General features: G+C 42.1%; 10 protein-coding genes across 11 annotated transcripts in view; 2 read left to right on the forward strand and 8 right to left on the reverse strand.

Moving 5' to 3' along the window:
- Window positions 1–9,623: 9,623 nt before the first annotated feature.
- pltp (phospholipid transfer protein) lies at window positions 9,624–42,626 on the forward strand. Its single transcript, XM_084316878.1, has 15 exons — window positions 9,624–9,733; window positions 10,055–10,154; window positions 14,001–14,129; window positions 15,874–16,029; window positions 18,671–18,734; window positions 18,943–19,006; window positions 29,303–29,394; window positions 30,263–30,439; window positions 32,556–32,615; window positions 33,784–33,948; window positions 34,448–34,515; window positions 36,151–36,193; window positions 37,062–37,125; window positions 39,365–39,441; window positions 40,770–42,626. The coding sequence occupies exons 1-15, from the start codon at window positions 9,625–9,627 to the stop codon at window positions 40,866–40,868; spliced, it is 1,467 nt and encodes a 488-aa protein (XP_084173004.1). The 5' UTR covers window position 9,624; the 3' UTR covers window positions 40,869–42,626.
- A 10,284-nt stretch (window positions 42,627–52,910) lies between these two features.
- ctsa (cathepsin A) lies at window positions 52,911–80,014 on the reverse strand. Of its 2 annotated transcripts, XR_014619819.1 has the most exons (16): window positions 79,936–80,014; window positions 76,362–76,525; window positions 74,936–75,047; window positions 74,343–74,393; window positions 69,492–69,578; window positions 65,814–65,969; window positions 64,564–64,655; window positions 64,046–64,130; window positions 62,915–63,006; window positions 61,276–61,354; window positions 60,744–60,892; window positions 60,552–60,627; window positions 60,090–60,179; window positions 57,106–57,207; window positions 54,176–55,399; window positions 52,911–53,959 (listed from the first exon to the last, which is right to left on the reverse strand). XR_014619819.1 is itself a non-coding variant. In XM_084316872.1 (15 exons), the coding sequence occupies exons 2-15, from the start codon at window positions 76,523–76,525 to the stop codon at window positions 55,316–55,318; spliced, it is 1,419 nt and encodes a 472-aa protein (XP_084172998.1). In that variant the 5' UTR covers window positions 79,936–80,014; the 3' UTR covers window positions 52,911–55,315. The 2 variants fall into 2 exon arrangements, 1 of the variants encoding a protein (XP_084172998.1); XM_084316872.1 differs by having other exon boundaries at window positions 52,911–55,399.
- A 2,452-nt stretch (window positions 80,015–82,466) lies between these two features.
- Window positions 82,467–105,847, reverse strand: LOC311229791 (neuronal acetylcholine receptor subunit alpha-4-like). The gene is made up of 11 exons (XM_084315865.1): window positions 105,657–105,847; window positions 102,082–102,218; window positions 101,472–101,516; window positions 100,840–100,949; window positions 98,010–98,160; window positions 94,099–94,248; window positions 93,846–93,969; window positions 91,549–91,643; window positions 89,670–90,011; window positions 87,421–88,449; window positions 82,467–85,206 (listed from the first exon to the last, which is right to left on the reverse strand). The coding sequence occupies exons 1-11, from the start codon at window positions 105,724–105,726 to the stop codon at window positions 85,081–85,083; spliced, it is 2,379 nt and encodes a 792-aa protein (XP_084171991.1). The 5' UTR covers window positions 105,727–105,847; the 3' UTR covers window positions 82,467–85,080.
- A 6,308-nt stretch (window positions 105,848–112,155) lies between these two features.
- LOC311229792 (histone H2B 1/2-like) lies at window positions 112,156–112,536 on the reverse strand (the record flags this gene model as incomplete). Its single annotated transcript, XM_084315866.1, has 1 exon — window positions 112,156–112,536. One exon carries the CDS (start codon window positions 112,534–112,536, stop codon window positions 112,156–112,158), a length of 381 nt encoding a protein of 126 aa, XP_084171992.1.
- Window positions 112,537–114,824: 2,288 nt separating this feature from the next.
- LOC311229794 (histone H2B 1/2-like) lies at window positions 114,825–115,199 on the reverse strand (the record flags this gene model as incomplete). Its single annotated transcript, XM_084315868.1, has 1 exon — window positions 114,825–115,199. One exon carries the CDS (start codon window positions 115,197–115,199, stop codon window positions 114,825–114,827), a length of 375 nt encoding a protein of 124 aa, XP_084171994.1.
- A 2,281-nt stretch (window positions 115,200–117,480) lies between these two features.
- On the reverse strand, window positions 117,481–117,861 carry LOC311229795 (histone H2B 1/2-like; the record flags this gene model as incomplete). The annotated part of the gene is made up of 1 exon (XM_084315869.1): window positions 117,481–117,861. One exon carries the CDS (start codon window positions 117,859–117,861, stop codon window positions 117,481–117,483), a length of 381 nt encoding a protein of 126 aa, XP_084171995.1.
- Window positions 117,862–120,143: 2,282 nt separating this feature from the next.
- Window positions 120,144–120,524, reverse strand: LOC311229796 (histone H2B 1/2-like; the record flags this gene model as incomplete). The annotated part of the gene is made up of 1 exon (XM_084315870.1): window positions 120,144–120,524. One exon carries the CDS (start codon window positions 120,522–120,524, stop codon window positions 120,144–120,146), a length of 381 nt encoding a protein of 126 aa, XP_084171996.1.
- Window positions 120,525–125,764: 5,240 nt separating this feature from the next.
- On the reverse strand, window positions 125,765–126,145 carry LOC311229797 (histone H2B 1/2-like; the record flags this gene model as incomplete). The annotated part of the gene is made up of 1 exon (XM_084315871.1): window positions 125,765–126,145. The coding sequence occupies one exon, from the start codon at window positions 126,143–126,145 to the stop codon at window positions 125,765–125,767; it is 381 nt and encodes a 126-aa protein (XP_084171997.1).
- Window positions 126,146–127,544: 1,399 nt separating this feature from the next.
- On the forward strand, window positions 127,545–129,089 carry LOC311229798 (histone H2B 5-like; the record flags this gene model as incomplete). The annotated part of the gene is made up of 2 exons (XM_084315872.1): window positions 127,545–127,562; window positions 128,793–129,089. The coding sequence occupies 2 exons, from the start codon at window positions 127,545–127,547 to the stop codon at window positions 129,087–129,089; spliced, it is 315 nt and encodes a 104-aa protein (XP_084171998.1).
- A 14,043-nt stretch (window positions 129,090–143,132) lies between these two features.
- Window positions 143,133–144,179, reverse strand: part of LOC311230317 (potassium voltage-gated channel subfamily KQT member 2-like) — a gene marked incomplete at both ends in the record, with an annotated part of 96,062 nt that continues 95,015 nt past the window's right edge. Inside the window, one exon of the mRNA XM_084316558.1 lies at window positions 143,133–143,245. Coding sequence (XP_084172684.1) covers window positions 143,133–143,245 — 113 coding nt within the window. The remainder of the gene's footprint in view (window positions 143,246–144,179) is intronic.

Below are 144,179 nucleotides of genomic sequence, written 5' to 3' on the forward strand. Positions count from 1 at the left end.
ATCTATCTCCCCCTTTTCTCTCTCTGTCTCCCTTACTATCCCACAAGTCACTATCTATACACACTACCCCCCCCCCCCCCCCCCACCTCTCTCTCTGTCTCCCTTACTATCCCCCAAGTCACTATCTATACACACTACCCCCCCCCCCCCCCACCTCTCTCTCTGTCTCCCTTACGATCCCATAAGTCACTATCTACACACACTATCTCCCCCCTCTCTCTCTCTGTCTCCCCTCCCCACAACCCTGCCCCCTTTCCCAGAAAACTTAAGAAGCAAGCTCACAGAATCTGGGGGACATTGGTTCTTGTCCTGGCCAGAGAAATCAAGTCCTCTTCTAAACTCCTGCACCTAAATGTGTGTTTGATTAGCAATGCTTTAACATTTGTATCAACCATGGACATCTGACCACATGCATAATTAACCTCTCTCTCTCTCTCTCTCTCTCTCTCTCTCTCTCTCTCTCTCTCTCTCTCTCTCTCTCTCTCTCTCTCTCTCTCTCTCTCTCTCTCTCTCTCTCTCTCTCTCTCTCTCTCTCTCCTCTGTATCTCTCTGTGCTGCGCAACATGTTATTTACTTTCAGTAAATAAAGACTCTGCTGTCTGCCTCCCTCTCCTCTACTCACATTTAGAGACACTTAAAGAGGCAAAGTGGAGAGGACTTGTGAAAGAGAGAAAGGGAGGGAGGGAGAAAAGGGAGAGAGACTGTTGTGAAAGAGGAGGAGGAGAGAAGGGGGGCAGCAGAGGGTAACGTTAATCAAGTTCACATACACAGCGAAACCAGGTCACTGACCGCTAGATAACCGACCGCTAGATGACTCTGCATGATGGAGCTGAGAGATGGAGAGATAGAGAGAGAGATGGAGAGAGATGGAGAGAAAGATAGAGAGAGATGGAGAGCGATAGAGATGGAGAGAGAGAGGTGGAGAGAGATATAGAGATGGAGAGAGATAGATAGATAGAGAGATAGAGATGGAGAGAGATATATGGAGAGAGATGGGGAGAGAGAGGGAGAGGTAGATATGGAGAGGGAGGGGTAGGGAGATGAGAGAAAGGGAGAGGTAGGGAGATGGAGAGAGTTCGATTCCCGCTCCTCCCGGGCAGCATGTCGAAGTGTCCTTGAGCAAGACACTTAACCCCTAACTGCTCCCGATGAGCAGGTTGGCACCTTGCATGGTAATAATAATGCAGGACCTGTTCAGAGGTCTTTAATTGGCATGCAATTATCCTCAACGTTTTTAGCGATTAGCACACACGGTTAGCACACACACACACCGGAACACACACACATGCATTGTCTTTTGTAGGATCGCCGATGCGATTCGTCTCTGCGATTAACCCATCCCGTCGTCCTTCCCCCCAAGGGCAGCCGGGAGCAGACAGGCGTCGGCGAGGGCCGCGCCAGGGGACCAATCCAAGTGCTCCTGCCCGTCTTCGTCAAGGACACCACAGCGTTGGCGATCTGTTGTTGTGCATGTTTTTCCATTGGGTTTATCTTATCGGGGGGGAAACCCTTGCAAGCACGGGGAGAACATGCAAACTCCACACAGAAAGGCCTGGGAGATACCCCACCTGGGTACCTGGCATCATGGAAACCTGGTCCCCAAGCGGGAATCGAACCCTGGACCTTCTTGCTGTGAGGCGACAGTGTTAACCACTACACCACCGTGCCGTTGCCTCCGCCATCGGTGTGAATGTGTGAGTGAATCACTGTGTGCACTGACTAGGGGTGGAACGGTTCACAAAATCCACGGTTCGGTTCGTATCACGGTCTTGCCGTCACGGTTTTCGGTTCGGTTCGGTATACGTTATTTTTTATTTAAAAAAAAATGTAACAGTCCAAAAATACCATACATCAGCATAAGATATAGCCTAAAAATAATCCAACTTTTCAGTTATTCTCAAGGACGTACAGTAGTCATGCAAACACTGAAATAATGAGGCAGTTTGACATCAGGCACATCGTTTTGACAGTGACCGGGTTGCGTAGAGTTAGGAGAGATTGTGGTACAGCAAGAGGGGAGGCATTGCAGATTTAAACATGCTTCTCATTTATTTGGTAAAAAAAGTGTTTACAGCGGTTTGCCTTAAATAATGTTTGGCACACAAAGACCAAACTGACTGAAAAATATAGGCAACATTTGTCAAAGTATTAACTTAGTGCAAACAAACAAAATAATTTATTTTTGTGGCCACATTATGACAAAGGCCATCAACATAAAGTATGCATAATTATGCTCAACCAGCACTAGACTAGACAAAAAGTAAAAGTCACAGAAAAGATGATTAGGGTTTTAAATAAGGACGTTTATGGGGTTTCTTGTATTAATAATAATTTGCACTAAGAAATGTTGTAACTGTTGCTATAAAAAAAAAAAAAAAGGGAGATGTTACAAGGGAATGGGGAATGAACCCCCCCACAGTGGTGTGTGGAGTTGGTACGTCCCAGCAGGGACCATGATGATGTTATGATGTTGTGTTATGTGTTGGCAATACAGACGCACAGTTGACACACACGCTCTAGTCTCCTGGCTCGTTATTGAACACAAACAGTTATCTTTGAACCTCTGTTGTCAAGCCTCGTCAATATACCCCCCTTCCCCACTAATGTAACGGTTAGCTCGCGGCTAAACGTTAGTTAGCTCATGGCTAACGTAACGTTAGCCTAGCTAGAGGCTAACGTTATAACCGAACAATACACACATGCCCCGAACCGTGAAGGTCGTACCGAACGGTGTACGGTTCGAATGCGTAATGTTCCACCCCTAGCACTGACCACTCACTGACTGACTGACCACTGACTGACTGACCACTGACTCACTGACCACTGACTCACTGACTGACTGACTACTGACCACTGACTGACTGACTGACCACTGACTGACCACTGACTGACTGACTGACTGACTGACTGACTGACTGATCACTGACTCACTGACTGACTGACTGACTGACCACTGACTGACTGACTGACCACTGACTGACTGACCACTGACTGACTGACTGACTGACCACTTAACGACTGACCACTCACTGACCACTCATTCACTGACCACTCACTGACCACTCATTCACTGACCACTCACTCACTGACCACTCACTCACTGACCACTCACTGACTACTCACTGACCACTCACTGACTGACTGACCACTGACTGACTGTGATAATATTGGACAAATATTGTTCTGTTATAGGCAGTTAAAGCATCTTTGTAGATAACACAGCAGATAGTGGTTTTTGTTTTCCTCCATTTTCTCTCTGCTGAACGACATTTCCTTTTTTCTTCTTTTACAACCATGGAGGTTGTCGACTTCTTTTTAGTTTTTAGTGGGGCGACAGAATCTAATACAGATGATAGTGCATCATTGAGATTTTCTACCATTTAATTTAGAGAGCTGTCATGGCTGTGTGGTTCATATAGTCTGATAAGATCGGTGAACTTTGATTCAGCTTTGTCATTAATTATCATCATCTAGGTCGTGGCGTAGTGGTAACACTGTCGCCTCACAGCAAGAAGGTCCAGGGTTCGACTCCCGCTTGGGGACCAGGTTTCCGCGATGCCAGGTACCCAGGTGGGTGATCTCCCAGGCCTTTCTGTGTGGAGTTTGCATGTTCTCCCCGTGCTCGCAAGGGTCCCCCCCCCCCCCGATAAGAGAAACCCAATGGAAAATCATGCACAACAACAGCATGCCGAATAAAGACCTCTGCGAAAGACCACTGCATTATTATTATTATATTATTAAAGTCCTCGGAGGGGCCCTCCATCGGTGCTTCCAGTCATCCCGATCCTCCATGCATCTGGCTAGCTCGCCGGTGCTTTCTGCTCCCGCATCTCTCCTGAGTACGTCCATGTAGGTTAATGTGGGACGTCCTCGTGATCGATGCCCGTGTGTTGGCTCCCACAACACAAGTTTGCTGGTTGGCAGCTCATGGTGTCTCTGGCAGTGATCTGCCAGCCTCATTCTCATTCTGCCACTTTCTCGCTCACCCTTAGCACAGAAGCCTACACTAATCCTATATAGAAACAGAAGCCTACACTAGTCCTATATAGAAACAGAAGCCTACACTAGTCCTATATAGAAACAGAAGCCTACACTAGTCCTATAGACACAGAAGCCTACACTAGTCCTATATAGACACAGAAGCCTACACTAGTCCTATATAGAAACAGAAGCCTACACTAGTCCTATATAGACACAGAAGCCTACACTAGTCCTATATAGAAACAGAAGCCTACACTAGTCCTATATAGACACAGAAGCCTACACTAGTCCTATATAGACACAGAAGCCTACACTAGTCCTATATAGAAACAGAAGCCTACACTAGTCCTATATAGAAACAGAAGCCTACACTAGTCCTATATAGAAACAGAAGCCTACACTAGTCCTATATAGAAACAGAAGCCTACACTAGTCCTATAGAAACAGAAGCCTACACTAGTCCTATATAGAAACAGAAGCCTACACTAGTCCTATATAGAAACAGAAGCCTACACTAGTCCTATATAGAAACAGAAGTCTACACTAGTCCTATATAGAAACAGAAGCCTACACTAGTCCTATATAGAAACAGAAGCCTACACTAGTCCTATATAGAAACAGAAGCCTACACTAGTCCTATATAGAAACAGAAGCCTACACTAGTCCTATATAGAAACAGAAGCCTACACTAGTCCTATAGAAACAGAAGCCTACACTAGTCCTATATAGAAACAGAAGCCTACACTAGTCCTATATAGAAACAGAAGCCTACACTAGTCTTATATAGAAACAGAAGCCTACACTAGTCCTATATAGAAACAGAAGCCTACACTAGTCCTATAGAAACAGAAGCCTACACTAGTCCTATATAGAAACAGAAGCCTACACTAGTCCTATATAGAAACAGAAGCCTACACTAGTCCTATATAGACACAGAAGCCTACACTAGTCCTATATAGACACAGAAGCCTACACTAGTCCTATATAGAAACAGAAGCCTACACTAGTCCTATAGAAACAGAAGTCTACACTAGTCCTATATAGACACAGAAGCCTACACTAGTCCTATATAGACACAGAAGCCTACACTAGTCCTATATAGAAACAGAAGCCTACACTAGTCCTATATAGAAACAGAAGCCTACACTAGTCCTATAGAAACAGAAGCCTACACTAGTCCTATATAGAAACAGAAGCCTACACTAGTCCTATAGAAACAGAAGCCTACACTAGTCCTATATAGAAACAGAAGCCTACACTAGTCCTATAGAAACAGAAGCCTACACTAGTCCTATATAGAAACAGAAACCTACACTAGTCCTATAGAAACAGAAGCCTACACTAGTCCTATATAGAAACAGAAGCCTACACTAGTCCTATATAGAAACAGAATCCTACACTAGTCCTATAGACACAGACGCCTACACTAGTCCTATATAGAAACAGAAGCCTACACTAGTCCTATATAGAAACAGAAGCCTACACTAGTCCTATATAGAAACAGAAGCCTACACTAGTCCTATATAGAAACAGAAGCCTACACTAGTCCTATATAGAAACAGAAGCCTACACTAGTCCTATATAGAAACAGAAACCTACACTAGTCCTATATAGAAACAGAAGCCTACACTAGTCTTATATAGACACAGAAGCCTACACTAATCCTATATAGACACAGAAGCCTACACTAGTCCTATATAGACACAGAAGCCTACACTAGTCCTATATAGTAACAGAAGCCTACACTAGTCCTATATAGAAACAGAAGTCTACACTAATCCTATATAGAAACAGAAGCCTACACTAGTCCTATATAGAAACAGAAGTCTACACTAATCCTATATAGTAACAGAAGCCTACACTAGTCCTATATAGAAACAGAAGTCTACACTAATCCTATATAGAAACAGAAACCTACACTAGTCCTATAGAAACAGAAGCCTACACTAGTCCTATATAGACACAGAAGCCTACACTAGTCCTATATAGAAACAGAAGCCTACACTAGTCCTATATAGAAACAGAAGCCTACACTAATCCTATATAGACACAGAAGCCTACACTAGTCCTATATAGTAACAGAAGCCTACACTAGTCCTATATAGAAACAGAAGCCTACACTAATCCTATATAGAAACAGAAGCCTACACTAGTCCTATAGAAACAGAAGCCTACACTAGTCCTATAGAAACAGAAGCCTACACTAGTCCTATATAGAAACAGAAGCCTACACTAGTCCTATATAGAAACAGAAGCCTACACTAATCCTATATAGAAACAGAAGCCTACACTAGTCCTATAGAAACAGAAGCCTACACTAGTCCTATAGAAACAGAAGCCTACACTAGTCCTATATAGAAACAGAAGCCTACACTAGTCCTATATAGAAACAGAAGTCTACACTAGTCCTATATAGAAACAGAAGCCTACACTAGTCCTATATAGAAACAGAAGCCTACACTAGTCCTATAGAAACAGAAGCCTACACTAGTCCTATATAGACACAGAAGCCTACACTAGTCCTATATAGAAACAGAAGCCTACACTAGTCCTATATAGAAACAGAAGCCTACACTAGTCCTATATAGAAACAGAAGCCTACACTAGTCCTATATAGACACAGAAGCCTACACTAGTCCTATATAGAAACAGAAGCCTACACTAGTCCTATATAGACACAGAAGCCTACACTAGTCCTATATAGAAACAGAAGTCTACACTAGTCCTATATAGAAACAGAAGCCTACACTAGTCCTATATAGAAACAGAAGCCTACACTAGTCCTATAGAAACAGAAGCCTACACTAGTCCTATAGAAACAGAAGCCTACACTAGTCCTATATAGACACAGAAGCCTACACTAGTCCTATAGAAACAGAAGCCTACACTAGTCCTATAGAAACAGAAGCCTACACTAGTCCTATATAGAAACAGAAGCCTACACTAGTCCTATATAGACACAGAAGCCTACACTAGTCCTATAGAAACAGAAGCCTACACTAGTCCTATAGAAACAGAAGCCTACACTAGTCCTATATAGAAACAGAAGCCTACACTAGTCCTATATAGACACAGAAGCCTACACTAGTCCTATATAGAAACAGAAGCCTACACTAGTCCTATATAGACACAGAAGCCTACACTAGTCCTATAGAAACAGAAGCCTACACTAGTCCTATATAGAAACAGAAACCTACACTAGTCCTATATAGAAACAGAAACCTACACTAGTCCTATAGAAACAGAAGCCTACACTAGTCCTATATAGAAACAGAAGCCTACACTAGTCCTATATAGAAACAGAAACCTACACTAGTCCTATAGAAACAGAAGCCTACACTAGTCCTATATAGAAACAGAAACCTACACTAGTCCTATAGAAACAGAAGCCTACACTAGTCCTATATAGAAACAGAAGCCTACACTAGTCCTATATAGAAACAGAAGCCTACACTAGTCCTATATAGACACAGAAGCCTACACTAGTCCTATATAGAAACAGAAGTCTACACTAGTCCTATATAGAAACAGAAGCCTACACTAGTCCTATATAGACACAGAAGCCTACACTAGTCCTATATAGAAACAGAAGCCTACACTAGTCCTATATAGAAACAGAAACCTACACTAGTCCTATATAGAAACAGAAGCCTACACTAGTCCTATATAGACACAGAAGCCTACACTAGTCCTATATAGAAACAGAAGCCTACACTAGTCCTATATAGAAACAGAAGCCTACACTAGTCCTATATAGAAACAGAAGCCTACACTAGTCCTATATAGACACAGAAGCCTACACTAGTCTTATATAGAAACAGAAGCCTACACTAGTCCTATATAGAAACAGAAGCCTACACTAGTCCTATATAGAAACAGAAGCCTACACTAGTCCTATATAGAAACAGAAGCCTACACTAGTCCTATATAGAAACAGAAGCCTACACTAGTCCTATAGAAACAGAAGCCTACACTAGTCCTATATAGAAACAGAAGCCTACACTAGTCCTCTAGAAACAGAAGCCTACACTAGTCCTATATAGAAACAGAAGCCTACACTAGTCCTATATAGAAACAGAAACCTACACTAGTCCTATATAGAAACAGAAGCCTACACTAGTCCTATATAGAAACAGAAGCCTACACTAGTCCTATATAGAAACAGAAGCCTACACTAGTCCTATATAGAAACAGAAGCCTACACTAGTCCTATATAGAAACAGAAACCTACACTAGTCCTATATAGACACAGAAGCCTACACTAGTCCTATATAGACACAGAAGCCTACACTAGTCCCACATGTTGAGTGTTTTTTCTTTAGACTAGTTTGTTCTTTGGGTGATTCTTTTAGGGCCTTTTCTCACTCACCCTATTTGTTTCTATTTCGTTCCGTTCTGCCCGTTCCGAGATCTGATGCGAACTCCCCCCCCCCCCTCTCCCCCCTCTAGTTTGTGTACACACTTCAGTCTGGGTGCGCTCTGGGTTTTGTTTACGGTTTGCGTTTTGAGCTTGTAAGCTTGCCGTAGTCGATGATGTCACGCTCGAAATGTAAACACAGGAAGTGTTAACACAGAGACTGGAGAATGGATGTTGATATAAAGAAACAAATAACTAATAAATATGAAGTTATATTTGAACCTCTGTTGTCAAGCCTTGTCAATATAACCCACCCCCCTTTTCTCACGAATGGAACTCTGTTGTAGAGTCCGCTTTTGATCGTTTTGCAGGGTTAACAATAACGCTAAGCTAACGGCTACCGCTAGTTAGCTTTATAACCTTTTACTAGTAACATTGCTCGCATCGATTATATTGAATGTCATTGATCTACTGGTCGACCGAAAATGTAAACAGGAATGTCTTAACACGACTGCGGACTCTGGATGTTGATATAAAATGAACAAATTGCCAATAAATATGAAGTTATATTTGAACCTCTGTTGTCAAGCCTTGTCAATATAACCCACCCCATTTTATCACGAATGGATGGTGTTGTAGAGTCCGCTTTTGAGCGTTTTGAGCGATCTACTGGTCGACCACGGCCGACTGGTTGGGCATCACTGGTCTAATAGAAATAAATGCATTCGAACAAGAAAGTATAGTATACAGCAATGGCTAACGGCTAACGCTAGTTAACTAGCCTGTTCAGAAGCTAACATTATCCCATCGCTTGTGGCAATTATATTGCATGTCATTGATCTACTGGTCGACCACGGCCGACTGGTTGGGCACCACTGGTCTAATAGAAATAAATACATTCGAACAATGTATAGACATAGCAATGGCAAACAAAATTTATGACGTTATGTCAGCACCAGGCGCCACGCCCGTGAAAAGGTACAAGCTCGCAAAGCCACACCCCCCGTTCTCTCGGGGCCGAACCCGAGACCACCTCTGCCAGCTGATCCCGTTCAGCGGGGGGTGAAACGAATCAGCGCCGTTTCGCACCCCAAAAGGGGTGAGTGAGAACACTCCCCCCCGTGCTCCGGGACGGTGATTCGATACAAAAGGCTGAGTGTGAAAGCCCCCTGAGACATGTTTGATCATTGGGTGCTTTTTTAGACTAATTCGACTAATGTCTGTATGTGCGTATCTTTCCCTAACCATCTCTGTCTTCTTCTGTGGTGCAGTTCCAGGTTTGCAGGATGACTTCCTGTCTGTGGCCCCTCCTCTTCCTGTCCTCTCTGGCCTGTGTCATGGCTGCTGAACCAGCTGGTTGCAAGCTCCGCATCACCGACAGAGGACTGGAGATGTGTAAGAAACATAATAGCCTATTCATATTTATACCTGTATCCTAGGTCTACCCTGGTATGAATATATATGTACAGTATATACACTAGTCCTACATAGACACAGAAGCCTACACTAGTCCTATACGTGATGATGATGATGGTGATGATGATGATGATGATGATAGTGATGATGATGATGATGATGATGGTGATGATGATGATGATGATGATGATGATGATGATGGTGATGATGGTGATGATGGTGATGATGATGATGGTGATGGTGCTGATGATGATGATGATGATGATGATGATGATGATGATGATGATACTCTCTCCACAGTGAGGTATGAGACCCAGAAGTTTGTGGAGGAGGAGCTGACCAACATCACCATGCCTGAGATGCAGGGCAAAGAGGGCCGTTTCCAGTACAACATCACAGAGTAGGAACACAGTAATACGTATAATAATCTTACAGTAGAGTAATAGATTGGTAGTGTCATGCACGTGAGCTGCCACTAGGGGCAGGGTGGCTAACTGAGTGTGAGAACGACACACTACTACCCAGAGAGTTGGATGACTGTCAAACATCTCTGGCCAAAGAGGAAGTAAACTAACCGGTGCTGCCTTTACTCATATCATTGACATTTTCCCTTAACATATTGAATAAATAATATTATAATATTGTTCTCCCCATATTTTTTTTAATCAAATCAAATCTATTTGTATAGCCCAAAATCACAATAGGTTGCCTCGACAGGCTTCACAGATCAACAAGAAACATCACAATAGATCGACAATAAAAAACACCATTAAATGCACAATTGTACAACAACCCCCAGACTTTCCCTAATGAAGATAAGGAACGACTCCCTGTAACCTAGCAACAGGAATAAAGGGGGAGAAACCTCAGGTGGGCAGTTCAAAGGGGATCCCCCATCAGGGTGGCGGTGATACAGTATATGGGTGCTGCTATGGATCATAGATCGATGGAGAATAGAACAAGCGAATCATTGGTATGTAATATGCATACATACATGCAAGCACACCCACAACAGGTGGATGACAAACGCACGCACGCACGGGGATCGGGAATCGGGAATCGGGGATCGGGAAAACATAATAATAAAAATCTGCAGTCAAAAAAAGAAAAATTTTATTCAACAAACATGACCATGTCCACGTCTTAAACTCATACGGAGGCCTTAGTTTTGGTTTTAAATTACATATAATATATCATCATTAATGTATTTATTGTCACACAGAGCAGAATAATTGTCCACAACAAACACATTCCCCTATAATTTACACCGTTGCAACAAACACATTCCCTTTAATTTAGACCGGCTACACGCTACACGCTCCACATCACAACAAACAGTACAACACGTCGCTCCCGAAACACGGTTAATATCCACTGACTTGAGCAGCTAGACTTAATGTCAGAGGTTTGGAACTAAGCATTTTAAAATAGAAAGTCAAGCCAGTTGCAATGTTTGCAAGGACAGGCTGGAGGCGAAGTTTTCAGACTAACTTTTCACCTGGAGGATAACGTTACGTGACTGAGGATTATCGTCTGCGTTTCAGACCAGAATGGACCATTACGTAAGTCGAACACTGAATGTATACTAATGTGCAAACATATATTGAAACTTTTAATATTTCTCATATGAAGCAGAAGCACATTTCTCAGGGTGAATGTAATAACAAACGCCTCCACGCTCGCGCCCCCGGACTATAGGCAACAGATGGGCTTGTCTCGCTCTGCCAGTTTCTGACAAAAATGCGTCAAAATTGATTACTAATGTGAAAGATCGGATCGGAAACGATCGGATCGATAGATATTTAAAATCACATGATCGGGATCGGATCGGAAGCAAAAAAAGGCGATCGGGACATCCCTAGTCATAAGGCACTTGGGTCAGAGCTGTTTTTCAGGGAGTGTGGGAGAGAGAGAGTCAGTGAGTGACAGTCATCCAGTCATTAACCTGTTCCACCCGTGGAATATTTTCGCCTAAAATATATACCTAGGTAAATGGAATATTGCTCCACTTCTACAAGGTCCATTTGCATATTCTTGGTATCTAGGGACATCTATGGATCTCAGTGTCAGAAATATTCTGTCTATTACTAGGCTTGCTTAAATTGTGATGAAACAAAGGAGAATATGAATTATGATTTTTCTTTGCATCTTTGAATAACACCATGATAATAATGACCAAACTTAAAAAACTGCCACTGATCTCGTTCAGTACCCTCTTGAGATCATGTGTAAAAAAAAATCTAAGGAAATTAATAAAGGGAAGATTATTAAACCGAAGGTTCTGTAGATACAGTACTGAATTCTCCCATCCGGACCAATGCCATTTGAAATATTATTATAGAATATAGAATATGATGCTTATAAATGACCTTATTATAGCCAATTCGCACATTTATATATATATATACATATATTATCTTTCAAATGCCCGAGTTCAATTTGGATTTAGTATCACCAGGAGTGCATAAGAACAGATAATGATATCTACTGTAATTTACTGTACCTTTTTATTTTCACCACAGTGCAACCATTTTGAAACTAATTTCAGATCTAATTGTTGCTACATGCTAACAATAGGGAGGAGAAACGAACTGCGTTTCAATATTTGTCAAAAACGTTACCTTTTGTGGCTTATTATCCCGAATAATAACATTTATTGAAATAATTCATTCAGAACGCTGAACTTTGAACCCCCACAGAAACTGCCAGGAAGTGTAGTTCGGAATAATTCCAACGCTGATCCACAGCTATGCATGCCCTTGACAAAAAACTACAATTCCCATGATTCAAGTTTTTCAAAATGGTCGCCGTCTTGCAATAGTCTTCAGCAAATCGAGAAGTTAAAACTATCTAATGGCACTTTTAACCTATTGCTAAATTAACGTATTGATGATAATATACATTCTACATGCTTTTGTGACATGTTAGTGATGTTAATACTTGAAAATGTTTGATAAAAAAATCGCTAAAAATATGCAACACTCTGAAAAATATTGATTTATGATCAGATGCCATTTTGGGGTCGGTACCGACCCCGTCGGGTGGAACACTTTACAACACAAAATAGTGCAAGACAAATATAGTCTCAGCTCTCTCCCTCTCTCATTCCTCTTCTTCTCCTCTCCTCTCCTCCTCTCTCTTCTGCTTTCCTCCCATGTCATCTCCTCCTCTCCTCTCCTCTCTTCTCACCCTCTTATCCCCCTCTTCTATCCTCTCTTCACCTCCTCTCCTCCTCTCTCTTCTGCTTTCCTCCCCTGTCATCTTCTCCTCTCTTCTCCTTTCCTCCTCTCCTCTTCTCACCCTCTTATCCCCTCTTCTATCCTCTCTTCACCTCCTCTCCTCTCCTCTCTTCTCACAATCTTATCCCCCTCTTCTATCCTCTCTTCACCTCCTCTCCTCTCTTCTCACCCTTTTATCCCCTCTCCTATCCTCTCCTCTCCTCCTCTCTCTTCTGGTTTCCTCCCCTGTCATCTCCTCCTCTCTTCTCCTTTCCCCCTCTCCTCTTCTCACCCTCTTATCCCCCTCTTCTATCCTCTCTTCACCTCCTCTCCTCTTCTCCTCTCTTCTCACCCTCGTATCCCCCTCTTATCCTCTCTTCACCTCCTCCTCTTATCCCCCTCTTCTATCCTCTCTCCACCTCCTCTCCTCTCCTCCTCTCTCTTCTGCTTTCCTCCCGTCATCTCCTCCTCTCTTCCTCTCCTCTCTTCTCACCTTCTTATCCCCCTCTTCTATCCTCTCTTCACCTCCTCTCCTCTCCTCCTCTCTCGTCTGCTTTCCTCCCCTGTCATCTCCTCCTCTCTTCTCCTCTCCTCGTTCCCTCTTCTCCCCCTCTCCTATCCTCTCTTCTCCTCCTCTCCTCTCCCTCTTCTCATCCTCTTATCCCCCTCTCATCTCCTCTCTTCCTCTCCTCTCTTCTCACCCTCTTATCCCCTCTCCTATCCACTATTCTCCTCCTCTCCTCTCCTCCTCGCTCTTCTGCTTTCGTCCCCTGTCATCTCTTCTCCTTTCCTCCTCTCCTCTTCTCACCCTCTTCTCACCCTCTCCTATCCTCCCTCCTCCTCCTCTCCTCTCCTCTCCTCTCCTCTCTTCCTCTTCTCTTCTTCTCCTCCTCTTATCCCCTTCTCCTCTCCTCTCCTTCTCTCCTCTCTTCTCACCCTCGTATCCCCTCTTCTATCCTCTCTTCACCTCCTCTCCTCTCCTCTCCTCTCCTCTCCTCTCCTCTCTTCACCTCCTCTCCTCTCCTCAGTGTGAAGATAAAGGAGTTGAATCTGACTCATGCTGACCTGCGTTTCCTGCCAGAGCTGGGTATTCTGTTCGACGTCCAGAACTCCTCCATCACCCTTGGCTTCCAGAGACGTATCCTCTACTGGTTCTTGTGAGTCCAACCAGGAGGACACCTACATCAGTCTCATGATTAGAACATGTCCCATTTTCAGTATTATTTTTTTTAACCTAGAAATACCTAGAAGTCAGCCAAATACAACATATGAATTTAGAAAACATACACTTTGATGTAAGATAAAACGATACATAGTGACATTTGTGTGTTGATGTACAGTAGTTTCAAGTTTCAAGTTTCTTTAATAGTTGTCATACAGAAGTACAGAATACTTTTATACAAAATGCTTCTTACTGTTGCGCTCCAGAGACTGTGCAAGACAAGATAAGTATGAAATAAAATAACATAGTATAGCATGTAAATTAGAAGTAAAGAAAAATGAGGTCACAGTGTTCAGTATAGACATATGTACAATGTTCGATGCAGAATAGACGTAACTGAGTTACCATATAATATACAATACTGTGCAGTGTACTAATATACAATACTATATAGTGCAAGGCAGAAATGGGATGAGGTGCAATTTAGGTACAATTTACAGTAGGTGTACGAGTTGTAGTGCAAATCCTTTATCAATAAATATAAAGTGTGTTTGTGTGTATAGCTCTGACTGTTCATTTAGCTGGTTAACCCATTACTCTCCTTTATCCTTGGCTAACCTTAACCTAACCTGACCCACCCATGGCCTCTTGCACACAACCATCTGGGATGACGTCCTTTGGATTAGCGCCGGCACTTAAATAAAATACTGTTGTTACACCTAAACCAAGCCCGTAGCCACCAGTAGTTCTTCAAAGGACCCCGATTGGTCAGAGCCACTGTGGTTTGGTCACAAGCGCATAACTTGAAGCCTGACTAGATGGATTTTTGTGTGATCTCGCAAAGCCAGCTGACCTGCAAGCTTAACACAAACCTGACCCTACCTTGGAAAACCTCAACCCACCTGACAAACTATATATTCCAAAAATGCAGCGGTGGAAAGTAACCAAGTATTTTTACTCTCAAGTACTGTACTTAAGTACAATTTCGAGCTACTTGTACTTTTAGGGAACTTAATACTTTTACTCCACTACATTTCAAAGAAAATATTGTACTTTTTACTCCACTACATTTATTTGAACCCATCAGTTACTAGTTACTTTGAAGAAAAAGATTTGACATAGAAAACAAGGCAAAAATGTATGACTATTATACACGTTCACATTTGAAGCCTGTCAACTTCAATAGGACATAATCAGAGCAGCATACCTGGACCACATACCACTTTAACATAACCTTTAATCAGAGCAGCATATCTGGACCACATACCACTTTAACATAACCTTTAATCAGAGCAGCATATCTGGACCACATACCACTTTAACATAACCTTTAATCAGAGCAGCATATCTGGACCACATACCACTTTAACATCACCTTTAGAGGTCAATGGATCAATGTTTGAATGCTCCCAAGCACTGAGACACGCACATACTTTTACTTTAGATACTTTAAGTACATTCAATAGCAAATACTTCTCTACTTTTACTTAAGCAGAATTTGAATGGAGGACTTTTACTTTCACCAGAGTACTCATTTATCTGGGTATTTCTACTTTTACTTGAGTAAAGGAACTGTGTCCTTCTTCCACCACTGCCAAAATGAAAGAATAGCAGCCATGCTGGATGGTGATGAGGATGATGACGAAGGTAATAATAACTCTGACCCCTAACTCAAATAGTGTTGTTTCTCTGTGTGTGTGTGTGTGTGTGTGCGTGCGTGTGTGTGTGTGTGTGTGTAGTTATGACACAGGTTACATCAACGCGTCAGCAGAGGGCGTGAGCATCCACACGGCTCTGAACCTGGTGCGAGACCCGCTGGGACGCCTGAAGATCAACAACATCACGTGTAACGCCAACATCGAGAAGATGAAGGCCAAGTTCAGCGGCACCCTGGGGTCAGTAGAGGGTGCAGAACAGTTCAGTGAGTCAGTAGAGGATGCAGAACAGTTCAGCGGGTCAGTAGAGGGTGCAGAACACAGTTCAGCAGCACACTGGGGTCAGTAGAGGATGCAGAACAGTTCAGTGGGTCAGTAGAGGGTGCAGAACAGTTCAGCGGGACACTGGGGTCAGTAGAGGGTGCAGAACACAGTTCAGTGGGTCAGTAGAGGGTGCAGAACACAGTTCAGTGGGTCAGTAGAGGGTGCAGAACAGTTCAGTGGGTCAGTAGAGGGTGCAGAACACAGTTCAGTGGGTCAGTAGAGGGTGCAGAACAGTTCAGTGGGTCAGTAGAGGATGTAGAACAGTTCAGCAGCACACTGGGGTCAGTAGATGATGCAGAACACAGTTCAGTGGGTCAGTAGAGGGTGCAGAACACAGTTCAGTGGGTCAGTAGAGGGTGCAGAACAGTTCAGTGGGTCAGTAGAGGGTGCAGAACACAGTTCAGTGGGTCAGTAGAGGGTGCAGAACACAGTTCAGTGGGTCAGTAGAGGGTGCAGAACAGTTCAGTGGGTCAGTAGAGGGTGCAGAACACAGTTCAGTGGGTCAGTAGAGGGTGCAGAACACAGTTCAGTGGGTCAGTAGAGGGTGCAGAACAGTTCAGTGGGTCAGTAGAGGGTGCAGAACACAGTTCAGTGGGTCAGTAGAGGGTGCAGAACAGTTCAGTGGGTCAGTAGAGGGTGCAGAACACAGTTCAGTGGGTCAGTAGAGGGTGCAGAACAGTTCAGTGGGTCAGTAGAGGGTGCAGAACACAGTTCAGTGGGTCAGTAGAGGGTGCAGAACACAGTGCAGTGGGTCAGTAGAGGGTGCAGAACACAGTTCAGTGGGTCAGTAGAGGGTGCAGAACACAGTTCAGTGGGTCAGTAGAGGGTGCAGAACACAGTTCAGTGGGTCAGTAGAGGGTGCAGAACACAGTTCAGTGGGTCAGTAGAGGGTGCAGAACACAGTTCAGTGGGTCAGTAGAGGGTGCAGAACAGTTCAGCGGGACACTGGGGTCAGTAGAGGATGCAGAACACAGTTCAGTGGGTCAGTAGAGGGTGCAGAACACAGTTCAGTGGGTCAGTAGAGGGTGCAGAACAGTTCAGTGGGTCAGTAGAGGGTGCAGAACAGTTCAGTGGGTCAGTAGAGGGTGCAGAACAGTTCAGTGGGTCAGTAGAGGGTGCAGAACAGTTCAGTGGGTCAGTAGAGGGTGCAGAACACAGTTCAGCGGGACACTGGGGTCAGTAGAGGATGCAGAACACAGTTCAGTGGGTCAGTAGAGGGTGCAGAACACAGTTCAGTGGGTCAGTAGAGGGTGCAGAACACAGTTCAGCGGGTCAGTAGAGGGTGCAGAACAGTTCAGCGGGACACTGGGGTCAGTAGAGGATGTAGAACACAGTTCAGTGGGTCAGTAGAGGGTGCAGAACACAGTTCAGTGGGTCAGTAGAGGGTGCAGAACAGTTCAGTGGGTCAGTAGAGGGTGCAGAACAGTTCAGTGGGTCAGTAGAGGGTGCAGAACACAGTTCAGCGGGACACTGGGGTCAGTAGAGGATGCAGAACAGTTCAGTGGGTCAGTAGAGGGTGCAGAACAGTTCAGTGGGTCAGTAGAGGGTGCAGAACACAGTTCAGCGGGACACTGGGGTCAGTAGAGGATGCAGAACAGTCCAAGTTCAAGTGTTGTTTTATTTGTCACGTATAAAGTACATGTACATTACAGTGAAATGCTTGGTTCTGTATGAGCCTCCTGACAATGTGCTTCATACAGTAAAAAAGTTAAAGAAAATAAGGTCCAAACACTATACAAAATAATATACAATATACAAACTAAAGTACAACCTAAAGTATAAAAATAAGTACATTGTGTGTACGGAGGATTGTTGTTGTTTCTCCTCTTATCATGATATTAATATAACGATCTCTCAGTCCATCACCTTGTTTCTCCTCTTACAGTATCATATTAATATAACGACCTCTCAGTCTATCACCTTGTTTCTCCTCTTACAGTATCATATTAATATAACGACCTCTCAGTCTATCACCTTGTTTCTCCTCTTACAGTATCATATTAATATAACGATCTCTCAGTCCATCACCTTGTTTCTCCTCTTACAGTATCATATTAATATAACGACCTCTCAGTCTATCACCTTGTTTCTCCTCTTACAGTATCATATTAATATAACGACCTCTCAGTCCATCACCTTGTTTCTCCTCTTATCATATTAATATAACGACCTCTCAGTCCATCACCTTGTTTCTCCTCTTATCATATTAATATAACGACCTCTCAGTCCACCACCTTGTTTCTCCTCTTATCATATTAATATAACGACCTCTCAGTCCATCACCTTGTTTCTCCTCTTATCATATTAATATAACGACCTCTCAGTCCATCACCTTGTTTCTCCTCTTATCATATTAATATAACGACCTCTCAGTCCATCACCTTGTTTCTCCTCTTATCATATTAATATAACGACCTCTCAGTCCACCACCTTGTTTCTTATCATATTAACATAACAACCTCTCAGTCCACTATGTTGCCTATATACAGTTTCTGGTACTTGTTCTGCGTGTAAACACACCTGGTTAATATGATGTTGTTGTTGTTGTTGACTCCAGGAAGGTGTACGGCTTCCTGGCCACCTTCCTGACGACAGGCATGCGGTTCCTGCTCAACAATCAGGTGAGACAGACATCACGAGTCTATCCAAGAAAACATCCATCGGTTAGCTGTTCATCAGACATCATTATCATAAACACCATGGTGTTAATTCTGTCTGTCTGTCTGTCTGTCTGTCTGTCTGTCTGTCTGTCTGTCTGTCTGTCTGTCTGTCTGTCTGTCTGTCTGTCTGTCTGTCTGTCTGTCTGTCTGTCTGTCTGTCTGATTTTAGCTCTGCCCCGCTCTGAACCACGCTGCTCTGGTTCACATCAACAGCATGTTGGAGACCATCCCAGGTACACTACCTCCCTTTATATTACATTACATCACATTATATTACATTACATCACATTATATTACATTACATTACCTCACATGATATTACACCACCTCCCTTTATATTACATTACATCACATTATATTACATTACATCACATTATTACATTACATTACCTCACATGATATTACACTACCTCACTTTATATTACATTACCTCACATTATATTACATTACACTACATTACATTATATTACATCACATTATATTACATTACATTATATTACATTACATTATTTTACATTACCTCACATTATATTACATTGCATCACATTATATTACATTACATCACATTATGTAAGGGATAATGTATAGCTACGAGGTCATTGTCGCAAAATAATTGACCGACACGGAGTTTAAAATACCGAGCCGCCTCGGCGAGGTCTTTTAAACGTCAGTGAAGGTCAATTATTTTGCGACAATGATCGAGTATAGCTATACATGATCCCGCTTATTACATGGCTAACTTACTAACAATATACCTAATTCATTTTACATCGACTCGCAACACTGGTTCTGGCTCCGCTCATCGCTCCGCCCCCTGTCATCGCCGGCAGCTTCCCCGGCAGCAGAACACCGGAAGTGTCTGATTGCACTGATGTCAGTGGGCTTGATTGCGAACAGCTGCGCACAGCGGTCATTATTGTCCCACAGCGGTCATTATTGTCTGATAACTGACCTCTGACGCGCGCTATTGACCAATCACAAGCAAGCATTTCGGCGAATGTGAAAACGCCATGTAATAAATCACATTATTACATGGCGTTTTAACATTCGCCAAAATGCTTGATTGTGATTGGTCAATAGCGCTCGGTTGCCCCTAACAGCGGTCAATTATTTCTCGATAATTCACCGCTGCTACGGGCAACGCGCAATAATGACCGCTGTTAGGGGCAACAGAGCGCTATTGACCAATCACAATCAAGCATTTTGATCACAGTCACAAAAGCTAAGCTTTACCATTATGCACAGCTGCACTACATCAGGTGCAATCAAGTCCACACACCTGCCGGCGACTCCAGAGGAGCAACGGAACAACTGCGTCTGCATTTGATCTCGTCTTGTCGATTGATTGATTGATTGATTGAAAAGTTTATTAACAGATTGCAGAATGGGTACAGTACAGTACAGCTCAATACATACAATTGTTAAGGGGATGCAGACCAGAGAAAGACTTTCGTCTTGTTTACATGGTGTAAAATGAATTACGTATATTGTTAGTAAGTTAGCCCTGTAATAAGCGGGATAATGTATAGCTATACTCCTTCACTGCGTTTAGAACACCTCGGCTGCGCCTCGGTCAATTATTTTGCGACAATGACCTCGTAGCTATACATTATCCCTTACTTATATTACATTACACTACATTACATTACATTACACTACATTACATTACATTATATTACATTACATCACATTATATTACATTACATCACATTATATTACATTACAATAGGGCTGACCCCTATTAGTAGATTAGTCGACTAATCGGTCGAAAGGAGCCGTAGTCGACTGCCAACCTCTTAGTCGAATACAAAAAAAATATAATAATAATAATAATAAAAAAATATATATATATTTTTTTTATCATTCTTTCCAAAAGAAAAGAGGCCTAGAAGTGTGGTTAACGCTAATGGCACGCATACCAGAGGCTAACTGCCTACGAAACCAGGCACAGAGGCACTGAAAGAGGATTTCACCCATCTAATGAACACACTAGACCAGGGGTCGGGAACCTATGGCTCGCGAGCCATATATGGCTCTTCTGGTGACAGCATATGGCTCCCAGAATTTTTTGAGTAAAATTTTTTTTTTTTTTAATACTTGTGATATTTCTTAATAATACTGTGTCATTTTAAAGTAAACAGAAATTAGTTTTGAAGATACAGCTAATAGTATCTGTAGCTGAAGATATAGCGAGCAGAGCTGGCGAGGGAACACAAGTGGACAGAAATAAAAAATCTTCAACCTGAAGACCAGCTGATTCTTAAAACTTGGAACGAGCTTCCTGTGACATACCACACAATGCAGCGTGAGTATTGCCGTATATTGACCATGTTTGGCTCTACATATGCATGTGGGCAGTCATTCTTGCATATGAGGAACATTAAGACCAACCTACGCTCACGTTTAACTGATGGAAGCCTCAACGCCTGCATGAAGCTCAACCTCACCACGTATGAACCAGATTACAAGGCCATCAGCAAAACCATGCAGCACCAGAAGTCGCATTAAAAGTAAGACATATTTAATTCATTATACGTTAAAAATACTATATGGCTCTCAATGAAATATATTTAGAAATATTTGGCTTTTATGGCTCTCCCAGTCAAAAAGGTTCCTGACCCCTGCACTAGACTATCAAGATGTGTCCATCAGTGGACCAATTGCATGCTTTTGCAGAGGACAAGAAGCCTTCAGTCGACTCCTTCAGCACCCCCCATTAAGCACCCCCCACAGCCCAAATTGAATGATAAAAAAAAAAATATATATATATATATATATATATATATTATACTTTTTTTATTTTTTATTTTTATTTTTTTGTCGACTATTTTGGCCAATCATAGTCGACTATCCAAATCCTTAGTCAGGGACAGCCCTACATTACACTACATTTCACTATTACATTACATTACCTCACATTATATTACATTATATCACATTATATTACATTACATCACATTGTATTACATTAGATTACCCTACATCACATTATATTACATTACATTACATTACATTACATTACATTATATTACATTGCATTACATTACACAACATTTTTTAGTGAGGGCGGAGAAGGAAACTAACAGTGTGTTCTTAGTGAGGGCGGAGGTGGATTGAATTGATTGATTGAAAACTTTATTAACAGATTGCAGCATGGGTACAATACAGTACGGCTCAATACAAAAAACAACTGCTAAGGGGATGCAGACCAGAGAAAGACTTTTGTCTTGTTTACATCGGGGTCCCCCATTTTCAATTCATCAGGACATTTATGACATACAAGACATACAGATATATACACAGAACTGTGTAGTAAAAAGAGATCATACAAAATATATACATCCGAAGGGGAAGAAACTGTACATTTACTGGACACTAACAGTTTGTGTGTTCTTAGTGAGGGAGGAGGAGGAGGACACTAACAGTTTGTGTTCTTAGTGAGGGAGGAGGAGGAGGACACTAACAGTTTGTGTTCTTAGTGAGGGAGGAGGAGGAGGACACTAACAGTTTGTGTTCTTAGTGAGGGAGGAGGAGGACACTAACAGTTTGTGTGTTCTTAGTGAGGGAGGAGGAGGAGGACACTAACAGTTTGTTCTTAGTGAGGGAGGAGGAGGAGGACACTAACAGTTTGTGTGTTCTTAGTGAGGGAGGAGGAGGAGGACACTAACAGTTTGTGTTCTTAGTGAGGGAGGAGGAGGAGGACACTAACCGTTTGTGTTCTTAGTGAGGGAGGAGGAGGAGGACACTAACAGTTTGTGTGTTCTTAGTGAGGGAGGAGGAGGACACTAACAGTTTGTGTTCTTAGTGAGGGAGGAGGAGGAGGACACTAACAGTTTGTGTTCTTAGTGAGGGAGGAGGAGGAGGACACTAACAGTTTGTGTTCTTAGTGAGAGAGGAGGAGGAGGACACTAACAGTTTGTGTGTTCTTAGTGAGGGAGGAGGAGGAGGACACTAACAGTTTGTGTGTTCTTAGTGAGGGAGGAGGAGGAGGACACTAACAGTTTGTGTGTTCTTAGTGAGGGAGGAGGAGGAGGACACTAACAGTTTGTGTGTTCTTAGTGAGGGAGGAGGAGGAGGAGACTAACAGTTTGTGTTCTTAGTGAGGGAGGAGGAGGAGGACACTAACAGTTTGTGTGTTCTTAGTGAGGGAGGAGGAGGAGGACACTAACAGTTTGTGTTCTTAGTGAGGGAGGAGGAGGAGGACACTAACAGTTTGTGTGTTCTTAGTGAGGGAGGAGGAGGAGGACACTAACAGTTTGTGTGTTCTTAGTGAGGGAGGAGGAGGAGGACACTAACAGTTTGTTCTTAGTGAGGGAGGAGGAGGACACTAACAGTTTGTGTGTTCTTAGTGAGGGAGGAGGAGGAGGACACTAACAGTTTGTGTGTTCTTAGTGAGGGAGGAGGAGGAGGACACTAACAGTTTGTGTGTTCTTAGTGAGGGAGGAGGAGGAGGACACTAACAGTTTGTGTGTTCTTAGCAGGCCACGTGAGCGGATCGGCGCGGCCGAGAAATCCGCTCTTCGCTCTTTAAAGCTTGGTCCGCTCCGCTAATCGCTCATGTTGACCCCGCTCCCAAGTCGCTCTCCGCTCGCTCCCCACTCACCTTGAATCGAGCGCTCCCCGCTCCCCGCGCCAGATCGCTCGGCAGTTTTTCTTTTTCTTTTTTGGAGCATGGTGTAAATGAGCTCAAACTACAACAGTCTACACCCCCTGGGCCCCTTAACAATTGTTTGTATTGAGCCGCATTGTAATTGTAGCCATTCTGCAATGTTAAATAACGTTGTTTATCCATTCACTAGTTCTATTAAGCGATGATAGGCTAGCCGAGCCACAATGCTATGGTCGCTGCCATTAACGTTAGCATGTAAGCTAACGTCAACAACAATGGCGTCGATACTTTTTTTAACAGGAGTGAGTGTGGGCGTCATAGATATCTATGGTGGGCGTCTCTACAGTGACGAAGCCTGAACCCTTCTCATTGGTTGAAAATGGCCTTCATGTTTGTACATCGCCATCTGTTGCTTTGGCATTGTACTGCATGTATATATTACATCAACAGTGTTAAACCACTGTGAGCGGCCTGGAGTGGATTGGAGCGGAGGAGAACTCTCGCTCCGGACGTCGCGCCGACTCATTTTAAAACCCACTCCTCGCTCACGTCAAAACAGCCCGCTCCGCGCCCCGCGCCGCTCACGCTCCGATCCGCTCACATGGCCTGGTTCTTAGTGAGGGAGGAGGAGGAGGACACTAACAGTTTGTGTTCTTAGTGAGGGAGGTGGAGGAGGACACTAACAGTTTGTGTGTTCTTAGTGAGGGAGAAGGAGGAGGACACTAACAGTTTGTGTGTTCTTAGTGAGGGAGGAGGAGGAGGACACTAACAGTTTGTGTGTTCTTAGTGAGGGAGGAGGAGGAGGACACTAACAGTTTGTGTGTTCTTAGTGAGGGAGGAGGAGGAGGACACTAACAGTTTGTGTGTTCTTAGTGAGGGAGGAGGAGGACACTAACAGTTTGTTCTTAGTGAGGGAGGAGGAGGAGGAGGACACTAACAGTTTGTGTGTTCTTAGTGAGGGAGGAGGAGGAGGACACTAACAGTTTGTTCTTAGTGAGGGAGGAGGAGGAGGACACTAACAGTTTGTGTTCTTAGTGAGGGAGGAGGAGGAGGACACTAACAGTTTGTGTGTTCTTAGTGAGGGAGGAGGAGGAGGACACTAACAGTTTGTGTGTTCTTAGTGAGGGAGGAGGAGGAGGACACTAACAGTTTGTGTTCTTAGTGAGGGAGGAGGAGGAGGACACTAACAGTTTGTGTGTTCTTAGTGAGGGAGGAGGAGGAGGACACTAACAGTTTGTGTGTTCTTAGTGAGGGAGGAGGAGGAGGACACTAACAGTTTGTTCTTAGTGAGGGAGGAGGAGGAGGACACTAACAGTTTGTGTGTTCTTAGTGAGGGAGGAGGAGGAGGACACTAACAGTTTGTGTGTTCTTAGTGAGGGAGGAGGAGGAGGACACTAACAGTTTGTGTGTTCTTAGTGAGGGAGGAGGAGGAGGAGACTAACAGTTTGTGTGTTCTTAGTGAGGGAGGAGGAGGACACTAACAGTTTGTGTGTTCTTAGTGAGGGAGGAGGAGGAGGAGACTAACAGTTTGTGTGTTCTTAGTGAGGGAGGAGGAGGAGGACACTAACAGTTTGTTCTTAGTGAGGGTGGAGGAGGAGGACACTAACAGTTTGTGTGTTCTTAGTGAGGGAGGAGGAGGAGGACACTAACAGTTTGTGTGTTCTTAGTGAGGGAGGAGGAGGAGGACACTAACAGTTTGTTCTTAGTGAGGGTGGAGGAGGAAGACACTAACAGTTTGTGTGTTCTTAGTGAGGGAGGAGGAGGAGGACACTAACAGTTTGTTCTTAGTGAGGGAGGAGGAGGAGGAGGACACTAACAGTTTGTGTGTTCTTAGTGAGGGAGGAGGAGGAGGACACTAACAGTTTGTTCTTAGTGAGGGAGGAGGAGGAGGAGGACACTAACAGTTTGTGTGTTCTTAGTGAGGGAGGAGGAGGAGGACACTAACAGTTTGTTCTTAGTGAGGGAGGAGGAGGAGGACACTAACAGTTTGTGTGTTCTTAGTGAGGGAGGAGAAGGAGGACACTAACAGTTTGTGTTCTTAGTGAGGGAGGAGGAGGAGGACACTAACAGTTTGTGTTCTTAGTGAGGGAGGAGGAGGAGGATACTAACAGTTTGTGTTCTTAGTGAGGGAGGAGGAGGAGGAGGACACTAACAGTTTGTGTTCTTAGTGAGGGAGGATGAGGAGGACACTAACAGTTTGTGTGTTCTTAGTGAGGGTGGAGGAGGAGGACACTAACAGTTTGTGTTCTTAGTGAGGGAGGAGGAGGAGGACACTAACAGTTTGTGTTCTTAGTGAGGGAGGAGGAGGAGGACACTAACAGTTTGTGTTCTTAGTGAGGGAGGAGGAGGAGGACACTAACAGTTTGTGTTCTTAGTGAGGGAGGAGGAGGAGGACACTAACAGTTTGTGTGTTCTTAGTGAGGGTGGAGGAGGAGGACACTAACAGTTTGTGTTCTTAGTGAGGGAGGAGGAGGAGGACACTAACAGTTTGTGTTCTTAGTGAGGGAGGAGCAGGAGGATACTAACAGTTTGTGTGTTCTTAGTGAGGGTGGAGGAGGAGGAGGACACTAACAGTTTGTGTGTTCTTAGTGAGGGAGGAGGAGGAGGAGGACACTAACAGTTTGTGTTCTTAGTGAGGGTGGAGGAGGAGGAGGACACTAACAGTTTGTTCTTAGTGAGGGAGGAGGAGGAGGACACTAACAGTTTGTGTGTTCTTAGTGAGGGAGGAGGAGGAGGACACTAACAGTTTGTGTGTTCTTAGTGAGGGTGGAGGAGGAAGACACTAACAGTTTGTGTGTTCTTAGTGAGGGAGGAGGAGGAGGACACTAACAGTTTGTGTTCTTAGTGAGAGAGGAGGAGGAGGATACTAACAGTTTGTGTGTTCTTAGTGAGAGAGGAGGAGGAGGACACTAACAGTTTGTGTGTTCTTAGTGAGGGAGGATGAGGAGGACACTAACAGTTTGTGTGTTCTTAGTGAGGGAGGATGAGGAGGACACTAACAGTTTGTGTGTTCTTAGTGAGGGAGGAGGAGGAGGACACTAACAGTTTGTGTTCTTAGTGAGGGAGGAGGAGGACACTAACAGTTTGTGTTCTTAGTGAGGGAGGAGGAGGAGGACACTAACCGTTTGTTCTTAGTGAGGGAGGAGGAGGAGGACACTAACAGTTTGTGTTCTTAGTGAGGGAGGAGGAGGAGGACACTAACAGTTTGTGTTCTTAGTGAGGGAGGAGGAGGAGGACACTAACAGTTTGTGTGTTCTTAGTGAGGGAGGAGGAGGAGGACACTAACAGTTTGTGTGTTCTTAGTGAGGGAGGAGGAGGAGGACACTAACAGTTTGTTCTTAGTGGGGGAGGAGGAGGAGGACACTAACAGTTTGTGTTCTTAGTGAGGGAGGAGGAGGAGGACACTAACAGTTTGTGTGTTCTTAGTGAGGGAGGAGGAGGAGGACACTAACAGTTTGTGTTCTTAGTGAGGGAGGAGGAGGAGGAGACTAACAGTTTGTGTTCTTAGTGAGGGAGGAGGAGGAGGACACTAACAGTTTGTTCTTAGTGAGGGAGGAGGAGGACACTAACAGTTTGTTCTTAGTGAGGGAGGAGGAGGAGGACACTAACAGTTTGTTCTTAGTGAGGGAGGAGGAGGAGGACACTAACAGTTTGTGTGTTCTTAGTGAGGGAGGAGGAGGAGGACACTAACAGTTTGTTCTTAGTGAGGGAGGAGGAGGAGGACACTAACAGTTTGTGTGTTCTTAGTGAGGGAGGAGGAGGAGGACACTAACAGTTTGTGTTCTTAGTGAGGGTGGAGGAGGAGGACACTAACAGTTTGTGTTCTTAGTGAGGGAGGAGGAGGAGGACACTAACAGTTTGTGTGTTCTTAGTGAGGGAGGAGGAGGAGGACACTAACAGTTTGTGTGTTCTTAGTGAGGGAGGAGGAGGAGGACACTAACAGTTTGTTCTTAGTGAGGGAGGAGGAGGACACTAACAGTTTGTTCTTAGTGAGGGAGGAGGAGGAGGACACTAACAGTTTGTTCTTAGTGAGGGAGGAGGAGGAGGACACTAACAGTTTGTGTTCTTAGTGAGGGTGGAGGAGGACACTAACAGTTTGTTCTTAGTGAGGGAGGAGGAGGAGGACACTAACAGTTTGTGTGTTCTTAGTGAGGGAGGAGGAGGAGGACACTAACAGTTTGTTCTTAGTGAGGGAGGAGGAGGAGGACACTAACAGTTTGTTCTTAGTGAGGGAGGAGGAGGAGGACACTAACAGTTTGTTCTTAGTGAGGGAGGAGGAGGAGGACACTAACAGTTTGTGTGTTCTTAGTGAGGGAGGAGGAGGAGGACACTAACAGTTTGTTCTTAGTGAGGGAGGAGGAGGAGGACACTAACAGTTTGTGTTCTTAGTGAGGGAGGAGGAGGAGGACACTAACAGTTTGTGTTCTTAGTGAGGGAGGAGGAGGAGGACACTAACAGTTTGTTCTTAGTGAGGGAGGAGGAGGAGGACACTAACAGTTTGTGTGTTCTTAGTGAGGGAGGAGGAGGAGGACACTAACAGTTTGTGTTCTTAGTGGGGGAGGAGGAGGAGGACACTAACAGTTTGTGTGTTCTTAGTGAGGGAGGAGGAGGAGGACACTAACAGTTTGTGTTCTTAGTGAGGGAGGAGGAGGAGGACACTAACAGTTTGTGTGTTCTTAGTGAGGGAGGAGGAGGAGGATACTAACAGTTTGTGTTCTTAGTGGGGGAGGAGGAGGACACTAACAGTTTGTGTGTTCTTAGTGAGGGAGGAGGAGGAGGACACTAACAGTTTGTGTTCTTAGTGAGGGAGGAGGAGGAGGACACTAACAGTTTGTGTTCTTAGTGAGGGTGGAGGAGGAGGACACTAACAGTTTGTTCTTAGTGAGGGAGGAGGAGGAGGACACTAACAGTTTGTGTTCTTAGTGAGGGAGGAGGAGGAGGACACTAACAGTTTGTGTTCTTAGTGAGGGAGGAGGAGGACACTAACAGTTTGTGTGTTCTTAGTGAGGGAGGAGGAGGACACTAACAGTTTGTTCTTAGTGAGGGAGGAGGAGGACACTAACAGTTTGTGTTCTTAGTGAGGGAGGAGGAGGAGGACACTAACAGTTTGTGTTCTTAGTGAGGGAGGAGGAGGAGGACACTAACAGTTTGTGTTCTTAGTGAGGGAGGAGGAGGAGGACACTAACAGTTTGTGTTCTTAGTGAGGGAGGAGGAGGAGGACACTAACAGTTTGTTCTTAGTGAGGGTGGAGCAGGAGGACACTAACAGTTTGTGTGTTCTTAGTGAGGGAGGAGGAGCAGGAGGACACTAACAGTTTGTGTTCTTAGTGAGGGAGGAGGAGGAGGACACTAACAGTTTGTGTGTTCTTAGTGAGGGAGGAGGAGGAGGACACTAACCGTTTGTGTGTTCTTAGTGAGGGAGGAGGAGGAGGACACTAACAGTTTGTTCTTAGTGAGGGTGGAGGAGGAGGACACTAACAGTTTGTGTTCTTAGTGAGGGAGGAGGAGGAGGACACTAACAGTTTGTGTGTTCTTAGTGAGGGAGGAGGAGGAGGACACTAACAGTTTGTGTGTTCTTAGTGAGGGAGGAGGAGGACACTAACAGTTTGTGTGTTCTTAGTGAGGGAGGAGGAGGAGGACACTAACAGTTTGTGTGTTCTTAGTGAGGGAGGAGGAGGAGGACACTAACAGTTTGTGTGTTCTTAGTGAGGGAGGAGGAGGAGGACACTAACAGTTTGTGTGTTCTTAGTGAGGGAGGAGGAGGAGGACACTAACAGTTTGTGTGTTCTTAGTGAGGGAGGAGGAGGTGGACACTAACAGTTTGTGTGTTCTTAGTGAGGGAGGAGGAGGTGGACACTAACAGTTTGTGTGTTCTTAGTGAGGGAGGAGGAGGAGGACACTAACAGTTTGTGTGTTCTTAGTGAGGGCGGAGGTGGATGATTATGTTGGCATCGACTACTCTCTGCTCAGCGACCCCACGGTGACGGCCAGGAGTCTGGACATGGACTTCAGGGTGAGAGACTCACTACTACAAGTTTCAGTATCAGGATGCATAGATGTGGTTTTTTGAGGCCGATACTGATATTCAATTTCTCCCCACGCGCATATTGAATGCCAATACGAAATGCAGGTACAAAACATTTTCAGACATGTGATCGGGTGAAAGAAGAAAGGAATGTCTGTTAGGATTGTCTGACCACTAAGTATGTCTGACTCCACCATTATATTGTTTATACTGTTTATTTTCTTTCTCATATTCTTATATTCAGATACTATTACCCTGCCCATACCTGTACCTCCCCTCCCCCCTCCCCCATGGTGCTTTGACGCCCGAAATTCCCCCAAGGGGATCAATAAAGGAATATCTTAAATTAATATGCCGATAATCATAAGGATGTTTTACCTATAGATATACAGTATGTCGTCCAGTCTTATGCATAGTGTTTGTTTTCAACAGGACAGATCATCTGACTGCTCGTTACACAGGAAGGTCATTGATTGACTGAAATATAATGGTTTTAATATTATTTTTGGTGTGGTGGGTCCCACCACAGTAGAGTACACATAGGGGAGAAGCTGACTCAGGTATAATATGATATTTAATTTAGAAAGAATTAAGCCAACATTAAAATACACACTTCACATCTTTCGTGAAGATAACAAATTAATTGAACTTTTTATCTTTATTTTATTTAAATGTTTTACTACCTTGTTTATTTATTGTATTGTATGCCATATGTGGTGTGATCTGTGGTGCTGAATTTCCCTCTGTATTAATACAGTACTTCTATTCTATTCTATAAAATATAAACACTTACTTCCAGTGCTGTCCTCAGTGTTATAAATGTGATATTGTCTCTTTCTGTCTCTTCCTCTCTCAGGGCATGTTCTTTGAGTTAGCCAACGAGAGCAATGCGATGGTGAACTACGCAGTAGATCCAATCATCAGGGAGTATGACAGGATGGTGTATTTGGCGCTTTCCGAGTTTTTCTTTGACAGTGGAATGTTCTCCTACTTCAATGCTGAGCTCTTCCAGATGTACATCGACAATGAGAGCGTGAGTAGGATGAGCCCGGCTTGGGTCGGGTCGGGTCAGAGCGGTCTCACGTAAACATGCACTATGTTACTTTTTTATGTAATTATATTTTTATTTTCCACTTCTGCAGATAAACACAAATAAAAATAGTACTTGTGGAAAAAAGGGGGCATTCATATCCTTCTCGCACACAAGGTCTCTGCATCAATTGAAATTATATAAAGTCTGGCCTTGTAGGTCTCACCAACTCCTGCCATCTCCCCCACCTCTTGTAAAACCTCTCCCCCTGTCGTCTCAATGCACACGTCAGTCTCTGCATCACATAGACCTCATGGATCACCTCACCTCAAACCTCTCCCCCTGTCGTCTCAATGCACACGTCAGTCTCTGCATCACATAGACCTCATGGATCACGTCCATCCATCCTTCCACCGTCTGCACCACCTGACTCATCCTTGTGAGAGTCTTTTTGGTTGCCACCCTTAATTTGTAAAACATATATTTATCATCATTATCCCTTATATCAAAGTCCATCTTCCCTCCATAATTAGCAAATCTGCAAATATTGGAACTAGTCAAATCTAGAATTTGAAATGCATACATCTGTACAAAATAAACAAAACAGTGCACAAAGTTACCTTGCTTGAAGAAATACATTGTATTCTTACTGTTTTTGTTAATCCTCTTTGTTTGTCTGTGTTACATCTCACAGCCATTGTGTGAAAGTTACATAGTGTAGGTTACGTCATGGTGTTGGTGGTGTGTTACTTCATGGTGTGTTACTTCGTGGTGTTGGTGGTGTGTTACTTCATGGTGTGTTACTTCATGGTGTGTTACTTCATGGTGTTAGTGGTGTGTTACTTCATGGTGTGTTACTTCATGGTGTGTTACTTCATGGTGTTGGTGGTGTGTTACTTCATGGTGTTGGTGGTGTGTTACTTCATGGTGTGTTACTTCATGGTGTTGGTGGTGTGTTACTTCATGGTGTTGGTGGTGTGTTACTTCATGGTGTTGGTGGTGTGTTACTTCATGGTGTGTTACGTCATGGTGTTGGTGGTGTGTTACTTCATGGTGTGTTACTTCATGGTGTTGGTGGTGTGTTACTTCATGGTGTGTTACGTCATGGTGTTGGTGGTGTGTTACTTCATGGTGTGTTACTTCATGGTGTTGGTGGTGTGTTACTTCATGGTGTGTTACTTCATGGTGTGTTACGTCATGGTGTTGGTGGTGTGTTACTTCATGGTGTGTTACGTCATGGTGTTGGTGGTGTGTTACTTCATGGTGTGTTACTTCATGGTGTGTTACGTCATGGTGTGTTACTTCATGGTGTGTTACTTCATGGTGTTGGTGGTGTGTTACTTCATGGTGTGTTACTTCATGGTGTGTTACGTCATGGTGTTGGTGGTGTGTTACTTCATGGTGTGTTACGTCATGGTGTTGGTGGTGTGTTACTTCATGGTGTGTTACGTCATGGTGTTGGTGGTGTGTTACTTCATGGTGTGTTACTTCATGGTGTGTTACGTCATGGTGTTGGTGGTGTGTTACTTCATGGTGTGTTACGTCATGGTGTTGGTGGTGTGTTACTTCATGGTGTGTTACTTCATGGTGTTGGTGGTGTGTTACTTCATGGTGTTGGTGGTGTGTTACTTCATGGTGTTGGTGGTGTGTTACTTCATGGTGTGTTACTTGCTTCATGGTGTTGGTGGTGTGTTACTTCATGGTGTGTTACTTCATGGTGTGTTACTTCATGGTGTTGGTGGTGTGTTACTTCATGGTGTGTTACTTCATGGTGTGTTACTTCATGGTGTGTTACTTCATGGTGTGTTACTTCATGGTGTTGGTGGTGTGTTACTTCATGGTGTGTTACTTCATGGTGTTGGTGGTGTGTTACTTCATGGTGTGTTACTTCATGGTGTGTTACTTCATGGTGTTGGTGGTGTGTTACTTCATGGTGTGTTACTTCATGGTGTGTTACTTCATGGTGTTGGTGGTGTGTTACTTCATGGTGTGTTACTTCATGGTGTTGGTGGTGTGTTACTTCATGGTGTGTTACTTCATGGTGTGTTACTTCATGGTGTGTTACTTCATGGTGTGTTACTTCATGGTGTGTTACTTCATGGTGTGTGTCGTTGTCCAGATGTCTAAGGACATGGCGTTGCTGTTGAGGACCACCTACTTCGGAAGCATCATGATGCTGGTGAGTAAATTTATATCAGACAAGATTAGACAATAACATAATACGAGACGAGATTAGACAATAACATAATACGAGACGAGATAAGATAATGAAATAATATGAGACGAGATTAGACAATAAAATGATATGAGAAGAGATAAAACAATCAAATAATACGAGACGAGATTAGACAATAAAATAATACAAGACGAGATTAGACAATAAAATAATATGAGATTAGACAATAAAATAATATATGAGATTAGACAATAAAATAATATGAGATTAGACAATGAAAAGATATGAGATGAGATTTGACAATAAAATAATATGAGATGAGATTAGACAATAAAATAATATGAGATGAGATTAGACAATAAAATAATATGAGATTATATTAGACAATCAAATAATATGAGACAAGATTAGAAAATAAAATAATGTGAGACCAGATTAGACAATCAAATAATATGAGAAGATATTAGACATTGAAATAATATGAGATGAGATTAGACAATACAATAATATGAGAAAAGATTAGACAATAAAATAATATGAGATGAGATTAGACAATACAATTATATAAAACCAGATTAGACAATAAAATAATATGAGAAGAGATTAGACAATAAAATAATATAAAATCAGATTAGACAATACAATAATATGAGATGAGATTAGACAATAAAATAATATGAGAAGAGATTACACAATAAAATAATATGAGACGAGATTAGACAATACAATAATATGAGACAAGATTAGACAATACAATAATATGAGACTAGATTAGACAATACAATAATATGAGATGAGATTTGACAATAAAATTATGAGATGAGATTAGACAATACAATAATATGAGATGAGATTTGACAATAAAATTATATGAGATGAGATTAGACAATAAAATAATATATGAGATTAGACAATGAAAAGATATGAGATGAGATTAGACAATAAAATAATATGAGAAGAGATTTGACAATAAAAGTATATGAGATGAGATTAGACAATAAAATAATATGAGATGAGATTAGACATTTAGATGTTAAGACATTGAGATGTTAAAACAATGAGATGTTAAGACAATGAGATGAGACGAGGTAGGACAGGGTCCAGCATCCTGGGTCACTGACCGTGATGAAGACAGTTTGAGATGTTTAATTGAGGTGTCTCTCTCTGTCAGAACCCTGCTCTGTTAGATGCTCCCTTTGCTCTCCGACTGTCTGCCACCAAGCCACCTAAAACCACCATCAAGACGTCAGGGGCAACGGTTGCCATGACAGCCATCGTCATGGTGATGTTGCTGCCACCTGGCAAGCCCACGGTCGAACTCAGCAGCATGACCATGGTACACACACACGCACGCACGCATGCACGCACGCACGCACGCACACACACACACACACACCTACACACACACACACACACACACACACACACACACACACACACACACACACACACACACACACACACACACACACACACACACACACACGAATAATGTTGTGATCCATGGACCACCCAATGATGCATGTAATTATTATTTCTGATTGTTCAATAAATACAAGACATATTGTTTGAACTCTTTTCCAGAGTCTAATATTCTATATCATTCTGTTTTGACCTGAGGTGTAACAAAACCAACTACAGTACCATGTTACACTAGACAACCTAATCCATTGATACCACGTCATGCTAGCTTGTCGGGAAGGAGGATAATAATGCTGCAAAGTTAAGCTACATTTTGGCGAGGGAAAGAATTGCAAGAACTTTATGATGGTTGAGTAGCCATTTTCTTGGGTATTCTCTCCTTTTTTTTATCTCCCCCCTCTCTCTCTCTCCAGGAAGCAAAGTTTAATGCTAAGTTTACCATGAAGGGCAAAAGGCTGTCCGTGCATTTAGATCTCCGCAGGTACGGTACACAGACACCACCGAATGAAGCATCTATTTGGTTCGGCTTAAAGATCCTGCATCACAGCTTTTCCCTTAAGTGGTCTTCATATATTTTTTAACAAAAAATAATCAGAATTTGATCAGTCGTAATATAGCAGATACCGACCAATTAAAATATGCCGTGATCTGTTCCAATTCCGATTTGTCCAATCCGATCGGGACATCTATGGACACCTATCTTGCAGCATAGACGTGTAGCATGCAGTCAAAAATCAGTTCAGTCTAATAATACTTACTTCTAACTTCTAAGAGGAAACACCTCTCCTGGTTCTCTGCACAGAGACATCTTGTTCTTTGCAGAGACATCTTGTTCCTGCAGAACGACACTTCCCAAAAGCCTCTATGGGGTTTCAAGCAAATTACTTCTGTATGAATTTTTTTAATATCTCTTATTATTCGGGATAATAAACCACAACACTTAACGTTGTTGACATATATTGAAGCGCAGTTAGTTTCTCTTCCCTATTTTTAGCATGTAGCAACAATTAGATTTGAAATTAGTTTCAAAACGGTTGCACCCTGATACAAATTTAAAAGCTACTGCACATACAGTAGATTTCATTATCTGTTCTTATGCACGCCTGGTGATATTAAATCCAAATTGAACTCGGGGATTTGAAATATAAGATTTGGCACAATCCATAAATGTGCGAATTGGCTATAATAAGGTAATTTATAAGCATGCTATTCTATATTCTATAATAATATTGCATTGGTCCGGATGGGAGAATTCAGTACTCTATCTACAAAATCTTCTGTTTAATCATTTTCCCTTTATTCATTTCCTTAGATTTTTTTGTACACATGATCTCAAGATGGTAATGAACGAGATCAGTGGCAGTTTTCCATGTCTGGTCATTATTAGCATGGTGTTATTCACTGTCAAAGATGCAAAGAAAAAATCATAATTCATATTCTCCTTTGTTTCATAATGGACACAATATTTCTGACACTGGGAATACATTCACTGAGGTCCATAGATGTCCCTAGATACCAAGAATATGTAAATGGACCTTGTAGAAGTGGGGCAATATTCCATTTACTTAGGTATGTATTTTAGGTGGATTTTCAGAAAATAGGGCTCCGGGCTTGGGTGCTATCAGTGGTGGTGAAGGAGGCAATTTCCAGCCTACATTGTGGGGAGCGCTTATTATTATTATTATTATTATTATTATTATTATTATTATTATTATTATTATTATTATTATTATTATTATTATTATTATTATTATTATTATTATTATTATTATTATTATTATTATTATTATTATTATTATTATTATTATTATTATTATTATTATTATTATTATTATTATTATCTTGTTCTTTGCACAGTGACATATTCTTCTCTGCAGTGCAGAGCACATCTCCTTGATCTCTGCACAGTGACATTACCTCTCCTTGATCTCTGCACAGTGACATTACCTCTCCTTGATCTCTGCACAGTGACATTACCTCTCCTTGATCTCTGCACAGTGACATTACCTCTCCTTGATCTCTGCACAGTGACATTACCTCTCCTTGATCTCTGCACAGTGACATTACCTCTCCTTGATCTCTGCACAGTGACATTACCTCTCCTTGATCTCTGCAGGTTTAAAATCTACTCCAACAAGTCAGCTCTGGAGTCTCTGGCGGTAAGGAGTCATTGTGTTACCCTGACCATGTTTATTTGGTGTTTGGTATATTTGTATCATTTGCATGTTTTGACCTGCCTGTGTTGTTCTTCTACTACTACTACTACTACTACTACTACTACTACTACTACTACTACTACTACTACTACTACTACTACTACTACTACTGCTACTGCTACTACTACTACTGCTACTGCTACTACTACTACTACTACTACTACTACTGCTACTGCTACTACTACTACTACTACTACTACTACTACTACTACAATTCCAATACTACAACTACTGTTACTAGCACTGCTACTACTACTACTGTTACTACTACTACTGCTACTACAACTACTGTACTACTACTACTACTACTACTGCTACTACTACTACTACTACTACTACTACTACTACTACTACTACTACTACTACTACTACTACTACTACTGCTATTACTACTACTGTTACTACTACTGTTACCACTACTGTTACTACTACAGTACTACTACTGCTACTACAACTACTGTACTACTACTACTACTACTACTACTACTACTACTGCTATTACTACTACTGTTACTGCTACTGTTACTACTACGGCTGCTACTACTACTGTTACTACTACTACTATTACTACTACTACTTTTACTATTACTACGACTACTACTGCTACTACTACTGTTACTACTACTACTATTACTACTACTACTTTTACTATTACTACGACTACTACTGCTACTACTACTTATACTGTTACTATTACTACTGCTACTACTGCTATTATTATAGTTTCAGTGTGCAGCTTATTTTCCGTGTGGTTCTCAGTAAAATACCACTAGTATTACTAATGTGTCTCCCCATGTCCTGCTGTGTATAGCTCATCCCTCTACAGGGCCCTCTGAAAACCATGCTGCAGATAGCAGTGGTTCCAATCATCAATAGTAAGCAGTTTCTATTATTATTATTATTATTATTATTATTATTATTATTATTATTATTATTATTATTATTATTATTATTATTATTATTATTATTATTATTATTATTATTATTATTCTCTAGCGTCAAACAATGGTTTGATGAGTCATATTTGTGTCTATGAAGATTCACTTTATATAAAAGGGGAAATCCACCCTAAAATATAATTAACGTATGTTGTTCTATTATACATTCTCAGATTTAGAGCTGTAAATCCTACATTTAAATACAGTATTTTGTATATAATGGCTCAAACAATCACCCATTTATTATCAATGGTTGATTTAATGTCACTTGATGACATCACAAATTCAAGTATTGATGCACTGATTTCCAGTGTAGGACAGTTGTTAATGTTTATAGATATTGATTTAATTGTCTAAGATCATTGGAATACTGTTAGGGTGCGGTGTTGTCTAGAACCCAGGAGCAGAACACGGGCACAGGAGAATAGAGCGGTTTAGAACGTTTAATGGAAACATGAGGGGGGAGAAGGGTCCAGGGGTCGTGAGAGGGGCTAGAGACGGGGAACAAGGAGTGGAGGAGTGACAGGCCGATGGTGTGAGTAGGTGAGGTCCATGAGGGTGCAGGCTGGTGAGGATCTGTGGTCGAGGTGTAGGCCGGAGGGGTGAGGTCCTGGACATCGGAGAACAAGGATTCGTATGGAGCAAGGTCACTGACCATATAAAACATAATTCAGGCACGCTAAGGTCTAGAATAAAGTCCTATACCACGGGAGGCATAAACAACACTCGGACGAGGAGTGGCAGGAGTGCAGGCCTCTTATCCAGGTTCGGTGATTGGGTGATAGCCGGCAGGTGTGTATAGACAGGCACAGATGAGTAGGTTGATGGTGAGACGGGAACAGGAAGGGGACCATGTATGGGCATGGGAACGTCCTGCTGACAGACAGGGGAGAGAAAAGCCCTGGCTGTGGCTGTAACAAATACCTCAATATTCTCAAAGTTGTTTAATGGGTTGTCTCTACATCTCTATCATCTGGGCCCGGTAGTTCAAAACTATACCTATCCGATTGGATCAGATTTGGATAGAAAATCTGGATTACCTTGATCCCACTGGAGGGGAGTATTTATAGTGGATTACCAGAGAAAAATGTACTATACAATTAATTTAAATATATATTTCAATATAAATAAAACCCTGAAGTTTGTCAATTGAAATAATACATAATTTCTAGTCTTTAAGGTTGATAGCTTTTCATTTATTTGTGTCATGTTTGGCCTCTTGCCTAACTCTCAGAACAGTGTATTCAATTAAATGATCTCAACGAAGATTGTCAAGTAGAAATGAGAAATTTAGATTCATAAAAAAAAATAAAAATCTTCAACCGAATAGTTGAACCATCTTCAAAAGTAATTGTGGACAAGGAGGCTGAGTGGCACAGTGGGCAAGGCGCTCGCCACTAACGCAGGAGATGCTGGTATCGAGCCCAGCTCTCGGCGTTGCTACCGTCATACTAACACAATTGGCAGTGTTAGAGGGTGGGAAAGCCAGTGGGTGGGGATTGGACGTTGTGGACAGCGACTCCTACAGGTCGGTTGGGTGACGCCGGTGCGGCGGAAACAGGAAGTATCGGGGGCAGCGTGAGCCTCCCACGCGTTACTCCTCGCCACTGAGAGTTCGAGCTGCTGCGGTGAAAAGATGCGACAGGCTGCCTCCTCGTGTACCGGAGGGGACACGTGATGCAAGGCTTCTATCCTCACTACAGCCGACCAGTGGGAGGCATAGTCTAGCAACGTTCAAGACAGGGGAGGGAAGAATTGGAAATACGAAATTGGGATGGGAGAAAAATAGAAAATGGGGAGAAAAAGTGGATAAAAAAAATAATTAAAAAATAATTAAAAAGAATTGTGGAAGATAGTATCTGGCATTGAAGGACCACTCAGTCTCTCATTTAGAGGGAAGTCCACAGGTGGGCCGGGATCATCAGCAGGAGAAAGTCTGTTGTTGTTACCCTATTGAAATTCATTATTCTTTATTACAATTCCATTATGATTTAAAATAAATGGCTCTAAATTGCTATACTGTCTGTCGTCTGTCACGTTTTAGACTTGGATACGTGAAAGTTGTAATAAGATATTGTGTGCGTGCGTGTGTGTGTGTGTGTGTGTGTGTGTGTGTGTGTGTGTGTGTGTGTGTGTGTGTGTGTGTGTGTGTGTGTGTGTGTGTGTGTGTGTGTAGACTGGACGAAGAGAGGAGTTCAGATCCCCCTGGCTGACGGCATGGACTTCATAGAGGAGGTGGTGGAATACCACAATGTAAGTCTACTATTATGCTATACAAATACAATATACTATATATCACAATGTACGTCTATTATTATTCTATACAAATACAATACTATATATCACAGTGCATGTCAACTATTATTCTATACAAATACAATATATCACAATGTACGTCAACTATTATGCTATACAAATACAATATATCACAATGTACGTCTACTATTATTCTATACAAATACAATATACTATGTATTATACACCACAATATACATCTACTATTATTCTACACAAATACAATATACTATGTATCACAATGTACGTCTACTATTATTTTATACAAATACAATATACTATGTATTGTATACCACAATATACATCTACTATTATTCTACACAAATACAATATACTATGTATCACAATGTATGTCTACTATTATTCTATACAAATACAATATACTATGTATTACATATCACAATGGACATCTACTATTATTCTATACAAATACAATATACTATGTATTGTATATCACAATTGACGTCTACTATTATTCTATACAAATACAATATACTATGTATTATACACCACAATATACGTCTACTATTATTATACACAAATACAATATACTATGTATCACAATGTACGTCTACTATTATTCTATACAAATACAATATACTATGTATTGTATACCACAATATACATCTACTATTATTCTACGCAAATACAATATACTATGTATCACAATGTATGTCTACTATTATTCTATACAAATACAATATACTATGTATTACATATCACAATGGACGTCTACTATTATTCTATACAAATACAATATACTATGTATTATATATCACAATTGACGTCTACTATTATTCTATACAAATACAATATACTATGTATTATATATCACAATGCACGTCTACTATTATTCTACACAAATACAATATACTATGTATCACAATGGACATCTACTATTATTCTATACAAATACAATATACTATGTATTGTATACCACAATATACATCTACTATTATTCTACACAAATACAATATACTATGTATCACAATGTATGTCTACTATTATTCTATACACATACAATATACTATGTATCACAATGTATGTCTACTATTATTCTATACACATACAATATACTATGTATTACATATCACAATGCATGTCTACTATTATTCTATACAAATACAATATACTATGTATTATATATCACAATGTACGTCTACTATAATTTTTTGCAGCAACCCCTTGTTGACATCACTGACACACTGTGTTTACGATGTAGAGTGAAACTAAATGATTACTATGTGCCGGTCTATACTGATGCTGTCCTCTCTGTTCCTCTACAGGGATACATCGTGATTGGAGCAAACCTGCACTTCAATCGTGGTCTGAGAGACATGATCGAGAAGAAGAACCAACCAGATGCTGAGAGCAACGCCGTCTAAGCAGCACCATTTAGAACAACAACCATCTAAAGAACAACATTTAAAACAACAATGATACACTGAGGTTCATATTACTGAGGTTTAGGTGTTCTGAGGGAAATCACTATGATACACCGAGGTTCATATTACTGAGGGTTAGGTGTTCTGAGGGAAATCACTATGATACACTGAGGTTTAGGTGTTCTGAGGGAAATCACTATGATACACGAGGTTCATATTACTGAGGTTTAGGTGTTCTGAGGGAAATCACTATGATACACTGAGGTTTAGGTGTTCTGAGGGAAATCACTATGATACACTGAGGTTTAGGTGTTCTGAGGGAAATCACTATGATACACGGAGGTTCATATTACTGAGGTTTAGGTGTTCTGAGGGAAATCACTATGATACACTGAGGTTTAGGTGTTCTGAGGGAAATCACTATGATACACTGAGGTTCATATTACTGAGGTTTAGGTGTTCTGAGGGAAATCACTATGATACACTGAGGTTTATATACACTGAAGGAAATCACTATGATACACGGAGGTTCATATTACTGAGGTTTAGGTGTTCTGAGGGAAATCACTATGATACACTGAGGTTTAGGTGTTCTGAGGGAAATCACTATGATACACTGAGGTTCTTCATATTACTGAGGTTTAGGTGTTCTGAAGGAAATCACTATGATACACTGAGGTTCATATTACTGAGGTTTAGGTGTTCTGAGGGAAATCACTATGATACACTGAGGTTCATATTACTGAGGTTTAGGTGTTCTGAAGGAAATCACTATGATACACTGAGGTTTATATACACTGAAGGAAATCACTATGATACACTGAGGTTCATATTACTGAGGTGACGTGAAGGCCGTCATAACCTCGTTCCCAGTTTTATCTCCTCCGTGAGATAAAGACTGGTAAAGCACTACGGCCGAAAGTGTGAATTTCCGGTGTATATGTACTTCCCCTGGAAGCTGCCTCCGAACGGACCAAACTTTTCCCGAATCCTGTCGGCAAACAAGCTAGAACGTCCCGGTCATGTAGTAAATTCTTCAGGCAAAGCCGTTGCAGTGGCTTAAACGAGGAAATATTGTGCACTTCACACGTTTCTATAATTGTTTTGTCGAAACCGGAAAGCCTGTAGCCGGTACTTCCTGTACTTCCGTTTTCACACTTCAGGAGGCTTTACCAGCCTAAGTCACGGGAACAGTATTGGAACCTCCATGTTGATATTATGTCTATCTGTTGTAGTTCTATGTGCAGGGCGGCCCTCTATAGCCACATCATCACCTCCCTGCATTTACTTTAAATGTTTATAAGTATGTCTGTACAGTAACCATGGCAACTATCTACACCTGTCTTTTTGTACTGTAACTAGAGATAAGCCATTACTAGCTGACATACTGAAGCAATATGTACTGTAACTGTTTTGAGAAATGTTAAGCCACTGAAATGTGTTAAGTTAGCCAAACATTGCATCCTTACTATTTTGAATGCATATTATTTTCTACCTACGAGGTGGTTCAGTGCCAGCTGTCTGTACTAGCGGTGTAACAATGAACCTACTATCCAGTCGTACCATGTAGAACCATCAACTTAATAAAAATGTTACGTTTTTGCCATGTATCTAAACCCTAATGTGGAATTATGAGCATATATATATGGGGTACACAGATGTGTATAAGCTGTTCGTAACATAAGCAACTCATTACAAATCAGAATATACTGTAGGTCTGATTTACTGCAGCAGTTAAACTTTACCAATGAAAATAAAGATTTTAGAGACAAAAAAACTAAACAAAAACGTCTTATTGTTGTTGTCTGGTGTTACTGTAACCAACTTTTATTTGCGTTGTGTAATTTTAATTAAGGACACACTTGCTTCTCGGTCTTGGGTGATTTATTCTGGATACTGGTTAATAGACAAAAACATGGTCAGTCAGGTAGTTGGCTCAGCACACACTCAAACACCGCTCACATGGGCTCATTCCTCGCGTAATAATCATAATAAGATGAAATCAATATGTACAATCACATAACAATAGTATGTACCTGGTTATTAATAGACAAAAACATATCCTGGTCAATCAGGTATTGTCTCAGCATACACCTAAACACTCACTACAGAAGGATTGGGAATAATTAGCATTCTAGTTTGTTAGCTAGTTATATGCATTTTCAACACAATCTAACTAAATTAATATTTTCATTAACAAATTTCAACATGCCTATATTAATTGTAACTGAGGGGTACAATTCCCTGACTGTATTAATCAAGTACTGATATCATTGAATCACTACCGACTTGTACATTGCTGGCCAACACCGTACAAAGGTATTCTAGATGACGACACTTCACAATAAGACGGTTTTCCACACAGAATACTAGTTTACAATATTTATTACACAAAGGGGATATTAGGTTACATCACTTGGTCACTTTAGATGCGCTTATAAGGCAAATAGAATGTGCAGGTAAATCAATAATGGATATTAAGGATTATCTAGGGATCTTCTGGGAAAGGGTGTACTACCGGTTGTAAGCCAGCAGAGGGGGCCAAAGCTCTATGCAAGTCAATGGTTCACGGGGGCAATATCACCCCTGGAGCAGTGGGGATAGGCAACCTGGTCCCAGGATGCGCGCCGTGTAGGTGAGAGCCGTCGAGCCTCTGTTACGACAGAGACAGGCTTGAGTGATGGTCTCACGGGCAGGTGTAAATCCCACAGTAGCAGTGGGGTAGGCGGTTCTCTGTTCCAGCAGCTTGGTCAAAGCAATGAAGAAGAATAATCCTTGCCCGGAGAGTGGCACTGCCGGTGGGGTGTAAGTCCTCCGTGGTGCTGCTGCTCCGGTGTAAATATCCTCTCCGGTGCGGTAGTGCACGGCTGAACTTGACGTTACTGTACTATTAGCACGCGGCAATAAGTGCTCTATTATAGACACACAATTACCCCCTTCACGTGGTCTTTGACTCGTAATGAAGGTTTACTAATATATGGAGAACGATACGACAAACAGACGTATTTAGGATAACACGAGGCTCTATCTTGGGGCATGCGAGCCCTGTTATACCGCACGTTGCGTAGTGGGTAAGGCTTTACTTAGTAACTGAACCAGACTGAACTGAAGGCGAACTGCAAAAAGGGAACTGCAAGGGGGAACTGCAAGCGGGGTTCTGTATTCTTGCGCCATATTTATATCCACGGTGGACAAATAGTGCCTATCTCATTTCTGTCGCCTCCCGGTCTCGTAGCCGTGGGCGAAAGCGGGCATGTTCGGGCGAGTCCCGGCGGCAGCTTTCAAGTCAGCTCGAGGGGCAAGGCTTTACTCGGTACCTGGCGCCATGGGATCGCTTCCAATAGAGGAATGAATATTATGGTCTGTCCTGCTAGACTAAAGGGATATTCCGTGCATATTGTACAAGGAATATACAGGGGATATCAAACGATATACAAATAGTATACATGGGATCTCAGGCAATAAATATATATATTCGGTTTAATCTGACCCTTTGTAACAGCCGCCCCCTAATTAGTCCCACCTAATTAGCTAAGCAGGGACAGATTAACCGCACTGTCCACCACTCAATGTCTGTGAGGGGTCGGTCAGTTCACAAAGTCAGGGGTCATGGTCGTCATTAGGCGAGTCGGGAAGCCTTGGCGACTCGATCAGCCTCGCCACGGGTCGGTTGTAGATCCGCCCTTGGCCGAGCACTTCTGCCACTCTGACCTTTCCGTCGGTACCAGTGGTCACTTTGCTTACGCGGCTGGCCGGCCACGCAGCTCGGGGTGGTGACTGGTCTATGGTCATGACGGCTAGACGGGATGAAGGGGGGCTTAGGAGGAAGCGGGCCTGAGACTGCTTTGATCTGTGCTTGGCTGTGCTTTCTCCTCCTCCTCCGTCTGTTCCGTTTGTTCGCTCTGTACCCCATCTGAGGAGGGGCCGGTCCCGGCCGCCCCGTCGAGGAGTCGCTTGGGGTGCTGGGTTCGAGGCCAGCCACGTCTGAAGCGCAGCTGAGGGGGGTGGAGTTCCGAACTCCCTCTGGTACCCACGGTTCTCTCACGGGCCTCTCGCTTAATGTCAATAGCCTCTGCTGTATAGGGGAGAGGCCGGTGTCTTCTTCTGTCTCTCTGGAGTGGAGGCAACTAGTGGCTGCTGTTCGGTTGGGAGATTTAGCGAGGGGCCCTTGTAATGTCCATCCTAGGCGGGTCTCGACTGCTGCAGGACAGCCTCGGGGGCCTGTATGGACCCGGTCAATCGGGACTATGAGTTCTGCATGGTCGGAGCCTATCAACAGGGTCGGGGTAGCGCCGTCCATGAGCGGGATAGGTAATTGGCGCAGGTGCACATATTTATCCATCAACTTGGTGACAGGGTAGGTGTACTGCGAGAGTCCTATTTCTTGGCTGGTGAAAGCATTTGTGATCTTGTACCGTCGCTCTGGCTGCCCGCTTGCTGCGATAGTGAAGGAGACATTCTCGCCCTTTATCGTCTTTAAATCTCTCCTTATTGTCCGAATCGTCATTTGGTTCTCGCTCCCCCGCAGTCCCAGCTGGGCCGCAGCGGACGCGAGCAGAAGGGTCTTCTCTGACCCGTCATCAAGGACGGCGTAAGTGTCCATGACTTTGTCCCCGTGGCTCAGGAGCACCCTGACCACTTTGAGGAGCACTCGGGGGGTCTCGCTGTGCTGGTCAATGTGGAGCACTCCTGTCTCGGGTGGTGACGTAGACTCTATATGGTACGAGTCGCACCTTGTCCGCCAGTGTCTGCCGTAGCAGTCGGGACAGAAGGGAGCGGTCTGGTGGAGCTTTGGTTCTGGTGCCACCGCCTCGGCGTGGTACATGACCGCGACGGGCCCACTCTGTTGTCCTGGGTGACGCTTGTTGATGTCGTGCAGGACCTCCAGGTGGGTGCCACCGCACCTACTGCACTTTTTCTTCAGGTGACACTCAGCTGCTAGGTGGCTGCGCGCGCAGCGGAAGCAGCGGCGGTGGTCCTTGACCCACTGGCTTACATCATCCGTGGTCAGCTTCTTGAAATCCTCGCACTGGTGGAGCCGATGTTCTCCCCCACAGTACTGGCACTCAATCTTCCACTGGTCCTCTTTCGTCGAGGGGGTGTTGTGGTTGGAGTGCTGCGGTACTGACTCTGATTGGTGCATGACAGTCACCGATCTTCTTCCATCATTTATTCTCCTGGGTCCTTCTCTGGAGCCAGGGGTGCTCCGTCCGAATGTATCTAGCCGTAAGCTGCTGACTTCTCTCGCCAGGAAGTCGGCTAGATCGAGGAGGTTCGGTTCGGGGCCATTAGGGTCTCGGTGGTCTCTCTGCCGCCTAAAGCGCTCCTGTCGGGCGGGCGGTAGCTTCTCCAAGATCCTCTCTACATTTGAGTTGGCGTATAGTTCATGCCTACCCTTTTCCCTCTGCGCTCCCAGCATCCCTACCAGGGACTGCACTCTGATGGACAGGTCGTCCAGTGCTCGATTGTCTGTGGCTGGGGGTAGGCGGTCAATATGCCTTATCTCTTCTATCACGTAATCCCATATACGTCCATATCTCTGGTCCAGCGCTGCAAGGGCCGCTGTGTATGGTGTCGAAGAGGAGGCGTAGGCCAGCGCTATATTGTGCGCTCGCGGTACTTTCAGGTGCTTCAGTAATATTGCATACTTGTGGCGTTCATCAGCGACGTCCACCATCATTGTCTCTAGGCACATCCGGAACTCCGTGTACTGTGCTCGATTCTCATAGACGAAGTCTGGGATTGACGGCGTGGCAATGTATGACGCTGTGGGTGACTGATACATCGGTGAGCGTTGGGGGAGAGGCCTCCTAGGCGAGTCTCCTCTGGCGTGTCGTCTTGGGCTGGTACTTGGTGGGTACCGAAGGTCGGGTACCCAGGTGCTGTTCCTCGGGGCTGGCGGTGCGTCAAACTCACCCGTGAGTTGAGTCGGGGGTTGGTAGCGCAGGGCCTCGGGGCTGACTTCTGGGCTGTACTGGACCTCCTGGTCCTGAGTACGTGGCTGCGGGTCGGGGCTGTACTGGGCCTCCGGGGCCAGAGCACGTTGCTGCTGGTCGGCTTGACACCCCTCCTCTTCCTCCTCCTCTTCCTCTGCTAGGACCTGGAGTCGTCTGCTCAGTCTCTCGGCGTGGTCCGGTTCCGTTACCCGGTTGCTGGGTCTCGTATGGACCGGCTGGGGAGGGGGTTCGGAGACGTGGACAGGCTCCTCCTGTTGGCGGGGTTCGGAGACGTGGACAGGATCCTCCTGTAGGCGGGGTCCCGGGTCGCTTCGTCGGGTAGGGGAATGTGTCCTAGACCCATGTCTTGACGACCTCTGGGAGCTCCGTGCGGAGTGAGGGGGTGTCGCCATGGCAACTAGTTTGTCCATCAGCTCTGCCTGCAGCCGGTCGCGCTCTGCCTCGCGCCGGGCATGGGCTGCGTCGCGCGCGGCTTCGCGCTGGGCGTTGGCGATGTCGCGCTGCGCATTGGCGCTGGCCTGGGCAGCGTCGCGCTGTGCGTTGGCGACGTCACGCTGGGCATTGGCGCTGGCATGGGCGGCGTGGAGCTGTGCATTTGCGACGTCGGCGCGGCTTCTCTCGATGTTCTCTTCTGTCTGGAGGCGTCTGGTCTCCAGTCTTATTCGGTCGTCCTCGCTCCTTTGTTGCGCCTGGAAGCGCTCTCGCTCACCTGCGAAATGTTCGCGCTCGCACGTCTGTTGCGCTTGAAGTCGATCGCGTTCGGTGGAGGCTGCCAGGGTGGCGATGAGTGCTTGCGCCAGCATCTTGTCCGCCTCGCTGGGGGAAGACGCCGTTCGGGGCGATCGGCTCCCGGCAGTACTTGTTGGAGATCCATTCTCCGGTTGCGTACCGAGGAGATCCGTCTCCTGGGTGCGCGTCTCTTTAGGGTTGTCTTCCTCCCGGGGCTGGTCGGGGACTACTTCTTGGGTAGTGTCTGGGGGTAAAGTCATGTCAGTTCCCTCCTGGTCCCCACCGTGAGCTTGGTCAGTTACATTAGAACCCACTAGGGCCTCTGTTGGCGGGGTAGCCTGGTTGTTAAGGTCAGACATAATTTTACTTTCTACTTTTTCCGCGTTTAACTTCCCTTTAAAGCTAGGTATTGGACTGACAGAGTATGCCTCTAGGTAGGGAGGTGGCTGTCGTCTGCGCTGCGGGCGATCTAGCTTAGGAGAACCGTTTGTGGAGTGTTCGTCATCGGCCAATTCCATATTAATATTATATTAATATTACGCTAATTATTATCTCCGGCTCGAAGGACCAATTGTAACTGAGGGGTACAATTCCCTGACTGTATTAATCAAGTACTGATATCATTGAATCACTACCGACTTGTACATTGCTGGCCAACACCGTACAAAGGTATTCTAGATGACGACACTTCACAATAACACGGTTTTCCACACAGAATACTAGTTTACAATATTTATTACACAAAGGGGATATTAGGTTACATCACTTGGTCACTTTAGATGCGCTTATAAGGCAAATAGAATGTGCAGGTAAATCAATAATGGATATTAAGGATTATCTAGGGATCTTCTGGGAAAGGGTGTACTACCGGTTGTAAGCCAGCAGAGGGGGCCAAAGCTCTATGCAAGTCAATGGTTCACGGGGGCAATATCACCCCTGGAGCAGTGGGGATAGGCAACCTGGTCCCAGGATGCGCACCGTGTAGGTGAGAGCCGTCGAGCCTCTGTTACGACAGAGACAGGCTTGAGTGATGGTCTCACGGGCAGGTGTAAATCCCACAGTAGCAGTGGGGTAGGCGGTTCTCTGTTCCAGCAGCTTGGTCAAAGCAATGAAGAAGAATAATCCTTGCCCGGAGAGTGGCACTGCCGGTGGGGTGTAAGTCCTCCGTGGTGCTGCTGCTCCGGTGTAAATATCCTCTCCGGTGCGGTAGTGCACGGCTGAACTTGACGTTACTGTACTATTAGCACGCGGCAATAAGTGCTCTATTATAGACACACAATTACCCCCTTCACGTGGTCTTTGACTCGTAATGAAGGTTTACTAATATATAGAGAACGATACGACAAACAGACGTATTTAGGATAACACGAGGCTCTATCTTGGGGCATGCGAGCCCTGTTATACCGCACGTTGCGTAGTGGGTAAGGCTTTACTTAGTAACTGAACCAGACTGAACTGAAGGCGAACTGCAAAAAGGGAACTGCAAGGGGGAACTGCAAGCGGGGTTCTGTATTCTTGCGCCATATTTATATCCACGGTGGACAAATAGTGCCTATCTCATTTCTGTCGCCTCCCGGTCTCGTAGCCGTGGGCGAAAGCGGGCATGTTCGGGCGAGTCCCGGCGGCAGCTTTCAAGTCAGCTCGAGGGGCAAGGCTTTACTCGGTACCTGGCGCCATGGGATCGCTTCCAATAGAGGAATGAATATTATGGTCTGTCCTGCTAGACTAAAGGGATATTCCGTGCATATTGTACAAGGAATATACAGGGGATATCAAACGATATACAAATAGTATACATGGGATCTCAGGCAATAAATATATATATTCGGTTTAATCTGACCCTTTGTAACATTAATAATTCTAACTAGTAGTGAGAGTTAAACATTTTTGAATAACATGTTCTCAATTCTGGGTGTATGTGAACCAACCATGGGCGTAGTCTAATGCTATTGAGCAATTAATAAAGTTTTCAATCAATCAATCAATCAATACCACTCTGACGTGATTTTACCTGAATTGGCATAGTAGCTCACAAGGAAACGCCCACCAACCAATGAGAATCCATAGAACAACATAAACGCTGTTCTATTGGTTATTAGTTAGTTACCTTGGCAAGTGGAATCACAATCAACTCTGTTACATTACTGTTGTCTGGCATTCAGTATGAAGAGCTAGAGAATGAAAAGAGTCCCATCCGTTTAAATGACAATAATGGTTCTGACATACAGTACATGTAAATAAATAAATAATAGGCCTATAAACAGTTACCCAGGAGTAGTTAGTTAGAAGTGTCCTGGTAACTTAGTAACGGTTCAGACAACACAATTTTATTTTTTGATCCACTTTTTCTCCTTATTTTTCTCCCATCCAATTCTCCCCTCCCCTGTCTTGAACGTTGCTCGACTATGCCCCCCACAGGTCGGTTGTAGTGAGGATAGAGGCCTTGCATCACGTGTTCCCTCCGGCACACGAGGAGGCAGCCTGTCACATCTTTTCGCCTGCCAGCGCGGACTCTCATTGGCGAGGTGTAACGCATGGGAGGCTCACACTACCTGTCTCTGCTGTGCAGGCGTCTCCCAACCGACCTGTAGGGGTCGCTGTCCACAACGTCCAATCCCCACCCATCGACTTCCACCCGCTGACTCTGCCAAATGAGCCAGTACGATGGCGGCCGGCCCAAGCCGAAGGCAATGCTGAGACTGGGATTCGATACTGGAGTCTCTTGCATTGGTGACGAGCGCAATCTCCGCTATGCCACCCAGCCGCCTCAACATTCAGACAACAACATTGTAGTCTTTTTGATACCATAACCATCAGCTAACTCCTTCCTGATTAACCATCCTCTAAGTCCTTCCTGATACCATTAACCATCAGCTAACTCCTTCCTGATACCATTAAACGGCAGCCAAATCCTCCCTGATACCATTAACCATTTCAGTTCAGTTCAGAGTTTTTATTTGCCACATGGAATAATACAATCATAGTTTCTTCATTAAAAAAAATCATAAATAGCCATTCCATGGACAAAAGGAGCAGGAAGAAGAATACATCTTATAATTACCTGCCCCTTATTCCTAAACTAACATGTATTTTCTTAATGGTCGGCGTATAACCTTATTTACACAAATAATCATTTATACCATTTATAAAAGAAACACAATCCACAGTTAAACAAGAAAAATTTAAATAATAATAATAATGATAAAGAATAAAGAAGAAAAGAAAGAGAAGAGAAAAAAAAAGATCTCACTGTTCAGATCACATTTTGATTTTCATACTGACTAAATATTTTTTTTTTATACATTTTTTTGAATTGATAAACACTGTTACATCCCTTAAGCTCGCTATGGAGAGAATTCCATAACTTTACACCAATAACTGAAGGACACATCTGTTTAAGTGTGGTACGTGCAAACTGATGTTTAAAATTGTATTTTCTCCTACTAACTCTCTTTCTAAATGAAAAAGATTTTGTAGTTTTTCTGGCAGTGTATTATTTCTTGCCCTAAACATAATTAACATTGTTTGAAACTTAACCATGTCTTCAAGTTTAATTATTCTAGATTTAATAAATAATATATTTGTGTGTTCTCGATAACTCACTTTATGTGTGATTCGTACAGCCCTCTTCTGTAGTATATATAATGGTTTTATATTTGTCCCATAAGTATTCCCCCATACTTCAACACAATAACTGATATAAGGTGAGATGAGTGAGCAGTAGAGTGTTCTCATTGCCTCATACTCTAACACATCCTTTACTTTATTCATAACAAAAATACTCTTGGACATCTTTTTTTTAACGTGTGCTATGTGTGATTTCCATGTTAATTTATCATCCATAATCACACCAAGAAAACGAAATTCATTAACTCGCTCTATATCAGCTCCATCTATGGTCAGTACTATATTTTCATCTAGTTTTCGATTGCCAAAAATCATAAATTTAGTTTTTTTCAGATTCAGTGATAGCTTATTTACATCACCATCCGCTAAGTCCTTCCTGATACCATTAACTATCAACTCCTTCATTCACACACACTGCACTACTATAAATCATACTGTTACAGCCTCAAACCTGCTCATGATTTCCTTTCTGCCTCCTACCTGTTAATGTTCATGCTCCAACCTCTCCACTCAAACTAGAACGTTTTAACTCTGCAGAATGATCCTGATATCCTAGTATTGAGTGAGTCGTGGGTTAAGAAAAAGTATTAATGATTTGAAAGTAGGTCTAACAGGCTACAATTTATTGAGAGAGGATGGTTGTTTATGTAAAAATTGGTTTGTCTGCGACTGTCCTAGACGCCATCTCTGAGACTTCAACTGCTTGCTCTGAAGATCCATTTAGGCCCTGCATCAGTGATCTTAATAGGTGCCTAGACACTCATCTACTGACAACCTAGTGCATTTAATTTCTTGTGTTGCTAATTCCAAGCTAACAACAGATTTGAGACATGTTTATTTAAAACAGATTTGAGACAAATGGAACAAGACATCCCCTCAGAAAACTGGACCCCTGCAGTCAAATCAAAAACTCATGGTAATATTTTAAAGGAGTGAAACTGTAGAAATTCAGATGAGTCAAGTTGTATCAAAATAACCACAAAGTATCCTCAGTTTACAATCAGAGACAAGTGTAACACGAGCGTCTGACCAGAAAGTGAGAGCGCTCTGGTCAGACTTACAATTAAATACACCAGCTGGGAATGACTAATGAAAACGGAGATGAAAAAATTAAAACAAAGATGGGTTTAGGGATTTATGTGATTTTCTTGGACACGTCATATCTAAGTCAAGCTGTCCTTGGTCCATGGTTAACCAGACTGTCGCCCTAGTGTCTGATACTAGTTAACTATATTAACTAGTTAAGGCTGTACAGAGAATATGTATTTGAACAGAGCAATGAACTAATAGGCCCAGTAAGCTGTACAAATGTTGTAATAGGATGAAACATGCATTTTCTATAACAGTAAACAATCAACTCAGTCTTTTCTCTCAACCCAGTCTTAAATCCACAACAATCTGGATTTAGAACTAATCACAGCACTATTACAGCTCTTACATTAGTTAGTTACAAATTACATTATATCTGGATTAGATACAGCAAGAAGCATTATGCTGCCCCATCTGTGGATCTGTCGAAAGCATTTGACAGTTGATATTTGCTCCAAGAAAAATTCTGCACCCCCCCCCCTAAACATACACCTATGCAGACAAGCAATCATTTGGCTGTTAAGTTGTAATATGTCATCATTTGGACATTACGTTGTCAGTCGCTGGACAGAACAAGGTAACAGCATTACAGCGATTTATATACATTTACTGTGAGGTTAAATAACTAAATGAGAACAGATTTGAGATTTGACATGTTTATTTAGAACAGATTTGAGACATGACAAAATAACAAGACATTCCCTTTTGATTACCCAGACAGAAAAAAACTGGATCCACACAGACAGGACTTCCATGAAGACCTGGATCCACACAGGACCACCACCTGACCCTAGAAGCCAGATCCGTGAGACCAGCAGGGACGAGATCTGGACCAAAGTTAAAGATCCGATTGTGTTCCTGTGTTGAATCAAAGCCCTTTCATAATGTGCAAGCAGCTGAACTCAGCCATAATTACAAGATATACTCAACACTGTACATCTCCATTCTCCCATCCACAAACACAAAATAAAAAAGAAATTTAAATAAAAGCAACCAGTAGAACAGCAGCAACAGCAGTGTGGAGCTACCAGAGGCCTACTTCCGCGAGGGATAATCAACGAGTAGGTGTGCGTTAAAACAGTTCCAAGGCACAACATGGAGGCGGAGAACCACCGGACGCACAGCGGCGGTGGTTGCCTCTGCAAAGTGCCTTAAAACCGCTTAATGCACACCTACACATCAGATTATTTTGCTTATACCAAGGCCACTTATAACAAAATATGTACCATTCATTCATAATTGCAACATAAAAATATAAAGAAATATGTTATTTATGCTTTGTTCACCGCTGACTTTCATTATAGTCCCTCTGCGCCACCTTAGTAACTTCTTGACAACTACCCGTCTTGACTGATGCCAGTGACCCAGGAAGATTTATGCCAGTAAACCTTTCAGTCAATAACTTTGCTTATGGTTAACAAACAAGTGAATATGATCCGACGGTACAGTATGTTTGACAAAAAGGCTGGCTTGCTTACCAGACGTCTCATGGTCAATAACTTTCTTCCACATCAAATATGTGTGGTATCAGTCAGTCAGTCATAGCCTCAATTCATTGTTGCGAGACATGGTTATCATTAGATGGTATATGTATGTATGGTTAACCAGACCTAGTTATCATTAGATGGTGTATGTATGGTTAACCAGACCTAGTTATCATTAGATGGTGTATGTATGGTTAAACCAGACCTAGTTATCATTAGATGGTATATGCATGTATGGTTAACCAGACCTAGTTATCATTAGATGGTATATGCATGTATGGTTAACCAGACCTAGTTATCATTAGATGGTATATGCATGTATGGTTAACCAGACCTAGTTATCATTAGATGGTATATGCATGCATGGTTAAACCAGACCTAGTTATCATTAGATGGTATATGCATGTATGGTTAACCAGACCTAGTTATCATTAGATGGTATATGCATGTATGGTTAACCAGACATAGTTATCATTAGATGCATGTATGGTTAACCAGACCTAGTTATCATTAGATGCATGTATGGTTATTAACCAGACCTAGTTATCTTTAGATGGTAGATTTATGTATGGTTAACAAGACTTAGTTATCATAAGGTGATATATTTATGTATGGTTAACAATACCTAGCTATCTTTAGGTGGTAGATGTATGTATGCATGGTTAACCAGACCTAGTTTATCATTAGGTGGTAGATGTATGTATGCATGGTTAACAATACCTAGTTATCTTTAGATGGTAGATGTATGCATGTATGGTGGTTAACCAGACCTAGTTATCATTAGATGTATGTATGGTTAACCAGACCTAGTTTATCATTAGGTGGTAGATGCATGTATGCATGGTTAACAATACCTAGTTATCTTTAGATGGTAGATTTATGCATGTATGGTAGTTAACCAGACCTAGTTATCATTAGGTGGTAGATGTATGTATGGTTAACCAGACCTAGTTATCATTAGATGCATGTATGGTTAACCAAACCTAGTTATCATTAGGTGGTAGATGTATGTATGGTTAACAATACCTAGTTATCTTTAGATAGTAGATGTATGCATGTATGGTGGTTAACCAGACCTAGTTATCATTAGATGTATGTATGGTTAACCAGACCTAGTTTATCATTAGGTGGTAGATGCATGTATGCATGGTTAACAATACCTAGTTATCTTTAGATGGTAGATGTATGCATGTATGGTAGTTAACCAGACCTAGTTATCATTAGGTGGTAGATGTATGTATGGTTAACCAGACCTAGTTATCATTAGATGCATGTATGGTTAACCAGACCTAGTTATCATTAGGTGGTAGATGTATGTATGGTTAACAATACCTAGTTATCTTTAGATGGTAGATGTATGTATGGTGGTTAACCAGACCTAGTTATCATTAGGTGGTAGATGTATGTATGGTTAACCAGACCTAGTTATCTTTAGATGGTGTATAGGTGGTAGATATAGTATTATGTATGTATGGTTAACCAGAATCGGGTGGTTGTCATTAGTGCAAATCATGTGAGGAGAAGTGAAGAGGTGGACTATGTCTCCCCAGCAGGTGGCCTCTCAGAAGGGCATCTTCTTGATAAAGCGGGAGAACATGGCAAAGGCAGCGATGGGTTTGTCCTGAGGGACCATGTGACCGGAACCCTGAGGAGGAGTCAGACGGTTAACTCAAAGTGTACGTGGTCACATTTCAACTAATAATCCAACATTTACATATACATTTATAATAATTAACCGTTTTGCTAGCCTCTTATCACCAACTAATATAAACACAATAGTGATTCTCATACCTAGTTCATGAATGCCTTTACATTTGCTGTTCTACATATTGGTGTCTGCCTGTCTGGTCCAACTCTTGGCTGCATCCTATACTGTAATGTCTACTCCTACATAGGAACCTAGTAGCTGACTCCCACCTAAATGGACAATATAGACTTACCTTATGCATACCGCACCTTATGTGTATACTGTATACTTAATCAGATCATATATTTAGCATTTTTAGATATTAGATTGGATTATTAGATTATATATTGTAACTATATTTATTGTAGGGTAAATATGACCCCATCTCGCACCTTGTTGCCGATATGCGCATGCATGTCCAGAGTTAATTATATTGTTATATTGTTTAAACTGCCTTTTTATTCTCCATCTCTTATCATGAATTGAAAATGGGGGACCGTGATGTAAGTCTCTCTGGTCTGCATCCCCTTAACAATTGTGTGTATTGAGCCGTACTGTATTGTACCCATTCTGCAATCCGTTAACATTTTCAATCAATGGTAGGACATTCCTTAGGATGATAAGAGGATGAGGTCACAGCACCGACGGCTCTCACTGAAGCTATACAGCACCGGGCGGCAAAGCTACTTCTTAACAAGCAATCCCGTCTCCCAGTGGAAATGGGAGAAGCCATTTTCCTGTGCTTTACGTAACCAGCGGCAACAGTGGTTAGTTTGAAGTAAAAGTAACTCAGTGCAGTGCAAGAATGCTAGAGCGATGACCTCTCATCAGAAGAAAATTTTATCCTAAAAACAATAATCTTGCAGATTATTTTTACCAATTTAAGCATTCTGTATTGGCAGTAATTTACCAGCAACTTCAAATGTAAAAGAAAAATTATGATATGTATGACAGATTCTTAGATACGGATGATTCCCCATTCAAAGAGATAGTGGTCGGGTCTCATTAGTCCCGGTTATCAAATTGGTGGCAGAGTGAGAGACTCCTTTAGACTAACTCTGGTTCTACTGTTTACCTGTAGAGTGAGATACTCTCCTTCAGACTAACTCTGGTTCTACTGTTTACCTGTAGAGTGAGATACTCTCCTTCAGACTAACTCTGGTTCTACTGTTTACCTGTAGAGTGAGATACTCTCCTTCAGACTAACTCTGGTTCTACTGTTTACCTGTAGAGTGAGATACTGTACTTTCCTTCAGGCTAACTCTGGTTCTACTGTTTACCTGTAGAGTGAGATACTCTCCTTTAGACTAACTCTGGTTCTACCGTTTACCTGCAGAGTGAGATGCTTTCCTTCAGACTAACTCTGGTTCTACTGTTTACCTGCAGAGTGACAGACTCCTTTAGACTAACTCTGGTTCTGTTTACCTGTACAGTGAGAGACTCCTTTAGACTAACTCTGGTTCTACCGTTTACCTGCAGAGTGAGAGACTCCTTTAGACCAACTCTGGTTCTACTGTTTACCTGCAGAGTGAGAGACTCCTTTAGACCAACTCTGGTTCTACTGTTTACCTGCAGAGTGAGATACTCTCCTTTAGACTAACTCTGGTTCTGATTACCTGTAGAGTGAGATACTCTCCTTTAGACACTCTGGTTCGACCGCTTACCTTGACAGTGAGGAAGGCGATGTTGGAGAACTCCTTCACGAATCCCCCCACCTGCTCACTGCCACCGTCGATGTAGACCCAGGGTCTCCTCTTCACCTGCACCTGAAAAGACACAGCTCGTTATCTTAACACTTTAATCGCCGGGAACGCCGTAACTCGTCTTTGCTCATTCTGCCGAAGACGCCGTAACTCGTCTTCGATATCAATATTTCAAAAATCTGTGATCTAAATCATATTTCTCCTCCGGGGACCTGAGCTATACTGCTGAGCTCCACTCAACTGTCTAACGGTTCAAGAGCGCCATCTGGTGGCTGATCGGCAGATCGGCCAACCGGAAGTGACGCGCCAAACAGGAAGTGCTCATCCATATTTCGTCCGGGCACTCGCGATCGTTAACCGGATTCCATCTCGACACACTGGATAATCAATTGCTCGCCCTAACTCAATAAACAATGTTATTTGGACGTATATAGTATTATACAACCTGGACATGGTTAATCTAGATCAACATCCCATAATGGAAAACTGTCTACTCCAAGCTGATCGTCCAACGGCGCGAGGAAGATACGGTAAGATCCAGCGTTATTTTCTAATGTGTTCCATATAAACTGCTCTGATGATCATATGACCCACACTAGATGAATGATATAACGTTGCCCACGGAATTATAAACGACCCCCCGCCCATCCGGTCATCATCAGATGATACGTAGTAACTTCTAGAAGTACCTCCAGTTGAAATTTTTTATCTGGCACCGATCGCTACCAAACTGTATTTGATCATCAATATAATGCATTTGGGGCTATAAATCAAGTTCTGGAGAAAGCTGCAGAAAACGATAAAAACATATTTATACTTTAGACCGTATTTTAGTATGAATATGTGAATGAAAAAGTATAACGTTGCTACACCCTGAACAATATATATAGGACATTGATGGGCCATAATAATGTCAATTTAGCAATAGAATTAAAAAAGTTATAGCCCTGCAAAGAAGGGGAACTTCTCCATAGACAAATAGAGCTGGCTAGGGATGGTAAATTATGAATTTAACCATGGCGATCAAAGTGTTAACACTTTGGTTGCCTTGGGTTAAATTAATGATATACCATAGGTTGCCGGCTCTATTTGTCTATGGAGAAGTACCCCTTCTTTGCATGGCTATAACTTTTTAAATTCTATTGCTACATTGCCATTATTAGGGCCCATTCAAAGTCCTATATGTATTGTTCATTGTGTAGCAACGTTAAACTTTTTCATTCACATATTCATAGTAAAGTATGGTCTAATGTATAAGTATTAGGGCTGTCAGTTTATCGCGTTAATTAGATTAATTAATTACACAGCAAATTATTGCGTTATGAAAATTAACTCAAAATTAATTACAATTTTTTTTTTTTTTTTTTTTTGTATCTCATTCATTCCATAAGAATGTAGAATACACATTTACAGACTTTTTTATTTTTTAATATGGTCCATTTGCATGTTATTGGTATCTGATTCTAGGGACATCTATGAATCTCAGGGAATGTATTCCCAGTGTCAGAAATACTGTGGGCTAGATCCACAAAGAATGGATTGCACGGTGCAAGTTGCACCCTGGTCTGCATCCCCTTAACAATTGTGTGCCGTACTGTATTGTACCCATTCTGCAATCTGTTAATAACATTTTCATTCAATCAATCAATCTGCGCTGTGATTGATTGAATGAAAATTTGAGTAAATTGTAATGAACCAAATGAGAATATAAATAAAAAAAATGTTGTACCTTTGACTGTGAATAACACCATGCTCAAATTGACCAGACCTGAAAAATCGAAGCAAATTAATAGATGGAAGATGATTAAACAGAAGGTTTTGTAGATACAGTACTGAATTCTGCCATCCGGACACATGCAATTTGAAATATGATTATATAATATAGAATATCAGGCATAAAATGGTTATGCGATTAAAATGCGATTAATTAGATTAATTAATTACAAATCCTGTAATTAATTAGATAAAAAATGTTAATCGCCTGACAGCACTAATAAGTATGTTTTCATCTCTTTCTGCAGCTTTCTCCAGAACGTGATCTATAGCCCCAAATGCATTATATTGATGATGCAATACAGTTTTATGGCAATCAGCGCGATATAAAAAATTCCAACTAGACTTACTTCTAGAAGTTACTACACGTCATCTGATGTTGACCGGATGGGCTAGGGGGCGTTTATAATTCCGTGGGCAGCGTTATACCAATCATCTAATGTGGGTCAAATGTTGATAATAGCAGTTAGTATCGAAGACGGTAACGTTACACGCTGAAACTCACCCCAGTCTCCGCGCGCCGTTGGGCGATCATCGTCGAGTTGAAATCTTATCATTATGGGATGTAAATTTACCCGGTCCATCTCCAGCTTGTATAATGGTATATACGTCCAAATCATGTTGTTTATCGAGTTATTGGCAATCGATCACTGTGTAGTGTGACGAGCCAGAGTCGCGGGACCTATAGCGAGCGCCGGAAGGCATTACGGTCGTCTAGGACAACCTCTATTCAACATCCTGTTTGGCGATTGCGCCGATCGGCCACCAGATGGCGCTCCTGAACCGCCAGAGAGCTCAGTGGGTCCTGCTGGTGGATCTCAGGCCAGCGGAGGGGACATATGAATCCGATTGAGCATGGCCAGCAATGACGTGAAAAGACGTTTCATGGCAGTCAAAGTGTTAACACAATCCAACAATGGTTCATGCATTATAAAACAAATAGGCAGGAGAGTGCTTTTTACTTGCTGCATCACATTATATAGAGTCCGATGGCCCACTATCAGATTGTTACCTTAAGAATCACAAGTATTGTGGTAAAACCAAGAGTGATCCGTTTAAAGCACTATCCTGTAGTGATCCAAATAAAGATCCCTATCCACTCCAGCAGTAATCCGTTTAGACCCCTATCCAGCTGGGATCAGGACCGACAGCTGGTTTCCATGGTAACCTACTTCCTGATGCAGTGACTCGACGAACCACTCGTCTCCCATGAAGTTACAGGCCATGTCCACGTCTCCATTGTACACCAACACACGATAGCTCTGTAGAAGATGGAGACACGATGATAAAGACCGAGGAGACAGAGACACGATGACAAAGACCTGAGGAGACGGAGACATGCTGATAGTTCTGTAGAAGACAGAGACACGTTGATAAAGATCCGAGGAGACAAGAGACACAATGATGATGACCTGAGGAGACAGAGACGATGACAAAGACCTGAGGAGACAGAGAGACGATGATAGTTCTGTAGAAGACGGACACGATGATAGTTCTTTAGTCGATGGATATATAACTACTGTATCAGTTGATGGATATATAACTACTGTATCATGACTGTACAGGCCACGTCTACACATAAACATGTCCTCAACCAAATAATTACATGAATGAATGAATAAACAAACACAGACCAGAGCTCCCAGTAGTTTGAGGTATTGCTTTCGGACGTCCATGTAGATGCGTCCGTAGTTCAGGTTCACCTCCGAACTGAAACGGGAAAGTATTTTGTATCGTTTACTATAGTAGCTAGCCTAGAAGGGCAGAGAGCTGTAGAGGGTAAGGACTACGGTTCAATAGTTCATTTATAGTTAGAGGTCAGTCACCTGCAGATGGCCCAGTCTAGGGCCTTGGGACTGATGTGGATGGCTCCCTTGACGTAGGGGTTGTTGAGGTAGAGGGTGGAGGGGGTGGAGTTGGTGCAGGGAGGGTCCAGACGCACGCGCTGGTACAGAGATGCCACACTGCGCAGCTTCTGTAAAATAAACGACACTTAGCGCCAACACCATAATGCTGCATAGCATTGTATTAGTAATACACCCTAATGCTGCATATCATTGTATTAGTAATACACATTAATGCTGCATAGCACTGTATTAGTAATACACCATAATGCTGCATATCATTGTATTAGTAATACACCCTAATGCTGCATATCATTGTATTAGTAATACACCTTAATGCTCCATAGCATTATATTAGTAATCTAATCTGATCTCCAAACCCCCCGAAATTGTGATGTCACTGGTTTTATACCAACCCCCAGGCACGCGTCTGTACCAATGACATCAGACTGAGCTGGTTCTAGTCAGATTAACCTGGTTCTAGTCAGACTGATCTGGTTCTAGCTCGACTGACCTGGTTCCAGACTTGAGTCCACTCATGGTTGAGGAAGTTGTTGCCCAAGTCTCTGATCAGCAAGTGGCCCTGGTCAATACTAGAATACAGGACGGGTAGAGAATAGTAAAACATACAGCATTAAGATGCCAATACGAAAACATAAATTACAACATTAAGATGTTAGAACAGGGGTGGCAAACTCCATTACTAAGAGTGACGAAATAAAAAATACATTTGATTGTGGGCAGACAAATAATAATGTCTAAAAAAAAGGTACAATTTCCTGAAGTCACTTGTTTAACTGGTCATTTTGTTTATCTATTCAGTTTGTGCACCAACTCATTATGTTGTTGTAAATGCACGTCTGTTGATTCTCTGGTGCCACAATGAATACAATGAGGGCCGTTTAAGAGGTGGGTAAGGAGGCATCATTTATGGATAATTGGCTTATTATACATTTATTTTTTATAGATTGAAATTACATATTAGGATTTAATTATTTACCCACAAGAGTTTGTAAGATTAGCATGGCCCTGGCCTATTGGAGAACAAAGTCACTAGTTCTCACTTTCAAAACTATTATTAGAGTAGGTAAGTGAAATTAATTATGCATTTTGTAAGATAATAATAATAGCTATTCAGTTATTACACCACACTAGTTTGTAGGATTAGAAATCCTAGGTTAAACTCGTCTTGGCTCGGAGAACTCAGTGGAGCATGTGTGGTTAGGATTAGGAGGTTAGTGGGATTAGGAGGTTACTGTAGGTGTTATGGGGATTAGGGGATTAAGTGTTAGTTATTAGGAGGCTTTAGGGAGTTTGGGTGGTCAGTCAGGAGGGTTTAGGGATGTTAACCCCCTATGATCATCTACTACTGGTTTATTGAAGGTTCCCAGCAACAGCCAAAAGAAGATCAAGGATGCAGCCATTGCTAATTACACACCAAAGCTATGGGACACTTTATTATTACCTATAGAATTTAGGGAGGCTAGCTCACTCACTAAGCTTTGTGACTAGGGATGTCCGATATTATCGTCCGATATTTGCATTAAAATGTGATATCGGAAATTATCTGTAAAAAGAAAAAAAATAGCTATTTTTTACATTTATTTAACCTTTATTTACCCAGGCAAGCAAGTAAGAACAAATTCAGATTTTATTTATTGTCAAAAGTATGCATAATGTTGTGTTAATTCCACAACAAGAGATATGTAATGTTAATTACCGGTACCTGAAATTATTCCGTTTTTGGGGGGGGGGGGGGGGGGGGGGGGAAACGCTGCATACATCGGTATCGGTTGATATCGGTATAGGAAATTAAGAGTTGGACAATATCGGTAAAAAAGCCAATATCGAACATCCCTATTTGTGACCCAAGAACCAAGGGTAGGCATGTGTGGGTATCAAACAGGAAGAAAGACTGCCGGGTTTTAAACTTTGTAGGTATCAAACAAGAAGGAATACCGTCAGGTTTAAAAATGTGTAGGTATCAAACAGGAAGAAAGACCGTCGGGTATTGTTATTGTCATTTTCTGTTTTATGTCCATTTTACTGCTGTAAAGCACTTTGGGCTGCAATTCCTGTATATATACAGTTAGCTCACTATTATCTGACCTCCTCGTCCTGTTCAGGGTGGTTAGAGGTTAGGGTTAGCTTACCCTATTCTCTGGCCTACTCCTCCTGGGCAGGGTGCGTAGAGGTTGTACATGTTGAGTCCTGAACTGTAGACAATGTGCTGGACCTCTGCGAGCTGAAAGGACAGATAGTTTAACATGCAATCAAATTCCAGATTAAGATTTTAAGGTATCACATTCAAATTCCTCATCAGACGTAATAATTAAAGATGTATAAGCTAACAGATAAAATAGTAAAGGGAAAGGGAGAGCTTTTGAAAGTTCCCAATGAGTCTGGGAAAGCTGCATTTTTGGAAACATTTGGATGTAATTACCGTAGGGAGAGAGTAGAACAGTGATGAAGCCATCAGGTGGATGATGAACAAATGAACCGGACCGAAGAGGTTCATTGGTTGTTTGAAGTTGGAATATAGCCAGTTGGCGAACGTTTTAATTTGTTCTTGGATGCATGTAGCCGGTTGGCAAAGTTTTGTTAACGTTGTTCAACGCATTGCTGACATCAATAGCGAAGTGGTGAGTCTGATTTATTATTATTTGCTGGTGTGGGGTCGCCGCTGCCCTGTTCTGTTGTGCTTTCATTATATAAATGTTGCTCTGCTCGAAATCTGATTTCTGTTTTCTGTTTGTTTGTATAGTGACCGAGTAGGCTATTGTGTCGCGTGTGTGTGCGTGTGTCAAAGAAGATTCCATATAGCCTTCAATACGTTTTACGAGGCTGCCGTGTGAGTCAGTCTAACGCGAGCACTGGGAATAGACGGCATTCTAATAAGAAAGAGCGAAACGGGCTACGTAATGCTTCGTTAGTTTATCACAATATGCGCCTATCTGTTATTTAGGTAGACCTATTGGACATTTTCGTTTATTTATTAAGTTCATATAAAACCATGTTTCGAATATTTAAAAAAAAAAAAAAAAAAAAAAAAAATGTATGTCTAAATAAAAAGATTCTGGTTCTCATTCGGGCTAGGGCTTCAAATGTTGCATTACAGTCGGGCTTATTGTCGGGCAGGGCCTGAAAGTCATGGGCTCGGGCTTCATTTCAAGGCCCTTGCAGACCACTAGTTCCAATAGGGCTGTTCAATCTACTTTACAGTCACAGCAGTTCTACTACATTACAATAGAACATAGCGACAGCTACCAATAACAAACACTTACGTTTCTGGAGCAGTTGGGATTATGGTTGTTGTAGAAATCACACTTCCCCTCTTTACAGCAGTACTTCTGAAGGTCCAACCACAGCCTAGCAGCAGAAAGGTTGCCATGGTTACAGAGAAACATAATTCCCAGTGCAATGCTGCAAATTCAAGCTTTTTGCTAATGTTTGGAGCAATATTTAGCAGATCTTCTGAATGGCCTCCACGTATTTCTTCCAATCTAGTCTACAAATGTAGCCAGACAAAGTATTGCTGACATTTTAAACAATATCTTGTCCCTTTCCTGGTAAGAATCAACATTAAGCCAACAAAAATGGTAATGCCAGCAGGTCGTTTTCTCAGAGACAACCCCTCACTGTAAAAACTATGCAACACAATGCTATTTTCACAATAGGTCCGCTTTATATTCTAAATCAACAGAAATGTGTAGTAGGTTAAGATGGGGTTCTAAAGATACCTGGTTCCTAGTAGACCATGATAGTAGGTTAAGATGGGGTTCTAAAGGTTCTAGAGAGATACCTGGTTCCCAGTAGACCGTGGTAGTAGGCGAAGTAGACCAGGGAGTTGTCATTCATCTCATAGCTGGCCATACCGTTCCCCACCGCTATGCCCTGCATGGAGACAAACATTACCCACTGAAACACCACGCGCACAAACATTACCCACTGAAACACCACACACAAACATTACCTACTGAAACACCACGCACAAACATTACCCACTGAAACACCAAGCACACAAACATTACCTACTGAAACACCACGCACAAACATTACCCACTGAAACACCACGCACACAAACATTACCCACTGAAACACCATGCACACAAACATTACCTACTGAAACACCATGCACACAAACATTACCTACTGCAACACCACGCACACAAACATTACCTACTGAAACACCACACACAAACATTACCTACTGAAACACCATACATGATGCACACAAACATTACCTACTGCAACACCACGCATGATGCACAAACATTACCTACTGCAACACCACGCACACAAACATTACCTACTGCAACACCACGCACACAAACATTACCTACTGCAACACCACGCACACAAACATTACCTACTGCAACACCACGCACACAAACATTACCTACTGCAACACCACGCACACAAACATTACCTACTGAAACACCACGCACCAAACATTACCTACTGAAACACCATACATGATGCACACAAACATTACCCACTGAAACACCACGCACACAAACATTACCTACTGAAACACCACGCACAAACATTACCTACTGAAACACCATGCATGATGCACACAAACATTACCTACTGCAACACCACGCACACAAACATTACCTACTGCAACACCATGCACACAAACATTACCTACTGCAACACCATGCACACAAACATTACCTACTGCAACACCACGCACACAAACATAACCTACTGCAACACCATGCACACAAACATTACCTACTGCAACACCACGCACAAACATTACCCACTGCAACACCACGCACAAACATTACCTACTGCAACACCACGCACACAAACATTACCTACTGCAACACCACGCACACAAACATTACCTACTGAAACACCACGCACACAAACATTACCTACTGAAACACCACGCACACAAACATGACCTACTGAAACACCACGCACACAAACATGACCATTTTACAGGCAGTAATTCCTCCTCGTAGTAAATAGAATTAACTAAGTTGAGGCTAGCACCCTCCAGGACCCTCTCAGCCAGGGTTGGGATGTAAACATAATTACCTGTAAATTGAGGCTGGCGTCCTCCATGACCCTCTCAGCCAGGGTTGGGATGTAGATTCCTGCGTAGCTCTCTCCGGTGAGGAACAGCTCATTCTTACTGAACTCTGGAAACAGCCGGAAAAACTCTTTCAGGGCCAAGTAGTTGTTCATAGACACCTGCAGGGTTACATCAGATTATTATTATTATAATACAGAATTGAGGGACAGAAAAACTGGACATTGTCTGCGTTTCCAAATAATTACCAAGTCCCTTAAATGCAGAGCAGTCTGAAACAGACTAGTAGTCTAATAAATGCCTTTAATGCAGAGCAGTCTGAAACAGACTAGTAGTCTAATAAGTGCCTTCAACACTTTGGGTGCCAGCAGGGGGCGCACGATTTAGTGCTTGAGTGCCAGCGCTGTAGTCAATGGGAGGGCGAGCACATTTGCCAACGCATAAACTATATCTTAAATTATGGCTATGTGTCTAATACGCCCGTCGCTTATCAATGACTTGCTTGCAGTCAACATGTACGAAACAGATTTTTATTTTTTTTTTTCCCATCTGTACATTTTCGTTTTATACCATTTTGAAAAACGCTTGTTTTTGGAAATGTCCGGAAAATAAAAAAGATCTGTGATAAACGCCCTTTAGTGGAATACACAAAACGTGTATTTTTCAGCCTATTTATGAATAGTTTTCAAATAAACGCTAGATTATCGATAGTATATGTGTACTTATGCACGCTAGAGAAGCGGGCTGAAAAATCGATTATCTATTTCCTGATCAGCACACACACACATACATAGGGGACACGTTGATATATATGTGAAAAAACTCTGATTACCCCAAGACTGGTAAAATAGATTCCTTACCTCAGATCAGATGTTCTCCAAAAAGATTATTCCAATTCCTGATCGCCATTCCAAATATCGATCGCATTTATTGATCCAACGCTGGGTGCTCGAAACACATTCCACGCTGTTCTGAGGGACCACAATGACTGCAATCGGCTCGGGTTACATGCCTGACAAGTAAAATGTGGATTCCGGATTTTCTTTTCCCCATGCATTTTCATTCAGTCCAATCCAAAGGGTGCATTACCATCCGGGAGACGATAGGGGGCGGTATTTCCCTGTTCGAGCTCAAAGCCAGTCCCAATGGTAACGGGAGGCTAGATTGATGAAAAATGAATGGAAATCGCTAATAAAAAAAATAACGATTAAATAACGAGATTTCTCGTCTCGTATGGCATGAACTAACGAGTTTCTCGTGGCTGGCACTCAAAGTGTTAAGGCAGAGCAGACTGTAACAGACTAGTAGTCTAATATGTGCCTTTAAGGCAGAGCAGACTGTAACAGACTAGTCTAATAAGTGCCTTTAATGTAGAGCAGGCTGAAACAGACTAGTAGTCCAATAGTCTTACACAACTCCCGCTGCATCAACAGAGCACAAAACATTACAAAGGACAGCTCACACCCTGGCTTCCACCTGTTCGACCTGTTGCCATCGGGTAGGCGTTACAGGTGCATCAGAGCCAGAACAACAGGCTCAGAGACAGTTTCTTCCCCAGAGCCATCACCACCCTGAACTCTAACATGCACTAATAACTCACCTTTCCCCCTCCTCCCACACTGTGCAACATCCTGATGTGCAATACCCACCCACTACCGTCTGACACTGATTGTTATTTGTGTATTGTTATTCTGTATATTATACAGCAGTGGTTCTCAACTTGTCTAGCCTCGGGACCCAACATTTTCATGTCATTAAGTCACGACCCAAATTTTTCAACCACTATGATTAAAAAAAGAAGAAAAATGCAGTAATACGCAATCTTTCATGCACTGTTAACATGAAATAAACAAAGAAGTGCAACAAAAGTGCAACTAGGGCTAAAAACCCAATGAAATAAAATAAATAATATGCTTCTTAGCAGATTTTTTGGTTAACATAACAGACCTACAGTAAGTTTGGGGGAACTAATGGGATAACTGGGGTTGCAAAAAAAGTGCAACTAGGGCTAAAAACACAATGAAATAAAATAATAATAATAATTAATAATATATCCTTCTTAGCAGACTTCTTAGCTTAACACTTTGACTGCCGGGACCCGTCTTTAGACGTCTTTGCTGGCCATGCTAAAGTTGCCGGAGGACGCGTTACGTCGTCCTTATATCAATATTTCAAAAATCTGCGATCGGATTCATATGTCCCCTCCGCTGGCCTGAGATCCACCAGCAGGACCCACTGAGCTCTCTGGCGGTTCAGGAGCGCCCTCTGGTGGCCGATCGGCGCAATCGCCAAACAGGATGTTGAATAGAGGTTGTCATGACGACCGTAGTACTTCCGGGCGCTCGCTATAGGTCATGGGACTCTGGCTCGTCACGCTACACGGTGATCGATTGGCAATAACTCGATAAACAACATGATTTGGACGTATATACCATTATACAAGCTGGAGATGGACCGGGTAAAAATATATCCCATAATGATAAGATTTCTACTCAACGATGATCGCCCAACGGCGCGCGGAGACTGGGGTGAGTTTCAGCGTGTAACGTTACCGTCTTCGATACTAACTGCTATTATCAACATTTGACCCACATTAGATGATTGGTATAACGCTGCCCACGGAATTATAAACGCCCCCTCGACCATCCGGTCAACATCAGATGACGTGTAGTAACTTCTAGAAGTACGTCTAGTTGGAATTTTTTATATCGCGCTGATTGCCATCAAACTGTATTTCATCATCAATATAATGCATTTGGGGCTATATATCACGTTCTGGAGAAAGCTGCAGAAAGAGATGAAAACATACTTATACATTAGACCATACTTTACTATGAATATGTGAATGAAAAAGTTTAACGTTGCTACACAATGAACAATACATATAGGACTTTGAATGGGCAACGAATAATGGCAATGTAGCAATAGAATTTAAAAAGTTATAGCCCTGCAAAGAAGGGGACTTTCTCCATAGACAAATAGCGCTGGCAATCTATGGTATATCATGAATTTAACCTTAGGCAGCCAAAGTGTTAACATCCCAGGGAACTAATGGGATAACTGGGGATGTTGTTTGCTCCTGACAAGAGTCTCAAAGTCTGGGGTGATGGTAGACAAAGCAACTCTGAGGTCATGCTCAATGTCCAATCTGTTCCTCTGCTTGGTCTTCAGCTGGACCAGAGCTGAGAAGCCACTTTCACAAAGATAGGTAGTGCAAAAAAAAATAAGTATATATATATATATATATATATATATATATATATATATATATATTTTAAAAAAAAATTCTCCTTTGTACTTTATTTTTTACACACATCCACGCCACGACCCACTCAAAATGGCACCGCGACCCACTTTTGACTGTAACATTGTCTTATTGTATAGCATTTAATGTTTCTGTATAGTATTTTATGTTTCTCTTTTATTACTGCATCTTAAGTTGAGTCCCAAATCTCGTTGTATGCAAATATAGTGACAATAAAGTACAATCCATCTAATAAGTGCCTTTAATGCAGAGCAAGCTGAAACGGACTAGTACGTCTAATAAACTGTTAGATGAGGCAACCATGAAATCAGTTTTGGATAACACGTTATTTAAAAAATTGAATGATAAAGACGTTTTACTGTGAAATTCTAAATAAACTTTAAAAAAAAAAAAAAGGAAGTTTCCTTGCGAAACGGACCTCAGTATCATTGGTGGTGTATTTCTTATCATCAGAGTAGGAGAAGCCGACCCCTGGTGGAGACTCCAGGTACAGCACATTGGCAATCTATCAAGGGAAAGCACAAAACACCAGTTAGCGTCACATAACCAGACCTACATTCACACTTGGTTTTTAGCACCGTTTGCATTTTGTACTTTAGTTTGTATAGTGTTTGGCCTTTATTGTTTTCGTGTATGAAGCACAATCTCAGGGGGCTCATACAGAACCAAGCATTTCACTGTAATGTACATGTACCTAAGGTACCTTATATGTGACAAACTGACGAATAAAACAAAACTTGAACTTCCTTCACGACCAAACTTTGTATCGTTTCATCCAGAGAAAAATTGCAAACCTTTTGTTCAAAAGACAAAAGCCACATGGTGGACAATCATTGACACCATCAGCCCCTCAGTCCTCCTGAGCGCTCAAGTTACGGGCAGACCACAGTATGTGCGCCTACGGAGCCGTGTGTGTCAGACAGACTGGTCAGCAACACCGGGGCCCCGCAGGGGACAGTCCTCTCTCCCTTCCTCTTCACCGTCTACAGTACACCAACGACTTCCACTATCGGTCAGAGTCCTGCCACCTTCAGAAGTTTTCTGATGACTCTGCAATAGTGGGATGTATAAAGGACGGTGACGAGAGGGAATACCGGGAACTGGTAGTGGACTTCGTCACATGGTGCGATAAAAACCACCTGCAGCTAAATGTGGCGAAGACCAGGGAGCTGGTGGTGGAGCTGGGGAGGAGTGCACCTGTGACCCCTGTTTCCATCAGGGGAGTCGATGTGGACATGGTTGATGAGTACAAATACCTCGGTGTGCACATAGACAACAAACTGAACGGGTTAAAACACGCAGAGGCACTGTACAAGAAGGGCCAGAGCCGACTCTACTTCCTCAGAAGGCTGAGATCCTTCAATGTCTGTACAAGGATGTTCTATGAGTCGGTGGTGGCGGGCGCCTTCTTGTACGCTGTGATCTGCTGGGGCAGCGGACTGAGCGCAGGGGACACAACCAGGCTGGATAAGCTGGTCAGGAAGGCCAGTAGCGTGGTTGGGGTGGAGCTGGACTCCCTAGCGAGGGTGGCAGAGAGGAGGAGCCTTGCTAAGCTCCAGGCCATCAGGGAAAACCCGTCCCACCCAGGGTTTCCGTTAGAAAATATTAGTGCCGGTCTCGGTGTCTGGCAAGATTTCAATCTGCCGGTCAAATGGGAGAAATTCCGGTCAGAGTTTATCGAGCTTAAAAACAATTGATAGGCAGGCTAAAGAATGACATCCTCAAGGCATGTAGATTTATAATATTTTAACTTAAAACTAGGCTACTTTTGCGTATAGTCATTATATTCCAAATAAAATAAGTCCGAGACTCCGTGCTGCTGCTGACTTTAAAATCAAATAGGTGTCTGTGGGCAGTCGGCCCGACATTAATAAACAGCAGTGTGTTATAGTCACATTTTTATGAGCTAACGAATTCCGTTATATTGGACATTTGTATTAATTATATCAAGCGAGAAATTTGGCAGAGAGAGACGGCAACATTATCGTTAAATATAAACGTTGCGTGATGACTATTATATCTCCCCCTCCCAGTCCCAACGAAGAACATACCAGTAGTATGCAACTGCAGAGCCAGCGGCGCTCTCATCCCGGTCTGGGGACCGCTCAGCAGCGCCCCCCACCCAACAGCTGAATTGCCAATGGCTGAATTAGAGTATTGCACTGTGCGCGCACAACTGCTTCAGCTCTGCGGCTCTGCAGCTCTGCAGTTGCATGCTTCTCGCAAATCTAGCTCCCGCAAATGAATCTCGCTTCATCAATAGCCGTTATCAGAACACTACACACATCGTTGTCATTATTAGACCTGCTTGGTGAAGCAACAATGAAGCAAATGTAACTATTTTAATACAATTCAAATTGTGCTTAGAGGGAATTATTTTCACCGGACATTATGACGGGAGAGATTAAATATGTCGGACTTCAACAGATTTTGCCGGTCAAAAACCGGTAATTACCGGACAACAGAAACCCTGCTCCCACCCACCACTATACACAGACTTGGCTGACAGGAGGAGCATGTTCAGTGCTAGGCTCACACTACCTAAATGCAGCACTGAACGGCACAGGAAGTCCTTCATTCCAACAGCCATCAGACTATACAATGCATCACTGTGCCTCACTGAGCACAGAGTGACAGTTACCATTAGGGGTGGGACGATACATCGATCCAGATCGATATATCGATCTATTATCAATAATCAAATAGGATCGATGCAACGTAAAAAGATCGATTCATATTGCGATACTCTTATTTTGAAAATCCCCTCATGAGCATTTCTGCCCGGCCGGAACAACAAGCTCAGCGCAGCTCCGTGTGTAGACGTTAGATAGTATTGCTTCAGAGTTCGCCTATTTTGCCCGAAATAAGTGCCTGTTGTTTTTTCCCCACAAGGGGTTAAATGCATCTAACATGCTTTCCATCCTCTCCATTCCTTTATGCCCAATATGTCGCGTTAAATACCGAAATGAACGTTGCGTTAGCGTGAGCTAACTATGCTAAGTAGGGATGTCCCGATCGTCGATCACGTGCTTTTCAGAGTATCGGGGATCGGGAAAAAATAATAAAAATCGGCAGTCAAAAAAAGAAAAATTTTATTCAACAAACATGACCATGTCCACGTCTTAAACTCATACGGAGGCCTTAGTTTTGGTTTTAAATTACATATAATATATCATCATTAATGTATTTATTGTCACACAGAGCAGAATAATTATCCACAACAAACACATTCCCCTTTAATTTTCACCGTTGCAACAAACATTCCCTTTAATTTAGACGCTACACGCTACCACATCACAACAACAACACGTCGCTCCCGAAACACGGTTAATATCCACTGACTTGAGCAGCTAGACTTAATGTCAGAGGTTTGGAACTAAGCATTTTAAAATAGAAAGTCAAGCCAGTTGCAATGTTTGCAAGGAGGAGATTCCGCGTGGAGGAAAAACTCATGAAGCAGCAGGCTGGAGGCGAAGTTTTCACCTGGAGGATAACGTTACGTGACTGAGGATTATCGTCGGCGTTTCAGACCAGAATGGACCATTACGTAAGTCGAACACTGAATGTATACTAATGTGCAAACATATATTGAAACTTTTAATATTTCTCATATGAAGCAGAAGCACATTTCTCAGGGTGAATGTAATAACAAAAGCCTCCGCTCTCGCGCCCCGGACTATTATAGGCAACAGATGGGCTTGTCTCGCTCTGCCAGTTTCTGACAAAAATGCGTCAAAATTGATTACTAATGTGAAAGATCGGATCGGAAACGATCGGATCGATAGATATTTAAAATCACATGATCGGGATCGGATCGGAAGCAAAAAAAGGCGATCGGGACATCCCTAATGCTAAGCACTGCAGCTAACCATGAGAGGAGAGGAGAGAGGAGAGGGGACTTGGGAAAGAGCAAGGGTGGGGGCACTGGGCAGTCTACCTTTCTGTGGGGGACTGGGTTGCGTGAGGGGCATTGTGTGTGTGTGTGTGTTACTGAGGATGGACAGATAATGTTGATATTTAAACATAATATATGTATTCATGATCATCATGCAACATAAAACAATTGTAGGAAGTTTGGGAGAGGAAAGGGTTTTAGCTTGCGTGTTGTGAGTTCCAAAACATTTGACTTAAAGTTTAAAGCTCAATATATAAAAAGTTAACAGGAGGTCTATTTGTATTAAAAACAATAGATTGTTTTTCATTTAAATGTCTGGAAGAGCTCAAAAATAAAAACATCAATTGATATTTCCGTAGCCTTTTTTTAGTTGATCTAAATGTGACTGATTGTGTTAAATGGGCACATAATATCACCTCATATCGATCGCAGGCACCTGAACTCGAATCGTATCGTGGCAGACTGTGATATCGGCAAATATCGTATCGTTGTCCAAAGAATCGATATCGTATCGTATCGTGATGCAACTGGTGATTCCCACCCCTAGTTACCATCTTCCTGGACTCTTTTGAAACAGCACTGTGCAATATTACACCTACTGTAGACTTCAGTATATTTTATTCCATTTGTATTCTATTCTTAGGCAATTTGATTTGTTTTGTTAATCTTATTCGTGACCTGTTCCGTCTAAATGTTTAACACAATCTGCGCCGGAAACTAGTTAACTCGTTATTGCCCGCCATGCATTCAGCGCCAGAAACGAGTTTACTCGTTTTTTGGATCGTTATTTCATTTATTCGCTATATCTATTCATAATTCATAGCTGCAGCCTCTGGTATAGCCTTCAGACCCTGTCTGAGCTGGCAGACAGTCAACACCGCCCTCTACTGCAAGGCGGAGCTATTGCATCTCATTGAAAATGGGCTGGTGTGTTTTAGGAGCCGATCTGAGCCGGGCGGGCGGGGTTTAAATGAAGCAATGACACTTGCATAACAAGATGGATAGTCATATGAATGTTCAGCTCAAATGAAGTGTTAGAATCAGCAGCAGCCAACAGGTGTACAACGTTGACTTAGGGCGCTTTCACATATAGTTTTGGTGGACTCTGTGCGGTTCGGGGGGTGACGTTGCAACATTGTTGCATTCTTCATTTGGTTCGTCTGCATTCACACTGCAATTTGTCAAGCGCACCAAACTTTCTGAACAATGTCACGCGGACTATCTGAGAAAATGAACTCTGGTCCGATAGTCCGGACCAAACAGCTCTGGTGTGAAAGCACCCTTAGGCTATCGCTAAATGAATCTACCTGCAATTTAAGGGAAGATTAAGCAGAAGTTTAAAATGGTTAAATATTTGTTTTTAAATGAACTCACCATGTTCCAGGCGTAAGGGTTGTACTCCAAAGACATGCCGTCATCCTGGATCTGAAACCAAGATTCAGTCACCGGCAACCACCATGTTACAGTCATGAGCAATGACTCAATTACACAGAAATATTTTCAGTTAAGTAACTTTGCTGCCCCCTAGTGGTTAATATTCCCACAATCCTGCACACTCTGCTCCACCCCAATTGATGATGTCAGAGTACCTTTGGGAGGTACTATCAAAGTCTGTCTAGCAAAAACAGAGGTACTCTGACATGACAGATTGGGGGCGGAGCAGAGTGTGCAGCAGGGTAAAGATATCAACCAGTAGGGGTCAGCAAAATTACCACTCCAGCGGGGGATTAAAGGGTTCAAGAGGTTTGATTGATTGAAAACTTTATTAAAAGATTGCAGAATGGGTACAATACAGTACGGCTCAATACACACAATTGTTAAGGGGATACAGACCAGAGAAAGACGTTTGTCTTGTTTACATCAGCGTCCCCCATTTTCAATTCATCATAACATTTATGACATACAAATATACAGTACTGTTTAAGAGACAAGAGTTTCTAAAAAGAGAGGTTAAAGAGGTTCCTCACCAGGAAGGGTCCATGTTCTGTGAGCAGTCCATCCAGAGAGCTGCAGCCTGGACCTCCATTCAGCCACAGAACCACAGGGGAAGTGGCAGGATCCTTCTGGGACTCAACAAACCTGCAGGACATAACTATCATTTTATACTGAACAAACCTGCAGGACATAACTATCATTTTATACTGAACAAACCTACAGGACATAACTATCATTTTATACTGAACAAACCTGCAGAACATAACTATCATTTTATACTGAACAAACCTGCAGGACATGACTCGTTTTATACTGAACAAACCTACAGAACATAACTATCAGTATTCACAAGCCCAATTACTTAATTAAATTAAAAAGAAAAGAAAAAAATGCTTCGTTGACGGTCACATTTACAAATGTAACAATGCAAACAAAGACAATGTAAATAAAGACTTGGTTCTTGTACTAACCAGTAGTAAATAAAGACTTGGTACTTGTACTAACCACTAGTAAATAAAGAATTGGTTCTTCTACTAACCACTAGTAAATAAAGAATAGGTTCTTCTACTAACCAGTAGTCAATAAAGAATTGGTTCTTCTACTAACCAGTAGGGGTGGGACGATACATCGATCCAGATCAATACATCGATGTAATTATCAACAATCGAATCGGATCGATGCGATGTAATAAGATCGATTCATATCGATACTCTTATTTTGAAAATCCTGTGGCGAGTCTCATATCCGCCCAAGAACAACAGCAGTAGCTCCGTGTGTGTAGATGTTACAGCATAGCATTCTCCCTTTCTGTGTGTGTGTGCGCGCGTCTTTGGAAAGACCAGATGAGGTCAGAGGAGTTTGATGTTTAAATGTTATTTAAACATAAACAATATAATACATAATACATGTAGGCCTATACATGATCATGCAACATCAACAAATTGTTGTAGGAACGGTTTGGGAGAGGGAGGTTGTGAGTTTTGAGTTCCAAAAAATGTAGCTTAAAGTTTAAAGCTCAATATATAAAAACTTGGCACTTTACAGTGAACAGGAGGTCTATTTGTATTAAAAACAATAGATTGATTTTCCTTTAAATGTCTGGAAGAGCTCAAAAATACAAATGTCAAATGATATTTTCATTACTTTTTTTTGTTGATCTAAATGTTACTGATTGTGTTAAATGGGCATATGATATCATCTCATATCGATCGCAGGCACCTGAATCTAATCGTATTGTATCGTGAGAGACTTTGTGATATCGGCAAATATCGTATCGTTGTCCAAAGAATCGATATCGTATCGTATCGTATCATGATGAAACTGGTGATTCCCACCCCTACTAACCAGTAGTCAATAAAGAATTGGTTCTTGTACTAACCAGTAGTAAAAAAATAAAATAAAAAAAAGTGGTACTTGTACTAATCAGTATTCAGTAGTAAATAAAGACATGGTACTAACCAGTAGTGTAGGTGCTTGGCGTCAGCCACAGTCAGGTAACCAGAATACTGTTTGAAGCTGGGTTGTTTCTTAAGACCAGGAAGGTATTTGATCTCATCGCCCTCTGGTGCTCCTTCAGACCAGACCACCGACACCAGCACCACCATCAGCACCAACCAGGACATCTGGAGGGAAAGAGCCAGACTCATGTCATATTATCACCATCAACACACCTTGCTCATGTTTCATAGTGTACTATACTTATTTAGTGTCATTTAGTGTATTTTATTTGTTACTGTACTGTACGTGTTTTTTTTATTGTGTTCTACCTGTAAAGCACTTTTGGGTGGCTTTGTCATTGTAAACGTGCTATATAAATAAAGCCGACTTGAGTAATGTGCCTCTTTCTAAATGTGAAGTTCCTCACTTCATTATTGTTCGAATACAGTTGAAATGAACATCATGACCCAAATATCTTTTATGAAATATCTTTAAAAATATTTTTTTTAAACAGAATAAAATCTGGTGTCCTCAATGAACCTGGAGAATAAATAAACTCAGCATTGTACAGTACTAGTTGTACAACAGTCTACTTGTACTACAGACTAGTTGTACTACAGTAAATGGCTGCATTTATATAGCGCTTTTATCCAAAGCACTTTACAATTTGTTCCTCACATTTTACCCATTCACTCACACACAGAGCACTTAGGCGTTAAGTGTCTTGCTCAAGGACACTTCGACACGCTGCCATGGATTACCAGACAACTGCTCTACCTTCCGAGCCACCCGAGTCGCCCCTGTCTAGTTTTACTACAGGCTACTCACTAGGTCAAATAAATCATGTCACATCACCCCCATCCTAGCTTCCCTGCACTGGCTCTCGGTAAACTCCAGGATACATTTCAAGGTCCTGGTGTTCGCCTACAGAGCCCTTTGGACAAGCGCCCCCCCCCCCTACATTAGCAAACTCATCCATCCACTTTCCTCCAGCCGGTCACTGCGGTCATCACATCAGGAGCGCCTGGTGGTGCCAAGGGCCAGGCTAAGAACAAAAGTGGAGAGAGCTTTTGCGGCGACAGCCCCAAGGCTCTGAAATGCCCTCCTCCCCCTAAACCTGAAAACCACTCATTTTTAAAAGGCAGATAAAAATGTACCGCTACATGCTGGCTTTTAAACACCTATAGCAGTCTTTTCTGTTCGTGTATTTTTTTTTGGTCTATTCTGTTTTAGCTCATTTTAATGTTTTATTCAAATGTTTCCTCTTATTGTATTTTACTGATGTTCATGTTATACATAAACTGTTGTAAAGGACTGTGCACTCATGCCGAGTAGAAATTGGAATCATCCCTTCAAGACAAGGCCAAGTCAGCTTCTTCCTCCCATCAAACCAGATAGGATCATCATTATAAAGGAAATAGATAAGCTGATGATCCGAGTGCTACTGATGATCACAGTTCCTCATCTGTAGACCTTTAACGGTTGTTGATTCATTTGAAAAGTAAAATAGGAGTGAAACCATTCTACAGCGATACAGGTATAAGCATTGTATTGTTTAAGTTTATTTGGATCCCCATTAGCCACATCAGTGCTCTTCTTCCTGGGGTCCATAACACATCAAATACAGTTACAGACTTACATTATACACTCAAGACATTCACATGGCATACAGACAAATTAAACAACAAGACGTGCTCCTAATCAATTCATAATACAACACGTTTATATCAACCAATCAGCTCAGAACTCGGCAAAATCTGCATATGGCTCGCTGATAAACTATCATTACACATGGGCAAAACAGAGTCCATTCTCTACGGTTCAAATAACAAACTCATCAAGACAGACGGCTTCTCAGTTACAGTGGGTGACAATATTGTCACAAGGAAAGAAGATATTAGCTACCTGGGTTCCATCCTAGAGGCTAATCTTTCCTGTGACAAAATGGCATCCAATGTAATAAAAAAGTCAACCAACGAACTCGATTCTTGTACCGGATCTCCTCTGGTAAACAAGAATACCCTGAAGACTCTGGCAGGAGCACTCATTCAAGGGTACTACGACTATGCTTGCACCTCATGGTACCAAAGCACCTCAAAGGCACTAAAAACCAAATTACAAACATCTCAAAACAAACTGGTCAGACTACTGCTTGACCCGACTCCTAGAACCCACCTCACCCCTACCCACTTGACAACCTAGGATGGCTTAGAGTAGACGACAGAGTACAGCAACGTGCAATGGGCCTGGTCTACAAGATACACTACACGACCAAGGTACCCATGTACATGTCAAAATACTTCCCAAAGGTCAGTGAATACCACAATCACAACACCAGAGGGAGCTCCACAAATCATGTTAAACCCAGATTCGGCTCAAACAAGGGACTAAACACGTTTCGCAATTATGCCACATCAATGTGGAACGCCCTACCCAAAGCTGTAAAGGAATGTGTATCACTACCCACTTTCAAAAACACTCAAAAAACACCTATGGGAGACTGCAATTCGAAACTGGCCCCTGTAAATGTCCTAACACAACCCCCTCCAATGTACAGTAAATTACCAAGTATGGTCTTGTCAATATTCCAATGTACAGTTTTGCTTGTACAGTTGTACAGCGTCCCCCACCCACCTCCAATGTACAGTCCCCCCCACCTACCCAACCTCCTCCAATGTACAGTTTCTACGTCAAATGTATATACTTTTTTTCTGGACTCTTCTCGTATCACAGTACTGTATTTGCAAATCTGGTATGTCATAAATGTATAGATGTAGCAGTACTGTCCATCTGTCATGTATGTCATATATGTTACGATGAATTGAAAAAGGGGGACCCTGATGTAAACAAGACGAAAGTCTCTCTGGTCTGCATCCCCTTAACAATTGTATGTATTGAGCTGTACTGTACCCATTCTGCAATCTGTTAATAAAGTTTTCAATCAATCAGTCAATCTTCTAATAATATATCCATATCAGACACATACATTTTCATTTACACATATCCCCATCTCCTTATCAGACACATACATTCTCATTTACGTACGGTACACACCTTTAATATCCATTAGGGAATGTCAAATGTATCTGGTTGAAAATATTGTTTTACCAAGATTCTGAAACGACCTTTACTATTCTCCTGGTAACATGTATGGGAAGAGAGAACTAGTATGTTTCCATTCCTGCACACCTCGGAACATGACTTTGTGTAACTAACACCTCGTGCAGAAGAATGTCTGGTGGAATGGTCGTGTCTGTCAAGACTTATGAGAGATAAATTTTTATACAGAATTGAGGGGATCTTTGTAACAAGAATATTCATAGTGATTACAATGCGTGAGTAGAGTAAACTATTTTTGACAAGTAACCAAGTTAAACGAGTTAGTTTAGCTTGATGGTAGTTAGTTTAAGTTAGTTGTCTTATCATCAACACAGAAACACTAATCACAGCTAGTTTTCTGGACTGTTAAAGTCGTTTGAAGTCTAACACATGGACATCGACACGAACCATAAAGCGTTAAAAATACACGACTTCTAAAACAAAGACAATATACAATGTATTTTTCAATCAAATGCTCAGCTTTTCGTTATCATACCTCGGTGGTCTCTTGTCTTCTCTTTGTCTTTGGACAAACAGGGTATTGGTTTCTTTCAGCCCAGCTGCGTTATTATAAATAAGCAACCAGGAAGTGATTGTGAACGATCATGTGACTGAGCTACTTATCTCGTGCCGAGTCGACCTGTCACGTGACCACAATGTGGACCGTGGACTTAATAATAATAATAAACGTTATTTGTATAGCACCTTTCATACAAAAATTGCAGCTCAAAGTGCTTTACAACAGAAAAAGACATATAAAATCACAGTTGTTCACATTAGGATCTAACATCCCAATAAATAGGCCACCTTGTTTATGGTTTGATTCAGTTTAAAAAATAGACAATAATAAAAAGAATGAGATAGAATAGACAGAGTACATTTGTAAAATAGTAGAATATAATAGACATAAAATGAGCACATAAAGTGCAGACATATATAAAATCACAGTTTTTTTTTTACAGTGCAATAAAATAGTTCTGTTCTCAGTAGTACTCATTTATATACATGTATATCCCAGTTTAATCACTTGTACATTGTATATTACTATTGCACTTTACTGTTACATTTGCACTCTGCATGGCTTTAAGTCAACCTTTTGCACTTTGCACTCTGGTTGTAAGTATAGGCTACTGTCTAGTATCTGTATGTCATGTCATATATGTACTGATGAATTGAAAATGGGGGACCCTGATCTAAACAAGATGAAAGTCTTTCTCTGGTCTGCATCCCCTTAACAATTGTGTGTATTTAGCTGTACTGTATGGTACCCATTCTGCAATCTGTTAATAAAGTTTTCAATCAATCAAAAGTCAACTTATTTCCGTTGTACTGTAACTGTGCTGTATGATGACAAATACATTTGAATAAAATCGAATCTAAATATGGCTTCCTTGCTCACCACTATAATATATATATATATATATTATTTATAATATACTAAAATATTATATAAAATTCGATGTTTTGGTGAATTTGTATGTGTGAGTGTGTTTGTGTGTATATGTAGATATATGTATGTGTATGTACAGTATGTATATTGTTTTTTCTTTTATCAATTTGTTGTGATAGTTATGTGTTGGTTTGAGATAAATAAAAATCAGTCAATCAAAATATTATATATTTTATAATAAATAAATACATTTTATAAGAAAGCAGGAAAAACTATTGATATGACTATATATGATTCAAGGTTCATGGTGTTTTTGTTTCAGTTTGACTCTGAATGGTGACAGATATCACAGTACTAAAGCTCCAGCTCTGTGGAACATTAATAAACTGTTACGTAGGTAGGTTGGTCATCATTATTATTGTATTTATAATAACATGTTTAACATCAGGTTAGTAAAGGTAAGTGATTTTGTATTTTATATATAGTATGGTGCTGTGGTTTTGTTAGTAACCCCCTTTTCTGTTCCCGCCTTCTCAGGTACCGCCCGCCCCTTCCTGTAGAGTCTGCTGAGTGCCCGATGATGACTACAGGTGAGGCCAATTACTCATTAACAGGGCGGGTGGATACAACCTGGCCTGCACCCACTCATGGCATTTTGCCACTATCGTTGTGTTGTGTGGTGCCGAACTGTTGGTTCAACCTTATGCCACTGTTTAATAGCCTTATGTTGCCGTGCTGGTTGTTAGTTACCACGTGAGTTTTGATTGTGTCCTGTGACACTTTTCCACTTGTTTTTCCCCTGTGAGTGTTTAGCGTGTGTTTTTTGTCCTATTGTATACTCCTGTTTTGTTCTCCCTTCCCCTATGCCTAAGGCTATATGTGTGTGTTTGTGGGTTCCATTCCCCCCTTATTTAAATAAATATTATATACTTTGGAAAACGTTTAATTCTTTCCTCCTGCCGGAACTTGTGCTACAGGCACATACTGAACGGGTTGGGCTTCACAACAACCCGGTTCAGGTACACAGTTATATTTAAACGGGTACATCTGTAATATATCTATTATAAGTAACAAAATATGTGACATAAACATGTGAAGGATGTTATTTCCTCTCATTCAGCTGTTTGTTATCCTGTCATTCATACATGGTAAGTGGTGCATTTATATAACAGCTTTGATCCAAAGCGCTTTACAACATATGCTGCACATTCACCCATTCACACACCAAAGGCAGATGCGACCATGCAAGGTGCCAACCTGCTCATCGGGAACAGTTAGGGGTTAAGTATCTTGCTCAAGGACACTTCCGCATTCTGCCGGGAGGAGCTGGAATCGAACCGGGAACCTTCCAATTACCAGATGACCGCTCTACCTCCTGAGCCATTGTCGCCCCTTCCCTGTTCATTCATTCAGTAGAGCTGGTTTGTAATACATTCAACACTAAATCAGATCAAAACAGTTAAAAGAAATACGAGTCATTCTATTGAGTGTTTTAATCATTGATGTACTGTAGTTTATAGATTATACATCACATCACAATAATACTGGAGGGGATGACGAGATGACGGCCACCAAATAATGAGTTACAGATACATACTTAAATAAAAAAAACTGACTCCTTGGAGGCATGGCTTTGACTATACAGATTGTTATCTATGTTTAACTCCTCTTGGAGGTGTGGCTTTGATTATACAGATGACATATTCATGGTTCCTTGCATTCTCACTGAGGGTAATGGCGTAAAGATGCTGCTACAAATTGTTATTCAATATTGAATGTTTTAGGAATGTAAAATACATCTGGAGAGGATCTTTAGGGTGAAAAAATAAGAAAGAACTGTGTGTGTGAGTGTAATGTGTGTGTGTGTGTAGACAACTCACTTTACCCATCTTGAACTAGTAAAGGTTGACAATAGTTTAATTCCACGCATCGTCTTTATTTAGCTAAGTAGGCTAATGAAAAGTCATAATAAACTATTTTAGATCAGGTCATTATACATACACCTGACAATGAAAGTACTAGTATGTTCTAATGAGCCTGGCTCCCACATGACAAGAGTACTAGTATGTTCTAATGAGCCTGGCTCCCACATGACAAGAGTACTAGTATGTTCTAATGAGCCTATAGCTCCCACATGACAAGAGTACTAGTATTTTTTAATGAGCCTGGCTCCCACATAACAAGAGTACTAGTATTTTTTTAATGAGCCTGGCTCCCACATAACAAGAGTACTAGTATATTCTAATGAGCCTGGCTCCCACATGACAAGAGTACTAGTATATTCTAATGAGCCTGGCTCCCACATGACAAGAGTACTAGTATGATTTAATTAACCTGGCTCCTAGGATGAGAGACTACATTTACTCAGTTTGAGTCCTACATGAATAATGAATACTACTAGTACAGTATGTTTTAATGAGCCTGGCTCCCAGGATGAGTATTAGAGTACTAGTATGTTTTAATGAGCCCCTGTTGAGCATTGTATGTTTTCTATTCTATGGTATGTTTTCTATTTTATGGTATGTTATCTATTCTATGGTATATTTTCTATCCTATGGTATGTTCTCTACTCTATTCTATGGTGTATTTTCTATTCTGTTCTATGGTATATTTTCACAACTGAATAAACATTCTCTCTTCAGAGGAAAACTGGGTTGTTGTCTTGCTACCAGAGAATATTACTACAGTTTCACTACTGTTTACAATGGCAGGGCCTACAATCATCATATTTATGATAGGTTTATTATTGGTTGGTTCCCAGAGCCTCACCATGATTTTGTTTTTATTTACGATGACAAAATAGAGTAATAATAATTAAAATTAAAACATGTACGTGAATAGTAACGTAAGTATGTTTTATGAAACGCAGGCTCTGCACATGTAAACCAAACAGCATAGTACACCTCTTAAATTAATCACATCTCTGATACCCTGATACCTTCTTCTTAATCAAGGGTCCATTCAAAAGGTTTATAGATGTATATATGTTTATAGATGTATATGTTTATAAATGTATATATGTTTATATATGTATATGTTTATAGATGTATATATGTTTATTAGGGATGCTCGATATTGGCTTTTTTACCGATACCGATATTCCGATATTGTCCAACTCTTAATTTCCGATACCGATATCAACCGATATCAACCGATACCGATATATGCAGGGTTTCCCCGTCCAAAAAACTGAATAATTTCAGGTAACTAATAATTTCACTGGATATATATATAACAAATATTGTTATTGTTTTTTTTTTTTTTTTTTTAAACCGATACCGATATTTTCCGATATCACATTTTCCTGCCGATATCGGCCGATAATATCGGACATCCCTAATGTTTATAGATGTATATGTTTATATGTATATATGTTAGTAGTCGACTAATCGGTCGAAAGGAGCCGTAGTCGACTGCCAACCTCTTAGTCGAATAAAAAAAAATTATAATCTTTTTTTGTATCATTCTTTCCAAAAGAAAAGAGGCCTAGAAGTGTGGCTAACGCCAATGGCACGCATACCAGAGGCTAACTCTCTACGAAAACAGGCACAGAGGCACTGAAAGAAGATTTCACCCATCTAATGAACACACTAGACTAGACAAATATCAAGATGTATCCATCAGTGGACCAATTGCATGCTTTTGCAGAGGACAAGAAGCCTTCGGTCGACTCCTTCAGACATTAAGCACCCCCACAGCCCAAATGGAATGATAAAAAAAAAATAATAATTATTATATATAGCCTATATATTTTTATTTATTTAGTCGACTAATAGTCGACTAACGGCACATTATAGTCGACTATCCAAATCCTTAGTCGGGGACAGCCCTAATGTTTATAGATGTATATATATTTATAGATGTATATATGTTTATAGATGTATATGTTTATAGATGTATATGTATGTTTATTTATGTATATGTTTATAGATGTATATATATTTATATATGTTTATAGATAATATATAAGAGCATATATAAATGCTCACGTCTCCTCTTCGCCTCTCCTCCTTGAGGAACCAAACGGTTTAGAAAAAAAGGAACAGCCTTGTTCATTCATGAGACATTTGTGAGATAATCTGTATACGTCTAACAGCCACATCAGAGATCAGATAGATGATCTTCCGCTGGAGGAGACGGGCTGTGTCTTTCCTACGGCTTTGAACAGCCTTAAAAGCGGTCCATGTTTCAGTTTTCGGGTCACAGAGAAATCAAGGGTGGAGGAAGGGACTTTGGAATACACCCCTGAGTCTAGATCATTCCAGCCAGCCACGGTGGCAGGAAAAGTCCCACAGTTCCCAGAATGCACATCAGGACAAACATCCAGAGGAAGATGCGATCAATCACCATGGCAACGTAGTTCCACTCCTGCCTCACCTGACAGCCAACACAAAAACATCAACACAAAAACATCAACATGATAAACATCAACACGATAAACAACAACATGATAAACAACAGTAAAAAATCAGATGATGTCTGATGATGTCTGATGATGTCTGATGTCTGATGATGTCTGATGATGTCAGATGATGTCTGATGATGTCTGATGTCTGATGATGTCTGATGATGTCAGATGATGTCTGATGATGTCAGATGATGTCTGATGATGACTGATGATGTCAGATGATGTCTGATGATGTCTGATGATGTCTGATGTCTGATGATGTCTGATGATGTCAGATGATGTCTGATGATGACTGATGATGTCTGATGATGTCTGATGATGTCTGATGATGTCTGATGATGTCAGATGATGACTGATGATGTCTGATGATGTCTGATGATGTCAGATGATGTCTGATGATGTCAGATGATGTCAGATGATGTCTGATGATGTCTGATGATGTCTGATGATGACTGATGATGTCTGATGATGTCAGATGATGTCAGATGATGTCTGATGATGTCAGATGATGTCTGATGATGACTGATGATGTCAGATGATGTCTGATGATGTCAGATGATGTCTGATGATGACTGATGATGTCTGATGATGTCAGATGATGTCTGATGATGACTGATGATGTCTGATGATGTCTGATGATGACTGATGATGTCTGATGTCTGATGATGTCTGATGATGTCAGATGATGTCTGATGATGACTGATGATGTCTGATGTCTGATGATGTCTGATGATGTCAGATGATGTCTGATGATGACTGATGATGTCTGATGATGTCTGATGATGTCTGATGATGTCTGATGATGTCAGATGATGACTGATGATGTCTGATGATGTCTGATGATGTCAGATGATGTCAGATGATGTCTGATGATGTCTGATGATGTCAGATGATGTCTGATGATGTCTGATGATGTCTGATGATGACTGATGATGTCTGATGATGTCAGATGATGTCTGATGATGTCTGATGATGTCAGATGATGTCTGATGATGACTGATGATGTCAGATGATGTCTGATGATGTCAGATGATGTCTGATGATGACTGATGATGTCTGATGATGTCAGATGATGTCTGATGATGACTGATGATGTCTGATGATGTCTGATGATGACTGATGATGTCTGATGTCTGATGATGTCTGATGATGTCAGATGATGTCGGATGATGTCTGATGATGACTGATGATGTCAGATGATGTCTGATGATGTCAGATGATGTCAGATGATGTCAGATGATGTCAGATGATGTCGGATGATGTCGGATGTCTGATGATGTCTGATGTCTGATGTGAGGATGATCAAGTAGCCTGGGCTACATTGTATATTCATATTCCACATAACTCTCAGAAAGTTATTATGTAATAATCCTGGTCTGTACAAAACAGAAAGTTATCATGTAATAATCCTGGTCTATACAAAACAGAAAGTTACAGTATCATGTAATAATCCTGGTCTGTACCAAACAGAAAGTTATCATGTAATAATCCTGGTCTGTACCAAACAGAAAGTTATCATGTAATAATCCTGGTCTAAACAAAACAGAAAGTTATCATGTAATAATCCTGGTCTAAACAAAACAGAAAGTTATCATGTAATAATCCTGGTCTGTACCAAACAGAAAGTTATCATGTAATAATCCTGGTCTAAACAAAACAGAAAGTTATCATGTAATAATCCTGGTCTGTACCAAACAGAAAGTTATCATGTAATAATCCTGGTCTAAACAAAACAAAGTTATCATGTAATAATCCTGGTCTAAACAAAACAAAGTTATCATGTAATAATCCTGGTCTGTACCAAACAGAAAGTTATCATGTAATAATCCTGGTCTAAACAAAACAGAAAGTTATCATGTAATAATCCTGGTCTGTACCAAACAGAAAGTTATCATGTAATAATCCTGGTCTGTACCAAACAGAAAGTTATCATGTAATAATCCTGGTCTAAACAAAACAAAGTTATCATGTAATAATCCTGGTCTGTACCAAACAGAAAGTTATCATGTAATAATCCTGGTCTAAACAAAACAGAAAGTTATCATGTAATAATCCTGGTCTGTACAAAACAGAAAGTTATCATGTAATAATCCTGGTCTAAACAAAACAGAAAGTTATCATGTAATAATCCTGGTCTGTACCAAACAGAAAGTTATCATGTAATAATCCTGGTCTGTACATACAGCGAACTCAGCATCCTCAGATCGCAGGTGGTTAGCGATGTACTCAACCCCCTCCATGGCTCCCCTCAGGGGTGGGGGGCAGGAGGAGGAGGAGGAGGAGGAGGAGGAGAAGAGCGAGGAGGGCAGGCAGAGGAGGGTCTGGTCTGTCTCAGGGAGGAGGCCCAGATGGTGATCAGTGAGGTCAGTGTTATGGTTTGGTGACAGACTGCTGTGGAGTGTGGCGTTAGGGTTCAGATCTGAGTCATAGTTAGGGTTAATAAAGTGTGGAGGCCTGTAGTTAGGAGAGGGACTGCGGTCGGGGCTCTGGTTATAGTCAAGGTAGATAGAGCTACCGTCAGGGTTCAGGTGCGTGGGGCACAGCTGTGGGTTGGGAGAAAGACTCGGACTCTGGTTGAGTTGGGGTTCTGATGACAAACTCGTCCGGAGCGAGAGGTTAGGACTCGGATCTGGGCTGAGGTGTGTGTGTTTAGTGTTCGCAGGGAGACAAGGGTGGTGGTGGTCGTTACAATTGGGACAAACACACAGACTAGGACGACACTTAGAGTTGAGGTAGGTAGCGTTCGGATTAAGGTGTTTAGCGTCGAGGTTGGAGTTAGGGTCTATAGGCGCAAGGCTAAACCGATGACTTGGGCTAAAGTCTGGGTTATAGTTGGGACTCAGACTAGGACGATGTTTGGCAAGGACTGGACAACTCCTTCTTCTTTTAACCCTCTGGGAGTCATGGTTATGGTGGGCGGAGTCAGGGTTAAGGTGGGTGGAGTCAGGGTTAAGGTGGGTGGGGTCAGGGTTAATGTGGGAGGAGTCAGGGTCTGGTTCAGGGTCAGTGTCTAGTGGGTAAAGGGTTGGTTTAACACACAGATCGGGTCGGTGATTAGGATGAAGGTTTGATGTCAGCCTGGCGTTCGGAGGGTTAGGGTTAGAACTGTTTGGAACATGGAGGTTAGAGTTTGGCGCCACACTGAGGCGATGTTTGCCGAGGACGGGGCAGCTCCTCCTCCTGTCCACTCTCTGCTGCCCTCTGCTGGAAGACTGCAGATAGAACACATCAATGGAAAAAATACAAAATACAACACGGCAATAAAGAGAAAATAAAATGCTACACACCAATGGAGAGAATATAAAATAGTTCTGCTGTTTGATGAATGCTTTTATCTAAAGTTATTTAAAGACAGAATGATCATAATGTCATAGTAGACAGAAGGGTCATGATGTCATAGTAGACATAAGGGTCATGCTGTCATAGTAGACAGAAGGGTCATGATGTCATAGTAGACAGAAGAGTCATGATGTCATGGTGAACAGAAGGGTCATGATGTCATAGTAGACATACGGGTCATGCTGTCATAGTAGACAGACGAGTCATCCTGTCATGGTGGACATAAGGGTTATGCTGTCATAGTAGACATAAGGGTCATGATGTCATAGTAGACAGAAGGGTCATGCTGTAATAGTAGACAGAAGAGTCATGATGTCATAGTAGACAGAAGGGTTATGATGGCATGTGGACAGAAGGCTTATGATGTCATGTGGACAGAAGGGTTATGATGTCATGTGGACAGAAGGGTTATGATGTCATGTGGACAGAAGGGTTATGATGTTGGGTCATGATGTCATAGTAGACAGAAGGGTCATGATGTCATGTGGACAGAAGAGGGGTTATGATGTCATGGTGGACAGAAGGGTTATGATGTCATGGTGAACAGAATGGCTATGATGTCATGGTGGACAGAAGGGTCATGATGTCATGTGGACAAAAGGGGTCATGGTGAAATGAAAACAGGATTGTGTCGAAACTTGTGAAGATTGTGAAAAACATTTTTACAGAAATAGCTGATTGCTGATGATAGATCTGTTCTCATTTACCGGTGAATTGATTGGATAGTACAACACACACACACACACACACACACACACACACACACACACACACACACACACACACACACACACACACACACACACACACACACACACACACACACACACACACACACACACACACACACACACACACACACACACACACACACACACACACACACACACACACACACACACACACACACACACACACACACACACACACACACACACACACACACACACACACACACACACACACACACACACACACACACACACACACACACACACACACACACACACACACACACACACACACACACACACACACACACACACACACACACACACACACACACACACACACACACACACACAGGTCCAACCTGGACGATGTGCTGGTGCAGGCTGCAGTACTGGACACTCTGTGTTCGCCCCCGACTGGCCTTGACCTCCTCCTCTCCTGGCTCTGCCCCTCCTCCTCTCCCTCCTCTCCCTCCCACCCTGGGCCTCCTCTCCACCCTCCTCTTGTTGTCCGCGGTGATGGGTGGTCTCCGCAGGAACAGGAAGGCGGGGACCGTTTCCAGGAAGACCGTGCGCACCCAGGGAGGCATGCTGTGAGTCTGAGGGGAGCGGTGGTGGACGTTGAGGACGAAGATGGTGATGATGATGGAGAGCGTGACGAAGATCATGGTGAAGAGGAGGTACTCCCCGATCAGAGGGATCACCTGGAAGGACATGTGGGGTAGATTCATATCCACGTCGAGAGCTTGATCTGCACATGGAAGCTTTATGACAGAATGTGGAAGTAGTGAGCAGTGAAGGATTTAACGAGTGCTTATAACTAGGGATGCTCGATATTGGCTTTTTTTACCGATACCGATATACCGATATTGTCCAACTCTTAATTTCCGATACCGATATCAACCGATATCAACCGATACCGATATATGCAGGGTTTCCCCCCCCAAAAAATTGAATAATTTCAGGTAATTAACATTACATATATCTTGTTGTGGAATTAACACAACATTATGCATACTTTTGACAATAAATAAAATCAGAATTTGTTCTTACTTGCTTGCCTGGGTAAATAAAGGTTATAGAAATGTAATTTTTTTCTTTTTCTTTAAATAACGTTTTTTTTTAAAACCGATACCGATATTTTCCGATATCACATTTTAATGCCGATATCGGCCGATAATATCGGACATCCCTACTTATAACTGATAAAGGAACCTGACAACTAGACTGGTGTAGTGGGGGTAACTATATATAAACCCACCAGTGAAGTAGAGGTATACTGTATATATAGGGTATAGATATAGACAGTATAGGATGTATTTATATATAGGGTATACAGGAAGTATATGAGGTATAATTCAGGTATATATAGGAGGTTTTATCCAAAGCGACTTACACATTTTGTATGACAAGTCAGTAGGAAGGGTACAACTCAGCTGAGTAACAATGTTCATCAAAGTGTTCAGACTTGAGTGCCACAGTGTTTAGTGTATGTTAGTATATTAGGAAGAGTGCATGACAATAAGAAGGTTAGTTTTTTTTTTTTTTTTTTTTTTCATTACAGATATTGATTGAAGAAGTGTGTCTTTAGTCAACGGCGAAAGATCGGCTGTCCTAACTGTGGTGGGAAGTTCGTTCCACCATTGTGGGGCAAGGACCGAGAATAGGCGGCTTCTCTTTGATGACCCTCCCGAAACTCGGATAGGGGTTGGTCTGAGGCGGCCAGAAGATGCAGAATGATAGGAGGTATAGATATAAGGAGGGTAGATATAAAGGGTATATATGAGGTATATATAGAGTAGAATGTATATAAAGGGTATATATAGGAGGTATATAGAGGGTATATGGTATATAAAGGGTATATATGAGGTATATATAGAGTAGAATGTATATAAAGGGTATAGGAGGTATATATATATCTAGGGTATATATATGAGGTATATATAGGGTAGGGGGTATATAAAGGGTGTATATAGAATATATATATAGGGTAGGAGGTATATAAATTGTATATATATAGAGTCTGGCAGCCATTTATTAACAGAAAGTCCTCACAAAAGCAACTGCAACCAAAGCATTTTATGAATGGAATGAAACAATGAGCACACTTGGCTGGACAACCAGCCACTGACTGACCTCACTAACTAGCTGATTGCCAACAGACAAGTGACTCTCCCACATATATAGGGTATATATAGGAGGTATATATAATTATATATATATAAATATATATAAACTCACCAGTGAAGTGGAAGGGATGATCTCTGTGATCAGCAGCAGGAAAACGGTCAGAGACAGAAGGACAGAGATACACAGAGTAATCTTCTCCCCACAGTCTGACAGAAAGAGACACATTATTATTATTGTTATTATTATGATCATTATTAGTATTATTATACAGTATTACAAGTTTTACAGCACAGGAAGTCCTTCATTCCAACAGCCATCAGACTATATAACGCCTCACTGTGCCTCACTGCCTCACTGAGCACAGAGTGACAGCACAAACTCTGGCATATCTTCCTGGACTTTTTACATCAACATTTAAGATTTTTTACATTCATTACTGTACATTCTACTGTATATTACTGTATATTTTAGAATGTACTGTATATACATATTTTAGAATAATAGAATCAATTTAGAATAATATCCCTGACTGTATTTGTATTGTTATTTGTGATTTTTGACTACCTACTGTAAATCTGTCAATAAAGTACTTCTATTCTATTCAAGTCGTAGTAGTAGTAGTAGTATCAGTAGTAATAGTAGTAGTAGTAGTAGTAGTAGTTGTTGTTTTAGTACTAGTAGTAGTAGTAATAGTAGTAGTAGTAGTAGTAGTAGTAGTTGTTGTTTTAGTACTAGTAGTAGTAGTAATAGTAGTAGTAGTAGTAGTTGTTGTTTTAGTACTAGTAGTAGTAGTAGTAGTAAGTACACAGTAGTGTTAGCAGCAGTAGTAGTAGTATTAGTAGTAGCAGTAGTAGCAATATTATTAGTAGTAATAGTAGTAGTAGTAGTAGTAGTAGTAGTAGTAGTAGTAGTAGTAGTAGTAGTAGTAGTAGTAGTAGTACTAGTAGGTGAACATGTGTGAATACAGTATAAACAGGTGAACAGGTGTGAATACAGTATAAACAGGTGTGAATACAGTATAACAGGTGAACAGGTGTGAATACAGTATAACAGGTGAACAGGTGTGAATTAAGCATTACATCACGCGACGGATGTGTGTTTTTTTTATTTTTTTTTATTATCTTTCTTCCCCTCTTTTTCCCGATTTTTCTCCCATCCCACCCTTCCTGGTTGTTGCGTACTTTCCCCTACTGTTGGTCCGAGAGACCGGAGACTGTCACATGCTTTCCACCGACGCATGTGCAGCCTGCCGGCAGGCCAGCCTGGCCGCGCAGGTTCTCACCGGGGAGAGTGTAGCGTGTGGGAGGCCGCACTATCTCTCCCTAGTTCCTACCCTTGCTGAGCAGGCGCCCCGACCGAACTGTAGGGGTCGCTGTCCACAACGCCCAGGACCCACCCTTCAGCTTTTTCCCACCCTCTAATACTGCCAATTTTTTAGTGTGAGGGCCAGCCAAGCTGATAGCAACGTCGGGAGCTGGATTCGAACAGTGGTGACTAACGCAATCTCCGCTACGCCACCTGACCCCTCGACGGATGTGTGTTATACAAATTAGATCACGCCTAGGGTGGTTGTTAGGCCAGAGGCGCAGCCGAGGGTCGTTAGACCCCCCTAGGCATGATCTAATTTGTATAACACACAACTTCAAGTGATGTAATGCGTTTATACAATGGCTGAATTCACCCAACCTTATTGCTATACAATAAACACACAGTAATTGAAGCATAATGGAGATGTATTCACAAAACCATCCACAGAAAAAGTAGGTACAAAAATAAAGAAAAAACGTGTTATACGAAATAACAATGGCTAACTTGACTGTTTCAGCCAATCAGAATCAAGATATTATTATTATTATTATTATTATTTTTTTTTTATCCTCTTTTTCTCTGCCTGATTTTTCCATTTTTCTCCCCATCCCAATTTAGTCGTTATGCCAATTCCCCCCCTCCCCTCCTTGTTGTGCGCATGTTCCTCCTACTGGTCAGTACAAGGGAACCCTGAAGTCCACCACATGCTTCCTCCGACACATGTGGAGACAGCCAGTGGCTCTCTTCTCACCTGGCAGCGAGGACTCTCATTGGTGAAGCGTAACGCGTGGGAGGTCACGCTGCCTTCACCATTTCCTGCCTTTCGCTGAGCAGGCGCCCAGACCTGACCTGTAGGCATCGCTGTCCACAACGCCAGATTACCACCCTCGACTTCCCTCCTGCTAACTCAGCCAAACGAGTTTGTATGACAATCGGCCCAAGCCGCAGGGCAATGCTGACTCCGGGAGTCGAGACCGCAGCCTCTTGCATTGGTGACGAGCGCAATCTCCGCTACGCCATCCGACCGCCCAGAATCATGATATTTGCATGCCATTGTATAATACAGTATAAACAGGTGTGAGGGGCATTGAGCTCCTCACCAGAGGGCAGGTAGAACACCAGCACCGTCAGCAAGGAGATCAGCAGGCAGGGGACAATCAGGTTGATGGTGTAGAACAGAGGCAGCCGACGAATCAGGAATGAGTAAGTGATGTCTGAGTAGACCTATCACAATGCAGGACACAGAGGACACATTTTACATTTACATCATTTGCCAAGAAATGTTCTTGTAATGTTCTTTTCTCTTATCGATTGTGATAGATTATAATAACATTCATATAGTGTATATACTACCTCGTAGCAGCATTCATACTTCTTAATGTTATATCTGCCCTCAGCGCTGACTATGACCCACTCTCCACTTTCCCAGTAGTCCAGCTGGTCCACACGGTCTGACATGGCCACCAGGTCGATCTTGGCACGGTCATAGGTCCACGAGCCAAACTATAATAATAATAATAATAAATAATATTATTCATATCCTTACTGGCCTTCATGCTGATAATAAAGAGGACATGTTACTGGCCTTCATGCTGATAATAAAGTGACATGTTACTGGCCTTCATGGTGAAAATAAAGATGGTTACTGGCCTTCATTGTTATGGTTTGTAACCGACCCCAATCGCACAACACAAGACAGGTATGATGGTTTGCCAAGAAACAGAAATTTATTGAGAACAGGGAAAAAGGGCACTGTCCCTTTAAGGGAGAAAACACAAAACACTGGAATAACACAAGAGGGGAAGGTAAAGTGCCTTTAAGAGGCGGGCAGGAAAAGGGAACACTAAGGGAAGGTATAAGGGAACGCCTAGGGACAGAGGAACTAGAGACTAGGAGAACTAGGGACAAGGAGAACTAGGGACAGAGGACTAGGGACTAGGAGAGCTAGGGATAGAGGACTAGGGACTAGGAGAACTAGGGATAGAGGACTAGGGACAGAGGACTAGGGACTGAGGCCCGCGGAGGCGGGCTGGGGACAGGGAGGAACTGGGGACTGGTGGGAAACATCTGGGCCGCTCCAGGCGTAATGGTGCAGGAACAGCAGCGGCGGCGAGGGTGTCGCCACCGGGTAGCTGGCTGTCCGAGCCGAGAACAGAGTGGTGCTGGAACAGGCGGCGGTGGCGAGGGTGTCGCCACCGGGTAGCCGGCTGTCCGAGCCGAGGACAGAGTGGTGATGGAACAGGCGGCGGTGGCGAGGGTGTCGCCACCGGGTAGCCGACTGTCCGAGCCGAGGACAGAGTGGTGCTCCACTGCTTGAGTGCGCACCGGAACCGAGAGACGCATCGGGGTGCGTCTGCGTGGAGGTGTGTGCCAAGCACGAAGGTCTGGAAGATGCGCTCCTGCGTGCTGGTCTGGAGAGCGTGCCAAGCTCGAAGGTCTAGGAGATGCGCGTCTGCGCGCTGGTCGGGAGAGCGTGCCAAGCTCGAAGGTCTAGGAGATGCGCGTCTGCGCGCTGGTCGGGAGAGCGTGCCAAGCTCGAAGGTCTAGGAGATGCGCGTCTGCGCGCTGGTCGGGAGAGCGTGCCAAGCTCGAAGGTCTAGGAGATGCGCGTCTGCGCGCTGGTCGGGAGAGCGTGCCAAGCTCGAAGGTCTAGGAGATGCGCGTCTGCGCGCTGGTCGGGAGAGCGTGCCAAGCTCGAAGGTCTAGGAGATGCGCGTCTGCGCTGGTCTGGAGAGCGTGCCAAGCTCGAAGGTCTAGGAGATGCGCGTCTGCGCGCTGGTCGGGAGAGCGTGCCAAGCTCGAAGGTCTAGGAGATGCGCGTCTGCGCGCTGGTCGGGAGAGCGTGCCAAGCTCGAAGGTCTAGGAGATGCGCGTCTGCGCGCTGGTCGGGAGAGCGTGCCAAGCTCGAAGGTCTAGGAGATGCGCGTCTGCGCTGGTCTGGAGAGCGTGCCAAGCTCGAAGGTCTGGTAGATGCGCGTCTGCGCGCTGAGGTCTGGAGAGCGTGCCAAGCTCGAGGGTCTGGAAGATGCGCGTTGCGCGCTGGTCTGGAGAGCGTGCCAAGCTTGAGCGTCCTTGGAAGATGCGCGTTGCGCGCTGAGGACTGGAGAGCGTCTGCGCTGGTCTGGATGTGCGTCAGGACGAACAGCTGCGCGGGGGTCTGCAGTGGAACGCTGGGGTGCCTCCCGTGGAAGTACAGGGAGCGCAGACCAGTCTCCCCCACAGGCAACGGCGACAGCTGGCGAAGGCTGGAGCAAACATCTCGACGCCGGAGAATGGAACAGCATAGGCAGACAGAGGATCTCCCGAAAGAGTCTAGATGTTTAGAGAATATGACTCGGCAAGTATACAACACGACCCCAAGCCGAAACGAGGGGAAGCGCCCTGGTATTTAAAGCCCACAGGGGGACTAATTAGCCTGCCACCACAGGTGCGAGAGATAATAGATAATCGAACAGGTGTGGCCACTGAGGGTAAAGAACGAGAGGGTGGGGGCTAGAAAGAGTGAGTGAGAAGGGAAAATAAACAGTATAGGCTTAAAGAAACAGAGAAAAGGTGGTGAGCAGCGGGCAAAACCTCACATTCATGGTGATAATAAAGATGGTTACTGGCCTTCATGGTGATAATAAAGATGGTTACTGGCCTTCATGGTGATAATAAAGATGGTTACTGGCCTTCATGGTGATGATAAAGATGGTTACTGGCTTTCATGGTGATATAAAGATGGTTACTGGCCTTCATGGTGATATAAAGATGGTTACTGGCCTTCATGGTGATGATAAAGATGGTTACTGGCCTTCATGGTGATAATAAAGATGGTTACTGGCCTTCATGGTGATATAAAGATGGTTACTGGCCTTCATGGTGATAATAAAGATGGTTACTGGCCTTCATGGTGATAATAAAGATGGTTACTGGTAGGGATGTCCCGATAATTTTTTTTTGCTCCCGATCCGATCCCGATCATGGGATTTTGAGTATCTACCAATACCGATCTTTCCCGATCCGATACAAAAATAAATAATAATAATAAATTATTTTTTCTCCCATCCGAATTTCTCACATTACATTCACCCTGAATGTTGACGTTATCCAGGTGAAAAGTGAACTTCATTCAAGCGAGGCATTGCAACCGGAGTAATCTAAAAACTCTGCCTCCAACCTGCTGCTTCATGAGAGCAATGGCGCCATCGTCTGTAAAAATCAGGTGACTGCAAGTTCTGCAACTAGTGGATGTCCCTCATCCTTGACATAAATCATTTGATGTATAATTAAATCAAAGGAAATGCGTTTGTTTTGGCAAAATTCTTCTGCTCTGTGTGACAATAAATAAATGAATGATGATATGCAATTTAAAACCAAAACTAAGGCCTCAGTATGAGTTTAAGACGTGAACATGGTCATGTTTGTTGAATTAAAAAAAAATGCTAAAAAAAAAATAAAAAAAAAATCCTGTTTTATTTATTTATTTTTTTATCCCGATCTTCTGAAAATCACGTGATCGGCCCCCGATCCCGATCACGTGATCGGATTGGGACATCCCTAGTTACTGGCCTTCATGGTGATAATAAAGATGGTTACTGGTCTTCATGGTGATAATAAAGATGGTTACTGGCCTTCATGGTGATGATAAAGATGGTTACTGGCCTTCATGGTGATAATAAAGATGGTTACTGGCCTTCATGGTGATAATAAAGATGGTTACTGGCCTTCATGGTGATGATAAAGATGGTTACTGGCCTTCATGGTGATGATAAAGATGGTTACTGGCCTTCATGGTGATGATAAAGATGGTTACTGGCCTTCATGGTGATAATAAAGATGGTTACTGGCCTTCATGGTGATGATAAAGATGGTTACTGGCCTTCATGGTGATAATAAAGATGGTTACTGGCCTTCATGGTGATAATAAAGATGGTTACTGGCCTTCATGGTGATGATAAAGATGGTTACTGGCCTTCATGGTGATGATAAAGATGGTTACTGGCCTTCATGGTGATAATAAAGATGGTTACTGGCCTTCATGGTGATAATAAAGATGGTTACTGGCCTTCATGGTGATGATAAAGATGGTTACTGGCCTTCATGGTGATAATAAAGATGGTTACTGGCCTTCATGGTGATAATAAAGATGGTTACTGGCCTTCATGGTGATAATAAATATGGTTACTGGCCTTCATGGTGATGATAAAGATGGTTACTGGCCTTCATGGTGATAATAAAGATGGTTACTGGCCTTCATGGTGATAATAAAGATGGTTACTGGCCTTCATGGTGCAGTTCTGCTGGTCGAAGGGGAAGAAGGTGACGTCTATGGAGCAGGAGGACTTGTAGATGGCAGGAGGAACCCAGCGGATCTTCCCGTCATGGAACAGAAGGGCTTTGGTCTGGTGGGTCACCGCAAAGTCCCCGTCTGCACTGGAGACGAGAAGAAGACAGAGACCCACTGGTCACCAGCTCACTTCTTAAAGGGCCACTTCACAGATTTTCAACCTTAATGCTACCTGTCTCTTGTGACATGATGATGATCGAACGTGACTTGAGAGCTTGGCCACATCACATGATCTTTTCACGTCGAGGGAAGGCAGAAGGGAGCAGCTAGCCTAGCTCTGTCAAAAGTGAAGAAAGACAACTTGCAACAACTCTAAAATTGATACACAGAGATGAAACTGAAATCAATCCTCTCGTCTGACTGTGGGAAAGATGGCAAATTCCCAATATTTTCGAGTCTCCCTTTAACTGTCTATGCCCTAGTTCAGTGGTTCTCAAAGTGGGGTCTGAGGACCTCCAGGGGTCCTGGAGGGGGTTCCAGGGCATCCGCAGCAGAATGGGGAATATTTACATGAATAACTGACGCTTTTATCCAAAGCAACTTACAAATTGTGAACAACAAATCAGCAGGAGGGGTACAACACTGGCAGCTAAGGGTATATTGTTTATCAAATAGTGTCGAATTTGTGTGTTACACTCTGAGTGCATAGTAGTGTAGACATACGCATATTAGTAATAATAATAATAATAATAATAATAATAATAATAATACATTCAATTTGTAGTGCACTCTACATTTGGAAACAAAATCTCAGAGTGCTACAGGGTAAAAACGAAGGCTTTAAAAACATAGGCAATTAAAAAACAAAGCATAAAAACATACAAAAATAAAGGGATAAAACACACAAGGCATGTATAAAAAGGTTAAAACTAAGAGAAGGCTTTCGTGAAGAGGTATGTTTTAAGTTCTCTTTTAAAGGAAACAGTGGTCTGTGGTGCTCTGAGGTAGTCAGGGAGGGCATTCGACAGGCGAGGGGCAGCCGAGTATAGGTAGTAGTATACATATAGTAGCATAGTACAAACATGTTCGGGTTAGTTAGAGTGGCAGTTGGGGTTAGTTAAGGTGGTAGTTAGGGTTAAAGTTAGTTATGGTGGTAGTTTGGGTTAGTTAATGTGGTCGTTTGGGTTAGTTAAGGTGGCAGTTAGGGTTAGTTAAGGTGGCAGTTAGGGTTAGTTAAGGTGGCAGTTAGGGTTAGTTTATGGTTAGTTAATGTGGTAGTTAGGGTTAGTTTATGGTTAGTTAAGGTGGTAGTTAGAGTTAGTTATGGTAGTAGTTAGGTTTAGTTACAGTGGTAGTTAGGGTTATTTAAGGTGGTAGATATGGTTACTTAAAGTGGTGGTTAGGATTCTTTAACACATCAAGTGCCGTTCAGCAGGGGGCGCTGTGGGCCATGAGTGCCAGCGCTCTGTTCAATGGGGATAAATGCCGGTTTTTGCAGTGCTAAACCTATATTAAATATTATAGCTATGGATCTAATAACAACGTCGATTGTCATTGAGTTTCTTCCGGTCAACATGCAAAAAACAGATACTTTTTTCATCCATACATTTCCGTTTTATACCGTGGTAAATATAGTTTTAGAGTGATCCTGTGTAATCCCAGGAAACTCCGGAAAACAGCGCTTTACTGCATTTCATTATAAATCGTGCCATTTCTCGCTTGATTATTGAATCGATCTGAAATCAACGCTAGATTATCGGTATTATGTTTCATTATGCATGCACGAAAGGGTGGGGGGGGGGGAGATTGTTTTTCTATGCTTCGAGCGCCACCAACGGCATACATTAGACAGTACATTACAGACACACGCTGCGATCGCGGGAAAAAAATATATCGGATCAACGCAAGATTGATAGCATATAGTCCTTACCTTGTCTCTGATGTACTGCAAAAAGAATAATCCAATTATCTGATCGCCATTCCAAATATCCACAGCGATCCTGTGTCCAACGTTATCCAGCATTGCACATGAACGGGCAGGCAGGGACCCTTGTCGATGCCATCCCTATAAGCGCTTGTTTTGCCGGAGTGTTTAGAACCCACCCCCACGCCGCAGCTCGGCCGAGAAAACAAACCACATTGTGGAGTGCAATAGCGGCCGCAAGGCGCTAGACGGCGGTATCGGACCGTTGCGGTCTCAGACAGAGTGCCACACAGTCCTACAGCATAGCAGGATGAATTATGAATGGAAATAGCGAATAAAAGAAATAACGACACAGAAACGTAGATCTACGTTTTTGGCAATCAAAGGTTTAAGGTGGTACTTGGGATTAGTTAAGGTGGTAATTAGGATTAGTTAAGGTGGTAGTTAGGATTAGTTAAGGTGGTAGTTAGGATTAGTTAAGGTGGTAGTTATGGTTAGTTAAGGTGGTAGTTAAGATTAGTTAAGGTGGTAGTTAGAGTTAGTTAAGGTAGTAGTTAGGGTCAGTTAAGGTGGTAGTTAGAGTTAGTTAATGTGATAGTTAGGGTCAGTTAAGGTGGTAGTTAGAGTTAGTTAAGGTGGTAGTTAGGGTCAGTTAAGGTGGTAGTTAGAGTTAGTTAATGTGATAGTTAGGGTCAGTTAAGGTGGTAGTTAGAGTTAGTTAAGGTGGTAGTTAGGGTCAGTTAAGGTGGTAGTTAGAGTTAGTTAATGTGATAGTTAGGGTCAGTTAAGGTGGTAGTTAGAGTTAGTTAAGGTGGTAGTTAGGGTCAGTTAAGGTGGTCGTTAGAGTTAGTTAAGGTGGTAGTTAGGGTTAGTTAAGGTGGTAGTTTGGGGTCAAACCTACTTGTTATAGAGGACAATGTCAGGTTTCCAGATGAACTGTGAAGGGATTCGTATGGTTGTCAGGTTGCCATAGTTATCAGGGTCCCACTGCAGTTTGTAGTCATACCACTCCTAGGAAATAGAACACACACACACACATTTACATTTAGTCATTTAACTGATGCTTTTATCCAAAGTAACTTTTTTGTAATTGTGTACAACAAGTCAGTAGGAGGGGTTCACCTCTGGTGGCTAAGGGTAAGTGATACTGATCATCTAGCAGTGTTGAACTGAAGTGCTTCACTCTGAGTGCATAGTAGTATAGACATAGTAGCATAGTAGGTACACACACACACACACACACAGACACACACGCACGCACGCACGCACACACACACAGACACACACACGCACGCACGCACGCACACACACACACACACACACACACACACACACAGTGAGTTGTATTTGCGCGTCTAAATCTTTTTCACAGCAGGTATTTTGACTTGTCCTAGATGGGTGAACAACACACATGTAACCATATATTATATATGAAAACAGTAAAATAATATTAGTGATATTAGGATATTGGTGATATTAGTGGTATTAGTGATATTAGTGATATTAGGATATTAGGTTTGCAGAGGAACTGACCTGTTTGACCCACACATTGGTCGTCATCATCTGGTTCTTCTCATCCTGAGGACACACAGATGGACAGACAGACAGACAGACAGACAGACAGACAGACAGACAGACAGACAGACAGACAGACAGACAGACAGACAGACAGACATGCAGACAGACAAACAGGCAGGCAGGCCCACAAACAGACATACAGAGCATACAGACAGACAGACAGACAGACAGACAGACAGACAGACAGACAGACAGACAGACAGACAGACAGACAGACAGACAGACAGACAGACAGACAGACAGACAGACAGACAGACAGGCAGACAGACAGACAGACATACAGACATGCAGGCAGGCAGACAAATGGACAGACAGATATACAGGCAGACAGGCCCAGAGGCAGACAGACAGACAGATAGGCAGACAAATGGACAGACAGATATACAGGCAGACAGGCCCAGAGGCAGACAGACAGACAGGCAGACAGGCAGGCAGACAGACAGAGCAGACAGACAGAGCAGACAGACAGTGTGTAAGTGACTAAAATGACTACATGAAAGCAATGCAAATAATCAAATAATAATTGTGAGAGGAAAGGAGGTGAAAAGTAAGAATAAATTGTCACCACGTCGACGAGCTGAGCGATGGACAGACCGAAGAGGACTCTGACCGTCTCTGAGATGTTGGCGACCGGCCGAGACAGCTTGTTATAACCATGAAACAACTTCTCTAACAACCTCTCCTCTGCAAGGACACTACACACTGGAGGAGTGGAGAGAAGAGAAGAGAGGAAACAACTTCTCTAACAACCTCTCCTCTGCAACGACACTACCCACTGGAGGAGTGGAGAGAAGAGAAGAGAAGAGAGGACACTACACACTGGAGGAGTGGAGAGAAGAGAAGAGAGGAAACAACTTCTCTAACAACCTCTCCTCTGCAAGGACACTACACACTGGAGGAGTGGAGAGAAGAGAAGAGAGGAAACAACTTCTCTAACAACCTCTCCTCTGCAAGGACACTACACACTGGAGGAGTGGAGAGAAGAGAAGAGAAGAGAGAGGACACTACACACTGGAGGAGTGGAGAGAAGAGAAGAGAAAAGACACTACCCACTGGAGGAGTGGAGAGAAGAGAAGAGAGGACACTACCCACTGGAGGAGTGGAGAGAAGAGAAGAGAGGACACTACACACTGGAGGAGTGGAGATAAGAGAGAGGACACTACACACTGGAGGAGTGGAGAGAAGAGAAGAGAGGACACTACCCACTGGAGGAGTGGAGAGAAGAGAAGAGAGGACACTACACACTGGAGGAGTGGAGATAAGAGAGAGGACACTACACACTGGAGGAGTGGAGAGAAGAGAAGAGAGGACACTACACACTGGAGGAGTGGAGAGAAGGAGAGGGGAAACAACTCTTCTAACAACCTCTCCTCTGCAATGACACTACACACTGGAGGAGTGGAGAGGAGAAAAGAGAGAGTAAAAGAGAGACGAGAGAAGAGAGGAGAGAAGAAGAGAGGAGAATAAGAGAAGAGGAGAAGAGAAGAAAAGAGAAGAAGAGAGAAGAGAAGAGAAGAGAGGAGAGGAGAAGAAAGGAGACGAGAAGAAGAGAGAAGAGAGGAGAGAAGAAGAGAAGAGAGGAGAAGACGAGAAGAGAGGAGAAGAGAGGAGAATAAAAGAGAAGAAGAGAGAAGAGAGGAGAAGAAAGGAGATAAGAGAAGAAAATAGAAGAGATGAGAGGAGAAGAGATGAGAGGATAGAAGATAAGAGAAGAGAAGAAAAGAGAAAACAATAGAAGAGAAGAGAGATGAGAAGAAGAGAAGAGAGGATAAGAAGATAAGAGAAAAAGAGAAGAGAGGAGAAGAGGAGAAAAGAGAGAAGAGATGAGAAGAGAAGAAGAGAAGATAAGATAGAAGAGAAGAATAGAAGAGAGAAGAAGAGAATACAAGAGATGAAGAGAAGATAATAAGAGGAGAGGATGGAGGAGGCATCAATTATGAGTATCTACACCCAGCTTTTTAAAGGGATGTTATGATGAATAATAATAATGTCTACTTAAAATACAGCTCCATGTTGCTTTGATGATTAAAGATTCAAAGCATCAAAATACATTTAAAACTCTTAAACATCGATCTTCAGTACTATAAATCCTATAACAAAGCCATAGTTGGGTTTATTGATTAAGGCATTTCAAATACAAAATGTCCCACAACAGTTGCAGAAAGATATTTTATTTCCTAATAAGGTGAGGTAGGCAATATTATTTTGGAACCATTTTGGTAATAAAACAGTATTTGATTATATTATCTATACATCCCAACAGCTACTGTACCAACAAATAAAAAATGTTCTGTGAAAAACATGTGGTCTCTGGGACTCTGACTGTCTGTTTTGTCTGTAATCAGACAAAATAAATCTCAGGGTGACCTGAATCTTAACAACCAAGCAGATGTTTAGGCCTGCCAAGTAGTGTTCCCAGGGTCACATCGGAAAACGACCACCACCATCATGTTCCTCATTGAAAACGGCATATATATTAATACACTTTTATTTTATATCTATATAACCTTTCATTCATAGGATGCAGCTCAAAGTGCTGTACATACAAGGCATCAAAACAATTACAAGTAAATAATACTTAACCTGTTAAGCTGTAGCCCTATTTTCAGAAATCTCGCCTAAAGGTACATGTTTCCTATGTAAATGGAAGATTGCTCCACTTCTACAAGGCCAATTTGGGGGTATGTATTTCCAGTGTCAGAAATATTGTGTCTGTTACTAGGCTTGAGTAAATTGTAATGAATAAGGGAGAATATAAATTATGATTTATTTTTGCATCTGTGCCGGTGAATAACACCATGAAAACATTGAGGTCCTTCTGATTTCGCTCACTGAACTCATTCAGCACCTTCTTGAGATCAAGTGTAAAAGAAATCTAAGCAAATGAATAAAGGGAAGATGATTAAACAGAAGGATCTGTAGATACAGTAATAAATGATAATCGATTTTAATTATGAATTCATATTTGACCTTGAACTTGACCTTGACCTTATTATGGCCAAATCATACGTCTATGGATAGGGAAACGGCTCCTCTTTCCAATGGCAGGGTTGAATCTGGATTTAGTAATTTCCTTGCGGTTTTACGATAAAAGAGATACAATTAGCATTTTTCAGATAAATTCGTATTTCCGATAAATCGTATAAAACATTGGTAAAAATGAAAATATACACTTTGACTGCTGTTTTGATAGGGTTATGGTCTTTACTCTTGGCAAAAAAAGAAAAAAAAAAACATTAACCTCGTAACATCCAAGGGCCCACATGTGGGCCCTCATGAGGACGATTCGCGATGCGCCACTTTGCCGACCTCTAGCGGCTCAGGTGTGCATTTCTTTTAATACAATATATAGATAGAATTAAAGTCCTATTTGTTGCCTGTCAATTGCCCTTTCAGGTGACAAAATCCGTTCAGCGGTTCTCGAGTTACATGCCGGTATGTGAGGCGTGCGCCAAAGTATTGGGGATCTAATACGGTCTCTATTGATCGATTTATGATAAAGAAAAGCACAGACTTAACAGGTTAAGATAAGAGAGAGAGTAGAGAGATGTACAGTAGAAAACTTCTACATGGTTCCTACACTTTTCCAAAGTTGAATTCAAGTACTTTATAAGCACCCTATGGGTCTGGAAAATTCCACATTTAATACATATACTGAAAATGAAAATCTTTGTATGTTTATATATATATGCACATATTTATACTCAAAATTATGATTTAACACAGTAACATCTGATATCTAATCACGACCTTGATCACGAATCATCGCCGATCTTTGTTTTACTTGATTTGTTATCCCTTGCTTTTGTCTACCCTCGTCTTGTTGTCTTATTGTTGTGATTTAATATGCTGTGTGATTTCTATGTTGTATTTATGATCACTTATCGCTTGGAAATGAATAATAATATATAATAAATATATAATAACATATATTATATATTAAATGGAGCTAGAAGTCGCTGGTGCCTCTGCTGGGAATCTGTCGTAAACCTTTATTGCGTTTGCACCTGGCTTGAAAAGTGATGCACAACTTGCTATATTCCTGCTGTACATGTAAACTCACTCACTTGCTTTATTTCTCAGAAATTGCCTACCCCACCTTTAAAGCCATATAGACCTAGAAGAAGTAGAACAGGTTACCCTGGACAGGAAGCAGACTCAGGGACACCAAGACACAGAGACGGCTGATGGAAGTCATCTTCCTCTTCATCTTAAATCCCTCTTTCTTTCTTTTGTTTAAAGTCAGTACATGTCTTCATACCGTCTGTCTGTCCCTCATCCAAAACTAAACTATTCTACTAATACTGATAACAAAACTAAACCAATGTAGTATTCCTGCTATATTACTGTTAATCCCACTATATTACACTTCACTACTACTGCCGCTAACCGAGTATTCCTTTCTGTCGCTTAACTCTCATCAGAATCAGAAGAATCAGAATCAGAAAGGTAGTCAGTCACTACATTGGAATCAGTATTGACATCATATCTATTATGTTACTGATACTGTGTATCAGCTGTCCTCTGCTACAGTATATACTATCCCATAATATGATGCTACATGGTCACTAGTCCTCTCCTGTGGCCTCAGATCACTTAAGCAGATTAAACAAGAGGATTATTGATATAATTCTAATACTACTAATAATAATTATGATTCCCTGTTACTATCCAAACATGTCATTAAACTAAACCTTCTAATCTATCTAAACAACACACTGTCTCCTTGAAGTAAAACCTGCCAAAAGAAAATAGAAGAAAATGCTTAGTCACAGAATACTTAATATTTATTACTTAATAGTTAATACTCAATACTCAAAACTCAACACTTAATACTCAATATGTAGGCTAATATGCAATATGCACTAGTCAATACTCAATACTTAATACTGAATACTTATCCACATGACGACTGGCTTCAAAGAAGGAAATCCTAATCCTGGTATACTATCATTTCTAAAGGAGATTTGTTTTATTTGTATATCTTACTGCTGCTGTGTTCTCTGCCTCTCTCTCCTGAGCGGAGCAACTCTGTCTGACTGAGGGACAGGAAGACCACACTATAAGTGCTTCCCTCTATCCACCCCTCCATCAGAGGAAAGAAAGAGGAGAGGAAGAAGAGGGGAGGAGAGAGGAAGAAAAGAGACTTGGCTGCGGGTCAAACAGACACAACCCCCCCCCCCCCCCCGCCTCTCTGTTTCTCTTTAGTTTCTCAATTCAATTAAAACACGTTATTATCATGAATGCTTAGAAACAATATTGCTAAAGTGTTGATATACCATCCATTCAATCAACATTTAAACAACTAATATATAACTAATATATTATAATTAATCTGTAACAGTCTCTCTCTCTCTTTCTCTCTCTTTCTCTCTCTGTGTCTCTCTCTCTCCCTGTGTGTGTGTCTCTCTCTCTCTCTCTCTCTCTGTATATCTCTGTGTGTCTCTCTTTCTCTCCCTGTGTGTGTCTCTCTCTCTCTCCCTGTGTGTGTCTCTCTCTCTCCCTGTGTGTGTCTCTCTCTCTCTCTCTCCCTGGGGTCAGGAGTGGTGAGTGTTTTCCGCTCCACTGACACCAAGACCAGCACTTTCCTCCTCTACGCCCCCCCCCCCCCCCCCCCCCACCCCCCATCCAAAGGTTGATGCTGTCTAAGCACTCTTACCCAGATAAGAAACTCTTACCCAGATGAGAACGATTTAAAAAGCCTACCATAGAGTGCTTTCACGGCGCGTCATCAAACCGGAAGTCGGCCATTTTGGATATACTAAATTGATACAACGCAACCGAACTCGCAACTGTTCCTGGTCATTGTTGCTCAAAATGGTCAATTATTGCAGTGTTTTTGGCTGTACTAATCGGTCGGACCGGGAAAAGCATTTGGATTACTTCAGATTGTCAAAAGCTATTACAAATCAGGGAGAAGAGTGCAAAAAAAGGAGGCGAATACCCCCTCTCCTCTCCTGTCTGAACAAACTACCAAAGTACCGATCAGCTTTCAGCTTTCACAATACACATGTGACATGTCATCGATGAGCTGATACTGTGCCTCGCTCACCCATCCACACACCATCTGGTTGTAGGCATCCAAACCTTTTTAAGATTTAAGGTCTTCATCTGTGTATGGGCTTGGTGAAAAAATTAGGTAGTTCACTATGTCGAGATAGGCAACAGAAGGCAGAATTGTCGGGTCGTAACTCCAAGACGAAGGAGCCAGCTCGTATTAGTCTGAGTTTATCAGAATATTGCGCCCTTTCCTGTCCGACTAAGTCCTCATCTGTAGGTTCTAGCAGCTTCCACACGCTTTCCTGTGGTTTAGACATCCTAAAAATCTACTTAAATCTAACATTCAACCTGCAATCCATTCTGATGTTTAAATCCCATGTATCTCCACAATGGCCGCACTGTCGCACATGTACTGACCAAACCATGTCGATGCAAACACTCTATTGGTCAATTGCCCCCAAATATGACTTTAAAAACCCGGAACTTTTCAATTATTATTATTATTATAACTTATTGCATGCGTTCTTCTTCTGAAATTATATATTGCTGTTAAAACAGTTAGATGCTCTGGCCGCTCTGGCCGCTCAGGCCGTACGCATAGAACGCATATTTAGAGATCCTACCTAGATCAGTGGTTCCCAAACTTCTTGTTTATGCGGACCACTTGATTGTTATCAAGAACATTTGCGGACCACCTCGTATGCAAACAGTAAGAATAAAGAAATAAACAACTGACTTTGACCCACGTCGCGCGCACTGCGTTCTGTTGTCTCAGAATGGATTTGGTAGAGAGAGAGAGAGAGAGAGAGAGAGAGAGAGACTCTTTCCAAACACAAAGCTTATGCGCCATTCAGTCTGACTTGGAGCACGCACTGGACTATGCGCACTGACAGCCAGGCTTTTATGCGGCGAGATTCAGACTCTAGATCTATTTGCAGAGCCAGATGAGTGGCTTAACCGTTTCAGATTGCCAAGAGTGGTCCTTTTAGATGTATGCAATACTCTGGAGCCTCAACTCAGACACAACACACGCCGGTCAAATCCTGTGCCTCCACACCTACAAGTTCCGAGCGCACTCACGGTACTCTATCCCCCCCCCCTCACAGTGAGCTGTGGTGTTCCACAAGGAAGCATACTAGGACCGCTACTCTTCCTAATTTATGCAAATGACATGTCGTCAGCCTGTGACTGCAACTTGTTCCTGTTTGCGGACGACTCAGCCCTGCTGGTCTCTGACAAGAACAAGTTGCAGGTTGAAAAAACCCTCAGCTCGGAAGTAGGCAAAATCTGCATATGGCTCGCTGATAACAAACTATCATTACACATGGGCAAAACAGAGTCCATTCTCTTCGGTTCAAATAACAAACTCAGCAAGACCAACGGCTTCTCAGTTACAGTGGGTGACAATATTGTCACAAGGAAAGACGAAATTACCTACCTGGGTTCCATCCTAGAGGCAAATCTTTCCTGTGACAAAATGGCATCCAATGTAATAAAAAAAGTCAACCAATGAACTAGATTCTTGTACCGGATCTCCTCTCTGGTAAACAAGAATACCCTGAAGACTCTGGCAGGAGCACTCATGGGACCGGGGTGCCCATGTACATGTCAAAATACTTCCCAAAGGTCAGTGAATACCACAACCACTACACCAGAGGAAGCTCAACAAATCATGTTAAACCCAGATTCGGCTCAAACAAGGGACTAAACACGTTTCGCAATTATGCCACAACAATGTGGAACGCCCTACCCAAAGCTGTAAAGGAATGTGAATCCCTGCCCACATTCAAAACCGCTCTTAAAGAGCACCTACGGGAGGCTGCAATTCGAAACTGGCCACCGTAAATGCCCAAAACCCCCACCACCTCCTAATAGACAGTCTCCTCCCCACCGCATGTATATATTCCCTCCCCGCCGTATGTATATTTCTCTCCCACCCACCCACCCCCTCCTAATGTACAGTCCCCTCCCCATCATATGTATATACTCTGTCAGGATCTAGGGGTAACAGTACTGTATATTTGAATACCGCTTATGTCACAAATGTATCAGTACTAAATACCTATATGTCCCTATGCCATAAATGTCATGTATGTTGTGTATGTCATAAATGTCTATATGAATTGAAAATGGGGGACCCTGATGGAAACAAGACAAATGTCTTTCTCAGGTCTGCATCCCCTTAACAATTGTATGTATTGAGCCGTACTGTATTGTACCCATTCTGCAATCTGTTAAATAAAGTTTTCATTCATTCATTCACTCAGGGTTTTTAGCCACAGGGACCTTTCAAAGATAGATGACAGGTTTGGTATTCCCCAACCTACTGCACGATTGGCTCTTGACAAGTGCGCAGTCGTTCAGTATTGACAAAGCCTATTTTGCTGGAACGAATAATTTTGCATATACAGTACGTGTGTGTGTATGAGGCTGCCTCGCTAAGCCGTTTATTTATTTATCAAGCATTTATTCATCCACTCTGGTTGGATGGTGTATTGTACTTGTGCTGTTATCTAATCTCATTTTGAGATCAGTCGCAAATCGCTTCCTGTTGAATGAACCTCTGCTATTTTGCACACGCCTCGTTCGCCTTATAAGGAGCTGGCGGGGCGTGTCTGTATGCAAATTAATTGAGCGTGAACACGCATTTCAGTTTAAGAATGAGTTGGATTCATCATTCAACACACCTGGGTAAGAACAGATTTGGATGTTAAGAACAGGTTGATGACTTTTTGAATTGTTCTCTTAACAGACGGTTAAGAAAAAATATAAGAAAAATATATAAGAGAGTATTGGTGAATGAGGCCCAATAAACGCCATGTGAACCATCAGTTTGACAGTTGACAGTTATTAATTAAGCTGGGGACTACACTGCTAGGCTACTACTACTACAAATACTATGGTTTTGATATGTATTATTATTCTAAATACATTGTATATGCTGTAAACCATAAAACTGTATTATTGATTTTGACAGCGATGCCAATAAAGCATTGTATGCGTCTGTTAACCCTGTTATGGGGAAGTGAGTTTAATTTACTAGCCCGCACTGCCACAGTCACTCGTCAACACACCTGTTTCCGTGACTGTGGACATACCCACGGGCTTCCCCGTTACATATATATATTCAACAATTATCTCAGAAGGGAGGAAGAGATAGGCATTTCAATGGGAATTGTGTGTATTGAGCCGTACTGTATTGTACCCATTCTGCAATCTGTTAATAAAATGTTCAATCAATCAATCAATATTTAACAGATTGCAGAATGGGTACAATACAGTACGGCTCAATACACACAATTGTTAAGGGGATGCAGACCAGAGAAAGACGTTTGTCTTGTTTACATCAGGGTCCCCCATTTCCATTTTGAAACATCTCTTACAAAAATGTATCCTGGCATTTCTATGATAACAAATGATGCCATGTACCATTGATATCATGGTTTAAAATTGACTATACCATGTTATAACCATGTTATTAATGGTTCCATTACATTTACTATATGGCTGTACCATGGTAAATAATTTATATGACTGGTACCATGGTAAAACAGAAAATATTTTTTTTGTAAGGGCATATTCAGAGCACCTTGTGAAACATAAAAGCAACTATTGAGCTGCTGATCAGTTTGATCAAAAGTGTCCTTATTAGTAAATACTGTTCAGAAAAGTTAGGCCCTAATCTGTGATTTTATGTTGTATGACAGAAACACATCTAGAGAAATTGTGACTAGATTTGAAGCATTACCATTATGAGTGGAGAGAGCATGGTGTGGTTTATCAGTGAATTTGTTGAAGTCCAAACCACAGGGGATGCCTGATGAGCAGAGTAACCTTTCAGCCAGATGTGGAGGCTGTGTATCCTGCTAAACATGGAGGGAGAGGGGACCGGAGATGATCAGTATTGCTGAGGGTTACTTATGAAGTCAGATTTTAGACTCTGATTGCTGGAGTTTGATGTCAACAATAACGTTATAAAAGGTTATTGTTGTTGTAATAATGCATTTAACATACAACGCAAGGTTGTAAATTGTACAGAAATAGAGCTCATATGATCAAATAATGAATACTATTTGCACTTGACTATTGGAAATCATAAGACCTGTGTTTGGCTATGGGGTAGTTCATATTTTTCATTATAATTAAATGAGCCTGGAATGTATTATTTTTGGAATAGCATTTCCACTTTGAAAATGATAAAATCAACATTATCGATGTGTATTATAAAGTCCAATAATGTATTATTGATCAGGGTTCTAATACGGCAGGTGATGATATATTAATTGACTGTATAAATGTGATGTACTAAGCTAGTCTATCCAATCTAGCTACTTGTCAACAACCTAAAATCACAGGATTTTGACTAGTAAATATAATTTGCAACTTAATAGCCATCCAAACTATGATTAGTTATTTGGTAGTTAGTTATAATTTATTAATCAATTAGTAACATACAACTTCATCTCCCGACAGAACCCCCTACCATGATAATAACTGTTCAAACTAAAGGCAATACGGGGCACTCAACCACTTTGATGAATAGCGCGATCATTATAATAATAGGAATAATAACTCTCTCAGGACAGAGTGGGTGGCTCTTAAAAGAGCCTTTGGGTTAATAGTCAGTGAACAGCGTAGTTTACTTGGAGCTTGTGTACTTGGTCACAGCCTTGGTTCCCTCAGACACAGCGTGCTTCGCCAGCTCACCGGGCAGCAGCAGACGCACAGCGGTCTGGATCTCCCTGGAGGTGATGGTGCGACGCTTGTTGTAGAGAGCCAGGCGCGAGGCTTCTCCAGCGATGCGCTCGAAGATGTCGTTAACGAAGGAGTTCATGATCCCCATGGCCTTGGAGGAAACGCCGGTGTCGGGATGAACCTGCTTCAGGACTTTGTAAATGTAGATGGCATAACTCTCCTTCCTGGACTTTCTGCGCGTCTTGCCTCTGGCTCCCTTGGCAGCGGTCTTCTTGGAACCCTTCTTGGAGCCCTTCTTGGGCGCTCTACTCCGCTTGGCTGGCATATTCGACGGCTTATCAGAATCGAATGGTGACGGTCGCTTACGGTTTCCTGCCTTATTTGTAGGAGGTCGATGCAAATAGTACTACGATACGATTGGTCGGTCGTGGCGCACGTGTGTAAAGCTAATAGAAGTTAAGTTCTCATTTAGCCAGTAGAGGGGAGAAGAGTTTCAGCCATGATTTTGTTCTGCTTTACTCTCTGTAGAGAAGCCAAAGCTATATATTTAGGTTATTGTATTTATGCATGTTTATATGTTTATTTTTATAACCTTACATTGAAACGGCATTAGTAATATTGATTGGATTTAGATAAAGTCATTGAACCATCTTTTTTGTCATAACATTCTAGAACATTTGTGATGTCACAGTATGATGTCATAATCAAACATTCTAGAACATTTGTGATGTCACAGCACGATGTCATAATCAAACATTCTAGAACATTTGTGATGTCACAGTATGATGTCATAACCAAACATTCTAGAACATTTGTGTATCTATTATGTGACGGATCATATTGGTCTGCGTTGTGTTTGATGTTAAATGAGAATGTCCCGAGGGGGAGTCGAACAGGGGGCTCCCGCGTCCGCGGGCGACGACACAGGCCGCTGCACTAAGAAGTGAATTCACTCCTAACTACCGTACCTATGCGTCTGTTAACCCTGTTATGGGGAAGTGAGTTTAATTTACTAGCCCGCACTGCCACAGTCACTCGTCAACACACCTGTTTCCGTGACTGTGGACATACCCACAGGCTTCCCCGTTACATATATATATTCAACAATTATCTCAGAAGGGAGGAAGAGATAGGCATTTCAATGGGAATTGTGTGTATTGAGCCGTACTGTATTGTACCCATTCTGCAATCTGTTAATAAAATGTTCAATCAATCAATCAATATTTAACAGATTGCAGAATGGGTACAATACAGTACGGCTCAATACACACAATTGTTAAGGGGATGCAGACCAGAGAAAGACGTTTGTCTTGTTTACATCAGGGTCCCCCATTTCCATTTTGAAACATCTCTTACAAAAATGTATCCTGGCATTTCTATGATAACAAATGATGCCATGTACCATTGATATCATGGTTTAAAATTGACTATACCATGTTATAACCATGTTATTAATGGTTCCATTACATTTACTATATGGCTGTACCATGGTAAATAATTTATATGACTGGTACCATGGTAAAACAGAAAATATTTTTTTTGTAAGGGCATATTCAGAGCACCTTGTGAAACATAAAAGCAACTATTGAGCTGCTGATCAGTTTGATCAAAAGTGTCCTTATTAGTAAATACTGTTCAGAAAAGTTAGGCCCTAATCTGTGATTTTATGTTGTATGACAGAAACACATCTAGAGAAATTGTGACTAGATTTGAAGCATTACCATTATGAGTGGAGAGAGCATGGTGTGGTTTATCAGTGAATTTGTTGAAGTCCAAACCACAGGGGGTGCCTGATGAGCAGAGTAACCTTTCAGCCAGATGTGGAGGCTGTGTATCCTGCTAAACATGGAGGGAGAGGGGACCGGAGATGATCAGTATTGCTGAGGGTTACTTATGAAGTCAGATTTTAGACTCTGATTGCTGGAGTTTGATGTCAACAATAACGTTATAAAAGGTTATTGTTGTTGTAATAATGCATTTAACATACAACGCAAGGTTGTAAATTGTACAGAAATAGAGCTCATATGATCAAATAATGAATACTATTTGCACTTGACTATTGGAAATCATAAGACCTGTGTTTGGCTATGGGGTAGTTCATATTTTTCATTATAATTAAATGAGCCTGGAATGTATTATTTTTGGAATAGCATTTCCACTTTGAAAATGATAAAATCAACATTATCGATGTGTATTATAAAGTCCAATAATGTATTATTGATCAGGGTTCTAATACGGCAGGTGATGATATATTAATTGACTGTATAAATGTGATGTACTAAGCTAGTCTATCCAATCTAGCTACTTGTCAACAACCTAAAATCACAGGATTTTGACTAGTAAATATAATTTGCAACTTAATAGCCATCCAAACTATGATTAGTTATTTGGTAGTTAGTTATAATTTATTAATCAATTAGTAACATACAACTTCATCTCCCGACAGAACCCCCTACCATGATAATAACTGTTCAAACTAAAGGCAATACGGGGCACTCTAACCACTTTGATGAATAGCGCGATCATTATAATAATAGGAATAATAACTCTCTCAGGACAGAGTGGGTGGCTCTTAAAAGAGCCTTTGGGTTAATAGTCAGTGAACAGCGTAGTTTACTTGGAGCTTGTGTACTTGGTCACAGCCTTGGTTCCCTCAGACACAGCGTGCTTCGCCAGCTCACCGGGCAGCAGCAGACGCACAGCGGTCTGGATCTCCCTGGAGGTGATGGTGCGACGCTTGTTGTAGAGAGCCAGGCGCGAGGCTTCTCCAGCGATGCGCTCGAAGATGTCGTTAACGAAGGAGTTCATGATCCCCATGGCCTTGGAGGAAACGCCGGTGTCGGGATGAACCTGCTTCAGGACTTTGTAAATGTAGATGGCATAACTCTCCTTCCTGGACTTTCTGCGCGTCTTGCCTCTGCCTCCCTTGGCAGCGGTCTTCTTGGAACCCTTCTTGGAGCCCTTCCTGGGCGCTCGCTTGGCCGGCATATTCGACGGCTTATCAGAATCGAATGGTGACGGTCGCTTACGGTTTCCTGCCTTATTTGTAGGAGGTCGATGCAAATAGTACTACGATACGATTGGTCGGTCGTGGCGCACGTGTGTAAAGCTAATAGAAGTTAAGTTCTCATTTAGCCAGTAGAGGGCAGAAGAGTTTCAGCCATGATTTTGTTCTGCTTTACTCTCTGTAGAGAAGCCAAAGCTATATATTTAGGTTATTGTATTTATGCATGTTTATATGTTTATTTTTATAACCTTACATTGAAACGGCATTAGTAATATTGATTGGATTTAGATAAAGTCATTGAACCATCTTTTTTGTCATAACATTCTAGAACATTTGTGATGTCACAGTATGATGTCATAATCAAACATTCTAGAACATTTGTGACGTCACAGTACGATGTCATAATCAAACATTCTAGAACATTTGTGATGTCACAGTATGATGTCATAACCAAACATTCTAGAACATTTGTGTATCTATATGTGACGGATCATATTGGTCTGCGTTGTGTTTGATGTTAAATTAGAATGTCCCGAGGGGGAGTCGAACAGGGGGCTCCCGCGTCCGCGGGCGACGACACAGGCCGCTGCACTAAGAAGTGAATTCACTCCTAACTACCGTACCTATGCGTCTGTTAACCCTGTTATGGGGAAGTGAGTTTAATTTACTAGCCCGCACTGCCACAGTCACTCGTCAACACACCTGTTTCCGTGACTGTGGACATACCCACGGGCTTCCCCGTTACATATATATATTCAACAATTATCTCAGAAGGGAGGAAGAGATAGGCATTTCAATGGGAATTGTGTGTATTGAGCCGTACTGTATTGTACCCATTCTGCAATCTGTTAATAAAATGTTCAATCAATCAATATTTAACAGATTGCAGAATGGGTACAATACAGTACGGCTCAATACACACAATTGTTAAGGGGATGCAGACCAGAGAAAGACGTTTGTCTTGTTTACATCAGGGTCCCCCATTTCCATTTTGAAACATCTCTTACAAAAATGTATCCTGGCATTTCTATGATAACAAATGATGCCATGTACCATTGATATCATGGTTTAAAATTGACTATACCATGTTATAACCATGTTATTAATGGTTCCATTACATTTACTATATGGCTGTACCATGGTAAATAATTTATATGACTGGTACCATGGTAAAACAGAAAATATTTTTTTGTAAGGGCATATTCAGAGCACCTTGTGAAACATAAAAGCAACTATTGAGCTGCTGATCAGTTTGATCAAAAGTGTCCTTATTAGTAAATACTGTTCAGAAAAGTTAGGCCCTAATCTGTGATTTTATGTTGTATGACAGAAACACATCTAGAGAAATTGTGACTAGATTTGAAGCATTACCATTATGAGTGGAGAGAGCATGGTGTGGTTTATCAGTGAATTTGTTGAAGTCCAAACCACAGGGGATGCCTGATGAGCAGAGTAACCTTTCAGCCAGATGTGGAGGCTGTGTATCCTGCTAAACATGGAGGGAGAGGGGACCGGAGATGATCAGTATTGCTGAGGGTTACTTATGAAGTCAGATTTTAGACTCTGATTGCTGGAGTTTGATGTCAACAATAACGTTATAAAAGGTTATTGTTGTTGTAATAATGCATTTAACATACAACGCAAGGTTGTAAATTGTACAGAAATAGAGCTCATATGATCAAATAATGAATACTATTTGCACTTGACTATTGGAAATCATAAGACCTGTGTTTGGCTATGGGGTAGTTCATATTTTTCATTATAATTAAATGAGCCTGGAATGTATTATTTTTGGAATAGCATTTCCACTTTGAAAATGATAAAATCAACATTATCGATGTGTATTATAAAGTCCAATAATGTATTATTGATCAGGGTTCTAATACGGCAGGTGATGATATATTAATTGACTGTATAAATGTGATGTACTAAGCTAGTCTATCCAATCTAGCTACTTGTCAACAACCTAAAATCACAGGATTTTGACTAGTAAATATAATTTGCAACTTAATAGCCATCCAAACTATGATTAGTTATTTGGTAGTTAGTTATAATTTATTAATCAATTAGTAACATACAACTTCATCTCCCGACAGAACCCCCTACCATGATAATAACTGTTCAAACTAAAGGCAATACGGGGCACTCAACCACTTTGATGAATAGCGCGATCATTATAATAATAGGAATAATAACTCTCTCAGGACAGAGTGGGTGGCTCTTAAAAGAGCCTTTGGGTTAATAGTCAGTGAACAGCGTAGTTTACTTGGAGCTAGTGTACTTGGTCACAGCCTTGGTTCCTTCAGACACAGCGTGCTTCGCCAGCTCACCGGGCAGCAGCAGACGCACAGCGGTCTGGATCTCCCTGGAGGTGATGGTGCGACGCTTGTTGTAGAGAGCCAGGCGCGAGGCTTCTCCAGCGATGCGCTCGAAGATGTCGTTAACGAAGGAGTTCATGATCCCCATGGCCTTGGAGGAAACGCCGGTGTCGGGATGAACCTGCTTCAGGACTTTGTAAATGTAGATGGCATAACTCTCCTTCCTGGACTTTCTGCGCGTCTTGCCTCTGGCTCCCTTGGCAGCGGTCTTCTTGGAACCCTTCTTGGAGCCCTTCTTGGGCGCTCTACTCCGCTTGGCTGGCATATTCGACGGCTTATCAGAATCGAATGGTGACGGTCGCTTACGGTTTCCTGCCTTATTTGTAGGAGGTCGATGCAAATAGTACTACGATACGATTGGTCGGTCGTGGCGCACGTGTGTAAAGCTAATAGAAGTTAAGTTCTCATTTAGCCAGTAGAGGGCAGAAGAGTTTCAGCCATGATTTTGTTCTGCTTTACTCTCTGTAGAGAAGCCAAAGCTATATATTTAGGTTATTGTATTTATGCATGTTTATATGTTTATTTTTATAACCTTACATTGAAACGGCATTAGTAATATTGATTGGATTTAGATAAAGTCATTGAACCATCTTTTTTGTCATAACATTCTAGAACATTTGTGATGTCACAGTATGATGTCATAATCAAACATTCTAGAACATTTGTGATGTCACAGCACGATGTCATAATCAAACATTCTAGAACATTTGTGATGTCACAGTATGATGTCATAACCAAACATTCTAGAACATTTGTGTATCTATATGTGACGGATCATATTGGTCTGCGTTGTGTTTGATGTTAAATGAGAATGTCCCGAGGGGGAGTCGAACAGGGGGCTCCCGCGTCCGCGGGCGACGACACAGGCCGCTGCACTAAGAAGTGAATTCACTCCTAACTACCGTACCTATGCGTCTGTTAACCCTGTTATGGGGAAGTGAGTTTAATTTACTAGCCCGCACTGCCACAGTCACTCGTCAACACACCTGTTTCCGTGACTGTGGACATACCCACGGGCTTCCCCGTTACATATATATATTCAACAATTATCTCAGAAGGGAGGAAGAGATAGGCATTTCAATGGGAATTGTGTGTATTGAGCCGTACTGTATTGTACCCATTCTGCAATCTGTTAATAAAATGTTCAATCAATCAATCAATATTTAACAGATTGCAGAATGGGTACAATACAGTACGGCTCAATACACACAATTGTTAAGGGGATGCAGACCAGAGAAAGACGTTTGTCTTGTTTACATCAGGGTCCCCCATTTCCATTTTGAAACATCTCTTACAAAAATGTATCCTGGCATTTCTATGATAACAAATGATGCCATGTACCATTGATATCATGGTTTAAAATGTACTATACCATGTTATAACCATGTTATTAATGGTTCCATTACATTTACTATATGGCTGTACCATGGTAAATAATTTATATGACTGGTACCATGGTAAAACAGAAAATATTTTTTTTGTAAGGGCATATTCAGAGCACCTTGTGAAACATAAAAGCAACTATTGAGCTGCTGATCAGTTTGATCAAAAGTGTCCTTATTAGTAAATACTGTTCAGAAAAGTTAGGCCCTAATCTGTGATTTTATGTTGTATGACAGAAACACATCTAGAGAAATTGTGACTAGATTTGAAGCATTACCATTATGAGTGGAGAGAGCATGGTGTGGTTTATCAGTGAATTTGTTGAAGTCCAAACCACAGGGGATGCCTGATGAGCAGAGTAACCTTTCAGCCAGATGTGGAGGCTGTGTATCCTGCTAAACATGGAGGGAGAGGGGACCGGAGATGATCAGTATTGCTGAGGGTTACTTATGAAGTCAGATTTTAGACTGATTGCTGGAGTTTGATGTCAACAATAACGTTATAAAAGGTTATTGTTGTTGTAATAATGCATTTAACATACAACGCAAGGTTGTAAATTGTACAGAAATAGAGCTCATATGATCAAATAATGAATACTATTTGCACTTGACTATTGGAAATCATAAGACCTGTGTTTGGCTATGGGGTAGTTCATATTTTTCATTATAATTAAATGAGCCTGGAATGTATTATTTTTGGAATAGCATTTCCACTTTGAAAATGATAAAATCAACATTATCGATGTGTATTATAAAGTCCAATAATGTATTATTGATCAGGGTTCTAATACGGCAGGTGATGATATATTAATTGACTGTATAAATGTGATGTACTAAGCTAGTCTATCCAATCTAGCTACTTGTCAACAACCTAAAATCACAGGATTTTGACTAGTAAATATAATTTGCAACTTAATAGCCATCCAAACTATGATTAGTTATTTGGTAGTTAGTTATAATTTATTAATCAATTAGTAACATACAACTTCATCTCCCGACAGAACCCCCTACCATGATAATAACTGTTCAAACTAAAGGCAATACGGGGCACTCAACCACTTTGATGAATAGCGCGATCATTATAATAATAGGAATAATAACTCTCAGGACAGAGTGGGTGGCTCTTAAAAGAGCCTTTGGGTTAATAGTCAGTGAACAGCGTAGTTTACTTGGAGCTAGTGTACTTGGTCACAGCCTTGGTTCCTTCAGACACAGCGTGCTTCGCCAGCTCACCGGGCAGCAGCAGACGCACAGCGGTCTGGATCTCCCTGGAGGTGATGGTGCGACGCTTGTTGTAGAGAGCCAGGCGCGAGGCTTCTCCAGCGATGCGCTCGAAGATGTCGTTAACGAAGGAGTTCATGATCCCCATGGCCTTGGAGGAAACGCCGGTGTCGGGATGAACCTGCTTCAGGACTTTGTAAATGTAGATGGCATAACTCTCCTTCCTGGACTTTCTGCGCGTCTTGCCTCTGGCTCCCTTGGCAGCGGTCTTCTTGGAACCCTTCTTGGAGCCCTTCTTGGGCGCTCTACTCCGCTTGGCTGGCATATTCGACGGCTTATCAGAATCGAATGGTGACGGTCGCTTACGGTTTCCTGCCTTATTTGTAGGAGGTCGATGCAAATAGTACTACGATACGATTGGTCGGTCGTGGCGCACGTGTGTAAAGCTAATAGAAGTTAAGTTCTCATTTAGCCAGTAGAGGGCAGAAGAGTTTCAGCCATGATTTTGTTCTGCTTTACTCTCTGTAGAGAAGCCAAAGCTATATATTTAGGTTATTGTATTTATGCATGTTTATATGTTTATTTTTATAACCTTACATTGAAACGGCATTAGTAATATTGATTGGATTTAGATAAAGTCATTGAACCATCTTTTTTGTCATAACATTCTAGAACATTTGTGATGTCACAGTATGATGTCATAATCAAACATTCTAGAACATTTGTGATGTCACAGCACGATGTCATAATCAAACATTCTAGAACATTTGTGATGTCACAGTATGATGTCATAACCAAACATTCTAGAACATTTGTGTATCTATATGTGACGGATCATATTGGTCTGCGTTGTGTTTGATGTTAAATGAGAATGTCCCGAGGGGGAGTCGAACAGGGGGCTCCCGCGTCCGCGGGCGACGACACAGGCCGCTGCACTAAGAAGTGAATTCACTCCTAACTACCGTACCTATGCGTCTGTTAACCCTGTTATGGGGAAGTGAGTTTAATTTACTAGCCCGCACTGCCACAGTCACTCGTCAACACACCTGTTTCCGTGACTGTGGACATACCCACGGGCTTCCCTGTTACATATATATATTCAACAATTATCTCAGAAGGGAGGAAGAGATAGGCATTTCAATGGGAATTGTGTGTATTGAGCCGTACTGTATTGTACCCATTCTGCAATCTGTTAATAAAATGTTCAATCAATCAATCAATATTTAACAGATTGCAGAATGGGTACAATACAGTACGGCTCAATACACACAATTGTTAAGGGGATGCAGACCAGAGAAAGACGTTTGTCTTGTTTACATCAGGGTCCCCCATTTCCATTTTGAAACATCTCTTACAAAAATGTATCCTGGCATTTCTATGATAACAAATGATGCCATGTACCATTGATATCATGGTTTAAAATGGACTATACCATGTTATAACCATGTTATTAATGGTTCCATTACATTTACTATATGGCTGTACCATGGTAAATAATTTATATGACTGGTACCATGGTAAAACAGAAAATATTTTTTTTGTAAGGGCATATTCAGAGCACCTTGTGAAACATAAAAGCAACTATTGAGCTGCTGATCAGTTTGATCAAAAGTGTCCTTATTAGTAAATACTGTTCAGAAAAGTTAGGCCCTAATCTGTGATTTTATGTTGTATGACAGAAACACATCTAGAGAAATTGTGACTAGATTTGAAGCATTACCATTATGAGTGGAGAGAGCATGGTGTGGTTTATCAGTGCATTTGTTGAAGTCCAAACCACAGGGGATGCCTGATGAGCAGAGTAACCTTTCAGCCAGATGTGGAGGCTGTGTATCCTGCTAAACATGGAGGGAGAGGGGACCGGAGATGATCAGTATTGCTGAGGGTTACTTATGAAGTCAGATTTTAGACTCTGATTGCTGGAGTTTGATGTCAACAATAACGTTATAAAAGGTTATTGTTGTTGTAATAATGCATTTAACATACAACGCAAGGTTGTAAATTGTACAGAAATAGAGCTCATATGATCAAATAATGAATACTATTTGCACTTGACTATTGGAAATCATAAGACCTGTGTTTGGCTATGGGGTAGTTCATATTTTTCATTATAATTAAATGAGCCTGGAATGTATTATTTTTGGAATAGCATTTCCACTTTGAAAATGATCAAATCAACATTATCGATGTGTATTATAAAGTCCAATAATGTATTATTGATCAGGGTTCTAATACGGCAGGTGATGATATATTAATTGACTGTATAAATGTGATGTACTAAGCTAGTCTATCCAATCTAGCTACTTGTCAACAACCTAAAATCACAGGATTTTGACTAGTAAATATAATTTGCAACTTAATAGCCATCCAAACTATGATTAGTTATTTGGTAGTTAGTTATAATTTATTAATCAATTAGTAACATACAACTTCATCTCCCGACAGAACCCCCTACCATGATAATAACTGTTCAAACTAAAGGCAATACGGGGCACTCAACCACTTTGATGAATAGCGCGATCATTATAATAATAGGAATAATAACTCTCTCAGGACAGAGTGGGTGGCTCTTAAAAGAGCCTTTGGGTTAATAGTCAGTGAACAGCGTAGTTTACTTGGAGCTAGTGTACTTGGTCACAGCCTTGGTTCCTTCAGACACAGCGTGCTTCGCCAGCTCACCGGGCAGCAGCAGACGCACAGCGGTCTGGATCTCCCTGGAGGTGATGGTGCGACGCTTGTTGTACAGTTTCTACGCCAAATGTATATACACTCCTTTTCTGGACACTTTTGTATCACAAACAGTACTGTATTTGCAAATCTGATATGTCATAAATGTATAGATGTAGCAGTACTGTCTATCTGTATGTCATGTATGTCATATATGTTATGATGAATTGAAAATGGGGGACCCTGGTGGAAACAAGACGAAAGTCTTTCTCTGGTCTGCATCCCCTTAACAATTGTATGTATTGAGATGTACTGTACTGTACCCATTCTGCAATCTGTTAATAAACTTTTCAATCAATCAATCAAAGCCAGGCGCGAGGCTTCTCCAGCGATGCGCTCGAAGATGTCGTTAACGAAGGAGTTCATGATCCCCATGGCCTTGGAGGAAACGCCGGTGTCGGGATGAACCTGCTTCAGGACTTTGTAAATGTAGATGGCATAACTCTCCTTCCTGGACTTTCTGCGCGTCTTGCCTCTGGCTCCCTTGGCAGCGGTCTTCTTGGAACCCTTCTTGGAGCCCTTCTTGGGCGCTCTACTCCGCTTGGCTGGCATATTCGACGGCTTATCAGAATCGAATGGTGACGGTCGCTTACGGTTTCCTGCCTTATTTGTAGGAGGTCGATGCAAATAGTACTACGATACGATTGGTCGGTCGTGGCGCACGTGTGTAAAGCTAATAGAAGTTAAGTTCTCATTTAGCCAGTAGAGGGCAGAAGAGTTTCAGCCATGATTTTGTTCTGCTTTACTCTCTGTAGAGAAGCCAAAGCTATATATTTAGGTTATTGTATTTATGCATGTTTATATGTTTATTTTTATAACCTTACATTGAAACGGCATTAGTAATATTGATTGGATTTAGATAAAGTCATTGAACCATCTTTTTTGTCATAACATTCTAGAACATTTGTGATGTCACAGTATGATGTCATAATCAAACATTCTAGAACATTTGTGATGTCACAGCACGATGTCATAATCAAACATTCTAGAACATTTGTGATGTCACAGTATGATGTCATAACCAAACATTCTAGAACATTTGTGTATCTATATGTGACGGATCATATTGGTCTGCGTTGTGTTTGATGTTAAATGAGAATGTCCCGAGGGGGAGTCGAACAGGGGGCTCCCGCGTCCGCGGGCGACGACACAGGCCGCTGCACTAAGAAGTGAATTCACTCCTAACTACCGTACCTATGCGTCTGTTAACCCTGTTATGGGGAAGTGAGTTTAATTTACTAGCCCGCACTGCCACAGTCACTCGTCAACACACCTGTTTCCGTGACTGTGGACATACCCACGGGCTTCCCTGTTACATATATATATTCAACAATTATCTCAGAAGGGAGGAAGAGATAGGCATTTCAATGGGAATTGTGTGTATTGAGCCGTACTGTATTGTACCCATTCTGCAATCTGTTAATAAAATGTTCAATCAATCAATCAATATTTAACAGATTGCAGAATGGGTACAATACAGTACGGCTCAATACACACAATTGTTAAGGGGATGCAGACCAGAGAAAGACGTTTGTCTTGTTTACATCAGGGTCCCCCATTTCCATTTTGAAACATCTCTTACAAAAATGTATCCTGGCATTTCTATGATAACAAATGATGCCATGTACCATTGATATCATGGTTTAAAATGGACTATACCATGTTATAACCATGTTATTAATGGTTCCATTACATTTACTATATGGCTGTACCATGGTAAATAATTTATATGACTGGTACCATGGTAAAACAGAAAATATTTTTTTTGTAAGGGCATATTCAGAGCACCTTGTGAAACATAAAAGCAACTATTGAGCTGCTGATCAGTTTGATCAAAAGTGTCCTTATTAGTAAATACTGTTCAGAAAAGTTAGGCCCTAATCTGTGATTTTATGTTGTATGACAGAAACACATCTAGAGAAATTGTGACTAGATTTGAAGCATTACCATTATGAGTGGAGAGAGCATGGTGTGGTTTATCAGTGCATTTGTTGAAGTCCAAACCACAGGGGATGCCTGATGAGCAGAGTAACCTTTCAGCCAGATGTGGAGGCTGTGTATCCTGCTAAACATGGAGGGAGAGGGGACCGGAGATGATCAGTATTGCTGAGGGTTACTTATGAAGTCAGATTTTAGACTCTGATTGCTGGAGTTTGATGTCAACAATAACGTTATAAAAGGTTATTGTTGTTGTAATAATGCATTTAACATACAACGCAAGGTTGTAAATTGTACAGAAATAGAGCTCATATGATCAAATAATGAATACTATTTGCACTTGACTATTGGAAATCATAAGACCTGTGTTTGGCTATGGGGTAGTTCATATTTTTCATTATAATTAAATGAGCCTGGAATGTATTATTTTTGGAATAGCATTTCCACTTTGAAAATGATCAAATCAACATTATCGATGTGTATTATAAAGTCCAATAATGTATTATTGATCAGGGTTCTAATACGGCAGGTGATGATATATTAATTGACTGTATAAATGTGATGTACTAAGCTAGTCTATCCAATCTAGCTACTTGTCAACAACCTAAAATCACAGGATTTTGACTAGTAAATATAATTTGCAACTTAATAGCCATCCAAACTATGATTAGTTATTTGGTAGTTAGTTATAATTTATTAATCAATTAGTAACATACAACTTCATCTCCCGACAGAACCCCCTACCATGATAATAACTGTTCAAACTAAAGGCAATACGGGGCACTCAACCACTTTGATGAATAGCGCGATCATTATAATAATAGGAATAATAACTCTCTCAGGACAGAGTGGGTGGCTCTTAAAAGAGCCTTTGGGTTAATAGTCAGTGAACAGCGTAGTTTACTTGGAGCTAGTGTACTTGGTCACAGCCTTGGTTCCCTCAGACACAGCGTGCTTCGCCAGCTCACCGGGCAGCAGCAGACGCACAGCGGTCTGGATCTCCCTGGAGGTGATGGTGCGACGCTTGTTGTAGAGAGCCAGGCGCGAGGCTTCTCCAGCGATGCGCTCGAAGATGTCGTTAACGAAGGAGTTCATGATCCCCATGGCCTTGGAGGAAACGCCGGTGTCGGGATGAACCTGCTTCAGGACTTTGTAAATGTAGATGGCATAACTCTCCTTCCTGGACTTTCTGCGCGTCTTGCCTCTGGCTCCCTTGGCAGCGGTCTTCTTGGAACCCTTCTTGGAGCCCTTCTTGGGCGCTCTACTCCGCTTGGCTGGCATATTCGACGGCTTATCAGAATCGAATGGTGACGGTCGCTTACGGTTTCCTGCCTTATTTGTAGGAGGTCGATGCAAATAGTACTACGATACGATTGGTCGGTCGTGGCGCACGTGTGTAAAGCTAATAGAAGTTAAGTTCTCATTTAGCCAGTAGAGGGCAGAAGAGTTTCAGCCATGATTTTGTTCTGCTTTACTCTCTGTAGAGAAGCCAAAGCTATATATTTAGGTTATTGTATTTATGCATGTTTATATGTTTATTTTTATAACCTTACATTGAAACGGCATTAGTAATATTGATTGGATTTAGATAAAGTCATTGAACCATCTTTTTTGTCATAACATTCTAGAACATTTGTGATGTCACAGTATGATGTCATAATCAAACATTCTAGAACATTTGTGATGTCACAGCACGATGTCATAATCAAACATTCTAGAACATTTGTGATGTCACAGTATGATGTCATAACCAAACATTCTAGAACATTTGTGTATCTATATGTGACGGCTCATATTGGTCTGCGTTGTGTTTGATGTTAAATGAGAATGTCCCGAGGGGGAGTCGAACAGGGGGCTCCCGCGTCCGCGGGCGACGACACAGGCCGCTGCACTAAGAAGTGAATTCACTCCTAACTACCGTACCTATGCGTCTGTTAACCCTGTTATGGGGAAGTGAGTTTAATTTACTAGCCCGCACTGCCACAGTCACTCGTCAACACACCTGTTTCCGTGACTGTGGACATACCCACGGGCTTCCCTGTTACATATATATATTCAACAATTATCTCAGAAGGGAGGAAGAGATAGGCATTTCAATGGGAATTGTGTGTATTGAGCCGTACTGTATTGTACCCATTCTGCAATCTGTTAATAAAATGTTCAATCAATCAATCAATATTTAACAGATTGCAGAATGGGTACAATACAGTACGGCTCAATACACACAATTGTTAAGGGGATGCAGACCAGAGAAAGACGTTTGTCTTGTTTACATCAGGGTCCCCCATTTCCATTTTGAAACATCTCTTACAAAAATGTATCCTGGCATTTCTATGATAACAAATGATGCCATGTACCATTGATATCATGGTTTAAAATGGACTATACCATGTTATAACCATGTTATTAATGGTTTCATTACATTTACTATATGGCTGTACCATGGTAAATAATTTATATGACTGGTACCATGGTAAAACAGAAAATATTTTTTTTGTAAGGGCATATTCAGAGCACCTTGTGAAACATAAAAGCAACTATTGAGCTGCTGATCAGTTTGATCAAAAGTGTCCTTATTAGTAAATACTGTTCAGAAAAGTTAGGCCCTAATCTGTGATTTTATGTTGTATGACAGAAACACATCTAGAGAAATTGTGACTAGATTTGAAGCATTACCAGTATGAGTGGAGAGAGCATGGTGTGGTTTATCAGTGAATTTGTTGAAGTCCAAACCACAGGGGGTGCCTGATGAGCAGAGTAACCTTTCAGCCAGATGTGGAGGCTGTGTATCCTGCTAAACATGGAGGGAGAGGGGACCGGAGATGATCAGTATTGCTGAGGGTTACTTATGAAGTCAGATTTTAGACTCTGATTGCTGGAGTTTGATGTCAACAATAACGTTATAAAAGGTTATTGTTGTTGTAATAATGCATTTAACATACAACGCAAGGTTGTAAATTGTACAGAAATAGAGCTCATATGATCAAATAATGAATACTATTTGCACTTGACTATTGGAAATCATAAGACCTGTGTTTGGCTATGGGGTAGTTCATATTTTTCATTATAATTAAATGAGCCTGGAATGTATTATTTTTGGAATAGCATTTCCACTTTGAAAATGATCAAATCAACATTATCGATGTGTATTATAAAGTCCAATAATGTATTATTGATCAGGGTTCTAATACGGCAGGTGATGATATATTAATTGACTGTATAAATGTGATGTACTAAGCTAGTCTATCCAATCTAGCTACTTGTCAACAACCTAAAATCACAGGATTTTGACTAGTAAATATAATTTGCAACTTAATAGCCATCCAAACTATGATTAGTTATTTAGTAGTTAGTTATAATTTATTAATCAATTAGTAACATACAACTTCATCTCCCGACAGAACCCCCTACCATGATAATAACTGTTCAAACTAAAGGCAATACGGGGCACTCAACCACTTTGATGAATAGCGCGATCATTATAATAATAGGAATAATAACTCTCTCAGGACAGAGTGGGTGGCTCTTAAAAGAGCCTTTGGGTTAATAGTCAGTGAACAGCGTAGTTTACTTGGAGCTAGTGTACTTGGTCACAGCCTTGGTTCCCTCAGACACAGCGTGCTTCGCCAGCTTCCCAGGTGGCCAGCATACTCGGCCCAATTCCGGCTACCGGTCGGCACACTCGGCATATGTCCGGCACGGCACGCCAACGATGAGCCGGATCTGGCGCGGTAATGGTTGCCGGGGCAGAGCCGACTCGCGCTCGCCAAAGATAAACCGGCTCTGGCCCGGCAATGGTTGCCGGGGCGGAGCCGACTCGCGCTCGCCAAAGATAAACCGGCTCTGGCCCGGCAATGGTTGCCGGGGCGGAGCCGACTCGGGCTCGCCAAAGATAAACCGGCTCTGGCCCGGCAATGGTTGAGGCAAGACGCGCAGAAAGTCCAGGAAGGAGAGTTATGCCATCTACATTTACAAAGTCCTGAAGCAGGTTCATCCCGACACCGGCGTTTCCTCCAAGGCCATGGGGATCATGAACTCCTTCGTTAACGACATCTTCGAGCGCATCGCTGGAGAAGCCTCGCGCCTGGCTCTCTACAACAAGCGTCGCACCATCACCTCCAGGGAGATCCAGACCGCTGTGCGTCTGCTGCTGCCCGGTGAGCTGGCGAAGCACGCTGTGTCTGAGGGAACCAAGGCTGTGACCAAGTACACTAGCTCCAAGTAAACTACGCTGTTCACTGACTATTAACCCAAAGGCTCTTTTAAGAGCCACCCACTCTGTCCTGAGAGAGTTATTCCTATTATTATAATGATCGCGCTATTCATCAAAGTGGTTGAGTGCCCCGTATTGCCTTTAGTTTGAACAGTTATTATCATGGTAGGGGGTTCTGTCGGGAGATGAAGTTGTATGTTACTAATTGATTAATAAATTATAACTATAGAGAGGGATATATACAACAGTGCCCTCTGCTGGTGGAGCTCCCCTACAACACTGTTGTGTCTCTAGTCTAGTGAACTCTCTCTGACAGGGTGCGACTACTTCAAGGTAGTGTCCAAATCTCATCACCAGGAGGGACCTTTGGGGTTATACTAAGGTTAGTTACAGCTTTACAGATTGGCCAACAAACCACAACCAAGGTCCCTCTGGGCAATGGGATCTAGACACGACCTTGCTTCAACTGAAGAGACAAAACAAGCACATGACTCCACAAGACCCAATAAAACCAAAGCTGTGAGAGTTCTGCTGAGATACAAACTTTATTTCAGAGCGTCTGTTGAGTCTCAGTTTGTCACTAGACGACAGTTTAGGTACATAGTAAGAAGTCAAAGCTAGATACAGTATAGTGTAGGGCAAACATTGGCCCAAAACATGCATCAGAAAAAAAACGATCAGAGATCAAATCAAACAATGTAAAAAAGTGATTCAAGTGTAACATGGACATGGAGACCTGGATCTGCTGCCAGCGGTGCAACTAAATGTAGAGCCAGTAGACTAAGATGTAGAGCTGAGCTACTGTAGTAGACTGAGATGTAGAGCTGAGCTACTGTAGTAGACTGAGATGTAGAGCTGAGCTACTGTAGTAGACTGAGATGTAGAGCTGAGCTACTGTAGTAGACTGAGATGTAGAGCCAGCAGTAGACTGAGATGAACGAGGGGCTTTGGTGGAAGCGGCGTCCGGTCGACAGCTGAGTGAAGCAAGAACATTCCAGAGTTACATTCACTAGAACAGACACGCACTGCATCAGACAACAATAACATAGATCTGCCACGTCTGAGCAGTGGTGCGGTCCAGGTAACACACAAGTACAGCATCTAGAATATACTCTCCTGGAGTGTACGGTCTACAGTATCTCTTTCTCTGTGTACAGCATATAGAATATACTCTCCTAGAGTGTACCCATATCTTTATCTGTGTACAGCATATATAATATACTCTCCTAGTGTACCCATATCTTTATCTGTGTACAGCATATGGAATATACTTTCCTAGAGTGTACCCATCTCTATCTGTGTACAGCATATATAATATACTCTCCTAGTGTACCCATATCTTTATCTGTGTACAGCATATAGAATATACTCTCCTAGAGTGTACCCATCTCTTTATCTGTGTACAGCATATAGAATATACTCTCCTAGAGTGTACCCATCTCTTTCTCTGTGTACAGCATATAGAATATACTCATCTAGAGTGTACCCATCTCTTTCTCTGTGTACAGCATATAGAATATACTCATCTAGAGTGTGCATATATCCTCCTCTGGATATAGAGAGCATCAAACAGCACAGTAAAGACACACAAGGCATTTGATAAAGTAGTGTCTTTGGATGCTAATACAATTATGCATTATGACCAATACAGCAGTGATAAGTAATGGCAGGCAGCAGTGATGAGTAATGGCAGGCAGCAGTGATGAGTAATGGCAGGCAGCAGTGATGAGTAATGACAGGCATCAAAGAAACAGGCCCAATCTCAAACCAACAATTTGGACTTACTTAGTCAACTCCATGTCTTTGCCTGCCTTTCACTAGATGTAGACATCAAAAAGAGAAAAAAATGCCAAGTATCTGAGTGGTCCCCTCTATCAGATGGCCATACCCAGAGACCATCCGGTGGTTCCTCTATCATACCTTCATACCCTGAGACTATCAGATGGTTCCTCTATCACACCTCCATACCCAGAGACCATCAGATGTTAATGAAGCTAGTGATCGACATCTCCAAACACAAAGCTAGTGAACATCTGAAAACACAAAGCTAGTGAACAACGCTGAGCAGAGCGTTGGTTTCAGATTGGGTGACAGGGTTCAAAGCTGAGCAGAGTGTTGGTTTCAGATTGGGTGACACAGGGTTTGAAGGTCCACATAGAGCAATGGAAGAGCATTTAGCAACAACAGCATAATCAAGTCAAAGTGGAAAAAGAAAAGGCAGCTGCTAGGTGTTTTACCTGGCTTCAAACTAACAAGATACTGAGGGAAAACAAGTCACACATATATATCTAAAGGGTAAGTAGTGAGAAAACACAAGATAAAGACGCTTGATAGATACTTCACATACATATAATATGATGTTCAACCCAGTAGCAAGGTGGATATACAGTCCTCTCTACAGATATTGTTTAGTGAGATATACAGAATAAATAACAATATGTACAGTCTGTCCCAGGCTGGTGTCCCTGCTGTCACAGGACAACCTCATCTAAACACATCTGCTTTAGAGCAAGGCACTAACACTGTCAGGGTTAGGGGTTCCATTCCATTTGTAGCTGAATCATGTGAGAGGCTTTGGATAAGAGTGTTCACCAGATCACACATCCTCATGATCTCATCTAAGTCATTTTACAGTATATTGGAAGTTATACAGGGTGTTTTTGGTTGGGATTCACAGGGCCTGGAGCCATGCAACTGACTGGAAACATGAATATTACTAACTAACTAACTAACTAACTAACTAACTAACTAACTAACTAACTAACTAACTAACTAACTAACTAACTAACTAACTAACTAACTAACTAAGACGTTATGAGGTGTTCACCTGACAACAGCAAGGTCTCTGTTCTGACTAAGATGTTTTTAAAGTGAGACTTCAGCAATATGAATTTACTCTCAAATATTTTTTCTTCAGTATGCACTTGTCACACTGTGGGGAAACGGTTTCTGGAATGAGCAACTTCAGCTAAACGACAAATAACTCACTAGCATTTCCTCACGGAAATCAATGGATAGCTATAGTTATCTTGGACCTAATCATACCCATCATTGAATTCAATGGATAGCTATAGTTAGCTTGGACCTAATCATACCAATAATTTAATTCAATGGATAGCTAGTTAGCTTGGACCTAATCATACCAATAATTTAATTCAATGGATAGCTATAGTTAGCTTGAGCTATGAGCTCAATGAGGAATGCAAGCTAACAAGTCATTTTCAAGGCAAATGAAGGACAAATGTAAAACATGTAACTTGTGTCCAATGAAGAGAAATAACTGTAAACTAACGACGAGTCGGTCGCAGTCAACCAGCACCTGCTAACAGCTCGGACCTTTTTGAGCTCAGCTGGTTAGTGGGGCTGCCTGTGGATCCAATGCTCAAATCCACTGGGTGACAGCGGTGGGATCTCACTGTGAATCTGTATCCAGGTGTACATAGCCATGGGGTGGGATCTCAGTGCCTTAACCCTGGGACAGTGTGCGTATGGACGAAAGAACATGTGAGGACACACTTCTCGAGGGGAGGACGACTGTAAACTACGGAGGAGTCGGTCACAGTCAACAACCAGCACCTGCTAACCGGTCTGACCCTTTACCTCAGCTCGTTAGTGCGAACGCCTATGGATCCTAATGGTCCCAGGTTCAAATCCACTCAGTTACATAACACAGGCTGCCATCACTTAAAACAGAAGCGTTAGCAAACATTTGCCTTCTGTTTTAAACCCCCTCATAAATATGTCAGTATTACAGCTTCAGGTTGAACTCTGTATTTATGCTGGTTTATAGTTTCCTTGCGCACTCCTGCTCCAGAACAGCGACCTGCATCTTCAAAACCTTCTCTTTGTCTAACGTTCTAAATGTCTAAAGGTCTCCTTTGATGCCGAGACGCTTTGGGAAACAAAGGGCCCAGGAGGCCCGTCTTCAGTAAGTAAAAGAGACTTGGATCCAGAGTCTTCAGTAAGTTAAAGAGATGTGGATCCAGAGTGACGTTAAAGGGCTGAGAACAGAACCCGCCTCCACCGGTAAATGCAATGTGATATCTGATGACATCATGGAGGTAACCTGTGATGATGTCATTGTGGGGACATTTGATGACATCATCGCTTGATGATTTCACCAGTAGAACCTCTGACAACGTGACGACAATAATCTTTCATCGCAAGAACCTATGATGACCTAGATCGAGGACGCTCCGGGTTTAGAACACAAGGTTCTTGCTCCCTGGAAGGGGGGGGGGGTCTTAGGGGGGGGCATAGTGCCTCAAAGATACAAGATCTGTGGTGAAACAAATACAATCATTTGAATGGACCAGTTGTAGAATAACTAAAGCGAGGGTTAAGTGTGTATCGATCAGACCTGCTGGCTTTCGTGGTTTGCGTTGATCACTAACTGGGCCGGGACCCTGTGGTGAGGCTTTACATTCCTGTACAGTAGCAACGGAAAACCCTGGTACAGTGAGAATCAGACTCCATGACTGTTCTATGGCAAATACATGACCTTCCCAGAATGTGTCTATGCAGAGTAGCCCTTCTGTCGGTGTAGTGGGGGTGATTTCAGAGAGTCGTCGAGTTGAATTGTTGGATTTTGCGGAAAGTGTGAGTTCATTCACCCGCCCTCCAAGAGCCTTGTTAAAGGGAAACCTCCACATTGAGAATTCTTTCTACCCATCAGATGGTCAGGTAGAAAGAATGGACAGATAACAGGCTAACCAATCACAGGGAAGCCCATGAGCTCCCCAGTCATGTGAGAGTGGTCTGGCTAACCAGGTGAGTAAAGGGCAGCAGTACAGTAGTTATAGAGCTGATAGATGAGAATAGATGAGCTTTAAAGGTGCTATAGATATAATTTTTATGTAGAGCAACCATTTAAGTAATAATACACCCACAGAGCTTTTAGAAAAGTGAGGAATAAAAGTATTGCTTTTCATTTAAAAAAAATTATTGATTAATGAATTTATAATTTTTTGGCGGGTCCAAACTAAATGTTGTTATTTACATGTTGCGTGCATGTATCCCTTCCCTACTTCCCATTTCCCAACGTGGAATGCACCTGATTGGATAAATGACATGCTGGTGCTCTAGAGCATTCAAAAATCCGTTCCACCCTCACCCTCCCAGAAGCTGAAAAACGGGTCCACGCCTTTGACTCCTCCAGGCTGGATTACTGTAACGCACTTCTCATCGGGATTCCTAGCAAGAGTCTCCAGAGGCTCCAATACATCCAGAACAGCGCTGCTAGGATCCTGATGAGAGTGCGTAAGTACGACCACATCACATCACACCCATCCTCCACTCACTTCACTGGCTCCCCATCACCACCCGGACTGAATACAAAATATCCCGTTCTGACCCATCAATGCATCCACGGAAATGTTCCCCCCTACCTCAAAGATCTCCACACCCCAGAACCCTCCACCTGTAACCTTCGCTCCGCCAACACTAACCGCCTCCTTCCCCCCAGGACCAAGCTCCTTCTGTTCGGCTGCTCCTCGCCTGTGGAATGCCCTCCCTGACTACCTGAGAGCACCACAGACCACTGCTTCCTTTAAAAGAGGACTTAAAACATACCTCTTCACGAAAGCCTTCCCTTAGTTTTAACCTTTTTATACATGCCTTGTGTTTTATCCCTTTTTTATGCTTTATGTCTCGTTTCTTTAATTGCCTAATGTTTTTAAAGTCTGTTTTTACTCTGTAGCACTCTGAGACTTGGTTTCCAGATATATAGTGCATTATAAATCGAATGTATTATTATTATTATTATTGGGGCCAAAATAACTACGGTTAAGACCTGAGTCTGTAAAAACAGCTGTGGTCTGTATGTCTGTCTGTCTGTCTATCCCTTTAACAACACCCTCATCCCTTTGACAACACCCTCATGACAGGACAACTATCCTAGTGCATCATCTTGTTTTACAGTAATGTCTGCTTCCTCGCTGTCAGAGCTCAGTGTCTTTAATTGATACTTCCTCTCTGTGTCTTTCAGCCAGTCCTTTAACCGATGTTCCATCCCTTTAACCGATGTTCCATCCCTTTAATTCTCACATTCCTTTTCACTGATCCCCCTGCCTTAAGCAGGCCCCCCTCCTGTGGTTCCTCTCCTCTAGTTGGCTTCAGGCCAGACCCGCTCTCCGTACGGACCGTCCCCGTTGGCAGAGTGAGGAGACGGAGCACAAAGGTCCGAGTCAGTGTCCGACTCCCCCTCTGCGATGTACGGTCTGACCTTTGCACAGCGGGCAGCCCCTCCCCCCGCCGTTTTGGAGTAGAAGGCGTTGTTCACGAAGTCCAGGTTCTCCCGCGACTGGGAGATGGAGAAGCCGCTGAAGGAGCGCTCCAGGTCCTCGTGGTCCACCGAGGGGATGGATACGGACGTGTCGCTGTCCACCTTCGCCTCCTCTCCACCTCCTCCTGCTCCGTCAGCTCCCTCTCCTCCTCCTCCTCGCTCCCCCGCGCTGTGGCGGTGCGGCCTGTGGTGTGAGCCACTGTGTCTGTCGCCGGACGACCTCCTAGCGGGAGGAGGAGGGATTCTGACCAGCGGGGCGTCGCCCACGGGACTGGGGGTGTGGCCGCGGCTGCGGCGGGAAGGGGGCGGGGCTTGCTGGTGGAGCTGGGAGCCGATCGGATGCCAGGAGGTGGAGGGAGGGCAGGCGGAGGCGTCGGGAGGGGCGCCGTTGGCGGAGCGGATGATCTTGGTGACAGAGTGGCCCTTCTCCAGGTGCTCCACCGGGCTGTGGTAGGGCGGGGCCGGGTCCGGCTCCTTGGAGCGAAAGTAGGCGTCGGTCTCGGACTGGGGGATTCCCATTCGCTGGACGTAGATGTTGACCAGGAAGTCCAGCTTACGCTCCATGGACATGACCTGGTGGTGATACAGGATAGACAGTGAGACGCCCAGGACAACAGCCAGATGATATCACTGAAGAGCCAGACTTCACATGGACATGATATCAGTGAGGAGCCAGACTTCACATGGACATGATATCAGTGAGGAGCCAGACTTCACATGGACATGATATCACTGAAGAGCCAGACTTCACATGGACATGATATCAGTGAGGAGCCAGACTTCACATGGACATGATATCAGTGAGGAGCCAGACTTCACATGGACATGATATCAGTGAGGAGCCAGACTTCACATGGACATGATATCAGTGAGGAGCCAGACTTCACATGGACATGATATCACTGAAGAGCCAGACTTCACATGGACATGATATCAGTGAGGAGCCAGACTTCACATGGACATGATATCAGTGAGGAGCCAGACTTCACATGGACATGATATCAGTGAGGAGCCAGACTTCACATGGACATTCAAAACACCTTTCCACATTGATAAAAACAAAGATACCCTGATTGACGTTGGAGTTATCCAACAAAATACAATTTATTTTTCATTGGCTGTTTTTTTTCTTCTTTTTTCTTAATTTGAGTCAAATAATATATATATATATATATATATATATATATATATATATATATATATATATATATATATATATATATATATATATATATATATATATATATATATATATTATAACATGCTTACGCAAAGGCATGATGGTGACTTTACACTGTAGCAGAGAGAAAGGGACGGTTCTTCTGAACAATTTGATACTGACTGAAAGAAAGAGGTCAGAATTATCACATATACAAAAATATGTCCTGACATTTCTTTTTTCTACGGAGGTTCTAGAGGGTTTCTAAGGGAAGATGGTGTTTAGCCTGTTTTCTTGTGGTGTCTAACTTGTGTTCTATTTGACACCAGCCAGTTACAGCAGGACTAAAACTCCATGTCCATGTAAATGTAGGCTACTTAGTCTAGTTGTCAAAATAAAAGCATTCCGTTAGTGATTCCTATGGTTTACGGACTAGTTATCAAAATAAGAGCGTTCCGTCGGTGGTTCCTATGGTTACGGACTTGTTTCTGTCAGTTACTGTACCTGTTTCTCCACCTTCCCCAGCCGTCCCATCATGCTCGGGTCCTCAGGAACCTCCTCATTGGCTCCTTTGGGACGGTCCTTGTCTGCGGTTGGTGTTCCTCTACCGACAATCTGGTCCACTCTGTCCAAGGGAACACAAACAGAGAGAATAAAACCGACACTCGTGTTTTATCACTTTTTATCACAGGTTGAAGTAAGGTATACTGTAGTCATCAATCAAAGGACACCAACACAACCTCTTATTCCAACCAGAACTTTGATCTGGGTTACAATCACAAGGCGTCTGAATGTGTACTTGATACTTCCTTACATGCAATATAAACAAAAAGTAGCGTTTTTAATATTTTGAGGAGGCGCAGGCTTATGCTTATGCATTGGTACATAATGCTTGAATGATAATCTTTTCTTGTTTGTTTTCACACAAAAAAAAATCAATTGAAATTCTAAATGTACTCATTTAAGGGAATGTGCTACACATCATCTGCCTTAAAGGGAATGTGCTACACATCCTCTGCCTTAAAGGGAATGTGCTACACATCCTCTGCCTTAAAGGGAATGTGCTACACATCCTCTGCCTTAAAGGGAATGTGCTACACATCCTCTGCCTTAAAGGGAATGTGCTACACATCCTCCACCTTAAAGGGAATGTGCTACACATCCTCAGACTTAAATGGAATGTGCTACACATCCTCTGCCTTAAAGGGAATGTGCTACACATCCTCTGCCTTAAAGGGAATGTGCTACACATCCTCTGCCTTAAAGGGAATGTGCTACACATCCTTATACTTAAAGGGAATGTGCTACACATCCTTATACTTAAAGGGAATGTGCTACACATCCTCTGCCTTAAAGGGAATGTACTACACATCCTCTGCCTTAAAGGGAATGTGCCACACATCCTCCATGTTAAAGGGAATGTGCTAGGTGACCTGTGACATGCCCCCCCCCCTTCCCAGGGCACCAAGGGACTGAACCAAACAGAGGCGTTCAGACTGGAGGAGAGGGTTTCAGCTCCAGACCCAGATGGGATTCTTACTGTCGCCGTCTGGGACCCAGGCCTGTCATGTGGAGACACCCATTTTGAGTCCTGACGCATAGTTTAAGAAACCAGATGGTTTGTCGTCAGGCCTTCAGCTCGGCCCTGGTTGGTTAAGCTACTCAACACCACAAAACCTTCTGATTGGTCTGCCTAGAGCCGTGGCCGAGATGCAGAAAGTATAGTGTGCATCGTGCATCTGCCATTTCTGTAGAATTCAGACTTCTGCCAAGAGCACAACATTGAGAACTGTTGGCTGTAAATTATGTAACAATAGCTTCAGCCTGTTGCTCTCCAGCAACCACGGTTTGCAGGTTTGAGGCACTAACATGGCCGCCATTGACCAATTTTTTTTTTTTTTTATCTACTTTTTTCTCCCATTTTCTTTTTTTCTCCCATCCCAATTTCGTATCGTCCAATTCTACCCTCCCCTGTCTCGAACGCTGTTTCTTGCCTCCCACAAGCCGGCTGCAATGTGGACGAAGCCTTACATCACGTGTCCCCTCCGGTACTCGAGGAAGCAGCAGTCGCATCTTTTCACCTGCACAGCGCGATCTTTCAGCGTCAGGGGTCTGCGTTTGGAGGGCACGCCGCCCCCGACGCTTCCTGATTCTGCTGCGCAGGCGCACCAACCGACCTGTAGGAGTCGCTGTCCACAACGTCCGATCCCCACCCATCAGCTTCCCACCCCCTAATACTGCCAATTGTATTAGTATGAACGACCAGCCAAGCTGATAGCAATGTGGAGAGCTGGGCTCGAACCCAGCGTCTCCCGCATTGGTGGTGAGCGCCTTGCCCACTGCACCACCTAGCCGCCCCCTCCATTGACCAAACTCTTTAGGGTCGACAGCTCTAGTCGTGGCAAAGTGGAACCGAACCAAAACAGGGCGAGTCTCCGGTGGCAGAAGCAGCTGTGGGTCAAAGGCAGCAGCGGCTCTGAGAGAAAGAGGTGCGTCCTGGGAGGCCTGACCTCGGAGAGGATACAGGCGATTCTCTGGCTCCTTTGGTGGAATACCTCTTGTGGCGTGGCGTGGACGGTGTCGCCGTGCCCAGTGCCGCCGTGCCCACAATCATATCTATCCTGCCAGAGCACAACCACAACACACATAGAGACAAACACAAAACACCAAAACACAGCACAGCACCATACACGAGGACTTCACCACCACCACATCAAACCAAACACACACACATGGAAATGTATTCCAACACACTGTGAGACGCTTTGTCAGAGATGATGGGTAGATTTTTCTAACATTCTGTTCTCATTTAACCCTTTCACTACCACACTACAGAAGGTTAACCCTTTCAACTACCACACTACAGAAGGTTAACCCTTTCACTACCACACTACCGAAGGTGAGGGTTAACCTTCTGTAGTGTGGTAGTGAAAGGGTTAAATACATATATATATATTATATATATACACTGTAAATCAGTCAGTGATACTGATACCACTGTTGATATTATCTGCTGTCAGGATGAAAACATTTTATTCCCCCAAACATATATATTAAGCATCCATCCATATTTGAAATTTGAAGGGTTACATAGCATCAATGGTCATACAACTTACTTACTCACTCACTCAAATAATGAAGGACTAAGTCATAGAAGAAGTCAAGTAAAACAATGAAAAACAATGTTTTTTCACTGGACAGCAGTGATATTCAGTGATAAACCGTTGGAATATATTTCCATAGTATATGTGACACCATTGAAACTGTTGGAATATATTTCCATATGGACACCATTTAACAGTTGGAATATATTTACATATATGTTACACCATTGAAACAGTTGGAATATATTTACATATATGTTAAACCATTTAAACTGTTGGAATATATACACATAATGTGACACCATTGAAACGGTTGGAATAGATTTCAATATATGTGACACTATTGGAACGGTTGGAAACATTTACATATATGTGACAACATTTAAACTGTTGGAATATATTTACATATATATGTGACACCATTGAAACTGTTGGAATATATTTCAATATATGTGACACCATTGGAACCGTTGGAAACATTTACATATATGTGACAACATTTAAACTGTTGGAATATATATACATATATATGTGACACCATTAAAACTCATGACATATATTTGACTTTGTTGTTATTCTTTTTTCTATTTAGACTTTATTTAACCAGGTTTGTCCCTTTGAGATCCAGGATATCTTTTACCGGGGAGTTGTAGGAGTTCTGTGTCAGGTCACGGTGGCTAGTTTAACCCTTTCACTGCCACACGACAGAAGGTTAACCTTTTACTATCACACAACCGACGGCGATGCTCCATCATTAGCATCATTAGCTCCGCTAATGCAGAGCTAATGATGCTAATGATGGAGCATCACCATCGGTTGTGTGATAGTAAAGGGCTAACCTTCTGTATCGTCACAGCGAAAGGGTTAACCGGCTGTCGTGTGGCAGTGAAAGGTTTAATGGTGAATGATCATAGTGTGGTCTCAGCTGAACAAGACACCCTTATCTCTTAGTAAAGCTCAGTGAGACAACACTACACTGTCAAAATTAATCGACTGAATCAAATAATTTGATTACAAAAAAAAAAGAAAAAAAAAGTACAATACAGTTAAATGTTCCAAAGCGTGTAGTCTGGTGGAAATGTACCAAAGTGTCTATTCTGATGGAAATACAGTTAAATGTTCCAAAACTAGCTGCTGTTCTCATTGACTGTTGCCAGGCACAGCTAGTAGCCGAGTGGAATCTTACTGACACTTGATACAGTCATCCACTAATTAAAATGGACCTTCTTAAAATGGCCCTTCAACTGAAGGCTTCATTTGATTACTGTAAAGAGCTACAGTATTCATTACCCTGCAAATCCAACCACTATTCAAATGTCTCAAGTCAGAGACATGAAGAATACAGGCCGGGGATATGATACAATCACAGAGATACCACAGACAACATGGCAGACAGGAAATGCACAGTACACAGGACATGCAGAGGAGAAGAGTAGAGAGCAGAAGAGAAGAGAAGAGAAGACAAGTAGAGAGGAGAAGAGGAGTAGAGAGGAGAAGAGAAGAGGAGTAGAGAAGAGGAGTAGAGAGGAGAAGAGTGGAGGAGAGGAGTAGAGAGCAGATAAGAGGAGTAGAGAAGAGAAGTAGAGAAGAGAAGTAGAGAAGAGGAGAAGAGAGGAGAAGAGAAGAGGAGTAGAGAGGAGAAGAGAAGAGGAGTAGAGAGGAGAAGAGAAGAGGAGTAGAGAGGAGAAGATAAGAGGAGTAGAGAAGATAAGAGGAGTAGAGAAGAGAAGAGGAGTAGAGAGGAGAAGAGAAGAGGAGAAGAGTAGAGAGGAGATGAGAAGAGGAGTAAAGAGGATAAGATGGGGGGAGTAGAGAGGAGAGGAGTAGAAAAGTAGAGATGAGAAGAAAAGTAGAGAGCAGAGGAGGAGATAAGAAGAGTAGAGAGGAGGAGAGTAGAGAGCATAGGAGGAGAGGAGATGAGTAGAGGAGAAGAGGAGTATAGAAGAGTAGAGAGTAGAAGATAAGCGGAGTAGAGAGGAGAGGAGGAGTAGAGAGGAGGAGAAGATTCATTCAATATTCATACATGTTATTCATATGGTCTAAAAAGACAGTCTAAAAATACCAGGGAACACAAACAACTTTCTCCTGAATCCACAAACTAGAGAGCTAGACTCTCAAATGTGTGATGTCATCAGGTGTAAAGTCTGGAGCTGCTCTGGGATACCAAGCTAAAATATCAGTCTGATACCAAGCTAAAATATCAGTCTGATACCAAGCTAAAATATCAGTCTGATACCAAGCTAAAATAGCAGCCTGGTGCCTATAGCTAAAATATCAGCCTGGTGCCTAGACCATGGGAATAACACATGACATGATCAGTTTGTGGGGAAGGCCTGATGGTCTTGCCTGGACTGCAGGTTCTTGATGCGGGAGAGCATGTCCAGGTGCCCTGCTGAGTACTGCTCTATCACATCCATCACATCGTACGGACGCTGGCTCTCCTTAAACTTCCTCTTCGACACCATGAAGCGCATGATGCTGAGAGAGAGAGTGAGAGAGAGAGAGAGAGAGAGAGAGTGTGAGAGATTGAGAAAGAGGGAGAAGAGAGAGAGAGTGAGAGAGAGAGATACAGAGAGTTTTTTTTTTTTTTTACTTTTAATAACAACACTTTATTTATAAATCATTCTAGCATTACAATAAAAGCATTACACAGTCATCTGTACATATCACTCGTCCTCTTTTCAAGAACACTACACACACATTGATAAACAATTTTTAAAAGCACAACAAAAAAAGAGAGAGAGAGAGAGAGCGAGAGAGATAGAGAGAGATAGTGAAACAGGGAGAGAGAGAAAGAGGGGAGATAGAGTGAAACATGGAGAGAGAGTGATGGAGAGAGAGAGGTAGAGAGAGAGAGAGAGAGAGAGAGAGAGAGAGAGAGAGAGTGTGTGAAACAGGGGGAGAGAGAGTGATGGAGAGAGAGAGGTAGATAGAGAGAGGTAGAGAGAGAGTTATGGAGAGAGTGTGAAACAGGGAGAGAGAGAGGGATAGACAGATAGAGATGGAGAGAGAGTGTGTGAAACAGGGAGATAGAGAGAGAGAGAGAGAGATAGAGAGAGAGAGAGAGAGAGAGAGAGAGAGAGAGAGAGAGAGAGAGAGAGAGAGAGAGAGAGAGAGAGAGAGAGAGAGAGAGAGAGAGAGAGAGAGAGAGAGAGAGAGAGAGAGAGAGAGAGAGAGACAGTATATGTATATCACTGTGCTGGTATCAGATATGGTTCCATGTTGGTGCCTTCCTGTCAGGAGGACACCATGTCGGCTGTTATTTAATACAAATAAAATGTAACTAAAAGAAACAATACATTTAAAATAAATAAAGGTTAAAAACATCTTACCAGACAGAACTGACGGTGGCCTTGTGTCCAGGGTTCAGTATAAATGAATAAAAAGAAAAATGGTAAAAATAAAACAACATAAAATAAATATCTAAATTAATATAAATATGAACAAATAAATGAAAGCATGGAACAAATGAATGAATTAATGGAAATACAGAATACATATAAATGGTCTTACCAGATAGCTCTGATGGTGACCTTTATCCCAGGGGTCAGATCCTGGGGGACAAACTCACAATGGCAGCTTTTATTATCATCCACAATGTCGTCTCCTGGAAGGCTGGCATCTACAACAACAACAACAACAACATCAGCAACCCAGTGTTAGCTAGCTATCACAATGACAGGCTGGCACGTTAGCCTACTCATAAAACAGATGTTTGAATTGAAATAACATGGAATATGTCGTCCTTAACACTTTGGATGCCACGGACGACAACACGTGTTAGCAGTCCGCCCCCTGAATGCCCAGCACGACAATTAGCGTGATTTTTTTTTTATTAGCGATCTGAATTCATATTTCATCAACGAGTCTACCGTTGGGAAACCAGCCCCATCAGGAGCTCAGATGTGAAAAACCGCCCCCTATCGTCTCCCAGATGGTAATGCACCCTTTTGGAATGGACTCAATGAAAATGGATGAGAAAAAAAAACTCCGGAATCCACATTTTACTTCTCACGCATGTAACCGGAGATGATCCCAGTCATTGTGGAGCCTCAGAACAGCGTGGAATATGTGTTTACAGTACATAGCATTGGATCAATAAAAGGATCGATTTTTGGAATGGCGATCAGGAATTGGAATAATCTTTTTGGATACCATCTGATCTCAGGTAAGGAATCTATTTGACCAGTCTTAGGATAATCAGACCTGTTTTCACGGAGATATAAGCTTCTCCCCTATGTGTGATATGGCTGTTTGGCTGTGCGAGCGATCAGGAACTAAGATAAGCAATTTTCAGCTTGCAGCACCAGCGTGCATACGTACACATATACTATCGATAATCTAGCGTTTTTTTGAAAACGATTCATAAATCAAAAAATGACAACGTTCTAGAATATTCCAGTACAGGGCGTTTATCACGGAATCTTTTTATTTTACTTGAAAACGAGGGCTTTTCAAAATGCTATAAAACGGAAATTAACCGATAAAAAAACAATCCACTTCGACAATGTTGACTGGAAAATGAGTCATTAGACACATAGCCATAATTTAAAACA

This window comes from Notolepis coatsorum (assembly GCF_963971535.1).
Source record: "Notolepis coatsorum genome assembly, chromosome: 6".
Lineage (NCBI taxonomy): Eukaryota > Metazoa > Chordata > Actinopteri > Aulopiformes > Paralepididae > Notolepis > Notolepis coatsorum.

Bases quoted from the DNA above. Each gene is read 5' to 3' on its own strand.
- pltp (XM_084316878.1), top strand. From the start codon at position 9,625: ATGACTTCCTGTCTGTGGCCCCTCCTCTTCCTGTCCTCTCTGGCCTGT. The intron at 37,126-39,364 runs GTAAGCAGTTTC...GTGTGTGTGTAG, and splicing joins AGTGGTTCCAATCATCAATA to ACTGGACGAAGAGAGGAGTT. The intron at 39,442-40,769 runs GTAAGTCTACTA...GTTCCTCTACAG, and splicing joins AGGTGGTGGAATACCACAAT to GGATACATCGTGATTGGAGC.
- ctsa (XM_084316872.1), bottom strand. From the start codon at position 76,525: ATGTCCTGGTTGGTGCTGATGGTGGTGCTGGTGTCGGTGGTCTGGTCT. The intron at 64,656-65,813 runs GTAATTATGTTT...GTCTCCATGCAG, and splicing joins ACGCCAGCCTCAATTTACAG to GGCATAGCGGTGGGGAACGG. The intron at 63,007-64,045 runs GTAAGTGTTTGT...CTGTCCTTTCAG, and splicing joins ATCCCAACTGCTCCAGAAAC to CTCGCAGAGGTCCAGCACAT.
- LOC311229791 (XM_084315865.1), bottom strand. From the start codon at position 105,726: ATGAAGAGGAAGATGACTTCCATCAGCCGTCTCTGTGTCTTGGTGTCC. The intron at 101,517-102,081 runs GTGACAATTTAT...GTGTGTCCTCAG, and splicing joins TCGCTCAGCTCGTCGACGTG to GATGAGAAGAACCAGATGAT. The intron at 88,450-89,669 runs GTTGGACCTGTG...TTCTATCTGCAG, and splicing joins TGCACCAGCACATCGTCCAG to TCTTCCAGCAGAGGGCAGCA.